The 127,496-nt window shown below is 38.3% G+C and overlaps 4 protein-coding genes and 1 long non-coding RNA gene across 12 annotated transcripts; 2 read left to right on the top strand and 3 right to left on the bottom strand.

Moving 5' to 3' along the window:
* Nucleotides 1-12,896: 12,896 nt before the first annotated feature.
* TMEM267 (transmembrane protein 267) lies at nucleotides 12,897-27,599 on the bottom strand. Of its 3 annotated transcripts, none has more exons than XM_042028398.1 (5): nucleotides 27,442-27,599; nucleotides 25,228-25,413; nucleotides 24,796-24,839; nucleotides 23,317-23,704; nucleotides 12,897-16,703 (listed from the first exon to the last, which is right to left on the bottom strand). In XM_042028398.1, the coding sequence occupies exons 4-5, from the start codon at nucleotides 23,626-23,628 to the stop codon at nucleotides 16,368-16,370; spliced, it is 648 nt and encodes a 215-aa protein (XP_041884332.1). In that variant the 5' UTR covers nucleotides 23,629-23,704; nucleotides 24,796-24,839; nucleotides 25,228-25,413; nucleotides 27,442-27,599; the 3' UTR covers nucleotides 12,897-16,367. The 3 variants fall into 3 exon arrangements, with proteins under 3 accessions (XP_041884332.1, XP_041884334.1, XP_041884333.1); XM_042028400.1 differs by lacking the exon at nucleotides 27,442-27,599 and adding an exon at nucleotides 27,338-27,360; XM_042028399.1 differs by lacking the exon at nucleotides 27,442-27,599 and adding an exon at nucleotides 25,693-27,271.
* Nucleotides 27,600-27,808: 209 nt separating this feature from the next.
* On the bottom strand, nucleotides 27,809-38,611 carry CUNH5orf34 (chromosome unknown C5orf34 homolog). Of its 2 annotated transcripts, XM_042028396.1 has the most exons (12): nucleotides 38,335-38,611; nucleotides 37,965-38,054; nucleotides 35,166-35,797; nucleotides 34,430-34,525; nucleotides 33,053-33,176; nucleotides 32,156-32,247; nucleotides 31,868-31,937; nucleotides 31,398-31,568; nucleotides 30,910-30,998; nucleotides 30,086-30,178; nucleotides 29,223-29,263; nucleotides 27,809-28,450 (listed from the first exon to the last, which is right to left on the bottom strand). In XM_042028396.1, exons 1-12 carry the CDS (start codon nucleotides 38,527-38,529, stop codon nucleotides 28,257-28,259), a joined length of 1,887 nt encoding a protein of 628 aa, XP_041884330.1. In that variant the 5' UTR covers nucleotides 38,530-38,611; the 3' UTR covers nucleotides 27,809-28,256. The 2 variants fall into 2 exon arrangements, with proteins under 2 accessions (XP_041884330.1, XP_041884331.1); XM_042028397.1 differs by lacking the exon at nucleotides 29,223-29,263 and having other exon boundaries at nucleotides 27,809-28,491.
* Nucleotides 38,612-41,858: 3,247 nt separating this feature from the next.
* Nucleotides 41,859-69,508, bottom strand: PAIP1 (poly(A) binding protein interacting protein 1). Of its 4 annotated transcripts, none has more exons than XM_042028394.1 (12): nucleotides 69,322-69,508; nucleotides 67,882-68,010; nucleotides 64,346-64,527; nucleotides 58,853-59,041; nucleotides 55,385-55,497; nucleotides 51,727-51,838; nucleotides 50,021-50,146; nucleotides 47,878-47,984; nucleotides 45,799-45,916; nucleotides 45,610-45,664; nucleotides 44,906-44,999; nucleotides 41,859-43,258 (listed from the first exon to the last, which is right to left on the bottom strand). In XM_042028394.1, exons 2-12 carry the CDS (start codon nucleotides 67,910-67,912, stop codon nucleotides 43,165-43,167), a joined length of 1,221 nt encoding a protein of 406 aa, XP_041884328.1. In that variant the 5' UTR covers nucleotides 67,913-68,010; nucleotides 69,322-69,508; the 3' UTR covers nucleotides 41,859-43,164. The 4 variants fall into 4 exon arrangements, with proteins under 4 accessions (XP_041884328.1, XP_041884327.1, XP_041884329.1 ...); XM_042028393.1 differs by having other exon boundaries at nucleotides 69,326-69,508; XM_042028395.1 differs by having other exon boundaries at nucleotides 67,882-67,999; nucleotides 69,326-69,508.
* A 31-nt stretch (nucleotides 69,509-69,539) lies between these two features.
* NNT (nicotinamide nucleotide transhydrogenase) lies at nucleotides 69,540-113,695 on the top strand. Of its 2 annotated transcripts, none has more exons than XM_042028390.1 (22): nucleotides 69,540-69,632; nucleotides 70,484-70,678; nucleotides 77,810-78,039; nucleotides 79,140-79,357; nucleotides 80,768-80,855; nucleotides 81,468-81,556; nucleotides 82,373-82,560; nucleotides 83,312-83,445; nucleotides 85,386-85,577; nucleotides 86,545-86,698; nucleotides 87,596-87,757; nucleotides 88,577-88,687; nucleotides 89,423-89,568; nucleotides 90,883-91,078; nucleotides 91,664-91,897; nucleotides 93,784-93,944; nucleotides 94,858-95,037; nucleotides 99,165-99,324; nucleotides 100,682-100,763; nucleotides 108,782-108,900; nucleotides 109,673-109,788; nucleotides 110,925-113,695. In XM_042028390.1, the coding sequence occupies exons 2-22, from the start codon at nucleotides 70,528-70,530 to the stop codon at nucleotides 111,072-111,074; spliced, it is 3,261 nt and encodes a 1,086-aa protein (XP_041884324.1). In that variant the 5' UTR covers nucleotides 69,540-69,632; nucleotides 70,484-70,527; the 3' UTR covers nucleotides 111,075-113,695. The 2 variants fall into 2 exon arrangements, with proteins under 2 accessions (XP_041884324.1, XP_041884325.1); XM_042028391.1 differs by having other exon boundaries at nucleotides 69,577-69,611.
* Nucleotides 70,761-77,803, top strand: LOC121664824. Its single transcript, XR_006016145.1, has 3 exons — nucleotides 70,761-72,134; nucleotides 73,390-73,394; nucleotides 75,453-77,803. It is a non-coding gene; the product is annotated as an uncharacterized LOC121664824 (long non-coding RNA).
* Nucleotides 113,696-127,496: the final 13,801 nt, after the last annotated feature.

The raw sequence follows: 127,496 nt of genomic DNA, 5'->3' as shown, positions 1-127,496 counted from the left end.
GGATTGTTTCAAAGCTTCCAAACCCCTAAAAAAATTACTGTGTGGTTTCAGTCTGAACTGAGCACTGTGGCTGTAAGGGTAGCAAGCTGCTGCTGTACTCCACCCCTGCCAGTGCAGTGCAGGCTGCCTGCTTTGACATTCCCAGGGCTGAGCTAGAAAAATCCATCTGAGAATTTCCTAGACTGTTGAACCAAGCTCATCTTTGCTCTGGCTCATTACACCATTCTTACTATTCCTAAATTTTCAGAACACAAGGTAGAAGAAATTGCTAACCTCAGGGACTTTAGTCTATACTTACACTGTCCCAACAGTGGTTTTGCAATATCATCTAATAATAAGTTAATAAAGTGCAATCAACCTTTCTGGCTATCAGTGTTTTTCTTCATAGCTGTTGGTTTCTGCTAGTCAATGTTATCTACCAGGATAAGAGACATGGGAAAATCCAGACTACTACACTTTGATGAAAGTCTACTGTTAAAATGAAAGAGAGTAGAAGACGAGTGTTCTTTAAATATGATTTCGGGGAAGTCAGCAAGTTGATTCATTGTCACCATTTAATTAAAAATTAAAATTAAAAATCTGTATCATAAAAGCTAAACCACCCTGGCCAAAGCTAAGACAGACCACAACATCTTTATTAACCTGAACCTATGTAAGGACAAGAGTATTAGCAGCATTATTGTTCTTCTAAGTAGCATGAAGAGGAACAAACTAGATTAAAAGAAATACAGTCAGATGGGTGCTACTGGAGTAACATGTTAAAGAAGCAGCTTCTGTCAGAATTAGATTTTGTATTCCAGTGTCTCGTTGATGCTGCAAGCCAGGATGCTTTGTTTCCTTGCAGATAATTAATTAGTTTGTTCTGGCAAATGCTTCACATGGGATGATACAGATTATAATTGTCTTTCCACAGCAAGAGTATGGAGTACAGGGAGCTGTAGTAGTGATGGGGATGACAGAAGAACCAAAGCATTCTGTGTTTCTTAAGACCTGTTCCTGTATGACAAGTTCTAAGTGTTCCCCAGAGGTTGCTCACACACACACCTCCCATGTTCTCAAAAACACAGAGTAAATACAGGTATCCATGTATTATTTTCTCTGCTGCTGGCAACAAGCAACTATACACTGAATAAAACTTACTTTTTTCAGCTTGAGCTCAAGTTTTATATCTCATATTCCTCTGTCTTATGTTCATGGTGTCATTTATAGGTACAGAATAAAATCAATGCCCATTTACTTCAACGTGAAAGTGCAGCAAAGAAACTAGGATTGTGTCAGACCCGGAACATGCTTCCCGCTTTATGGAGACTATATAATGTGTCAACAATTTAAAATGCTAAATCTATTGGAACAGGACAAAATATAAACTGAGGAAACAACGCTGATTTATGAGACTGAGAAATTAAAAATAAAAACAAAGTAAGAGAACAATAGCAAATATTGTGCTATGGCTCCACATGAATGTGCAGGCAGCCATCCAATTCACAAAGGAAGAAGAAGTTAGCCAGAAATTCTTTTCCAAGAATTGGGCTGAGTTGACAGTGGCATTAGTTACAAGTATAGCTGAAAGAAGGCAAAGAGTTTTATTGACCTATTGACTTGGATTGCATTCAAAGCTCAAATCAAAGCAATAACTTGCAGGCAAAAACTGTTACAAATGAGAAGCTAGTCATTCTTCTATCCTGAGAAACAAAGAAAATGCTTGTTTTAATCCTTTGTGAATTTCTACCTTTTATTTGTGAAAGTAGAATGGCTAGCAAGGCTAAAACTGACAGATCGTTTAATCTGAGCCTTCAGTTTTTAAGCAGAGGTTAATGACTGTAACTTCTACTTCAGTGTGCACTGTAATGTAACACCCTCAGTTATATTTACCTTTCTCCAGTTACTCAAGCCGAGGCAAGAGTAAATGCTCCTTCCTTCACCCTTTCCTTGCAGTCAAACAATCTTCTTTTGCAACAGGAGTACTGATTGCTGAGGAAGACTAAGTCCAGTTTGTTAAAGCAGGATAATTCATGTTAAAACAACTTGGGATCTTTACTGTTTCCAGGAAGACTTAATTTGATGAGCAATTCTAACACACTGATAGATGCAACAGGCTTATCACAGTACTTCCTATTACTCTGTAAATGATCATAATAATCAACTCACAGTAATAATTTTTTTTTCTAGTTTGGCTTAAATGATGAATGGACAGATTTCACAATGATTTACAATTATACTTTGGACTTCCTAGCAATGTCTCAATTGTTTATGTGGTTATCAAAACCCGAAACTGTGGCCTCCTCAGATGTCCCCTGTTCTAGACTGCATCAGCTGACCCTGTGCCTACCATAAGCCCCCAACTTTCAAATGGTCTGCATAACTCTCATTCAGCCTTCTGCGTATCAGAAATTTATCTGTGGGTACTTTACTGTGGGGGAAAAAAAAGAGTCCAGAAGAAAACTTTGAGCTGTGAAAATTATTAGTGGTTAATATGCAATTCCAATATGCAAGCCAGATTCAGTTGTCTGCCCAAGAGGGAGTGTATGGATACACCTACACCTCAGGAAAGCTCCCCAGCAGCCAGCTAGGGCCTCAGTGGGATCTGTCTTACACTCAGCACTACATCTCATGGGTACATAAAACAGGGAAGAAATTTGAGAAGGGACTGGAGCGCTCATTCCCCTTCCACCAGGTGAATGTGCCACAGATGATGTTCACATGCTCCTGCTGTGCTCAGCCTCCCCAGGACTCTCTGGTGCACAGAATTGCAGCACTTGCAGGGGTTGCTGAGAGGTTTGTCTCTGTGCTATTGCCTGGCACTTAGGGCATGGTCTTCCCATTCCCTGACTACTAAATTTTGACAGAATAGGATGAAAGTTGAGTTCTTTGGAAGAAGATGCAGGTTTTTGTGCTGGTATTTTGGGCTTTACAGACCAAGAAGGCAAAGGTGCCAGCTCTGACTGCAGTGCTAAAATTCAGAGAAATACCTAGTATTTCCCATTGTCCATTTCAGTAAACTGTTTATGATGGGTATTTTGAATTCCATCTGGAGCAGCTGACACAGAGAGTCACATACAGACAGACAGACACAAATACACCCCCCAGCATTTTACCTGGAGGTGGCTGTATGGACTTAAGCTCTTCCTGTGGCAGCAATTATCATCACCAATGGAAACAGCACAGAGAAAACCTCTACCTCTATTACACAGCAAAAGGGATCGTTCCTCACAGGGCAGTGCTTTGGAGGCCAAACCACAGGAGGAGGAGAGAATGCTGTGGCACAGGTGCTAACAGAGATGAGAAGCTGACTGGCATTCAAAAGAGAACTGAAAATCTCTCTGAAGGGAGAACTATGAGAAAACAGAAGCTGATACGAGTTCTGTGATTCTGTTCCTCTCTGAAGGAATGAAACAGACTGAAGGGAAGATGGCCATGAAAATGTTGCAGACTAGAGAGGCACACACTCAGAAAACAATTACTGGAGAAGCAAGGAGTACCATTTGATATAATGCTGTGTTAGCATCATGTTCCAGATGTTGAACCATTCTGGGAAGTCAGCCCTGAGCAGAGCCCTGGGATTCACCTCAGAAACTTACTTCAAGACTGCCAAAGAGTACATTATTGATGGTGAACTGGAAATCTTGGCTTCTAATGGCATGTTCCCATCATCTGAGATAGCCAAATTATAAACCCTTTCCATACATCCAATATGACATTTAAGGCTGGCACACTATTATGCAGCATTTGAAGAAGGACCTAATTTATTGAGACAGTGAGCAAAAGGACAAACTGGAGATCCTTTCCCAATCTCTGTTTTTAAAAAAAATAATCATAATTTAGAGGACCACAAGATGGGTGCTGAAGAGAAAGAACGGCAGATGTTTTCCATGGCTGATTGGCTCAGGAGAAAACCTGGTGCTGAGATGCACAAGCAGGAAATAAGTACATTGGGATTTGTGACTTTGAATAGAACAAAGACCAGTAATTCTGCATGCTTCCTTATTATTTTAAAAATTGTGGTGATGTGATACTTTTATTGTATTTTTATGTAAGTTTTCTGTACCCCAATGGTTCATCCCTACCTTCCCCACTCCTATTCCCAGTTGGTTTCCCCCAGACCCAAGCCTCTCCCCCGGTGCTCCCTACATGGTTGTTCTCCTCCCCTTGTTCTAGCTCTTTCCCTATCAATCACCCAAACCCCTCCTGTTGTTCCCGAAGGTCCAGTGTCCATCATCTGAAACCTCCCAATTTACCCTTATGTGGTCCCCATCAATCCCCCGAGACCCTATCCCTCTAGATACCTCCCCCTTTGGAAATCCCCTAAACCTCATGCCCCATTGGGGCATGTGATCCCTTTCCCTCCTCCCCTTGAGGCTATCGGCCCAAGGAAATGTCTATCCTCGTCCATATCCCTCTCTTAGAGATTTCTATTGGTCCCCAGTTAAGCCATCCCCATTGTGACACCTCCCTTTATAAGAGGTTCCCTGGAGCTGCTGCAGGCTTATCTCCTGTGAGTTGTTGCCAATATACTTTGATTATCCCGTGTGGCAAGCCTCCTTGCTACTTTTTATCCTCTCCCTCGTCGGGACTGCTGACAGGCACTGTGCCTGGAGCTTCAGCTCCCCTGGGCAGAGCTGAACTCCTGAGGAGCAGCTTTAAAGCCGAGAGCCGCCAGCTGCTCCCCACTCCTGTCGCACACCGCAGGAGCTGGCCTGGGCAGTGGTCAGTGGTGGTCATTGCGACAAAAAATAAACATATCTTCTTGACTACATAGCTTAGTTTTTCTTGAAACCAAATAAAAAATATGACATTTACGTCAGTGTCCTCACAGCCTCTTTCCAACTCTACCTCCCAAGAGACTTTGCCTTTTGTCATGACAAAGCTGAATGCCAAAGACCAGGTACCCCTAAGTTTTGGATGGGGTTTTCTTGTCCTAGGCCTTAAATGACTTTTTGAATGAGGAAGTGAGTCTGTGATTTTGATTCCAAAAGGCAAAAACCAAAATAGGGGATGGACAGAAGGTATACTCACAAACATGTGAAAGCTCATGCCCTACAGAGGCAGTATCTGCCCATGCATTTCAGTGGTCTGGATCAGCACGATGTTCTGTTTCTAACCTGCTTCTCCTGAGTCCTAAAAAACTTGAAGTTGTCTTCCTGGACACAATGTATCCTGAGCAGCTATTCTGATCTCCCTATCTTTTAAAACCCAACATCGTATGCATAGGATGATAACACAAAGTGACAAATGTTCAATGGAAATGCATTAAGTCAAGTTTTTTAAAAAGGTTGGTGCTTTTTTCTACCAACATAAATAAACACAGAAATGTTCTGGTCTTACGCACGTTTACAGTCAGAGAGGCTTACGCAGGACAGTGCAAACATAACCGCTGACAAGGTTATACCAACACAAGTGTGTGTGGAGCACGTGCAGTACATGTCAGCAATGCGTGGCGAACAGCAGCCTTGCACCAGTTTTACAGGGGACAAATGCGATTCTACCTCTTTTTCTGACCCAAATTCACTGACTGTGACAGCAGCTTGTGAAGTCACTACCAACCCTGAACTATGATCTCTTGCAGCCCTTGTTTATACCAGGAAATTACATTTTGTTTTATAAAGCACCATGCCCTCATGTTACATTTTTGTTATTTAGCTAGCACTGAGGCTTTTATACAACTTCACATGACCTCAGGTTTGCCAGGTAACAGGTAGTTGTCCCCTCACAACTCTGAGGTCTCTGAGGCTGTGCTGCACTCGTCAGTCTCACACAGCATATTTGGTTCTTCATTTGGAGCTGAATTCACAGCTCCTTTAAGCCCAGTGTAGGCCAAGACTTCTTTTACGCTTTCTATAGCCCAGGCTAAGAAATGTGAGGGTGACACTAATGAAGGATCTTTCCTTTCTAAACAGGCTGTGTGGCCCAATGCAAAACATGTTTTCACTCTGTCTTTCCATAAATTTCCTATCAATGCCCATTGTGTCTCTGGAGCTGTCAGGTAGCTTGGCACAAGTGGGGAAACTCACCATGCAAGGAGCAGTCATCCAAAACAGCTTCTTCCCCATGCCATTTTCAATTTTTTTTTGTCCTTTTTGGTTTTTTTCAGAATGGGAATAACAAAATAACTTCACTGTGCTACTCCATTATATGTTATGATGAAACACAGTATACAGGATTGCAGTTGGGTTAATTTCTACTGTCTCATTTGGAAAAAATCGGATTTGCCATGCTTCTGAAAAAGGCTGTACTCTACCAACAATGGGACACAGAGAGACCACATTTTTGAACAGTAAAATGATGCATGAATTGGATATAGATCCTCCCCATCATTCTCCATGAAGCCACTGTCTCAGGAAAACATACTTAAGGGTTTTTTTTTAACATGAATTTAAAGAAAAAACACAAAAAGTGGGATTATTCCTGGCCTCTCTTTTTTTGGCATACCAGAAGCATGAATTTCACAAGTCCATGGGGTATGGGAATGCCAACAATTTGAAAAAAGAACTAATAATTTGCATTCATTAGTTCTAGTTTACATTTATAAGGTCTGTTCTTTAAAAACAAGATTAGAATCACTTCTTCTATTTTCATATTTTTACAGTAAAATGTTACCTACATGGTATAAACCAAACTATTTATATTGTAAGACTACTTGGGCACAGATTGAGCTACTGTTACACAACATCTAAAATGATTAGTGACTGAGACCTCCCTGCACTACCCAGGACAAATAAATTATTAATAAGACTGTTATTAATAATATGTAATAATATGTTCTACGGTTCTTGCTTATTAATACTGGAAGGGCTCTGGTTGCTGGATTTGGCCTGCTTTTCTTTTGAATTCCACTTAAAGAAATCTGATCACCAAATATTCCTCATTTGCAGTAAAGGTTATATCATGAAACTACCATAGCAAACCGAAGTCATCTCACAGCCAGCAGATCGAGGCTGCACAGATGTAAAAGAGTTAATGTGATTCGTGAAGATACACAGGTATAAATTTGCACTTAAATGTGTTTTAGGTTATGATAGCCACTTGAAGTTGGGCAACCAAATTTTTTGTTTAAGCTCATTTACACTCTAGTACCACTGACTGTATGTTTCAATTTAAGGATGGACCACCCTGAATTGTCCACTTCTTCAGACATCCGGTCTTTGGGTTGCAACAGAAATCAAACAGGAATAAGAGACAAATCTTTCAAGTAAATGCTGACTGTCCTGCCCAGGGACGGTTCTGTGCCCTCCAGAGGACACGACACAGACTGATTTCCTGTAATCTCTTTCAATGCTTGTTTTCTTCAAATTTTCCAGTGGTTTCCAGTCCATCAAATACTTGGATGGAGAGAGTCCTGCACAGGTATATTTATTGACTAATATGGGGCATGGAGTTGATTTACTTTGGCAAGTGAATTTGGTATCTTAGTTCCTCATCACTACTCCAGATCCCATTTCCTGGCACTGGAAAGTTGTTTGCAAAACCTGCTCTGTTTTTGTAGTTTTAGAACCCAAACTATTTCATCACTGTAGGTCAGCTAGCAGGAAGTGACTGGTACATACCATTTAACCATGAAGCTAGTCCTTACAGAGTCTGAAACAAGCTCCTCTATAGATCAGTCTTTTTCTTGAAGAAATACATTTCATCATAACATTATCCATTCAGCTTCAAAGAATTTATCTTTGAACACACTTATTGGCCCAGTTACACCACTTGTTCATATTAGACAATAAGCTTTTTTTCCTCCTATAAACTGATTAGGGATCTTAGTGAGAATTGGTAATTCTTACAAAGCACATTGGAGACAGATGTGAAATGCTACCACCAGGAGAGTCATGGATAGAGAAAAGAAAGGACTAGCCATGGACTGGAAGAAAGAAAACAAGTGGCAGTGAAGTTTTATTTTGATGAAGTATGAAGGAATAGAACATTCAGTAGTGTTGAAGTGTATTTTCTGTATGTCCCAACTGTTCATGTTTCCGCATGTTCATGTTTCTGTATGGCTCAACTGTTTTGACTTTGAAAGCCTAGCAGAAAACCTTCAGAACATTGGTAAACCAAATTTTATTCTGTATTTAACTCCGCAAGTTCTTTCCTTCTGTGTGAAGCAGCTAAAGTATTCAATTATGTTTAACTTTGGGATGGAAAGGAAGCAGAAATAGCAAACACCCTTTGTAAACATGACAGGATGTGAGTGTTTTCAAACAACATCTCCAATGCAAAGAATTCTATTGCTTTTTTTATTTTTTTTTTGCAAGTCTAGATATAGCACAAACTTGGAAAAATTTAGTAGAAGCTGTTCTCATTACACTGAGAACATCAATATTTATTACCTCTGTAGATGTAATTATGTCAGTATGGAATCTCAACTGAAAAATAAAGCTTCCATCTCCAGGAGTAAAGTAACTCCTGCCAGGGAAACTGGAGAGATGCACTGGCATAATGAAATACTGCCAGTGCCAGGGAAATAATGTGTTCTCTACCTTTAATAAATAGTAATCCTTTCGAGAGGTGCTTCCCCCACCCCCTCTGGGCATCACCTACCACCAGCTGAGGAACAGAGCATTCTTCTACACTCAGGCAATTCACCTTCACCTGTGCATTTGAAACCTTTCCCCTTTCAAGAAAGCTTGGAGTATGTGCGCACTGTGTGGCAATGAGAACAAACTCACTGAAAGGCCAGGCCTCCTGCAAGGCAGGGAGGCAGAACAACTGGGTGAAGAAAAAAGCCAGAGCAAAGTAATTCTGCCTTTAATGCTTTGTTTTCCAATAGACTTTTGCATGCTTTCAATTAGTCTCTTCCAGAGGAGATTCACTTACAGTGTGTTATGTAAGCAGTTTGGACAGATTCTGATTAAAGGTTCAGTGCATGCCTAGTCCAAGGCATTTTCCACCTTTTGTTGAATACCTTTCATAACCATGACAGGTGAATGCTTGTTAATATGTGCCAAAGGCAAAAAAAGTTGTCTTCCAAAGCTTTCTATCCGTTCACTATAAAGAGGGGAAATGCTCACACTTGGTGACTAAGAAAACATGTCCTTTTTTTTGCAAAGCTAATCCAGGCAACAGAGAACTACAGAAATGTGCCAACATTCCTCACTTTGAAATAGACAGCAGGAATATACTTGTAAATCAAGTCACTGCCAAACTGGTTTTCTTACCTGAAATGAGTTTTCAAGAAACTTTATCATTCAGCAAGACTTTCAGTGGCTGAAATGCTTCAGGGAAAAAGCCCTGTTTTTTGGAAACTCATTATTTTCTTTGTAACAGAAACAGGTTTTAACACAGATGGAAACCACTGAAGGATGGAGCCCCATTCAGCACATACTCAAGCCATGGTTTCCCTTAACTAACTGCAGCACTCATTCTTTGTGCCCAGTGTGCAGATGGCAGCAGCAAACACAGCACACATCTCCCTGGTAGTGCTGCAGAGTGGTATCAGGAGTTCTAACTGCAATAAATATTTATCATGACAGTATCAGGTGATCAGCTTTTTTCTATATTACCACAGAGACTAGTGCCTAATACAAGCTCCACTTTACGATACTTAAACAGAGCCTCTTCTATGTTAAGTTTCAAGGGAGAAAAAGGTGCAAACTTTAAACAAATTTCATGTTCCTAGTCTTAAGTCCTTAAATTGAATCTAGAACAAATAGTAAACTGAAGCAAAGATTTAGCACTGAAAATTTCAGCCATAATAATTATTCTAACTGAAGCTGTGACATCTTCCAAAGAGAAACTCCTGTGTTTGGAAAAATTTTGATAAAATTGTCTAACTTTACAATAAATGCTTCATCTGCATTTTAAAAGTTAAAATTAATTTTAAAAAGCTGGTCATCCCTTTACTGAAATATGCCAGTCTAGAAGCAACTATAGCATAAGTGCCTCCTGAAAACTGTCTCTAGTTGTTTCACTTTTTAATGTTTACATTATTATGTTACACGTCAAAGAACCTCTGGATAAAATAGTCTGTGAAGAGGTAAGTTCCCTCCTCCAGCAAGAGGAAATCACGTGAAGGACAGGAAGACAAGCCCAATCTACAGTCCCAATTATAGTCATGTACCATCTAGTTAGAACAATCTGTGACGACTGGAATGCAGTTCAGTACACCAGCAGCATACATCTCTTTTAGGAAGAGATAAATCACATTTTAAGCACCACTGAATAGACTGAGCAGCCACACACTGAATACAAAAGGTCTCTGTGATTGTTTACTATGAGACAGTAACCTCTTACATTTTCTACAGCCAGCTGAGGTATCTGGTACACTGAGGCAGCAGGACCATGCTTATTATCCAACCTGAGTTAAGTCAAGCACCAGGAGAGCACATGAAACACTGACAGTGTCTCTGTAGCCATAGAAAATTACTAGAAATACCATTTAGTCAACATTTATATAGATATTTAAATGCAAAATGCATGATGCTAGAGCATGTGGAATTATTTTTCACTTTGTGGAAAAATTACAAATAAATCATGTGCACACATTTTTATAGTATGAAGTTCTGAGTGCCTCTACTTTGCTTATTTATGTTTGATGTATAAGGCATACAGAACACTCACACAAAAGATGTTGGCAAAGCACTCAAACTTTCACCTTAATGAAACATGTCAAATAGAAGGGAAGATCTATCTCTTCATGGATTAATGAAACAAAAATTACTTGTGTTAAAAGGTCATGCTAGCTAGAGCATTTTGTACCAAAACTCCCCAAGCCACCACCATGTTTCCACAATAAGACTAGGAAATAACTGAGTGTATCTACATACTGTATACAGCTAAACAAACAAGATGACACAGATGATTTTTTTGGAAATAGATTGATAAAGCCTTATTACTTGAATCTTACAATATTCACTTGGCCCACAAACACCTCCAATTTTTAGACCAGTCACCACAAACTATGTTCCTAAATTGTTGGCAGTAATACATAAAAAGGAGTTGGTTTTGATTATCAGCAATTTGAATGGAAATGTGAAACTAGAAGCATTCTACCTTCTGAATTCCTTATGCCAGTATTATGTCCACTACCTTTGATTTAATTTATTTTCCACAGTTACTGTACCGAGCTTCTTTGGCTTATCTGTAAAAACTGATGTGAATGAGTGGACAGCAGTTTAAGGAAATTACCCTACACCAGGCAAGGAGCTCTTGCTTAATGTAATTTTTAAAGGGAAAAACGAGATCAAAGTAAGATTGAATTCCCTTGGCAACATGAGGAAAGCTCCAGGGATATTACTAACGTTCCTTGGCCAAAGGAGTTGTTTCCATGGTGGTGGATATAGCAGCAGCAACTTGGCCAATTATCCCTGCAACAGTTTCATTACACAAATCCCGTGCCATGCAGATTGTTCACTTGTCTTTACTAAGACAAATGCTTTTGGTCTATTAGTTTTGATTAAACAAATCTGTTTTTAAAAACTGCCTAGAAACCTCCTGAACACTTCCATCAAAAGGACAGCATAATCTCTTTTCTAGTTTTCAATATTCTGAAGGTTTCCTGCACATTGCACTAAAATGTTTTTGCTAAGTCATAGCATACCTGGGTTTCCCAGTCACTGAGACAAACACTTCTCCTCTCCCCAGGAAAAATCAATACAAAATTAGGCTAAACAAATGGAAAATTATAATATGAACATAGAAAGAAAAATCAGTGTGTGATATATATTTATATACATATATATATATGTATATACAAAAAATACAAGTACTGTTTAATAGGGGGCTTAAATAACAGGAAATAATTCTACAATGCAGAATTCAAATATATGATTTGAAAGTATAAATTCAAAAATTCAATGCAGAGTATGTAAAATTTGGGAAATCCTAAGAAAGAGCTGAAGGCACCAACTTATTATTTTGAGGAAAAGTGTTACTACTGTTTTTTTGAGATGAATGCAAAAGGTACTTCAGCTTGACAGCTCTTCCTTTGCTTCACTGCAAGGTCTGCCTGTAGCAGGGAAACAAAACTTTTTTGTGGGCTCAAAATTACCAGCTGATCAAAGCTCACAATGTGTAACACTCGAGAATACAAAATTTCTTTTGCCCTGAATAAATCTGCATAATTGACAGTATTTAGATTGGCTCAATTACTCAAACAGACATGTACTCTTCTGATGCATTTCATCAGTTAGCTTTGTACTGACAGTGATGGAATAAAAATACATGTGTCCAAAATTAACTATGTACTAACATTTCCTTCAGACTGAATTTTAACCCCTTCTCTCTCTTTCTGGAACTTTATTTCCATTAGCAAAGGAAATTTCTTCTCATAGTAAGTCAGTATCAGTGGCCTGCAGTAAAAATTACTTCAGTTTAATTCAAACTTAGCATTATTTTCCTTGGGACATGGCATCAATTATGAATAATTCACTTACCAATACCTTATTAAGGGCACATGATAATGTACTGCACTGTAGAAATAAGTGATGCCAGCAGTCAGGTGAAAATACAGACTACATTTTAAACTAGAACACAAAGTGATAGGAAACATGTTCACGCATTCTGTTAAGGCCACTAGGGAATTAGGAGAATTTTATCTTATTTCTCCAGGACTGGGGAGAAGAAACAGTCTAACATTTTTCTTCTAACTTGGCAGCTATTAGTACCTACTTTTTATGGCAGCAATCCGTTAAAGCAAGAAAAAAGAGCAGCACAGTTCTAACAAAGTAAGTCAGAAAAACCTTACACTTTCTTCAACTTTTTAAGTTCAACTTGAAAATACATGGAAAATGTTTAGACTCGCGTATTATTAAAAGAATCACTGAAATACCTAATATTTTAGTGATATCTATCATATATTGTGCACAACATCAATACCTTGACTTTGCAAACCATGTTTTGTGTCATTCACATGCTTTTTTGTATTTTACATTTACCCTTTATAGTAATGCATGCAGTAAAGCACGAAGTCATTATATTTTTAGTACCTTGATTTATTATTGTCATGGTTTTGCTACACATGGCAGGTATCAATGCATAGTTGGAAACATCAGTGAATTTGAAATCCTGGTAAGGAATTGTTGGACAATTCACCTGTAGCAGGCAGGTGTTGGGTGAGGAAGTGTAGCAGGATGCTCTGCCTGGAGGGGACTAAAACAGCTCGAATAATGCCCTGTTTGCAAAGCTATCAGTGGTGAATGCAGGAGGGGGCTGTCCTGGTGCTTTTGGTGCTGAATAATGCTGAAACCAGCCTGCCTCATCAATCCCAGAGTTCGACACACCTGATAGAGAGGTGAAGCTGTGGCAGACCTGGTAAAGTACTGGATAAAGCAACAAACAAGTGGTACTACTACTACTACTACTAATTTATTTACAGATGCTGAGCTTACACAGCTGGCCTGGAAACATATGGCCCACTCCCACTTTTTAACGAGTTGGGAGAGTCTTCCAACAATCCCCTTTCTGGAACTTGTGTGGAGATTCCTTCCTTGAGTTGGGATGTGCCTCAAGGTTATCCCTCGAAGCTGAGAGAAAGAGATTTGCCCACACTCATTGGTATGGGTGAGTAACATCAATCTCTACTACATAATTTCTTTTGCTACCTTTGCTATAATTGCTTCAATATTGCTTCAAAAATAGTGGACTGAACTAGACTAGCAGTTAGAACTACCTATACTGTGTAGTAAATAATTCTGATTAAGATCTTTTAGTCTCATCAGTATCATAATAAATAATTTATTTTTATATAAATATCTCTGGTTTGTCATCCTTAATCCTGTGGGACAAAGCTGTGAAAAGGTTCAATAATACCTATGTAATCCATTAACATAAACCATTGACAGAGTCCAGGGCTAAGGCTGGATCCAGCTGCACCCAGAGGCCTCTGTGGGGAGTTTAGAAAGCAAGAGGGTCCTGTCTGTGCCTTGTGACTCAACAGGAGGGCTTCTCTATAAACTCTGTAGCTCCCACTCTGCCCACGACACACAGGCTGAAACAGACACCTAACTTCTCCTTTGTACCCTACTCTGGCTACCCACAAATTACAGCAGTACATGCAGCGTGTCAGTTTACCTTGAAAAGTGGCTGATGGCCTCAGCAAAAGCTGCCTAAATGTGAGGCTGAGGTGTGAGACCACCATATCTGTCTGGTGGGAAAGAAGTCATGAGGTACAAAGTACTTGCTACTTTCCTTAATATGTATCTGAGTGGGGTTCACCTATTGCTGAGTTAGAACTGGTATAAGAACAAGGCCAGAAAAAACAGTGTTTCAAAATACAGCTCAAAGTTACTGTAAAAGCTCACACAGAAATATCTAGAAACAAAGAGAATGAAACTATGTAGTTTTAAACTACTGAAGATGTACCCATTAACTGATCCTTAAACATATCTAGAACAGTACAGTAATGATCTTAAGGACTGTGGGTGGACATGCAGTTACCAGAAACACTACAGCTACAGTCTAAAACTGAGAAAGTGTAATTCTACACTTTGTTCCTATATACATTTCCCTTTGCACGAAATCTGGATAAAGCACAAAATTATACAAATATTATACCATGAAACAAGAATACAGAAGATTTTCTAAATGGGCTTTGGTGTTCACCCCTTGCACAAAATTTATTCATTATTGGCATTTCATAGCCTGTAGTTTAAAATACAGGCTAGAAGTAAATGAATGAGCAATGCTGCCCTTGTAAACCATCATGCCTTTAGATAAAAGACAGTTTTGATCTGAGGGCTCTAAAGCAAGACATTTCTTACACTGTTTCTGGAAAACCCTAAGGGACAGAAACCCACAGCACGAGGATAACCCTCTAAGGAATGTTTTGCTCTTCCAATCTTCTTTCCAAGAAAGAAACTTTTTATTCATTTTATAAAAAAGGCTAGACAGGCCCACTGTACTATCAGACAAGTTTGCATTGGTATACATTTCTAACATGAAGAACAGACAGGGCAGAGACTATTCTTGGAAAGTCACATTTTAAAGAGGTGAAACACTTTCTGTAACTAGCATAGAAAGCTGCAAAGAGCCTTAAGTATTCTGCAGCCACAGAAAGTTTCTGGTACTCATTAAGGCAGGCATCCCAGTTAATAATTTATCTTTTTTTAAACTTTATCCTAATATACATTTAATAATGTAAATGTACACATCCCATAAACCCTTGCACCCCTTGGTAACCTAATTTAAGCACATGCTACCCTATACATGCAATTCCATAAAAATTATCCCCTTTGACAGCTATTCACCACAAGCTGGAGTAGTTAAGGCCCCATCTCTTTAATGGGAAATGAATAAAAAATTTTAAAATTATTAATAGACATTCTCAGCTTGTACACCATACACTACACAAGTCTAGACAATCTTGTCTAGTTAGACAAGACCAGACAACTTTTAGTTTGGGACTCAGATTTCTGAGACATGTCTGTAAATGAAAACTGAATAGTCCATAGTGCAAATTATTACCTCATAAACCTGCAGCATAATAACACTTTTCCTTAAGGAACTTATTTATGAGGAAATTTCTATTTATGTATAATAATAATAATGCATTTTATTTTACAGTTATGAGGATGATACTGCACTTAATGGAAAATGCTTTACTGAGTAGTAATGTCTTTAAACAAACTTGTATTATGAGCAATTTTTATTTCCTTGTGTCTCCCTGAATCTTCACATAATCCTTAAATATTTACTAAAATTCCAAATTAAATAGTATTCATAATTACTGTATTTTAAAAAATTAAACAATTTGGCCAACACACCATAATACTATAATCAAACTGTCTACTCCTTTCTAATTTTGAAGCTAGTAATCATCTGCAAATTTAGTACCAAGCAACTACAGGGGAATATAGAATTTAGTAAAACTCTGTGATTGCAGGTTCAAAGAGGTGTGGATAGACAGTGTGAAATACAGGCAGTATTTCTTTTAAAATGGTTGAATACAAGAGTCCAGTAGGACTCCTAACATATAAATAAATTTAAAAGGCTAATTGAGGGTTTTTTTAGAAGTATCCTCAGTAATACTTAGCATTTATATAGAACTTCTCACTTTTAAAGTGCTATACAAATACTATCTAGATGAAATGTATTCTCTAAAGGCAGAATACAAATCCAAGTGAATGGTGATCAAATGAATGGCACCATGACAGCAAAATGCAATGTAATTACTACATAGACAAACTAAGTACTTTATAAATCAGCTTGCTAGGCATGAACTATCATGGAAGACCACACACTTTACAAGGGGAATGTACAGACATAAAATTATTGTCATTCATTAAATAGGTTCTATGACCACAAGGAATTGACACAAGAGCTGTAATTGGCTCCAAAACCTTAAAATGCCTAATTCAGAAGGTGTAGGAAACATAAGGAAACCCTTCAGTGATAGACAGGCAGGTTATTTCCAGTGCTAGCATAAACCACCTTTAAAGTCACTATTCCTATACATCAATGTGGATTCCATGTTTTATGGACATTAATTCTCTAGTGCCCGTTAAATACATAATAAATGAACATAGATGAGGTAAAGATGCTGTAATTGCCACATACAGCCAGTATGGCAAGGGAGGAGTTTTTCCAAATGGGCAGATCCAGAGGCCATGACGAATCCCATCACGGACGTGATGAGAAGTCCAGGATATGAACAACATCCAGGGAAGAAAGCACCATGAGTCCTTAAGCCTGAAAAGCTGCATGATAAACTTTAATGTCAGAGCCACCACGGGAATCACAGTAGAACAATGAAGAAGTGGTCTCCGTGGAAGAGTCAGAGCAGCCTGCAGAAGAGAAAAATATTATTACCAATGGCTACAATTGTGACAAGAGAAAAAAAGCAAAAAGTTTCATGAGTGTCTACAGGTGTTCTGTCAGGTGACTAAGTGGAAGCAGAAAGAAAAACATACTGTTCCTTTCCATTGCAATTAATTTTAAACCAATTTTATGCATGAGAGTTGTGTGCTGCCCTGTCTCTCTACTGTATGATATGAATCATGCATCCTCCTAAGTACTATCAACACCAAGACAGGGAAGGAGAGGGATGAGGCATCCTATTTGTCATATAGTCATGTGGTATGCAAGGACTTGTATAATCTGCTGCACTAATTATATGTATTTAATTTCAAGATAATTAAAAGGAAAACAACCACGCAATACACTTGAAATATTTAATATGTTTTATTTGAAATAAATAATGTGCTTTCATGGCATTTACCTTCAAAAATACCACCTGTATTTTACTAGAGTTGTCACTTGTAATGTTGTTTCAGTTGCACAGTGTTTAAAACAGAACAATAATTTTTAACAGGACAAAAATATAATCAAACTTACATGTATTCTGATCACCTTGAGACAGTATTCTTCATGGACAGGCAAAACAAAGTTCATAAGCCAACATCTGAAACATTTGTGACTGGGCTTTTTGTCTCAACAACCTGTTTAACAGTAACTCACTTGAAAGCCTGACATTGATTTTAATCAGGTGAATGTCTAGCTAGTGAGATTAGATTTACCCATTTTAAGAAGTGATAATGTCAATTTAATATATGTATTTGAGAAAATATTCTGTGGGTGTACTCAGTAGCAACTATACCAGCACCACAAATTCAAACACAGCAAAAAACCCGTAATGGTATTCTGGATTTCTATTTGACAAATCAGTAGATTCTTGTGTCTGTAAGCACAGAAGAAACAACAGCACAATGCTAAAAGATCTACAGAAGTGCTGATACAATATTCATTGGCTCAATTCAGATACTGGTAAACATTTGGAAAGACTGTTAACAGGCACCAGAGATACAACGTGACGGTGTTGTCTGTTTGCTGTGTTGAACACATCCCTCACGGCACCTACTGCAGGAAGTAAACAAAGCATCTCTAACCTGTTCATTCTTCTGTTGTGTTAATCCTTGCAGGATTCAACACCAAGAGGGCCTGGCAATGAGACTCTGGAACAGTTTCATCAAGTTCATGCATAATTTAGATAACTGCATGGAACCCTATCTTCTCTGCAAGGAAACTTAACTAGCCTTAGCCAGTTAACACAGAGATGGGAAGGTATGGACTACCTTGAAATGTAACAGCTCATGCTTTAAACCAAAGCCAACATTAAAAGGCCTGCAGAAAGTTTTGCTCTATTAGCTTCCTACCACATGCTTGTCCATGACTGTCCTGATCAAGTAATGGCGACACAAACTGGGTCACAAACTGTCTCAACAATTTTTAAGTCTAATGTTGTGGACCCAATTCATTTAAGTTGGTGCAAAAGGTGTATTTTCTCCAACTTCAGTTCTGTTTCACACAAGCAGGTTGTTTGTGGGGTATGCCCAGCCCCTGCCCTGGAGGGATGTCTGCTGAGATAAGGAGAGTGCCTAAACCTCCCAGCAGAGCTCCCCTGGAAAGGCAGCCACTCTGCAGTTACGGTGAGAAGAAGACAAACCCAGAATCCTCTGGGGGACCCTACGCAGATCCTTTGTAACCCATTGGCCCTTACCCTCTGGCACCCACCCCCTGTATCCCTATAAAAGCTAGCCCCCTGCCCCTGCGAGGACAGAGAGCTGCCCGTCCCTGGCTCCCCTTCGCTGAACTAATAAAGCTCCCTCGTGCGGAACAGCTACATGAGCCTCTCGTCTCTCTCTGGTCTGGCCTGGAGGCTGCCCTGCAGAGCTGAGCTGAAATCAAGAGCAGACAATCACTGAAGAGCTGACAGCTTCTGCACGGGCCCTCCTGCCAGCAGCTGAGGGAAGACACCGGGCTTCGGGAAGACGATCTCTCTTGGGACCATCTCTCCGGACCGGTCACAGCTTCCTCGGTCAGAGATACTGACCCCTCACCAGCTGCCGTAATTGTTCACAGATTAAAGTAGAAAAATCTTGTGATGGTGAAATTGTTTTATCACCTGCCCTAGTCAGATTTTTGTTACTGTCAACAAGAGCCTCAAAAGTACATACTAACCTAATTTTGAAAAAACCTGGATAGTGATATGTTTCAGCAGATAATCTACTGACTGGTCTCTATTTCTGCATTTTGAAAAAAGCCAGTAGCAATGTCTAAATTAGTCTTTTCCCTCTGGCCTATTAAGGTTAGGTGCCAACAGCAACACTGTGAGTAAGGAAAATTTTAATGTTATTTATGTACACAGTTTATCAGTATTGGTGCCAAGGTGATGCTTAAATTCTTTTCATACAAATTTTAGATGGCAGGGTTGTTCATATAGCAAACCTGTGTGCTCAATTTTAGCAAGAGAAAGTCCTATTCTGTAATTGCAATACAGCCATAAAATTTCTGATATGCTGTTGCCCAAGGTCTGAGGGAAGAACAGCCTGCTTCCTGTTTTACATTCTATGACTGAAAGAACACTTACATCCTTGAGTTGCCAAGCCCTAGAGACAGACAGTTCTGTTTGATAATATAAGCTGCTATACTCTCTTTTTCCTAACAGGCAAATTTGTTTGCCTTTAGAGATCACCAGATCTTAAAAAAAAAAAAGGTACAAGCTTTTTCGCTTTAAACCTCCTGGAAAAAGCTGCAAACAGAATTTATTTGCAAATTACCTTTTCCATTTGCCTATGTGTTCAATCAGGTGAAGATCATCTTGAAGTTGCTGCTCCTCCAGCCTCTCTCACTACAATGAGCAGCTGGAGACAGGAGACAATAACTGCATGCAGGAGAACCCACGCAAATTATCTGCTGTAACGCTCATGGTGACACCCTGGATGTTATGTAACAACAGATGCTCCCTCACTCATACTCTGCGGTGCCTCACAAGCCTGAAGTCTTTAGTTTATACTAACATATGCAATGTAACATATATTATAGTAGTAATATTAACAATATAGTAACATATTAAATTCTATATTAATTGTGCTTGTGCGAAGTTTATTCTCCAGTTCTAGAAATGCTCCTGTGCAGCCCAGGTCAGTCATGGACAGCACATTTCCCAGCAGTGTTATGTATGTTTGCCACCGACTGCCTTTACTACACTTCTAGAATTTGGCGAGTCTTTAGTAGCAAGACAGCAATTTCTGCATGTCTGTTCTGCAACATGAGTGTCTGGGCTACAATCCTGGTGGAGTCGGGGAGCAGCCCATCATGTCATATCTGCACTCTTGACTGATGACAGGCTGTAGGAACTACCACCTTTAGATCTGTCAGTGAGACAGATTCTTCTACACTTACGTGCACAGTAAAAACTACATGGAACACAAAGAACTACAAATTCCAAGTATGAAGTCATTGTAGACTTCATACTGGTTGCAAAAATAATGTGGGCAAAAGGTCAGATCACATGGCACTTGGTACAGAAGTATTTATCAGAGCAAATATATAAATACCACAGGTGACTATTTACCCTGAATACTGCAGAAAAATAATCATGACCATGTAAAACAGACCAGTAGCCAAACAATCCAAGCACTGAGCTGTGTCAGCAGGAACAGAAGGAGGTGACTGGAGTAGTGTGAAGGTAGCAATTGGAGGTAGAACATAGCGCTGCCTTGTGCTGCATAAAAAGGTTACTCCATAAAAAATAATCCATCATCAGATTTAAAAGTGATGATAACGAGCTTTATAGGTAATTGTGTACAGTAATGTGAAAAATACTATTGGTACAAATTAGTAATAGTGGTGTGGTTACTTAATTAGACATACTAATTTATTAGTTACTTAGTAATGTGTTGCAAAAGCAGCAAACATGGTGGGCTCTTAAAGCAGGTAAGCTGAATCATGCAATTTAAAGATGAAGAAAGGCACTGTAACTACCAAATACATAGTAAAGAAGTATCCCACAAAGTAATAAATTACATAGGTGACAGCCTGAAATTATGCCATGAAACTGAGAGGCACATCATATTAAGCCAAGGAAAGAAAAATCACACATTACTATCAGATCTAGCTGGCCAGACAGCACACAGAAGAGAAGTTTATGGGGATTACATTACATCACAAACCAAAGGGACTCTGACGGCACTTCAAGAAGATGTAGAACCTGTAATACACTACTTTTTATTTTTAAAAGGACAGAAGCACTGTATTTTTGTGCCACTGAAAGGAATGAATCTATGGTATTTGGCTCAAATGAAGTCTCACCTAAAATACTAATCATGGTTTTGGACAGTACCCTTTAAAGGTAATTTAGGCAAAAAAGCAATACAGAGGGGAGGAGAAAAATAGTATGAGGTTTAGAAAACATAAATTTATTCTCCTAAGATATGTTTTTTTTTGAAAGTTATTTAGTTGAGAAGAGAGTTTTTGTAAAGAATACAACTTTGCAAGTTGTAATGATGTTTTTACTCTAAGAGTAAAGAGACCTACACTGGATTATTTCCTTTATTAGCCCAGTTAATATGTGGAAAGGAAAGGAATTGGTAGGCAATTCACTTTGAAAAAGCCTTTGGGCATCTTGTCTTCTCCTTACCTCAGCTAAGTACATTTGGCTACTAAAAGGGCTATGATTCTACCTGCTGTGTTTTGTGCTTCTGATTTGAAAAACAATTTTGGGGTGAGCACAGAAATAAGCTGTCTTTTGCAAAAAAACCTCAAAGAATAAGAAAACTAGATCTAACTGTCAACAACAATACTTTAGGCTGGATTAGAAAATGAAATGCTACCTGCTTGGGAACTGAAACAACAGTTACAAATTAAGTGACAAAATTATGAAAATTTACTTGGTTTCACATTGTAGGGATAGGCTAGGCTACACAAACATTCCCCATCATGAAACGTGTAAGTATATTTAACCTTGCCTCACTGCCAAGAGGCAGGTCACCTCCCAGTTCCATGGATATAATTTAATAGTCAACTTTTCAAACAGGCATCGGTGAAGTCTGACATCTAGTGGTCATAATTAAGAAAAATACTGGTAATCATCTCAAATGCATGAAAAAGCAGCAATAAAATGTTAATATTTTCTAATAGCTAGCTAATCATTTAATTACATTCAGTGATTTTAAAATAAGGAAAAACAAATGAGAATAATTAGAAATTTATATTCTATTCCATATTGTTATTCAGTAATAATATTATAGGACCCATTAATCAACCAAGCTAACCTTCCTTTTCTTTATATAGCTTTATAATTGTACAGTAAGTATTTCTCCATGGAGGAAGTACAGAAAAGAGGAGAACTACAGACTACCTAGGAAATAATGATGCCAGGCACCAGGACATGCTGGTGTCTGACTGTCCATGTGCCAAAGATGGACAGTGGTATCCTGGGCTGCATCAGGAACGTGGCCAGTAGGTCGAGGGACCTGATTCTTCCCTTTCTCCTCAGCCAAGAGGGGAAAACTGACGAAATGCACAAATAAAAGGCATCTTTTCTCTACAATAAATAGTGATACTGTAAACAAAAAATATTTTTCCATTGGAAATCTGATTTTTACATCTCAACTATAAGCAATATTTGCTTATCGCACTTAGACGTCACCGAAATATTTTTAAAAAATTGGTACACCATTTTTCTTCCTTACTTACATGAATATAAAGAACAGGATTTCCTTTCCCTTTCCCTTTCCCTTTCCCTTTCCCTTTCCCTTTCCCTTTCCCTTTCCCTTCCCTTTCCCTTCCCTTTCCCTCCTTTTCCCTTTCCCTTTCCCTTTCCCTTTCCTTTCCCCCTCTGTCCCTTCCATCCTTCCTCTTTGAGCTATATCAAAGTGCCCTATCAACAGTGTAATAGTATTATGAGCAAACTAGAGGAGGAAAACTACTGAAAAAGAGTGCCATAATCTGGTAATGTGAGAAACTGTCTCATAACAAGCAGTTCTGCAAATGGATGATGATCCATTCACTCCTTAACAGGAGCCAATTCACCTTTTTACTTTTATTAATAAGCCGATGCTTGCTTTCCTACTATTTTTTCACTTGTTTAAATTTTTTTTCAACCTGACTTTTTAAAGGTGACAGCTCACATATAGCTTGTTCATGGGAGAAATATTTAGGGCTGGCTAAAACTAATGTATTACTCAGAAACACTGATGAAATGAAATGGAAGCTTTATCATCTATGTTTCACATATTTCTACCCCACATTTCAGGTATTTCTAACCCTTACTGTAAAGAGAAATGGAATAATCCACTTCATCCACAGAAGTGTGCAAGGCAGCACTTAACTCTTTTAAGCTGGATAACAAAGCAACTATGTGATACACTTAGAATAGCATGTATATGTGCAAAACTCCTTTTTTTCCTTCTAAGTAGCAGAAACTTAACAGTAGATGTAAAATATTTTTATGGCTTTTAAAATCGCAACAACTGCATATAAACATAATTCTTGTATAGCTATTAAATGTATTTAATTAAATTATCAATGGAACTTTTTTTGTCTAGGACATGGTAGAAGAACAATGAAGTAAACAGTGATAATGAAATTTAACAAATTACCGATCTACTGACTTACCTTTAACGACAGGGATCCAGCAAGAAAGAAGTGGTCCACATCAATGACAGAGGCAAGGAAGCCAGCCAGGGTGACCTCACTGAAGTCACTTTTCTTCCTGAGTCCAATCACTATAGCCCAGGACCACATTCCCAGTATACCATGCACCGCATTATCAGATAAGGCTCGGAGCCAGTCATTTTGCTGAATGAAGGAAAACTGCAGAAGTCTGTCTGCCACAAAGCAGAATATTCCCAAACCTAGACTGGAAATAACTGAGGCTGTACTGAAAGTCTGGAGAAGAGCGTGGGCCTTTTCAGTCTCAGATGCCATGACAAAAATCAAGTCACAGCACACAAAATGTCATCAGGACACACACTGTGCATTGTCCTTTGTATCGTCAGCTGTTCTGTAAATATCACAGATCAGAAAGAAAATTATTAAACAAAGAAAATCCATTTGCACAAAGCATTTGCTATCACAGCTACCACTGGGCATTAAGAACCCAAATTCAGTGTTTGCATTTAACATTCCCAGGGAATTTTTTATGTCAATTAAGCTGATTTATTGACTTGAACACTACAGCTCTGAATTAAAACACCTGCCCTGTTTAATTAGAATCAGCATAAGTAACATGGAGAGCTCTAATTCCACTTACTGAAATGTTAAATATTACAAAATTACTTGAAATATATCTAGAATGATACACTGAATATGCTTCAAGATTCCTTCTGATCTTAAAGACATGACTTAATCCAATGAATACTTTACACTGTAATAATAAAAGAAGATTCAATTTGGAGGATTCTTAGGACTGATGCTGAAAATCCCAGACCTCTTCATACAATAACTGTTAAAACTGAGTTTTTAATCTATAATCCAAAGCACTATTTTAATCTACATTCTTTGCCAACATATGAATTATTCCCCTGGCACCCTCTCCTGAGCAACACCTTGTTTAGTTTGGAGACTGGAACATAGAATAAGCCTTAAGAAAACCAAACCTACTAAAACATCTTCCCTATTTATAATAAACACAAAGGCAACAATCATTTAGTCAACCAAAGTAACCAAAACCACCTCCTTACAGAGTAAAGCTACCTAAGGTTTCCTTAGCATGTGCTCCAGTAGAAAAGTCTGCTGTTACTTTTAGGACTTATCTATTGTCTGCCACATTACCCTCATAACTCTCCTCTTTTTGCAAGGTAAGTTCTAACTGTCCCAGCTGTTATGCTAGTCTTTTTGGGGAGCTGTAGGGACAGACCACAGTTTTAAAGCCTATATCCTGCCTAAAAATGGATTCTTCCCACGAGTTTGCCATTCTTGTGCAATACATTAAATCTTGACAACCCTTCTTTATTAGGTAAATCCTTAATCCGTAGGGACTTTTTTGAGTGTATTAGACTTCCTAAGCTGACACATAACAATTTATGATTTTAAACTGATTATTGATTATAAGTCTCACAAGTTGTGAGTGTTTCTTCCAGATTATTTACACACCTGCTTATTGTAGAATTATCCACAAGACAGAACTACTGGCATCTCTGTAGAAAAAAAAAAAAAAGCCCACTGAATCATTTATTTGGAAAACATTTAAAAAAGTAAAAGAGAAGAAATCATGAATAATACATGGCCTTTGCACAGAGATGAAAAAAGTGGGTCAAGTTTAGAGTCTGTTAACTGTGACTGTGCCTCTTCGGAATGAATGTGTAGAAACAAAGTATTTCCTGAAACAATGGAAGTGCTGTTTTCTGGCGGGTGACCTTCCAGTACACGGGACATTGATGAATAAATTCCATTTTAAGGAAAAAATGGCAATCTCGTCACAAATGTTTCTTCTATATAGCCATCATGTCAGATTGGATTTCATTTAAAATTACCATAAAAGCTGTGTAACAATCCAACCTGTGAAGAGGCGATGTAGCAACATACCTTTAAAAAGCACACCAGTATTCAGAATCAAACTTCCCCTGGGACTAGGAGAACATTTTTTTTCCCATTGCAGGTGTCTTACTCCAGTAGGAAATGTGGTCTATGCCTCAGTGTTGAGCCTCTGTGCTTTCTGAATCCAGTGTGCCCAGTCCAGTGCAGGAAATACCAAACACCATTTGTTCCATCCTAAATAAAACCAAACCAGGCACCAGTAAGCACTGATACTATGCAAAACAGCATACATGAAATATGAACAACAGTAAAACAATTCAGAAAGAATAAACATATATTTAACTAATTTGTAAAAAAAATATAATTGAGCTAAAGGCAACTTCAGCTAGCACTTTGAAGCTCTGTAAAAGAAAGCAGAAAAAAAGACCATAAAACAAGGTAAGAGCAGAAATAAAAATGGAACATGATAATAACTAAAAGATAATAAAATACAAAGTTCAAAAAGAACAGTACCAATGAGTAATTGCACTTCAACAGATAGAGCAATCCATTTTTACAGATTTCTTCTTGTGCCTGGAAGATTCCCACCTAATGAAACATTTATGAGTCCCATTCAGGGCTTTCTTTATTAATTCCACCCCATCACTCAGTGACCTTGGAATAGATAAAGAGAGATCTAGAAATTAATACAGCAACAGAAGTCTGTGTCAGTTCTGTATTAGGCTTATACTTTCACTACGGGTAGTATTAACATGTGTTCTTTGAGCCAGAATGAAGAACAGGCTGCAGAACTGGCTTCAGGTTGACTGCAGTCAAGAGCCATGTCCAACTGTTGTTTTTAAACAGCCTGTCTCAGCCTCCCTTTTAGACAAAAGTGAGTGCCACCTGTGCAAAAATCATATCACATTCCCAGGTACAACAGCATTACCTAGAAATATTCTGCAGATCAAGAGTGAAGTCAGACCGGAAAAAGCAAAACTGTGTTCAACCAAAATAATCTCTGAAATTACAAATTTTAATGTAAAACTAGAAACTTTTTTCCCGTGAAAAATGATGCTTTTCAGACTGTTTACAAAATATCACAATAAAGCCTAAATTTTCCAACATATAAATCTCAGAAAGCAGTTGTGGATCTTACATTCTTGTTAGAACAGGAAAGTGGGGAAAAATTCACACAAGAATGCTTAAAAACTGCTGTGTGGTCGGTCCAGTTAACATCCTGAAGGGAAGTTCTAGGTTGGTTTTACATAAAACACAACAGCTGATAGAGTAATCCTGCGTAGAGTTGTGGTTTCCCATGTCATTCTTACATGAGATAAAGAACTAAGCACAATCTCTGTCTATAGTCTCAAAACGCAATTTTGTGGATATGCTTAATTTAATTTAAGGATATCATCATGATAATTTTAATGAATGCATAGTTAACACTTTAAATTACTGACACAAGAAGATATTTAGATCAAAACTGTAAATATACTCTTGGGAAAACAGCTGACACTAAGAGGCCATGGTGTATGAGGAAAACAAAAATCCAGTGGCTAAAATTACCACATAGAAATATTGCCCGGCATAATTTTTGCCACAGTTTTGCCCAGTGTTTTCAGGTATGCAAATATGTATAGGAATTTAATGCATAAAATTACAGAATCACAGAATCAATTAGGTTGGACAAGATATCTGAGATCATCAGGTCCTACAACTGACCGCCACCTTGCCAAATAACAGAATTATGCATTCTACACAAGGAGTTAAAAGACTGTAATCCCTTACAACGCTATAATCTCCTAAACCCCTCATTATTTGATATTGGATGTTTATTTATATTAAAAACTGCATGGAGCAGAATTAAGACACCAGCTCAAACCTCTAGCATACGATCTCATGGAAAAGGAGATCCCAGCCTAAGACTACCGGTGAAGAACTGACCAGTGCCAGCATTTTTGGGTCAGGTACTTATAACACATTATTGGAGTGATAATGCAAATATTTTTGGGCCAGATAATTATAATGCATTGTTGTGGTGATCATGCAAATATTTTTAGTCCAGATATTTATAGTGCATTTTTGGGGTTGGAGAGGACAAAAGCCCAGAAGGAAGCGGTAGGATTTTACCAAGATGCTGAAGAACAAACTAAATGACACCGAACAGAAAATTAACCCGGAAACCCGAGATCGGCAGGAGCGTGAGGGGAAGCGCGGGGCCTCGGCGGGTGAGGGGCCCGGAGCCGCCGCCGCCCGCGCCCCGCCCGGCCCGGAGCCCACCTGAGTGCGGCCGCCGCCATCCGCCCTTCACCCCATGGGGTTCAGCCGCCCCGATCCCGGCCGCAGCAGCCTGGGAAGCACCTCAGGCAGAGGGCCAGGAAAAGCCACAGGGAGCCGGTTAGGAAGCATGCGTGGCCGCGGAGCAGGCTGGGACCCGGACCCGCCTCGTCTCCTCCCATCCCCGCCCGGTCCGGGGAGCGGGGCTTGGTTGTGAGGGGGAAATGTTTGCAGGAATATTAAGTACAGGGTTTGGGTGCTCGCGCTTTGGCTCCTTAAAGTGCTGGGAGGGAAATCGACGGTGAGAGTTTAGTGTTTTGTCACTAAAGACATGGTGAGCCACTGACAGACCACACAGCAGAAAAGTGTCTCCTACCCTGAAATTAGTATTTATTTACTAAAAAAGAGCGTTTGGGAGACATTTTATTCGGTATTATCTTGGTGTAAGCATCTGAATAAAAGCACGTTTTTACAGTTAAAACTTCCCACCTCTACCCTGGTCACTTCAGCAGCGATCCATCAATCAAGTTCATTCGAAAACACATTCATACATTTAAAAGCAGCACTGTCCGGTCAGGCCTGATGTATTTACACAGCAGTGCTCTATTATCTCAGCTGTTCTCTTTGCCTATACCAAATATACCACTGGCGTTATAAATGATATTACACTGGCACCTGGCAGACTTGACCAGGAATACACTTGTGCCTCTGGCTTCAGCGTTCATTCCTCTCTCCCCTCAGAGCCTGCTCAGGCACAGCTGGTGAAGACACAGAACACAGGGCTTCGTGTGCCCGCAGGCTTCATGTGCCCGTGGGCTTCACTTCCCAGAAGCAGCAAGCAAAGATTCAATATCCTGAATGACTTTAGAAGTTTTTTCCAAAGCCTCCAAGACGCAACCTTCGCTGAGTTCTTCCGTCTCACTCCTGTTTTCATTTTTTCTGACAGTGATACCAGATGGATTGGATTTTTCAGCAGATGTCCTTCTCAAAATGTTGCTATTGTCTAATAAAACTAGTGTTACTTTGTTAAGAAAGAATTTCAAACTCTTCCTCCTAAAGAAAAAAATTAGTTTCTTATAATAAAAATTAGCATTTCTATTCATCATTCTGCTTGCAAAGTCTCACATTTTGTAGCATGGTAATTACATACAGCTAAAAAAAGGAAAAAGTGTGTATTGCTTAAAATGGCTACAACATTTATAGGAAAATGTCTTTCAGACTTCAATTTATCCAAGAGTTACTTTAAAAAGAAAACAGGTGTTACACTGCAGTTTAACAGCATGCACTTTTCATACTAATAGAATTGAACAGTTCTGGCTTAAAGACAATTACAGAAAGTGGCTTTAAGCAGATTCAGCACAGTAAACATTTTGAGCTGGCTGAACAAAATAGAACAATACTAAGGTAGCTGATAAACAGAAAGATACTGTACTGCAACAACAAGCCCAAAGGCAACTGTGTTATTCCTCTTTCAAGAACAGATCAGCAGATGACTCTTAGCAAAACTTACGCAATACACATAAAAGGGCTTTATTTTCTGGTGACTTTTCATTTTAGTTTTGTACTTAGACACTGTTTTTGTTTGGTTTTTTATCTTTACCACAAGATAAGTGATAAAACAAAAATTTTAAGTAAGAAAAAGAGGCAATTTTAAGAAGTGAGACAGTAAAAGATGGTAAGATCAGGATAGAGAGCCTTTGATGATTTAAAGTGCATATTTGAACATGCAGATGAACATCAGAATATAAAAGTGAAAAAAATTTTTACAGATTTTAAAAGGATACAATTAAATCTCTGTATTTTTTCGAGCTCAGCATCAGCAGACCTATCCAAGAAAATAAAGGCTATTAAATGATTTAGTATCATAAAAGGTTCTCAAGGATATTTTCTACTTCAGATTTTAATTTTTAACAGTTTCCAGCAATACTGAAAATTAGATCAGCAAAATCCAAGTGAAAAAAAGCATTTTCTCTGTCTTTGATACCATTATTCAATGGCTGACTTTTGTCAATCACTTATGTTTCCAAAAATTGGGTCTCTGCTCTAAGAATAGTCTCTTTGCTGTAAGTATGTATAAATATAGATAGAATTTAATTTCATCAGCTATAAAATGTGTCAGCTGAATCTGCTACAATTTAAGTAACAACTGCAACTGTAATTGATTTCAATTAGCACATTTTTAATCCCAATGTGTTTGCTGATGATGTCAGTAGATTTTTGGTCAGTAGCATGTATTAAAAGGGACAAGTACATCAGCAAGAGATACAAGTGTCATTAAGCAGGTTAAAGTACTGTTTTGGACTGCTTGATGTTCTGTTAAAAGACACTTTCTTAGTCTGGTATCCCATCTTTGCCTTCCAAGATACTATCTTTGTAACATTAATTATCCTTTGACAAAGTCACCATAATTCTGATTTTTAAGTAAAACAGGCAAAGCTCAAGGAAACAACCTTCACCTGAAACTCACCTAATATTTTAAACACTGAATGAAAAATACGAAACCATATACAAAATAAATGGACTTTTAAAATAAATTTTCATTTTTGACCATTAGAAAATGCAAGATATAAAATTCACAGCTTATAATATTTTTGAGTTTTGTTTTAAACATTATTTAGAGTCAATTATTTAGGATAAAGATGAATACCAATTTTCTTGAGTTACAGGGTGCGCAGTATATTCAGGAATCTCTTTCATTTCATTCAAACTTCTGCACCATTCTATTGCTGTTCTGATGTACCTTTGTTAATATGAAAATACAAAAAAGTAGTTATTTATATGAGAAATATACTCCATTAATTTGAGCAAAAAACTGAAGGCATTAAGGAATCCACCTGGATGTGAAAGAAAAAGCTATGATTCAAAATCCAGCTTTTTCTCCTAGCTTGCCTTGCCATTTTTTGATTCGTACTTTTTGTCCAGAATCTTCTTGATATTTAGACCTATACAGATACAGTAAATTATAACAAAGCTGTATGATTTGCAATGAATAGTGTACAAGTGTTAATTTTTGTTTGTGAATATCTGCTTGCTAAAACACAGCACAGAAAACTTCTGATGATTCCCATAATGAGGCTGTAATTAGGGCAAACAGATTAGAAAAAGCAATCTGCAGGCAGAGGTCAGTATCTGTAATAAAGCAAAAACTGGATGAAGTGCTGTGCAGTTCTATATATCAGCTCTATATAGGACAAATGCTTTTGGGGTTTTTTTCTTATCCCCTGAAGTAAACGCCAAGTTGCAGCTCTAGTTATTTTTCTAAAAAGACATTGCCATAAACAATTATAATGGAATCACAGCATGCATGGGCCCTGAGTCATACAGGTCTTGAATCTTTGCCAAAAGTAAGATGTCATATCATTACATGTTTGTTCCATCCCTACCAGTATATTGTCAGTAAATACTGGTTTTTTCATATAAGAGGATTTATAGAGAATCATTTTGTATTTAAATTGTTTCAGTTGCTTATACCTTTCATAGACTCCAGGATGACTTATCTGTATTAGCTGCTGTAGCCCATTAGGAGTAGATAACTTACACCAGCCTACATCTTCATTTATCTTAGAAGAAAAAAAAAAATCAAATATTAATTTTCTGCTGCAGTCCAAAGAAAAAAAAAGCAAGTATAATATGCCAATTTAAGAATTTAATATCTACAAACAATCCACTTTTAACACTTGCAAGTCTTTGTTTTGCTAGGGATAGAATCTGGTATTGTCTGCTATGACGAATGCAGAGGAAAAACACCTGGCAAAGCCCCAACTCTTGCTTTGTGCTATTCAAGAATAAATTATTTCTAAAAGTGTGTAAAAATGTCTCCAAACCTGTAGAATTTAATTCTTTCTTGTTTTTGTATTTTATAGGCACCAGAACTTTTGTTTCGTATCCTCATTAGTTTCCTAGTAACATTTTTTCCTGGAAAGTTTTAGGAATAGTCCTTCTTCTAAGTTACAAGTTACCTGGATCTCACTACAGGAAGAGCTGAAATCCCAAACCATAGTCAGGGTTGTCCCATCCCAAAATCCAGCATGGACTTTATGATCTGAGTACACAACCAGTCTTCCTACACTGGGAATAACCTTTTCATGCAGCAAAACTGGCAACATTTCTCGTCCATCTGCCTCAGGTACCTAGAACCAAAAAAATGCATTAAAAATGTGAGGAGAAAGGATATTTACATCATTAAAACTGTCTGTATCTGTTCCAGATTTTTAATTAACTTGTTTTTCCGGATCACAACCAGCTCTCTTCATCATGCAATTGCTTCTTAAATATAACTTTTAAATGCATGCTTCTGATTCCCAAATATATGCCTTCTGATCTGTGAGGATACATTCAACATTCTTCCCTCTAGATTAAGTCCTATTCCCTATAGCCTGTATAATCATCCTTATAACACTGCAAGATTTAAAAATTTTCAGCTACATACCACTTTCCAGCAGCAAAGATAATAATTATGATTTAATGACAGTTTTGTTTTGCAGCAATACTGAAGTATTCTGAGAAGAGAAAAAAAAATGAACAAAAATTTAAGCATCTCATTCCTACTATGTCTTCTAAGCACTTGCAACCTTTGTTTTATAAAGTTTAGATACATCCTTAGTGCTAAGATAACTTCCTTTAATTTTTATACTTAACATAATAATAAGTGTTATGTGTAATTTTAACTCCTGTCCTTCCTAAGTCAGTGGAATTAATGTAAGAAGGGTACAGTTACTTGGTTGCCTGAGTAATAATTGAGGATATAGAGTATGGATTTCCTGACACATCAGGAGGCAGGCTGTTCACTGAATACATCTTTTCTTCCACCTGCAGTGAAGAGCAGAAAGAAGATGAGTTAGTTACAGGTGCCATAGCATGAAAAGAGCATTAAGATCTTGCAAGTTATGAAATTTCTAACTTCTCAGAAACTAACTATAATCACATTTAAATCTGCCAGAGAACACAGACAAATATCTCATTGAAAAGTGTATCCTTAACCTTATGTCTGTGTGAAGAAATATTCAAATATTCAGTTTCTTTACAGTCAGAGAGGAGACTATAGTTCATTACTGAGTGACAATGTTTGACTACAAGTAAAAGCCTGTGTTCCAAGAGAACAAATCTGATTCTTAATTCTGCTTTAAAAATACAAGGTGCTGCATTAGCACTTGAGAGGACCCCTCCTCTGGTAGAACTTGACAGACACAGAGGGGCAAAATCCTTTTTCCAGCACTGAACAGCAAAGACAGAACAAAACCTGCATCTTCTAGGTTCTAGTAGAAAACACTTCCAAGTACAAAGAGATTAAACTCTAATCAATACACTGGCTTCAAGACTAAACTTCTAAATTAGTGAGAAATGGTTGTTGTAGAATCTTACTTTTGAGTTTGATAAAATAAATGCTAAAATGAGGAAGATTTTTCTTATTGTGTAAAATTTACAACAATAAATTCTGAAACAGAAGGAATAATCTCATCTTTTTGTATGACTGATGGCTTGATTGAGGCATTATAGTAATTACCAGTGTTGACTTCACTACACACTGCACAGCCAATTGTCTTAAGGAAGCTGCTAACTTGAAGGAGTTTGAAACATACTTCTAAGTAGTTTTAGTTTTTAAATAGTTTTATACCTTTTTTGTTCCTTTTTGGATTGTATAACGTACGAAATATTTTCCCAAAAATGCTCCCTCTGACTTGAAAAATGAGTCATCACCAGGATAAATTTCTGTGATGTTTGTCTTACCATGGATAAATCTAAGAAAAATAACAAGATTTTAAGCAATTATTTGAAATGCTGTGTCACTATACAAGGAAAACAGATTAGTACACCTGAAGAAAACAATAAGCAGAGACACACAGCAACTCACATGTGAAAATTTTCTACTGTTTGACGAACAGCAGAATGTACCAATAATTTCTTTTAACACAGAAGATTAGCATTACCAGGCTCTTTGTTTGCACATGTGCATGGGGATGGGATTTCAGTAAGCTAAGGGAAGCTTTTTTGTGTTGAGGTAAACACCTCTCATTCCACTGACCACAAAACACGGTGATCCCGAAAAGAAAAATCCAACTTTCTTGGTAGACCAGCCCTACCTAGTGTACACAGGAAACAGCCAGACTGAACAATTCCTGAACCATCTGAAGATCTTAATTTCCACTGCAGCTGTGTGTTTTTCACAAAGATCAATGTTTTTTAAGTTGTGATCATATGGTATCTCTGAGCCTAAAACCAATTTAATGACCCAATTTTGCAACTCTGGTTAGATGCCTGGACTTTGGAGGTGGAACTTATAAGAATAAGTATGGCTACTCACCATACTTCCAAGGAAATGAGGATTCTCAGAAAAAAGCTCTGAAGTGCTGCTAAACATTTGGCTTAGATTAGTTGAAAATTTAGGAATTACACTGACGAAAAATGAAGAGCACTGGGCAGAAAGTTTAGAAGTTTAAACATCAGTAATACTTTTATCAAAGACTTTTAGATGCTAATAGCAGTTGTAGCAATTTCAATTTTAAAGTCTTATTGTTGTGTTTTAGTTTGTTGGGTTTTTTTGGTTGGTTTTTTTTTTTTTTTTTTTTTTGGTTAACCATATGGACAAGGTGACTTGCCAGGAAAATCCACAGCTGAAGTGCCTGAAACATGTGAATTGGGTCACCAAGATAAACATTTATAAACTAAGAAATTTTCAGCACCAAAAGGAGAAAAATAATTTGCAATGAAACCAAGTACCATGATTATTAGTGAAATCTGTGGGAAGTCCAGCTGTCCAGTAAACCTTTAAGGAATCATATAATCACTTAAACATGATTTCAGATTCAGACCTGGTAATACACTGTGCTAGAAAATGTGAAGTTCAGTGAACAAATAGAAGAAACAAAGAGACTCTGACATGAAGATTATGTTCCATTTCTCAGAGAGTGAGAAAGGGACAGAGTAAGACATTTAAAGTTTAACTCCCATACAAATAAAGTCTTCCAGATAACACAAATTACGTCCTACATACCTGTAGAAAACACCCTGGCACCACACAACGTGAATTAGCTGAGGGAATGAATACTTCTCCGTATCTTCATTCTGAAAGAAGTCACAGAAAGTCCACCTGTATAAAATGCAATGAAAGCGTCACTAAGTCCATGTGCTGGTTGTTTTTCTGTGTGTGTGTGTGTGTGCTGGTAATAATTTCTGTAACTAGAACTGATGTATGCACACTTATTCAAAAGAAAAAGGGATGCATATTTTCAGAGTCCTCTGACTCCTTGATTATCCCCATTAGTTACCAAATTAAACTTCTCAATCCTGCAAATGTTTTTTTTTTATTATTATTTTTAGTGATGCTGACAGACAGCATATGCCACTGGCCCACCTCAGAAGCATTATCTTTTCAAAAATGAAGAGGAAAAACCAAGCCAACCCAATACAAAACCTGTGTTCTTTTTTCAATACAAAACCTGAGTTCTTTTTTCAACACTCTCTTTTTCTTTTGCATGCTCATACAGCATGTCAGAAAATAAAATTTACTTTTTCTCTGAACTAATTACTATAGCTTCACTACAGTAGGTTACAGAATGTTGGTTTTACAATGTCATGTTTCAAGAAGTTCCTAAAAAACCCCCAACTGATAGTAATTTTAAACTTTTTTTTTATAGCTAGGATTCAGTTATTTCACTAGAAGTTGAAGTTCCAAACTGCAGAATTGTAAAACATATGTTAACAACTACAAAGTAAACAGCTTAAATTACCTGTGTAAATGTGGGGCTCTGCAGCTGAGTGGCAAAGCTGTAGGTAAACGAGAAACTGTTTCATGTGTTTCAGGGTCTGCTAAAACGTCACTTTCAACAGCTGTACAGCTGTTTTTCTCATATGTCTTCATTACATTCTTCACAGTATGCAAGTTACAGCACTTCAGTGCCAAGGACAAAGGGTATTTCCATTCTTCAGGGCAGGAGGAAATAGTCCAGCGCTGTGTAACCCACGTGTATTCAGAAGAACAATTTGTGCGGAACAAAGGGACTCCATCTCCATCTCCTTTGTCCTTTGGTTTTGTTGGTTCCCGGTATTTTCCTTCAGCACAAACATGTTTATTCTTACCGTTTATTCTTGATTTTTCTGCAGCATAATTTTTACTTGGTTTTCCACACTGATCTCTGCTTTGATAGTTGCTGTTCTTTTCAGAGGAGCATGAGTATGCTGCAGATGACTGGCTGACTTTGCATAAGAACTCCACTGTAAATTCTTGCTGCAATTCTGACAAGTAAAGGTGAGCACAGCCATCTACAGATGAGATCTTCACACTGCCGTTGTCTAAACATCTTGTCAGATCAGCTGCAGCAGGGTCAGGCCATTTAATTTCTAAGGTATCACTAAGAAGAATCTAATACAAGAAAAAGGATTGGAATGTACAGCAAGATAAAAAATGACCTGCCTTCCAGAACCTGCAAAGGAGCATTTACATTTAAATCAATTCAGTCCTTCAGCAAGGTGATGTATGGCAAGAAATGCTGCTCCATATTTACCTGCGTGTATGAACTCAGAGGAAGCAAAACATCTAATCTTCATATCTGCTTCCTCCCATACTAAAGAGTTCTATCTAGCAATAATATTTTAATTTAATATCCAGTCATAAATTAGTAAGGTACATGGGCAACTGACCAGGCACAACTGACAGTCCACAACTGTCCACAAATATAACTATGTTATATATGTATGTATTTGTGCTTCCAACTGCTTTTTAAAAAATGGGAGAGAATGGCTGAACTATCTTGTTCATACTGATTATCAGTCAATTTGATGAAGAATTGCAAAAGGACACTAAAAAAATAATCAATACCAGACAACGAGGCTGCAGATAAAAATTCAGTTGAGATAAATATAATGTGATCTAAATGGGGAAAGGCAATCCTAACTATATATATATATTTTTTTTATATAGGAGAATGGGCTCCAAGCTGACTGCTGCCAACCAAGATCCCAGTGTTGTAATTCTCACTCCCATGAAAACGTACTCAATGCTCACCAGCAGTTTAATCAGTATGAAATGCTTGAAAATTCTAGGAATGGAACAAGAACAAACTGAACACATAGTGATATCACTGAATATATATTCACAGTTAACCTGCATTTTGAATACTAGCTGCAGTTCGGAACACTGACAAGATCCCCCTCATGGAGCTGTCCTAGAAATGTGGGTGGTTGGAGTGGCCAAAGGAGAGCCTAAGCACACCACAGGAATGGGTTGTTTTGAGCTCAAGCACAAGGCAAGTAATGCAGTCTAAGTGGTTTTGTGCCCTGTGGCCCATGAAAGTATTGTCACTGGTAGTAACAGGTCTCAGGTTAACTGTGCAAGGCCCCGGGCTGGCCTGTCAGGCTCATTAGCAACTTGTTATGAGAGCTAGCTTAATGAACTCTTACTTTATTATGGTGGACTGCTGGAGTGTGGCAAAGAGCAAAGGCCTTGAAAACATGGGCACTGGTTGGTAACAGGCCACAGAACAATTAACTGACAGTAAATTGCTGGAGAAGGACAATCTCAGGAGTTCTAGAAAGACTATTTTGGCTTTAAAAAAGGCAGGAGTTTTTCTCAAAGTGAGGGGGAAAAAACCAAAGCAACAAAAAAGGATTGTGGGGGAGAAGCCAACCAGCACGGAAAGGTTCTTGCTGTGGCCTAGGAAAGTTATTCTTCAGCATGCTGAAGCAGGTAGTCACAAGGAATGCTGTAAGTTAAAAACAGTCTAGAAACCCAGCCAACCTCCAAACGACCAAGATCTTTCAAGGCCTGAGAGAAGGTGGAAGTCGCTCACCAGGGACTCACCAGTCACTCACCTAAGAACAGACCATCAGCTCTTTGCTGCTGTACTTTGCAGAGAATGCATAACTGGTAAGGGCTGATGTCTTTTAACTAAGTATATAGTGATACTGAGCAACAGTACTTTAGGCAGCTAAACATCAGCATGAAGTGTGTTACTAATGAAGGGTCAGTCTAAAAGCTTTAAAACTTGCCTGATTAATCAGTTGTTTTAAGATTCCCACCACGCTGTGCCCTCATTTTTGGTGGGTACACCCAGAGAGATGCTGATCAGGAGCAAAACTTCCATAAATGGTAAACTGGTCTCTGGATGGATGTTCAGTCTGACCTGGAGCAGCCATTCCCACAGAGAGACACTTTGCCCCATTCCTCTCACAGACCTCAGCAGCATTTTCACGCAGGTACTTCAATGGGAAGATCTGACGCCCTCACGGAAAACACCCTCCCGTTGCACTGTGACCGTGACCGCCCTGAAAAGTTTCTACTGCCAAAATGTAACAAGTACAAAATCCTAGGTCTTGCCCTAACTAGGAGGAAACTAACTTCAGTGTTTGGCTTCAAAGAAGTGCATAAACAGAGGGCTAAGTAAGAGTTAAAACCTAATTTAAATGGCAGTTTTAAGAAAGATGACGAAGATTAGCCGAACTGCACTGAATAGATCTCCACGGCCTGTGAAATGATATTAAGTCCGCTAGAGAAGTTTGTTGTACAAAAGCATTACACGGCTAACTCCCACCTTTTTTCTTTCCGGAGGTATAACACGTGAAGGCAAGTAAGGGCGAGAAGAAAACGCATTCCGGAAATCTAGCGCTCGTAGAAGTTGCTCCTGTTGAAGTGCAAAGAAAAACAAACCCTGTTACGAGTTATTCCATGCAGTGATAAAATTTCAAGCTGATTTCATACTGATCTTTTGTGGAGCTGAGGCTATGAAACCATCTCCTTTTTTTACAGAGAGAAACAAGAACTCTTGTTGGTGCCGTGATGCCCCGGGCCGCCCCGTTCCCGCGCAGGGAGGCAGTCCAGGCACTGCCCAAGGGATGGTCCCTGGGACGGCGCAGGGACGAGGTGCAGCGCTCCCGTCCCCAAAAGCACTGCCCGCCGCATACCCGGTAGGCACTGACGACGAAGGCGACCCGCTGGCGGGTGGTCACCGCCGGCTGGAGCGGGTGGGCGGCCGCGGGGAGCGCCGCTTCGTACAGATACTCCGAGCCGCAAGGAGACAGCAGCAAGCGGGACCCCCCGGCGTAGTGCACCTCCACCGAGTCGTCCCCGAACAGCACCATCAGCCTTTCCGCCTCCATCGCACCGGACGCCGAGCCCGAACCGCGGGCGGCGCTCAAGCCGAGCCGGCTGAGGCGGCCGCGCCGCCGCACGGCGGCAACAGCGCGGGGCGGGGCGGGGCGGGGCGAGCGCCCGAACTCCCTCACCGAGCTCCTGCCGAGCTCCTGCCGAGCTCCGCCCGAACTCCTGCCGAGCTCCGCGCGATCTTCTCCGGAGGCCCTACCGAGCTCAGTTAGTCGGCGAGGTAACCGCACAGTCCTGCTCCCTCACGGAATGTGAGCGTATTTCATACACACATCTGTAAAATAAGCTTAAGGGAACAGCACACGGTGTCTTTGTATTTTTTTTTTAAAGTAAGTTTTTATCTGCTGAAAACGGGGGTGTCTTTTTTTGCTGCTGCGGAAGTGAAAGTTAGCACTACAAAGGCCTAGAAAAAACCCCCACCCTGTTTACGTGTAACTGTGCTTTTCCAAGAGACACCTCGTCCAGTAGGTGCGCCGCTGCAGAGCTGCTTCTCCCCACAGAACTGCTTCTCCCGCATCCCTATGCAATACCGCGGCTCAGCAACTGAGCATTCATTCCTCACCTCCCCACAGCAGCACCTCTGGAAAATCGGGAGGCAGACTGCCCATCTACAACACAGGCTACAGATAAATAATTCTCTAGTGACGGCTCCTTTTCATTCACGCATTCACAGGGCAAGGCGAGCCAACACAGAGCTGCGTAGCAAGAACTGGGTAGTGTAAACCCTCCCTGAATAGAGAGAAAGACCAAGGTGCCAAAGGACAATTTTAAAATGATACCTAGTTGACTTTTTTGGAAGATTATATACACTCTCCACCTCCCGCCAATACTTACAGTTTAATCAAAGCTGTTTTAAGTGGATTGACAGTTCACATCTAAGTGACAATTATTATGAACCCCCAATCCAAGCACTTAGCAAATGCAGTTGAAGATCCACACTAGATCAATATGGTCTCTCTTAGCTGCAACAATTGTCCCTTACCTGCTTAGGGAAATACAGGTTTCTCAGATCAGTGCAATCATGGACTAAATGCATTCAGTACAAGTTTCCATTCTTGACAGCTGTTGTCTCAGCAGAGAGTAGATCAACACTCAGTCAAGTGGCTGCTGACACAGCCATGCATCAAAATAACCTGGTTATATTCACAATACCTCTTTTTAATGAGTACTATTATGTACAGTAGTTGCCTGAAGCAAGTTTCAAAGTATATATTGGGATTATGAATGAGTTATGAATATTAATTTTTATAATTCATGGATGATGCATTGTGTTTTGCTGGCAATTTCACTGCTCTGGCTGGAACCCTCAGCATAGGAACTGTGGAAGTAGGTCACACAGGCTGAAGTAGAGGGAGCAAATCAGCAATTCAGGGTACAAACAGTGTAGTATCTTCCCAGTCCTTTGGCCGGAGTGTCATTTTCTGTTCCTGTATCAACTAATGATCTACAGGCATCAACTGGATGATTAGAACTATAATTCAGTCAGAGAGAACTTGCAAACTTGAGCTATCAGTAACTCAATGAGTTGTGTGCAGCAGGAAGGAAAGGCAGAATGTGATAAGGAAGTAATGACCCAGTGAGAAATAAAGATTACTACTACAAACCAGACCGAGTGTCACTAACATTCAGTGCCACAACAGATTATTCTATTGAAAAAAAAAAAAAAAATCCCAGCTGTGTGCAAGTTGTGATACCTGTGAAATCTGATGTAGTTGGGCCAGTTTTTCTTCTCTGTGTAGGGCTACAATTATTCTAAAACACAACAGTTAAAGCCCAATAACCTCTTCTGTTAAAAAAAAAAAAAAAAAAAAAAGAAGGCCAAAGGCCAGTAGCAAGAACTTCCTTGCAGATTTGAAAGGAAACTACTGAGAACAAGCTGACTTCATTTCTGGATATGAAAATCACTCAACAGCAAAGCACATGCAAAGCAGCAACTCTTGCAGCCCATTTTGAAATTACTTTAAACAAAGTGTGATTTTCATATACTAAACATTTTTGTTAAATCATAATTAATTTGTCAAGAGTGGCAAATTGTGTGTATACTTTTACTGATCTGCAAAGCTTGGGTCTCATGCTCAAATTCGAATGTGAAGCCTGTTTCTTTTTAGAACCAGTGATAAAGAAGCTTGCTTCACATCTCCCCCAAATTTTGCTTTCCATGTTTCTGTGCCTTCACTGATTTACCATTCCACCATTAGGAAAATACATCTTTTTAAAAGGTTGTACATTTGCAAGGCACTGTTCAGAAACCTGTAGACAAGAAACACTTTTATACCATGCATTTGAAATTTGTAAATGCTAAAATTCAGGTGAAATCATCTTTAAACTTCTCATGACTCATCTCTATCATACACAGAGCAATGAGCAATTAAGAGTGGGCAGACAAGTGGCAGACGAGGGGGTCCTGACAGTGAGAAACCTGCTGCTTTCTTCTGCTCTTTCACATTCACTAGCTTGTATTGAAGTTCTGTGAGATTTAAGACAAGTAGGAAAGACTTAAGTGTTTAATGAAAAGATTATCCTGTCTTCCTTAGGCAGCAGGACAGAGTTAAAACTAATTTTTCCCTGCTGCAGTAAAGACTGAAAGCACTTACAAAGTTCATCTGTACAGACCATAAACTTGTCCACTAATTTGAACAAAAGTCTCACTTTGATTTTTCAGTATTTTCAGTGGAGGAAAAAACTTGTATTGCAAACTTGACCTGAGCTGCTCTATATATACACGATTCCTAGTTCCTGACTTTTTTTTTTTTACACAATGATTTGGCATGCTTCTTATCTACATGTAAAATTGCTGCTTCCACAAGCTGACAGTACATCTGGAGCTGACAGCTACCTTAAAGAAGACTCACCACCAACTATGCAAAACTAAAAGATGTAAAATGCAGTCCCTTGGAGTCACTGTTACTTTACTGTAAAGCATATATGAATGCTCGTTCCTTGGGACTTTAAGTTCTGAATAAATGTTTTCCACAAGACATCTGCTTGTAAAGTCAGCAGAAAGTCTGACCTGCATTTTGATTTAAAGTTTTGTATTAAAATTATGCTCAACTTAGAGAATATGTATTTGGAAGTCATCTAGTTTTCACATTTCTAGTTTCTGGATTTTAGTCTAAAGACTTTGAAATGCTAAAATCGTCTTTATGAACATATTGCATTTTGATACATTTTATTTTTCCAGCAAGAATTGAAAGATAATAGTCTCTGCAACTGTGTGCTTTGAAGAAGAGAAAGGAGTGCTCAGTGAAGGAGAGATAAAAGAAGGCAAAAAATCATTTTTGTTTTAAAGCAAGAAGACAAGGTAGTGATATTATACCAAAGGAAATAAAGCTAGTTAAATTTTATTTTCCAAAACTCCAACCTAAATAAGTGTGTTAAATAAACATCCAGAAAACAGTCACTGCTCACTCTATTAGCAGATGCACAACTTATTTAACCAAAAAAAGAACAGTGAAATATTATCAGAATTATTTACATGCATATTTACAATGCGTGTACTTTAGAGTAGCTAACTGTTGGGAAATACTTGCGTTTGTTTTTGGTAAGGATTTCTACTCAAGTCTAACCAGCAACAGGTAACAGGAAACAATTCAACTGCGTTTGGCAACAACAACAATGGAGTACCCTAGGAAAACTAACATGATTATATGGAGTCAAAAAAAGAGCAGTTTGCTCCAGAATGTTAACATTAATGAAATTTATGAGTTTACTCCAACTACAAAACTAAATCAAACTACATAAAATTAGAAGAATAAAAGAAAGTTACAAGGGTTGCGAAAGGTAAGACATATTAGATACATTACTAGAAAAAAAAGCAAAATAAAAAAAAGCACTGCACATACTCTTGAGAAGCATGGTTTAGAACATAACTATATTACTATTGCCTTAAAGAACACAACAAATTACAGAATAGCTTTTTCTTGTAGATTTGAAAATAAGCTTATCTGAACCAAAGATCTTGTAAGCACCTCACTTCCAAAATACTGCTTGCTTTTTCACATATCAACATGTGACATATTTATTCCAAGAAAAAAGAAAAGCCCAGACCTCACCAATGTGTATTTTGAAAGAAGAAGAAAAAGGGAATGAACAAAACAAAAACTCATACACAGAACTTCCACAAGCCACTTTTCATGATTGTGATCTACAGACAAAAAAAAAAATTTCTTTCTTATTTGGATCATACTCTTCTTGGGGGGGAAGTGGAGAAAGTAAATGCAAGATATATTGTATATGGTAAATAGGATGAGTAAATCCCAATATATACTAAAGCAAACAAGCAAGCAAATTCAGATGATTATTCTTTCCCTTTCTTCCTCAAGGGAAGTTTTATGGGACAGTTCCCCATTAAATTTTAATTTCGATTATAATTTTTAAATAATTTTTATTGCAGCCAAAACAGTGTTCAAAAAACATTTTTCATAAAATAAACTATGATATATACACAACATTTTAAGTTACAGGGCATAAGTTTACAATTTTTGGCAGATTCTGTTAAACAAAATGGAAATTGTGTAACTTTAGTACTTGGAGAAACTGAAGTTCCTCATTTTGGTACAAATGTTTTGTGTCCCCCTGCACTCTAACCATATCTAAAGTGGTTAAATAAACTAACATTAATATGTAACATCTCACTGTTTTCTCTTATGTTCTGATTCTAGACAGAATTTTTCATATGCTTCTTCAATTTCTGGATCCATCTCATCATCAATCTCATCAAAATACCTGAGGAAAAAAAAAAATCACCAAATGTGTTAGGTTTACATGCAGATTTTCAGAACCAACAGATCTGTGTAGATGTCAAACAAAAAAACAAAGCTTTATAAATGACAGTTATTTATGATATTTTCTTAAAGGGAATTAAAAGGAAAAAAATAATGGATACTAGGAAAACAAATAAACAGAAACCTCAAAGCAGCACAGACGTACAAATACCTACAGTGGTTGCCACCTTTTTTAGATCATCTTATGCTGCCCAGTTTAAAACACAGAAATAGTTTCCAAGATGACAGAAAATGCAATCATGCAATCCAAGCTTCCCAAAATTTAATAATGCATCTGTACTGATCCATTTACCGGAAAAAAAATTACCAACATATTAGTGTAATTTTGATTGGTTAGCATCCTAGTTCAAAGACAGAATACATTAATATAGAAACCCTGCATTCCTGTTTGCTGGTATGTAAAAGAAGGCCATAGAAAATGTGTAAGAAAAGTTTTTTTGTTTAAAAGTGTTGTGCATTGAGCAATCAGTCTACGTATTTATCTCATTTGCTCCTTGTAGAAGTGTAGCCTTCAGAAGAAAGAGCCCTCACACAGAACCCTCCTCCCTGGTGTCTGTCAGTCATGAGAAATAGCTGACAGCAAATCAGCAGACATTTGTCTAAGCTTTTCTTAAGCCTTCAACAAAGAAGGTTATAGTCACCTTGCTTGAAGGTTGACTTAGAGTGTTTTACATGTAGTTTTCAGATTTGCTGTGTTTTTTAACTGCTGTCTGTCTTCAGTTTGCATTTTTCCTACTAAGCAGAGGTTCACATGGGTCTTTTTTTCCCCTTCAGTATGAGCTTGTTGATTTCTGATGGCATCTCTAATATATCTTCCAAAGTTCTTGACATTCCCCTCAGCTAGGTACAACCTGAAAGTTTTCTAATTTACTAACAAAAATACTGATACAGGCCTGCTGTGTTACCACACATAAAAACAACACTGCAAATGTTCTTGTGTGTCAAATCATGATCTGAAAGTCCTCCTTTGTGAGTGTAAAGCTCAGAGCAATTTACTTTAGACCATGTTTCTCCTTATTTTACATATTTCTTTCTTATAAACCAGTGCCAAAAAGTCAGATTATAGTCTCATCTACTGCTTCCACCTTTACCATTAGCTTGCTTTTCTTGCTCAACAGGAATACTGAATGGCCCTCTAATTGAAGGGAATGCTACTTAGGCTGAGGAGAGAGAGTTAACACTTCCTCCCTTTGAAAGACACTGGAAATTCAGTAATCATGTCTCGCTGGGATGTTCATGCACATCAGTCAAATGAATTTAGATTGCCTCACTACAAACACTTGAAGGCCTGGCACTTCACTTTGCTTGCAAATTTTTTTTTTTTAAATGCAGAAGTATGTTTGTACATGTGCATAAACATCTGAAATGTAATTATCATACTCAATAGAACAAATATGAAATAGGTTTCAAACTTGTGTGATTAAAATCCATTTTATACCCAGACAAATACATCCACTGTAGAACTAAATAACAATTACATTATTTAGTTTCACTTTTGTCAAGATTGGAATCCTAAGCCTGTACTATCACAGCATCACAGTAAAAATAACTATTATTAAAAAAAAAATCACTAAAAAAGAAAACATACAGCTCTCCATGTCCTGACAGATCTGCTCCATTTTCTTCATAATATGGAAACAAATCCTCTCTTTCAAGCAGCTCTTGGTATTTTTCTTGATAATCTGGCGAAGTAAAAATGAGACTGAGTAGATATATGACTAGTCTTCTAAATTAACAGAAAACTATAAAGTTTGAAAATTAGCCAGTTAACAACACCATAAACTGCAGGAAACACATTAACAGGAAAAGCTCCTCCTACAACATTTTCTCAGGACATGAATGGATCTCTAGGAATGATGCTTAACTTCCCACAGAACTGTAAAGGTAGTGACAGATGTCTTTACTTCAAATGATGCTATGCCATGTTGTGCTCAGACTACAGATAAAGAAACGAAGGATTTTGATTTGATTTTGTTACTAACAGTGGACAAACAAGAGACTTGAGTATTTCTGGCTTTTTGGAAAGATGAAATGCTGTGGACTACTGAATAAATTCTTCTGACCTTTATGAACTCAAACACACATTCTCCATTTCAAACATCTACCTTCTTTTAACACAGAATAAATCATGTGCTCCACCAAACCAGGAATTCAGGCAGAATTTTGTCTTTTAAGTTGCATAGGTTTTAGATTCTTGAAGAATAACATTTTATGTTCTTCAACAGACTGTAAACTTGATTACAACTTTTTAAAGAAGATTGAGAAGACAGGTAAGCTAAACTTGTGCCATACCTGGGTCTGCTGCAGTGAAAGGAACACCATCAGAAGTGTAAAATGTTGGTTCATTCTAAAAATAAAGTCATACAGAAAGTTATATGTGTTCAGAGAGACAGATGTTTGTAGTTTTGAGTAATGCGATTGTCTATGAATCAAACTAAATTCACATGAAAGTAAGGAACTGAAATGTCCATATATTCTTACCATAAAATAGTTTGGGTCATTTTCAGGGGTAGCTTCTGTGTGTGGAGTTGTTCCATGAACTCTACCCCAGTTACTAGATCGCAGTTCTACTAGTTTCAGAAGCATGTGTTTCACATCTCTGAAATAGAGAAGCACTACAAAAGTTAGAGTGTTTTGTGCCAAGCAAGAAATTGGACTTCTCTTATTGCACAAATACAAGGCAGTTAAATCTGTCCAAAAAAATAAGTTCAAGGACAAAATTTGTGTCCAGTGTGTCCTATCTGTCCAGTGCACAGATAGTTTTCAATTCAATTCTACAACTGCAAGTCTAGATGCTTTAAGTGTCCATTGTGAGATATTCACCCTTTTTCCTTTCTCTGCTGTTAAGTAAGAAGCTCATATGAAAAAGGAAATTGCTATAGCTTTTATTGAGATACCAAACCTTGCAGTACAAGTTAAAGAACAAATCCGTTTTTGATAAAAGGATAATACTGGGGGAAAAAAGGAAGATGATCTTCAAATTTTAATTTAATTTCCTATTCTATGCTCCTGACTTCAGTCTTCTTCATCCTGCTGAAATGCGGTAGTCAAAAGTAAGAAGTAATGTCTCCAGTACATTAGATACCAACACCCATTTTGTCCCTAAAATAAGAGAAAATCCCTTCTTCTTTTAAGCTAGTCTATGGAGAAGAGTATAATTAAAGAATAATTAAAAAATAAAATTTTAATTTCTTTTTTTTTATTTTTTCATAAAATTTTCCCAGCTGAAAATGATGCTGAATTTTTTTTTGCCTTTTTTTTTCTTTTATATATTCTCTGTATTCTTTACACATGTATTTGCAACTCTGTAGCCTATTCTAGTATTCATAGCTAGCATTTTACCTACTCTGTTAGACAGAAAGACAAAAAAAATTCCTCGGTGGCTCCAGGCTGGGGGTCCAAGGTTAGGTTCTCTGGGAAGCCAAGGCTGAAACCAGCTCTCCCACACACATTTTCATAAGCAAAGTTTAGTTCCTATCTAAGGGAGGGGGGGAGGAAAGGGGAATTCAGAAAGGGTTGCACCTCAGCACTTATGTCTCTAATTGGGGATGCTTGTCAGTTATGCTAATTTGCTAAACATATAAAAATTGTATACGTGCTATGCTGGGTTTGCATCGTTGGTGCTTTTCCACCTGGTGAGTTGTGCACATAAGGATCCTTATAAAAGTAACCCCTTTTAAGTGTGTCTGGTTCATGATTTTAGGATCAGTGAAAAGGCAACAAAATTAGTTTGTTGTTCTGTATCTTTGAAGCCTCAGCTTGTGCCATCGTTTTGGTTCCTGAAGCAAAAATGTCCTCATCCTCCTTGGGGGCAGCTCAATCACAACCCACAGATGTTATGAGCTACTCTTGGCCTCCCTCCATATGGCAAGAGATCAGGGTCTGAACCCTCTACAGGTTTTTAGTAAGTTTGCAAGAAGCTGAGGATAAAGCACAGCAGAATCAGATAACCTCATGCACACAGGTTATTAGTCAACCACTAATACATTAGTCAACCACTCGTTCTTTTCCAGATTGAAGCTAAGACCTTGCCAAAAAGGTGTGCTCTCCAGAAAAAAAAAACCAAACAAAAACCAAACCACATAGTATATTTCATTTTGCCTTTACATTTGTAGTAATTTGTATGTATTTAATACTGCTACTTATTTAGTACTGTTTGTAGGTATTTAATCCTGTTCAATTCAAAATTAAAAGTATAAACTATGAGATATTGCCCCACTGTCTCTTTGTACATACTTGCTTTAAGAGCCTAAAGCACTTACAGAGGATTTCAAGACCTAATAGGAAAAGAAAAAAAAAGTGGAACTTGAAACTCTATTAAAAACTAAAATACAATAAACCCACCCCAAAACAAAACCAACTCAACTACCAAAATATCCACATTACTCTTCAACTGAAAAGCATTTTTTTTTAATGTAGAAAATGACCCACACATCACAATACTTTTCATAAATATAAATTTTTAGGATAATTTTTTGGACCTGTTCATTACTGTTGAAGATTTTTCAAGGTGTTCTTTTTCATATAAACAAAATACTGCACATTAATTTATCTTCTCACCTGCTACAGTTTGCATCCAACACAACATTTTCAATTCTCTGAATAATTTCCTCCATATCATTCTTCCCTTTTTCTTTCCAGGCATCTTCTAAAACTGAGCCTGTCAACTAAAGACAAAGGATTAGTTTGGTTTTTTTTTAAAGAAAATTAGAAATTCTTAATAAACAGTCAGCTGAAGAGATTCTGTAACAATTCATGACACTTGGACTACCTGATGGCTGAAGCTCCCGGCTGCCTGTATCTTGTTGCTAAACATATTAATAGACCTCATAAATAGTTTATTTTAAACTACAGACAGCATAGGAGCTCTGTGTCCAATGTTTATGCTACCTAGAAGTTCACAGCCACTTGGTTTTAGTCTTGAAATATGATTTTGAAACCATTCTTCAGTGACATTGGTCAGATCTTTCTTGATTTTAGTACATACTATCCTCCTTTATTTCCTTTAAGTCTTATTTTTGCAGCTGATTCCACCAGTTTACATGACAACAGCAAATACTTTATTAAACTTTAGAAACACTTCAGTCAACTTGGCTAGCACCACACACGCCAGAGAATCCCATCTCGGTATACATAAAGGAGACTAGAATTATCTGACCAAGCCAACCTGAACTTTATTACATAAAAGTCTACCAGGCTAAAGCTGCTGCCCAGAAAGCTTTAGCAGCAGTCAGTCTGGAACGGCTATGGATGAAAGCCTCTGACTACAAGAATAGGTACTTCAGTGCCCAATAATTGCACAGGAGGAGTTAAATCAGAAAAAAAAAATTAGTTTGCCACTAATAGCAATCTCCTCAGCATAAATATTACATGATCAAAAATACTTGGAATGGCACCTGATGATACAAAGAGATAAAATCCCAAGATAAAAGCAAGTAACCCTAGATAATTAGGTAGTAGCATCAAGATTAATTAAAAATAAACATATTGCACAGCAAACAGGTGAAAAAACTGTATCTATCACTGTATTAAAGATAAATTGAGACATTTATTGCTTTGGTGGTGAAACCAAGGTTTCATGAGGTAGCCCAGTCTAGCTACATATATACTCAACACTTGTAGTTACTGTAAGACATCAGAAAACACTTGCATGAACAAAACTAAAAGTCTCTTTGTTCTGAAACACCTTTTAGATGGGTGTGTTATAAAACAATTTAGATTACTGGTTTTCTTCAGCATGCTGCACTGTAAAGCTTCCTGATTTGTGTATTGCAGCTTAAAAAGGTTCGTCAGTGGGCCTTACCTCAGGGAAGCACTCCCAACATAAGGACTGACTGCACACTCGTATTGAGCACAACTGCACACTTGCTGTGAAGCAATCTCTTTAAACATCCAAACTTCAAATGAAGGTTTTAAATTACAAAAATCTCTCTTCCCTACTCTCTGTTTATCATATCAAAAGCAGCTGTGAGAAATTACATTCAAGATAGAAGAGTCTGAGAAGTAGTGGAGTATGAGGAAGGGTAAAGAATGAGGAAAAACAAACAATCCAACCAAAAATCTTCAGAAAAATACTGTTTAGCACTTAACCTTCATTCCTAATTTAGACTGTTTTCCCAACTATGAGTACAATGATACCTAGTGAAGGTAAGAGTTTCTCCTACATAGAAGCCAACCATTTTACAAGAAAAGGCATGGGTTAAGAGCTAAGAGGTTTATTTTTGACACGAAAGAGAAATCTATATATTTCTACAACAGTAATGGCACATATAATATAGAATGAAATAACTGATATTAAGGACCTTTTCCACAAAAAATGGTGGACCCTAATGGCCAAGCATCCTTCAGAACACAGAACATACCTAAGATCTCACAATTTGTTCAGGCTGGTTAGTTTTCTCCCACACAAGAAGCAGCAAAATAAGATCTAGAGGAAGCATTTACTCCTTTGCACCTGAACTTAAGTTCTATTGCTCATTTCTACATAAATGGCCTTCAATTTATTTTTAGAGCACCTTGTTACTTTTTGTACTGGCTCAATTTCCTAATGGTACTAAGGAAAAAAAAAAGTAGTTTGCTCTGCTAATGCTGTAATGCATAAACCCCTATAAATACTTCCTCATTTGCAGTTTACCCTGCTATTCCCAAAGCTAGAAAGTTTTAAAAACTTGATTATTTTTTTGTTTTAAAACTACTATCTCACCTTCAGCAGTTTCACTGCACATATCAAATTACTGTCCACAGGATTAGAGAAGAGTGAATTCAGTAATTCCCGAAGACCTTCTTGAAGAATTTCTGCCCGTGTAACCTGTCCCTTTGTTCCTTTGATCTGAAAAAACATATATAAAACCCCCCAACATTTAAATTACTTGAGTTTTAGAAATTAATTTAGGCACATGCTCTCTCTTGAATGCTGTATGATTTGGTTTGTGATCAACATAGGTGATCTCTGTGGTGGGAAGAACATGCCAAATACTGTAACCATTTTAGAACACAGACTTTTATAGAATGGTTTGGGTTGGAAGAGACCTTAACCATCATCTAGATCATCACCTACCTCAATCTGCTGGCCATACCTCTTCTGATGCAGGTCATGTTGAAGTCCTCATCCACCAACACCTAAAGTCCTTCTCAGCAGAGCTGCTCCTGATTAATTCTCCACCCAGCCTGTACTTGTGCCTGGCCCAATGAAGTATCTTGCACTTGGCCTTGTTTACATGGTCCCATCTCCCAAGCCTCTCTTGGTCCCTCTGGGTGGCATCCCTTCCCTCCAGCACATTGACTGCACCACACAGCTCAGTATCATCGGAAAACTTACTCTGAGTAATGTCCTTTCAATTCTGACATAACAATGCAATGTCTAGCATTTTGTTTCTCTGCTAAAAAATTGCTAAGAAAAGCAACCAAATGCCAGCCTAATGGTCCAAAAAATACCAAATTACCAGAACCCCACGCTCTTTTCCATACTGCATTACATATTCTCTACAGCAGCAGTAGCTTGCTTCCAGAAGGCAGTGTTTATATATTTAAAAAGTTATAGGAAATAGTTTCAAAACAAATGGAATACTCCAAAGAATATGGCATACTCCACAAACGGACAACTCCCCCGCTCCAAAGTCTTTGAAAATCTTCCCTTTTTCTTCTAGCAAGTGAAAAGTAGATTTCAAGGACCACTTATGGTCCAGAAATGGAAGAGTCAGAGAAGGATTTTACTCATACCAGCAGAACATTTTTAGAGCGTTTGCTTAAATCATTGAAATAATCAAGTTTAATGTATATTTTTAACTACACTGCAGCAGGAAGTGAACTTGGTGAAAGCACAGGCAAAATAATCAAAGAAATTTTTTACACATTTTTGTACATATCACAGACATAGAAAACAAATTTAAATACAAGATTGCATACTTCATGCATAAGCCAATGACTCAACCATCAGAAGAAATATCTTTAAAGGTCTGCACTTTTAATTCCTCATTTTGAGTGTTTTCACAACTGCCTCAAGGGTTTGTTAACACCTCTTATTAGTGCCTGAATACTGAATTACATGGGTTATTGATCCTGGTCTGCTTCTGCTAGGCATTTAATAACATTTAATATATTGGTTAAGTATATCCATCTGGGGTTTTTGCCAGTAAAAAGAAAATACCAAAAGCTTAATTTCGAAGATGTTTATGGTTGGTTCTTCCCAAAAATTCTTACACTTTAATTTTTATACACTTCTAATGATCTTCTCCTTCCTTGTTTACATGTTTCTTGGATATACACATTGTAATGAAACTATTCTAAAGTTCTTTTATTTACTGCCTTCTGCCTTTAGAAGAACACCTCAAATTACAGTCCATTTCAGTGTTTACCTACACACAACAAAAAATTAATGAAGATCCATGTGACATGCAGCTTTCTTCTTACCTCTAGGTTAAGATAAAGTTCAGCTAAGAACAGCACAAAGGCATGAAATTGTTTTCTAGTAGTCTCATCCCCTTTGGTAGCTTCATCTCTGTTCTCATACTCCGTCCGACACCTGTAAAAATTAAAACAAAATTATATAATCTGTAGCCATTCCAACATATGTAACATGCTACTCATTTAAAGGAATGCTGAGAACTTATGAACTGCATGAAAGCTGTTACATGCTGAATGCTGGGATGTATGATCTGTGAAGGAAATGAGAGGCCTTCACAAAGAAACAGTGGATTTGCATCCTTTTAGATGAATACATATTATTACATTATTACATCTCTAAGCACTGAGATACCTGATGCAGCAAAATTAAATAGAACAAGTTGGAACATGTAGAAATTAATACAGTTACACAATTTATACAGTAGAATATGGGTTCAGGATGTGCAATAGTAACACAGGCACCCAATGCCCACAGAAATGAAACAGACATGTTCCCCTCTTCAGAGTGCTTACCACATTGTCTTAGATGCCTTTACACCTATTTGATAAATTCTTTATCTTGCTATGTTAAATGATAAGTGATACATAATTCATGACATCCAGCTGAGTGGTGTTAAGTGACACTCTAGGGGGAAGGGATGGAACACAAGAGGGACCCTGACAGGCTTGAGAGGTGGCCCTGTGCAATTCATGAACTTCAGCGAGGCCAAGAGTAAGGTTCTGCACATGGGTCAGGGCAATCCCAAGCATTAAGAACAGCTTGGGCAGGGAAGTGATTGAGAACAGTCCTGGCAAGAAGGACTTGGGGTGCTGAGTGATGAGAAGGCCAGTGTGATAGTGCATGCTTGAATCCCAGAAAGCCAGTTGCATCCTGCATCCGGAGCAGTGTAGGCAGCAGGTGAGGGAGGGAATTCTGCCCCTCTGCTCCGCTCTGGTGATACCCCACCTGGAGCATTGCATCCAGCTCTGGGGTCCTCTGAACAGGGAGGACACAGACATATTGAGTGGGACCAGAGGAGGCTGCTAAGTTGACCACGGGGCCTGAGCATCTCTCTTACGGGCACAGGCTGAGAGAGCTGGGATTGCTTAGCTGGGAGAAGAGAAGGCATTGCTGACACCTTATAGCATTTTCCAGTACCTAGAAGGGGCCCACAAGAGAGCTGGAGAGGGACTTTTCACATGGGCATGTAATGATGGGACAAGAGGAAATGACATCAAGCTAACAGAGGACAGGTTTAGACTAGATATTAGGAAGAAATTCTTTACTGTGAGGGTGGTGAGGCACCAAGACAGATTGCCCAGAGAAACCATGGATGCCCCATCCCTGTAAGTGTTTAAGGCCAGGCTGGAAGGGACTTTGAACAGCCTGGTCTAGCAGAAGGTGTCACTGCCCATGGCAGAGGGGTTTGGAACAAGATGATCCTTAAGGTCCCTTCCATCCCAAATAATTCTATGATTCTGTAATTTAAATATAAATACAAATAGATAGGATTAACATACCATGGCAGTGAAGTAATCTTTCTAGTATTTAGCAACTGTGCCAAAAATACATAAGTTTACATAACAGTACAAAAACAAAATTAAAAAAATATTTGAGATAAAATGAAACCCAGACAAATTCTAATGTATTCTCAATTCTTCAAGATTGAGAAATAGTGGAGAACCTGAAAAATCTAAAGAGCTGAAATACAACATTTCAGGTAGAAACTTTGTTGATAAACAGAAGACGATCTCTCTGTAATCACCTTGTTAGGTTGTTTATCTGCCTATACCCTAACCACTCACAATTTCACTCGTATTAGCAAATAAAATCTAAGCAACTTTAAATTCATGGCTTCAGGGTGCTAACATTATTGTTACCGATTGGGTTTGCTTCAAATCCAAGAACCAGAAAATCCAGCATTAACAGGGATTTATTAACGCCGTAAAATATTACCATGTCCCGCAGCCATAGGGAGAAGGAGGAGAGAAGATCCAGCAAGCAGGAATTGCGCAGCAAGATTGATTTATTTAATTATTTTACAAACTCTTTTATAGACTTTTTTCTTCATAGTCTAATTGGACAAAGGATCAGCCACCCCTTGGGGGGTGATTGGCTAAAATCCTAAAACATCCATTGTCAAAATATTTTTCTACTGTACCATAAACAAGGCTTCTCAAGGTTGCAGGTGTTTGGTTGTTTACATAACTCTGCTACCTCTTCTGTGAGAGAGAAAAGTCTCTCACGGACTTAGAAAATAGCAAGAAATTCCTTGCTAGCAGCATTTTTGTATCCACAGGGATTTCCTTACATGTTCAAGTAACAGATAGTTAAAAATATCAAAAGCAATAACTTTGAAAGGAAAAAAACCAAAACCAAAAAAAGAAAAACAAACCCAAGAGAAAAATGAGCATTTTCAGCTTCTGCATGCCCTGGTTTTAGCTGTTGCTTTGCAGTGTTTGCACTACATCAAGGACTCTTCTGCTTCTCACCCCACCCCACCATCAAGGAGGCTGGGGTGGCACAAGAAGATGAGGGGAGACAGAGTCAGGACAGGTGACCCCAACTGACCAGATGGCTATTCCTCCCATGCGGCCTCATGCTCAGCATATAAACCAGGGAGAAAGCTGGCTGGGGGCCGCTGCTCCGGAACTGTCTGGGCATTGTGGGTGGTGAGCAATTGCATGGTGTGTCACTTGTTTTGTATATGCTAATTCTTTTACCATTGTTATATTCCCATCCTTTTCTATCCTAATAAAATACCTCAACCCATGAATTCTACTTTTTCTGCCCCCAATTCTCTTGCCTATCTCATTGAGAGGGTGGGGGAAGTGAGTGAGGGGCTGCAAGCTGTTTAGCTACCAGCCAGGTTAAACCATAACATTCCACTCATGATAAAAGACCACTGGAATGCATTACCATAGAAGTTTATCATGCTTTTGCTCCCAAACATTGCCAGACTAAGTAAAAACTTTTAAAATAAGAGACAAACCTGAAGGTTAGAAAGCCAGATGTCTTTAAAGAAAAAACAAAAGCACAATTTCTAAAGAATTCTGAAGTGTCCAACTACAATAGTCCTTCAAATGTCATGGAGTAATATTTGAAAGGAAATATAACAATTTAAAAAATGTTGCATTTTTGTCAACTACAAAGTGTAATCATTATCAAACTAAGGTCCCCAGAAATCTGCAGTAACCAGAAACTGAAGAAATTTATACTTCTGGATTTTATACGGCTATTTCATAGACACAAAGTCAGTTAGCCAATCAGTGAATAAACCTTGCACAGCAACTCCAGGCAAAAAAAAAGTGTTAAAGAAAAAACCACAATGAAGTTAAGTACTGGCAAGAGTCAAAGGACAAGGACAGTACATATATGTGCATTTAGTATACTTTTAAAGTAGACTAGCTTTCCAATTTGCACTATTTTTTGGGATCAGTCTAACGTACTCAGTTCAAAAGAGCCTGCAGAACTTTGAATGGAGTCCTATTTTCATATTTAAAAATACTAAAATATTTTAAAATGTTTGTGTTCAATACTCAGCATGTACCTGTGCTTCAATACTCCTCAACCTATACTACTATTTTAAATATGTATTTCTTTGTATGCAACAGGAAGAGTTAACAAACAAACCAGAAAGATGTAACTGAGGAGAGTAACAGGCTTAAAGTGACTGATACTGACCTTTGAAGTAGCAACTGTCGGAAGTTCCCACTTTGTGGACTAATGGTTAGATGGTGAGACAGATAGTTACACAATCGTGCTCCCATGTACGAAAAGTTTGGGACAGATGTGGCCTTCCAAAATAAAAATGGAAAAATGAATTATTTATAGCCTATTAGTTTTATCAGGAAACATTTTTAAAAGTTTTTTTGAAATCTGTATGTTGATCAGACAACTTGAGCAGAAAATTAATGACTAATAATCACTATTAGCCATGTTCACTTTTATATTGCATCAACATTTTGCTACATGCATTTCAGCACTTAAAAGCTCATTATACTGTGATTTTGTGGCTCTAAGAAAACAATCACCATTATGCCACGTATCTTCATGTAACTCTACTTCTGCACTATGACCTACAACCAAAGAGTGTCCCAACGTCAGTTACAAACTGCTTTACAAAAAAATCAGCAGTGGACATTAAGACACTTTTTCAAGAATAATTACTCTCTCAAGGAGCAATGAGTACATTCAAACAACACCATAAAAAGTTGTCTTGTTTCGGTCTATGAGCTATTTATTCCAGAATCTCTTTTGGGCCATGGTTAATATCCAAGGAAAGAGCGTAAGAACATGGCAAGTAAAGAGAAATTCTTTCTCCCATACATGCTCCAGCAATCCGCAGAAGAGCACACTTCTGAATCAGAGAGTAAGACTATACAATTACAGTTAATGGCTCTTGATGGATCCTTTTTATCCCAAAACAAGTCCTGTTATTGCTGAAAAACTACACCTTTCTCATCTAAAAAAAGGTGGTAAGAACACTATTGTGTAAAAAATATTGTTTTAATCTGATAATTCAAAATTTAAATTTATTATTCTTCACCCATTTTCAAGTCTCTTCTAACAATGCCTGAATTTCAGATTATTTCTCAGATGCAGTTGCAGTGAAAAGTTTCTGCTGCAAATAACTTCACCAGCTCTGCCCAAAAGAAAATGAGGATACTAAGAACTCAGTAAACTTCTCCTTTGGCTTTATCATCTCTGAATATTTCTTTTACATCTTGGTCATCTATCAGAGCTATATATATGTTTGCATGTTTGAACTGTTCCAACATGTTTGAAAAAACGTCTTGCTTTTCTCTACCTCTTACAGGTAGAGAAAAATATACGCTTAGTGTAATTCTACTATGTGCATAAAGTTACTGGAAAAAAAATGAAGTGTCTTTGGAAGATGAAACAAGTTTAAGTAATTAAGATAGACAAATGGAATTCACTTTCCAGTAAGAGGCATGTGAAATACCTAACAAGACTTTGGTGCTTTGGTTCAATCAGTTGCTCTGACCAGAAAAGGTACCCCATTTTTATAAGGTGCCCCTTTTTAATACTCTTTCCTAACAAAAAAAACCCCAACCCAACAAACCTCCAGCAAACCAAAACCTTAGCACTCAAACACCTACACAAATTATTCAAACCTCATCTGTATTTTTAAAATATTATCATCCTTATTAGTTGGTCTGTACTTGTGGTTGCATCAATCATTGAAATAATTAAATTTTAGGTGTTATAAACTGGCATAGCACACACAGACAAAAAGAATTCTACCCTGTGTCTTCCTAGTAACCAATCACATTGCAAAATCATATTCTCGGAACTATTATTGCTGGTAATGCCACTTTATCTCCAATTCAAAAAAGTCACAATCTAAGCATGAAGGATAATCTACCAAGACATAGCTTGAGAAACTGCAGTTGCTCTGACAGGAACAATCCACTGCATTAAGTACGTAACAGTCAGGGTTCTTAAACTATCAAGTCAGTGTCCAACTTTTGGAAGACAAAAGAACTCGCACTTCACTCTGTTCAGACAGAAATAAGAATAGGAGGAAGTATGTAATTAATATTTAGAGACAGGCTAAGATACCTGGCATGAGGTGAAGGGAAGACCCTGCAGGATGTGGGTTTACCTCATTTTAGTATTTTTCCTTCACAAACCTAGCATCTGTAAATCTGCTTAGTTGGGTCAAATTTACATCGCTGAAGCAGATGCTTATAAATTTCAGCAATTTTAATTGTTTTGTGAAAAGCCAGGAGACAAATACTTGAGTCTCTGCTCAAGACAGAAGGATAATAAGCGTAGTTGGCTTTGCTTAAACACTATGCCAGCTTGATATACAACAGATCTAAAATGAGGTGCTTTTGGATACTAGCATAGCTTTTTGGCATTAGGTTTTATTTTTTATGTAATTTCAGACTAACACTGAGCTTCTCAGTTGAGGAAGGCACAGTAAACCCTAATGCTGAACTTGTTTTTAAAAGGGAGGCAGAACGGAAGAAGCAATATTAAAGACTTCTATTAAATGAGACTCAATGATTTTAAAATACAGGAAGTTACAAATAGCATAAAGTCCTCTTTTTTTCTTCCAGTAAAGCTATATGGAATATTTTAATCTTTTCTAAACTATCTTCCATGGGTTCAAATAAAGGATGGGAAAACGATGCTGCCAAATGCAGCACAGGTGATTATCAGTCTCACTAACTGGTCTCAATTAAATTTGCATTAATTCTGTATCATAATGAGAAACCTGAGACTCTACAGTTCTGTACAATGCCCAACCAGCCATTCCACTTCTACATATACCAGATTAAAATAATCTGCAGGTATCTGCACTTGAATAAAAGTCTGCATTCAAGGTAAAACCTGAAAGCAACAAATCCATGTAAGGGTGAGACACCCAACATAATAAAGAACAAGCCAGAAGTATGGCTTCATTCTCTGCAGCGAGCCCAAAAGACAGTAACAACAGCTCATTTGCTAAGCAACACATATTAAGCTGTTCTTTCCAATGGCTCTCCCAATTAGTACAGACTTCAGCTCAAGGTCTCTGTCCTCATTTCCATGGCCATCAATGGGACTGGACCAAGTTACCCTTAGAGGAACTTTCCTTTTCTCCAATTATGCTGTTCTGAAATAATTATATTTCAAATAAAGAAAAAAGCGTGTCAATAAATAAGCATTTCCCAAAGCGTAGTGTGTACAGCAGGTATGGATTTAATTTTTTTAAATACCAAGGAATTAAGAGTATCTTAGGACTAAGAAGAATTTTTTTTTTTGCACAAGAGAATAAAAATGTACAACATTGCTTAAGTTTCTTCAATCTTTACTATATAAATACAGAAATTAAAATACAACTTCTTTTAATTAAGTGCCGTAATTTCAGCCGTAGTATGTTTCCCAGGAGATACAAACACACAACAAAGGAAACAGAGCAAACTGGGAAAATGTATACAGTTCAGGTATCCTAAATCTGAGCTACCATTTCAATTTCTTGAGCAAAATCCTTCCCTGTATATTTCAGTCCAAAAGGAAAAAAAATTCAAATCATTACAATACTACATTGATACAATTATGTAACAAATACTGGAATGCCTGTCTTGGACACTGGGTAACAGAGGCATAATGTACATCTTATAAGACAGAATACACTACCTGCTGGTAGATGAGTTCAACAAGTTCTTGTAAAGCTTCATCTGCAATGACCCAGCCATTCAGTGTTTCAGCAAACTGCTCTATTTCAGTGTCAAAACAACCTGGCTGCTCAGTGAGGTGATTTAGGAAGTCTTGTACATATTCTGCCAGAGTCAGATAGCCATCACATCTGTTTTCAAAGGAAGAATCCTACAGAAGTGAAAGAAAATACCGAATACTTAATACAACCTTGAATAATTGTTACACTTACTGTCTCCAGAAATAACCATACAGCCCTTGGTTTTGAGTCTCTGCATACTTGATAGTGATCTTTATCACACGGTTCATTCAACATTTTTACAGAGCATAGACCTCGACACCTCCTGGAGTGCAGACCTCAGAAACCTCCTGTAGGCCAATCACCTTAAGAACCAGGTAATGTATTTTTATAGACAGTAGGGTCTCCCAGGAAAATACATAAAAAGATGGATTAAAAAGAAATCAGCTTCCCAAGTTGGGTGCAAGATTAACTAACAAACAAAGTAAGTTTATCTGTTAGGAGTAGAACTACCAATCTGAGGCTCAACACTCATTCCTGATGTGGACATTAACTGTACTTGTAGCTTCATGAACCATAGAAGAAAAAGCATGGAAAATTTGAAACAAGGTATTTTGCACTTAGATAGTGTGTATAGTGCTTCCAAAACATGCAGAAGGGGGAGTAATTAAAGAAATACAATAAATACATAGTATTGTTCCCATGTAAAAAGTATAATCAGAAAAAATGGTATTTTAAAGTCAGTGTATTTGCATCTCTTGGCAAAAGATGAAAGATTACAAGGCATAAAATGAAACCATTCAAATGGAATTAATTTGCAGCTACTGAGGTTTAAAACCAGATAAGATAACACACTTGCTCTCTAAAGAGAGGAGGGGCTACCCAATATCATTTTATCAATATTTATGCTCCCACCAATGGAACAGAAGAACACTGATTTTGTCCATTCAGAAATGAATGTATGTAAGAGTATTTAAAGTCAATACTCTTCCAGATGATTATAATGCTGGTATATGAAGGGAATAGCAAAGAAAGCAGCATACTTTGTGATGCCACCACTAGCAACACAGTACAAATAATTCACTTTGTCACGCTACACAGAAGATTGTGAAAAGCATCTCTCAGATTTCAGAAAAGCAAGAAGGAGCCTGAAGAAGCACTTCTTAAAAAGTTACTTACAATAAGCAATTCAAGACATAAGAGTGATATACAGAAAATCAGCATTATCAACTGTTCTACCATTTAAAAGTGTTTAAAGGATGTCCATAATAAAGCTGAGCTAAAATGATAAAGAACTTTTTCTTTACTTAGTGTACATTAATATATCAACAAGGTTTATAAGTATATTCTCCCTCTCCCCCTTCTACTTCCTTAACAGGGATTTTTCATTACTTTGTCTTACATTACTGCCTGTCTCTCCTCTACTGTGAAGCAACATGGATCTGTGAAAATTTTTTAGCTGGGTATGAACTATGAGAAAGACACACATTGTTGAAAATCACATCCTGATATTAATTTCATGACTTGTGAAGAATGTGTGGGTAAAAAAAGCAAACTTTCCAAAAGCATTCAGACATGTCATAAGGTTATATACTTAAGCTAGTGAGGTGGGGCACACATCTAAGAAAGATTTCATATGATATTTAATTAAGTAGAAGATTTGCCAGTTAATAATACTAAAGGCTAAATAACTTAATGTTGCCTACCAGAATAGGAAAAAACATATGGGTTTATTGAAATACAGGCAAATTGTTACTACCTAAAGCCTTTGACAACCTGAGGATTGGAGCACGAGCACTTCAGAGGTTCTTTCTAACCTAAGATTTTCTATGATTGTAATGGCTTGGAGCTTGCAAACCCAAAAAGTAAAGGCCTATGTATGACTTGCTAAATACTCTGCTTCACTAAAGGAAACCAACATTTATGAAGCAATTTCAAATAGCCCCATAAGAGTTCTGTACAATGAACTTAAAACTAGTTTGTTTCATAGAACTATTACACTACTGTGCAGCTACTGCAGCTTAATCAAATAGAGCTGAACTAGCATCTCTCCAAACAACCTGTCTCAAAACTCTCCAGCCAGGCTGCAGAGCATGCAATTGCTGTAGCTAGTAAAAGAAGCTGCTCTTTCTGACAGCCATGAGATCGTTACAAGATCCTCCTTCAGCAGAGAGGAAGGTATCTTCCTCTCATAGTCCCTTGGCAAGAATCCAATCTTGGAGAACATTCTTGTTTTGTAAGGGATTCCAATACCATTTGGTACACTGGTGTCCCTATTGTATACTCTTACTTCCAGTTTGTAATTACGATGCTAAACACAGAGAACTAAACTGTACCATATTCATCTGCCTGTACTAAATATGCAACTTCAAAAGAAGTGTAGGCTTCAGTGACTGTGATAGGCATCTGAACAAATGGGAGAGAAAAATGAGTACTTTAGGAATTCAGAAATATGCAACTTTAAAAAAATTATTTATACCTGATACTTTAAAAACTAACTAAATTTAGCCCAACAGCCTCTAGACATAACGTACTTGCATTGCTCATTGTCAGATTTTAGGATTTAACATAAAGGTAGAACCATGTAGTGTATCAACTCAAGGAAAACAAAGCAAATGGCTGTTATTTTTCAAGAGGAGCTGGCTAACAGAAGCCTGTAAGATTACACATCACTACAAAGTTATAATTTACAGCCACAAAAGTCAACTAGAAATTTTCTGCTAATTTCAATAATTTGTCCATCAAGCCACCACTCCAATCCTTCTCTCTAATCTTTGATAGCTATAGGATGGGATCCTGGATTGTTCACAACAAAAGAGTAACTGATGAAAAGTTTATAGATTTGCCTCTCTTTTATTATGTGTCAGTTCATGAGCTTACAGACATGAGTAGAAGGCTAAATAGGTACTAACTCCTCTGATTTACATAAAGATAAAACAGAAAGTCTATAGAAAAGATTCTTGAGCCAAATCTACTCTTAAGACTCAGCTTCTGTATGTGTACTGATTACCATTTTCCTACATCTGGCAAATACACATTTCCACTTATGAACTTAGTCACTAATATTATAACATTTATTTGATTTTTCTTCAGACTTCTTAGGAACAAGCTTTTTTTCCTTTCAGTTATATGAACTCAACAAGTTTCCAATAAAGTTATTGCAAACTCAAGTACAAAAAGACTGTTGAATATACAAAACCACCCATGCATGCTGAATGAGGTTAAGTGGCACTCTCATGCTTGGCTTCTGATGGAAATTACTGAAGTTAAAAAAGAAAAAAGCAGGAGGGAAAGATTGTGGAATCCTAAAGTAACAAAAATCTCACCCCTAAAACTATGAAGTAAGAACGTCATTATGCTCATCTGATGGAATGACAGCCATGTTATACACAGAGCCATGCCAAGGAACAAGTCTGATGTCAAATCCAAACCTACATCTAGTCACTAGTTCTGCTGCAGACATCTACAAGTTCCCATGCGTTGGACTCTGTATGCAAACAGAGAATCCCACTGTTGCCTTTCTTCAAAGTCCTGGTAAAGTTTTTCTGAAAATTCTAGTAAATCGTGTATTCTGTACCCCTTAAACCATCTTCATGAGTAATTGATAGTTTTGAGTATCAAAAACTGGAAAGACTGGAAAGTAACTGACCCAATATCAAATGTTATATGGACAGACACAGTAATTATAATAGTGCACAATCAAACAAGAAATCAACACTATTTCTAAAAAAATAAATGCTTTTTCTATTGCAAAACAACCATGTACTAGAAATACAAGATTTCAGATCTAAAAATGCAGGGGCCTTTATAAATGAAAGCTAAAAAGTACTAATTTTAAGTAAAAAAGAAGTTTCTCTAGCTTTGTTTTGATTCAAATTTTAAAACTCATGGTCAAAATCAATGTAACTGTAAAGTGTGCTAAATTTCTTATTTTTATTACAAGTGAGCCCAGTTTATAAAATTTCTTCAGTTACTGAAGTAAAAAACCCAACAGATTTTGTAATAGTGAAGGATGAAAGAAAAAATACAGCTGTTTTATGCCTATCATATTCTGATTAGATTAAAGTCCCTGCAACATGTTTTGCTAACAGTTTCAGAGGTATTTTTATTAATAGATGAGTCACATTCATAGCATATTCCAACAACATAGCAACCAGGAACTCCCACATGCTCCCGAGTTTTTACAAAATAGATGAAAAGCAACATTGTTGGCATTGAAACTTTGCAGTTTCAAGAGTGCACTGTGTATGCTATTTGAAAGGTTGTTTGGGTTTTTTTTTTTCGTTTTTTTTTTTTTTTTTTTTTTTTTTTGTCTTGAAACTGAAACACTTTATTTATAGAAAACATGTAACCAGTACTGGGGCAAAGTAGTTATTTTTCCTCTAGATTATCCATTCACCAAAAAAAGCACGTTCACACTGGCATTATAACAGTTGGATATTGGCAGTGGGCTTGTATTATCAGGAGAGTAATTATATTCAGTAAACAGGCAAAGCTGGTAACAATCAGGTAACATGAATTTTACTGGTGAGGAAAAGATTTAAAAACACCAAACCACCATATTTAGCACTCAAATGAAATATGTTTCTACAAGCAATTAAAAATCTATTTGATTCAGCAGCACTGTTTATCACTTCATTGCACTTGTAAAAGTTCCCACCTATTTAGATATAGTACCAGAGTTTTACTGCTTACATAACAAAAGGATATTCCAAGAATTCACACAGATCTTCCCTGAAGTAGAATTACTAAAGCAGTAACATGGAATACAATGGAGTAGAAAATAGAAGTACCAACTTTTGTTACATGATGCATCTACAGATTGATCAGAGATGAGTCTGGCTAGAGATACATTTCTTATTAGGTGTGTGGGTAGGTAACTGCTAGGAATGAGTCTAATACTTTTTTTGCCCTTTGGTGATACAAAACCACTGAAGGAATTAGAAGACATGATGGTACACTAGCTCAGGCAGTCATGATGAATGGTACCTTGTGGTGCAGGAAATTCAGGAAAGGCAAAGCCTGTGCTCAGAAAAGCTAAAGTTCAAGCTTTCTCCCACGCTTTCTTCAAAGCCCTGTGACTTTTGCATAAAAGTACAGCTAGGCTTTCACTTAAAATGCAGTGTAGATGTAACTACAACAGAGGTAGTCATCAAAAAGCAGCTTACTCTCATACTGGATGCAACCAATGCTTGGTGCAGTCAACAAGGAATGTGGTTATCCGCAGCAAGCTTTGGCAAAATATCCCATACTAGAGGCTCTCACATCCACCATAATATTCATGCATTACCACTTAATATCCTGGCTGCAACTTTGGAGGTTATCATCAGAATTTTTGCAATCTCTTCAGCAAATACAGAATTCAAATTATCTGACATAAAAGATCTAAAGACAACATTATTAATTTAAATACAAGTAAATTGGCACATACTAAGGAAAGACGTTAAAACACTCACTGTGAAATTCTGATTGAAGTTCTGGTTGTATCCTGGTGGGTAAAATTCAGGTGCTTTAACAGACAAGTTTGATGTTGCTACAGGATCCACAGCTAACTGAGGTTCAGCCTTTTCTGGTCCAGAATCAGGAACTGGGAGTTTATCTTGTGATCCAGATGGAATTTCCGTCTTTTGCAGGTGTTCTGAAAAATTTTTGTTAACAGCTTGTCTTAGAAATCACTCAATTAGTATGTATTCACACTGAATAAGCACAGAATATGTGGTTTTGTTTATTTTTTTTTTTTTACTTCAAGTATGGTTTTACTATAAATATACTTCCTTTAAATACACAGCCTTACTTTAAATACACAGGTTTTATTGTTTATTCTCAGGTTTGGATATTCATTTGACCACAATCTAGATGTCCTTCTATATGATAGACAGTAAACAGTGTTCATGCGCAGGTGACAAAAAAAACAGTAAAAGGGAAAAAAGCCTCTCTTCATTCCCAAGAAAACATGTTTTCTAAGAGTTAACCTAAGAAACTAGTAAATCTGCTTATAGCATATTTGATTATCCTGTGATTTTTCATTGATTTTAGATACAAATACAAGATACAGTTGGAAGGTCAATAAATGACAGACATCACTGATTTTTACCAAGACTTACTTTCAACAAAATGCTCAAGGACACTTGGCTATTGCTGTTTTTATATATCATTTGCCAAACCATCCAATTGAAGTATTTTTAAAACACTATTTTCCAAACCTCTCTTTACAGACTAGCTCATAAGTTTACTGAAAACAGAACCTGATACCTACCTGACGAACAAACAGTGCTTTGTGTTACTGCTGGGTTGGGTTTATATTTTTACAAATAGTCTGGAGTTCTTCAGTAGGGGGAAGGCTGAGACCATCTGCAGTCAGATTAACAGATGGATAAAAAGTACACTCAGATGTGGGGGCACAAAAGGACGGAAAGGACAGAGAGTATTGCAAGCAGCTGCAATACAACATCACACCTTTACCTGGTCCAGGTTCATAACCCAGTATCCTGGTTTCAGCTGGGACAGAGTTAATTTTCTTCTTGCTAGCTGGTACGGCACTATGTTTTGGATTCAGTATGAGACTAGCGTTGATAACAAGCTGCTGTTTTTGCTATTACTAAGTCGTGTTTACTCTAAAGCAAGAACTTTGCATTTCCCGTGCTCTGATGGTGAGCAGATGCACAAGAAGCAGGGAGGCAGCAAAGACTGTTACAGCTGACCCGAATTGGCCAAAGGGATAATCCATACCATAGAAAGTGATGTTCAGTATATAAACTGGGGGGGGAGTTGGCCAGGAGCTGTCAGTTGTTGCTGGGCATCGGTCAGCAGGTGGTGAACGACTGCACAGTGCGTCACATGATTCTCTTTGGTTTTCTTCCTCTTACCCTTCCCTAGACACCCAGGTGTCCCCCGGCCCCCCGGGCTCACCACGCTGACCCGGCCTCAGCGCGGTGCCCGCATCGCATCCCCGGGAATAAGTACAGCGCTCCAGAGGCCAGGTGCCGGTGCCCCCGCGGCGCCGCGGGGAGCGGCGCAGGTGCCTCGGGAAAAGAAAGAGCGGGGAGAGCAGCCCGTACCTGCCATCCCGGTGCCCAGCGGCGCCGTCTTCGGAGGCCGCAATGGCTCCTGCTGCGGGAAGAGGCCGCCCGGCTGGTGCTGCTGCTCCGAGCCCGAGCCGCGGGACGCGCTGCCCCCGGGGCGGGTCCCGCCGCCGCTCTCCAGCGCGCCGCACCCGCGGCCCCGGGCGGCACCCGGCGCTCGGTCGAAACTCTCCGACATGCTGAGGCCGGGCGGCTCGGGCGCTCATGGGAGGGAGGAGCGGAGCGGAGCGGGGCGGGCAGCCCGCGGGGGGCGGGCGGAGCGCGGGCCCGCCCCGGCCCCGCACTTTCGGTTTCACCCCCGCGCAGCGCCGCGATAGCCGCGCCCCCCCCGAGCCCGCGGCAGCCTGGAAGCGGCGTTTCCAGAGGCACTGCATTGCCTGCGACTGCATCTCCACGGTAACGAGCGGGGCGAGGTGACCGTGACAGGGCCGAGGCTTCAGCTGCAATGAGAGACCTGCAGCCACAGGTCTCACGCCACGCTGTGCATACACATGTGTTTCCACCAGAAAGGGATAGAAAAGCAGCAGGCGAAATTCTAAATTTAACCCAATAAAGTTAAGTCTCCAACGTGACCATATTATTGTATGGTTAGGGCTACTTAATATAAATGTGTTTGTTCATAACAATATATTTTCATGTATAATTTACACATGATAACAAATGCTATTCTGATTTAATGTTTGACAACTACCTTCCAGGCCAATAGGAACCACCTGAAGAACATGGTCCATGTAATGCATCTTTCCTAATATTACCACATTAACTGTAAATGACTCAACTCACATGTCCATTTACAATTTAATTGGTCCATTCTTCTTCAATTTCAGTCCTAAGTCTTGCTCTACATGTTTTGCAAACTCTGTATCATAATCAGCTTTCAAGATGAGGAGGACAAGTGTGATCTGGGGTACCCCAGATACACTTCAGCTGATCCTGCTGAGGGAGTTTATATTTTGTCTCCCTGAGCAGTCTGGTTTGTGCTGACCTTGCCACTTGTTCCTGCCACAGACAAAATCAAAAGATTGTGTGGCATTGGGTCAAATTCTGTTCACCACTCACAAAGGGGTGAAAAAAATAGGCAAGAATGTATAAAATATTATTAAAAAAAAATCAGAATAGTGCTGTCCTGTATTTTAAAAACAATCCAATTGAATTGTAAAATGGTGCCTTTAGAAGTCATGTTCCTATTGGGTTTATTATTACATGTTACCATTTTCAATTATTAACAGGGGAGGAGCAGGGTATAAGATATTTGTTACTTCCCCAAGGCATGAACTGGACTGATTTTTGGTGAGATGAAAAGGTGGCCAGACATTTAAGGTGTCACAAGTTAAAATTAATGAGGCCCATGGGAAACTGTTCCTAGGCAACCCTTTCTGCAAATACAGAATGATAAACTAATAAATCTATGCTCTGCAACTGGAATGAGAGCCAATGCAGGATGTTTTTGAATGAGTCTTAAAAAAAAAAATTGTAATATGTCACTTGTGTAAACCATTGTTGAAACTAATTTAAGCAGTATTGCCAATTCTTTAAAGATCACAAATTAGCTACTAAATTTCTACACTAAAAATATTCAGTGTTCTTGTGTTATTTCAGCTCCAGTTTTAATGCTTATATTGTGACCTCTGTCCACATCTGTAGACTTTGCCTTACCAGGAGGAGAATGAAAAGCTTACATTAATGTGAAGATGAAAGCTGAAATTTTCCATCATTATATACTGGGATCACTTTTGAATATGCCTATCTTTCAAGTTACCAAATCTCATTCTTTAAGGTACACACCTAAGGGGAACTGAATGCCTCAAATTATTGAACAAGTTTTCACCTTTGGACATAAATGTGAATTCTTTTCACTAAGCAAACATTCTATATTATCTTAATTTAATGACTGTTTGGCAACTACTTACCATTCAGAGTGGAATGTGATCCCAAATCCATATTTGTCTTTCAGATGCACTACTTAAGTTTGCATTAACGCAGTTATGTATGGTTGGGAACCGAATTTCTCCTCCCTGGTGTAGACACCTAAAACAAAACTAAGAAAAATAATCAGGTAGTTAATTCCAAAATGACAATCCTTGAATACTACCTACAACAGTACACCCCTTTAGACTATTTAACATTATGCTTAGATGTTTTGGCCTGAGTAGATGAAATCCTGTTAATCAAGCCTTTGAGACCAAACAGCAGAACCCCTGAGATCTCCAAACTAGAAGGACCTATCCTAAGCACCCAATGACTGGATTAAGACTTTCACCAAATACAATTATGAACACTTCTAGGCAGCCACTAGGAGATACCTGCTTTGTCCTAAGTGTCTAAAACTTAGTTCAGAACCAACTACACACACACCTTCAGTGCCTGGTGCCAAGAAATCACACACTGTAGCCTTGTCACTATTCAGAACACAGATACGTTTACATGCCTTATTTTTTTTTTAATGCTGGTAAGATATTTCTAATAAGAAAAAAGGAGAGGGCTGGTTCTAGCTTTTAAAGGGTAATTAATTGTTAATAGCTGCAATTATTCTGATCGCTACCATACTGATGAGGCATGTTGTTAGAAGAGTCAATGGTGATTGAGCCCAAAACATAAAGCACAGGTATAATCTGTAGGTCTAAAGCTCTACAGATTTCACACAGACTTATTTAAAAGCACAGTAATGAACATTTAGTAGTAGAGTATCCTATTAATTACTCCCAGAGTAACTCTCATGTTTTCAGTGCTTAACTTTACTTGCTAAATCATCATTTACAAGTCTGGAGGCTCTGTGACACATCCAGCAACATGTAGTTTGCACGAACAGCTACAGAGACTTAAGAAAATTTTTTAAAAACCAAACCAAAATATGCCTAACTTGTACATGGAACCCGCAGATCGTGTGAAGTAAGACAACATACGCAGAATCATGTGAAGAGAGTATATGGAGGCAATGGGCAACCTGGCTGGTTGTCCTCTGGAACTGCCTCTCCAACCCCATGTGCTCTTCATCCAGCCATATATTATTTTAACAGCCATAGAATTACAGAAGCACAGAATCGATTAAGTTGGAAAAGACCGCTGAGATCATCGAGTCCAGCCTCTGACCGAACATCACCACGACAACCAGACCATGGCACAGAGTGCCACGTCCAGCCTTTTCTTAAACACGTCCAGGGACGGCGACTCCACCACCTCCCCGGACAGCCCCTTCCAACATCTAATCACCCTTTCTGTGAAGAAATTCCTCCTAATGTCCAAAGTTGACACAGCTCCCGATTTTCTGTTCTCGTACTGCATCTACCATTCCGACACCTCGCTGCTTTATCACGCATTTTAAGTAGTAACAATAACGAAGAGGACACCACCTACGTGCTACGGCGTTTGTCCCACGTCCAACACACACGTTTCAGCACGTCTGCTCGCCAGCCCCGACCTTCGCCTCCCGGCAGCAGCCAGCTCCGGGCGGCTCGGCGCGGTTATGCGGCCAGGACCGCGACAGCCCCGCGCCGCCGCCCCTCAGACGCCGCGTGACGCGGCCGCCCGACCCCCGCGTGCCCCTCAGTCCTTCCGGGTTGGCGGGCGCGGGCCCGCCCCCGCCCCGCCCCGCCCCAAGGTCGGTCGGAGCCGCGGCGGCGGCACCGCAGGCGAGAGCGAGGTGTCGTGCGGGGCTGTGGCGGTGCGTGTGCGGAACTGCTTGCGGGGCTCCGTGCGGGGCGTGTTCGCGGCGTCGTGTGGGGCTGTGTCGGTATCGCCGCGTTCTGCCCGTGCGTGCGGGGGCCAGCCGCTGGTGGGGAGAAGACAGCGGTGTCCCGCTGTCGGGGGAAGGGGAGGGAGGGAGTGTGGCAGGACGGACGCGCGGAAGGAAGGACGCGGGAGGAGGCAGGTGGCCCGGGGAGCGGCCTCCGGGCGCAGGAAGCGGGAGGTGGCGGCTGTGGGCTGTCCCGCGAGTGGGGACAGTGCGTGGCGGGGGACGAGCCGCCTGCCCAAGGTCATTCGGTGGCCGCGGGCTATAAATAGCGGCGGGAGAGAGAAGGGGCCGCTGCCGCGGGGGCCCGGCGGGATTCCGGGGGAAGAGCACATTCCCGGCTCCCCTGCCCGCTGCCCGGCTGTCCCGCCCCGAGTGCGTGCTCTGCTGAGCCTCCCGGACACCTGCAAGCTATGTCCCGCCCAGGGTGACTCCTGCGGGAGCTCTGGCAGGGATTGGAGCCGTTTGTTTGGTGCCTTGGGGCGCCGCGGTTTTCCCGTGCCACGGTTCCTGTTTTCGAGCAACGGTGTAAAGAGAAAATGGCCTTGAGTCGCAGAAGTGCCATCCCCAGGTCGGCTCGTCACGGCAGCTGTTTTGGTTAAGAGCTGTCTTACTTAATTTGGAAAAAAAATTGGTTGTGTTTTCTAGCCAGAAAGATAAAGGTGGTGAGGAGTGATTGTCTCTAGGCTACTGGCAGTCGACTGGCCCTAAACCTGCTGCGTTTACATGCCTTCTGCCCGGTGTCATTAATAACTCTTGATTTGTTTTCACATTTGCCCCAGGGATTCCATACGTGGCAAGGAATTTGTTGTGAAGTCTGGGTGCAATGGCGAGCCTTCTGCGTGTCACTGTCAGTGGGTGCTCAGCTCCTGTTTTTGGCAATGTGTTCTCACCAAAGGCGTGTTCCACAAAGATTCCATGTTTGCGAATGTTTAGAACCCACCAGGTGCTTGGGTCTCAGGCAGCTCCAAAGCCAGGTAAATTGATTAAAGTAATGTAAATAATCTTTTATTTTAAAACATGCATATAAATTCTTTCTTTTTTTTTTCTTTCTTTCAGATCTGCATTAGTACAGAAAAGACTTAAAATAGAAAGAACACTCTTAAAGCATGTCAGCAGCATACTTGAGTCAGTTGCAGCACAATTTTAGACTGGCTTTATAGGACTTATGCAGAAGGTGTTTGTGTTTATTATGGATACTTTGGATCCAAATAGTTTTTGGGGGTAGAGTGTCCGAGCTCCTGCTAATACTTTCCCTGCTTGAAGGAAGTATTTAAATAAATGCTTTTCTTAGTAAAAGCCTGAGTTCCCCATGAGTTTTGGTAGTTTTGGTAGTGCAGCTCTTTGTAAGTACAGGAGAGAAAATACAGACCTCACAAAGAGAGCATCTGCAAGCATAAGTATACGTGGACATTATTATCCCATCTGAAAAAAACTTCTTTGTTTAGGAAACACTTACATTGTATCACTTTGAAAAACTATTGATCTGTATCTTCATGTATAGGGTTTGTTAGTGTATTTGCACAAATTGCATTTCAGCAGATAATGGACAAGTTCAGGTATTTTCAGGAAAAAAAAACCTGGGAAAGGGGGCACCCTTGCTTCCAGTTTCTAATATGAGCCTAATATATGAAGATCAGAACTGACAATTTTTTTCTCTATTCTATGCTATGCATAACCTGATAGTTGGAAGACAGGTCTTTTGTTTCTCTTCAGCACCCAGTAATTTGTCCCCCTGGCAACATATATAGGGAAAATTCTTTAAGAGAAAAAGAAACAGAAGGAGAACTCCTAAAACCCCAACACTGAAGAATACATAAAGCAGGTTTAATGCTATTTTTGCCCATTAATACTGCATGGGTCATGTCTCCCTTGGAATTTAGAGACCCTGCTTCAGTGCAGATCTAGAATCTTGTTCTGCAAAACGTGAATGTGGAGAGTTGGACTGATTGCACACATGATGTTTGGTTCTTCCAAATGTAGACAGTAGGTAACTGCATTAGATACTTGAGAGTATTAGGAAAGTAGTGTTGTTGGAAATAGAAGTGTCTGGTTGTGAAAACATGGGACACAAAAGTAGCATGAAATAGCTCTGAGAAGCCTGTGTTGCATAGAATTTGTGGCAATACTAACAGTGAATGGTGCATTTTGTGGTCCTTTCAACTTGGTGACTGAAGATTTTGGAAGTTCTGAAGAAATGTGATGAGAGGAAATTTCTTTACTCTGAGGGCTCCTGATAAATCTGTATCACAGTTGCGTGATGAAACCAGAATTTTTTTGATAGATTTGCAATGCTCCGAATTTTTTTTTCCATGTTAAATATCTGAATGAAAGAGACATCTGTCAGTCTTGATATGGCAGATTGTCCCTTGGTTGGGAGTGTAAACTGGAGCATAGGAAACTAGGTTCAAAGTTCTTTCTCAAATATCCCAGGTAAGTGTCCTTGTTTGAGTTTGGAATCAATTTTGTATTTGATTTTGACCACAAATTTCATCTTGAAGCTGAAGAATCTCTACAGTTTTACTGAAATTGGTATGCTACTCTGTGTGTGTGAATTTTCTTGTTTTTAAGAATCAGTTTTGAAAAATTTTTCCACAAGGATGGAGAATTCTGATTAGTGTCATGTGTTTAAATATTCAGTGCTACCCCTTCAGATCTGTTGTGTGGAAGCCCTTATTTGGGGATTAGTAGTATTCATGAAATGCAGTTATTCAGTATGGGGAATTACAAGTTTGGTAGTCTTTTGGTTAATAATTAAGCTGTCCTTGTAGTATGCTTTGGTAACATGTGATTTGTCATTCAGTAGAGGACAAATCAAGGATAAAACAGCAATTTAATGACAAATTAGAAGCAGGGCTATTGCTTTTATTTAGTTTTTAAGTGCTCTTGAATGGAAATGTAACAGATACAAACTAACTGTGTTTTATTCTTTCAGAAATTATCTTTGATTATAGTAACACTTGGTAAAATCACTGTATTGCTAAGAAGAGTAAGTTTTCTGAAAAGACTAGTGTCACAGTGATTCTTCTTAAGGCTGTAGTTATTATTTTTCTTGTCTCAGATTAGCTTTCTTTCCATCCAGGCTGTGTTATGTACAAGAGTAATAGCTGCTTGAGGAGAAGAGATATGGAGTCAGCTGAGAAGTAAACTTGGAAGATGGATAATTTTCGTACTGCTAGCTGTTTTGCTGCTGCTTGCTTATTAGAAACATAGGAACTTTGATATAGGAGTAAACAAGTATTCCCATAACTTGTCCCAGATAGTCACTATGACCAGGTGCTTCAGAAACAGGTATAAAACTTTCTGAAGCCATGGGAAAGGTGCATATGGAGTGACTGACTCTGAGCTTCCCAGTATACTTCCAGATTGGTTTGTCCTACAGCTCTGTGACTTTTACCCCTTTCTATTTTGGGATTTTTAATATCCATTTATTTTGATATTTATTTCTTAAAATTTCTTGGTTTTTTTCTAAACCTATAACAGTTCATTTTCAATTAATTCTCTAGGTAAGCATTATGTTATTTATAAAGAAGAAATATTCTCCTTTAATTTCATTTTTTTTTTTTTTTAAACTCCTTGCTTATGTAATAGGAGGGATCAGGTGTTCGTTTAATCTCCTGTACCATTTTTTTTTTTTCTTTTTGCCAACATCATATTGCTGTTCTTCGGAATATGTCCTCATCTTCAGAACAGGTGAGATGGTTTGTTTAAAGGTTATCAGAGTAAATAAAAAATAGGCAGGTTATGTATCCTGTTTTCAATCCCCGAACATATGGCATATAGTCAAAACTTCTTTAGCTTTTCCCTAAGTCACTCTCTAATACTTGTTGATACTATTTCATTGCAGACTACTTCCCGAAGTCAGGTTAAGGAGGTAAAAACCTGTATTTTTTAGCTGTAGTTTTAACTTAGAATCTTCTCTAAGATTCTTGTAGATAGAAGTTACATGGAGAAAGTCACTGTTATAGGTTTGTTTACTTGAAGTTTGAATATGTCCTCATTACACAGTTAGCACTATGGTAAGGGAATGAGAGAGTGGCTTCTTACTAGTTTTTCTAAATTCTGAATTTTGTATATACCACAGCATTTCACTGGAATCTATATTCCATTCTAAGACCTGTGGAATTTAATGATTCTACTTCTGATAGTGGCAGAATCTAAGTATTGTGTATATTCTACTCAATATATTAAAAAACTTCATGACTTTAAAAGGTGCTCCAGGTATGTGTGTATCAGTCAGTATTTGGAAGATGTCCATGATGTCGTAAAGCAGTAAGTCACTAAAACATACTCAAGGCAGTTCTTAAAGAGATTATCTGACATGAAGGATTAGAAAGGCAGCTTGTAGGCTTCACACTCTCCTGTAACTTTAAACCCCTGGCAAGGATAGCAAATGAGCTTCCTCAAAATAAAACCTAAATCAAGGTCCTAAATTTATAATCGTTGATTTCAATCTTTCAAAACTATTGACTTCGATGAAATTGCTGAATTCAAGAAACCAAATCTGTGTTAATTACAAAGCTTCCTCCTGCCGGAGTATTCGTCATACCATGTTGTGTGTGTCAGGGCAGACAGGCAGCTGGGACAGCCACAAACTCATGTCTAGAATGCAAAGAGTAAATTTATTTCCATTACTTCGCCAATGGGGTATTGCTGAAGCAGCACCCAGGCGGAGGAAAACAAGCGGAGACACAGGCACCAGTAAATCATCACAGGCCTGCTGTTCACATAGGCTTATCAAGAGTTATTTCCAGCTGAAAGGGAGCTTTGCAATCCTCCTTGCCTGTGTGCTGCTTTTTAACCCTTTCTTCCCAAGACCTGTACTGAAGTTTTAAGATAGATCTTTGTTTTTGAGCTGTAGACATCTGCTCCATTTTGGTGCTGAATCATGTGGAAGCTCAGGGCAGTCTACTTGAAAAATGTCCTATACCTGCTCTAGCTAAAAGCTGGCAAACTGACAGCTTGCTTATGTATTCATTTGCTCCTGTGTTTATGGATTACTGGAAGTCTGGTAGTGGGACAGAGAAGAAAAAAAGGTGAGGCAAATGAGACTTGTTGGATATTTATCTTGGATTTTATCTCCCAGAGCATTGGAGAAGAGCATGTTCCTCAGTACTGGTCTGTGATCATTCTGTTTATTAAATAAGGTGCAAATACTTTCTATCTGAAAAAGTTGTATTAATTTTTATTGCATGCAAGATATACCAATAAAGAAAGAAGTGAGGAATGAGGAAACACATCTGGCATCTAGTGAGTGTATATTCCTGTCCTGTTACTCCTAGCCATTTGCTTTTCTATTCTGATACTCCACTCAAAAGCAAATGAGCAAAAGGAAATCAGAAGCATCTATTGTCATTTGAACCTTAGGAGCTAAAAAAAGATTAATTTATTTGCTTGAGAAAAATAAAAGCTTTAGTAAAATGTCTGTATGCCTTTAGATTTGCAGTTATCTATTTCCTTTATGCTATAATTTATTCCTCCCCTCCTTTGCTCCCCCTTTCCCCTTCCTTCTTCCCCCTTCCCCCCCGCCTTTTCCCCTTGTTTTTCGCTTCCCCTATTTTCCCCCATGTTTCCCCTCCTTTCCTCCCCTTTGGCATTCTTGTGCTACAAAAATTTTCAAAAGGAGAAAGGGAAGGTAGGACTCCAGTTCTTAACTTTTCTCAGTGCTTTTTGCATTCTATCCTACCCTAGAGTTACTTCCTCTGAAATTCTGATTGGTCTCTGTTATCCTAACAAATTTCAATCTTCTAGGTTTCATTCCTGCTTCTAAAAGACAAGAGAGCTCATTTCCACCGAGTTGATTTAGTGAAAATCAGAAGCAGGAGTTTATTGTGTAGTAATTAGAAGAGATGAGGAGAAAAGTGTCTTCAAATGACGAGGGTAATTTGAGTGACAGCAACAGTTACCACAGCTGGTAACAAGTGGTTAGTGCTGCTGTGGTAGGTATGGCCTGAGTTGCACGGTGATGTTTAGATTTGGTGTATGCTGGTGAAACAAATCGTTGCAAAGCTCTGTTACCTTTGTGGCTCTGTTGTTTTAGATGTGCATTTTTGCTCCTGTTCTGACTTTATGTTCTTTTAATGTATGTTTTTCTGAATTTGTTGTCTTATGATTAAAACATTTTAAATGTTCTCCAACATATAAAACATCAAAAACACTTCTATCTTCAAACTATTTGTTGTTATTTTATTAGTTAAATTTCAAAAACAAAGCTAAAACAAAACAAAAGTAAAAGTAATTAGAATAATAGAATAGGTTGGAGAGGAACTCTAAAATCAAGTCCAGCCTCCAGCCTTTGACTGAACACCACCTTGTCAACTAAACCATAGCACTAAGTGCCACATCCAGTCATTTCTTGAACACTTCCAGGGATGGTGAATTGCTCACCTCCCTTGTGCAACCCATTCCAGTGCTTAACCACCCTTTCAGTGAAGAAGTTCTTCCTGGTGTCCAACCTGAACCTGCTGTGGCTCAGTAAAACCTTCCCTGGTGCAGCAATTGGAAGTAATGAACTTCTTTGTCTGGTGATCTTTCATTCTGTCTTGTTGGATGTGTTCAATTTTTTTTTTTTTTAATGAGTTAGTAGGCTGAGAAGTACAGGTAGGTATTTAAGTACTAGTTCTTAGCAACTATACTGTTCTTTCAGAACATAATATGTTGACAGTATCTTGAAAGTTTCAAACTGAAAATATTTTCAGATTGTCAGCTTGTACTTGTACTAGTAGTACAAGTAGTACAAGTGCAATTTCATAGGTAATTATTTTTGATATTTTAAATCTAAATCTAGTTCCTCAAAGCTCTGATACTGTAGTATGTTTTTTGCTTTTTTTTGCTTGTTTATTTGCCTGGTACAATTTTTTGTAGCACAATACATAGTATTGATGGACAATTCAAAAGCAGATTTGTAATTTAAAACAAGCGTGTCATGAACGTCCTCCCCTTTTTAAGGTTTGGGGTTTCTTTGGTGGTTTTTGCTGTTGTTGTTGCTTGGTCATTAATATAAGTGACTGCTTAGACTGCTGAAATTATAGTTCATTAATATATATGTGCTGTAAATGTCTTGCATAGTAATGTCACAATCCAGGTTTAAATTCTGGATAGATGTCAGTGAAAGCTGGTACAGGATTCATCCTATGTGTCAGATTGCATGCTGTCAGTGTAATTGAAGCAGTGTGATAGTTTTATGTATGATTATTCTGCTTGAGCCTGTGTATTCATAAATAATGTATTTAAACACTTGTTTGGATCAGAGAACTTGAACTCCCAAATATTAGGCTGAAGGCCCCCAAATTGTACTCAAACCAAGTTAGATGTTTGTAATTTGAAAACTTTAACTAAAACATAAATTTCAGCTTCAGCAGTTTCCTGGTGTTACTTAGTGGAGCTTTGAACAAGTTAAAACAAGGAAATAACTTTGAAGAGAAATATTTTTGAAGAAACTAGTAGATGGATATTCCATTATTCTTCAACTACTACTGAATTAATGTTTTTCATTTCTGTGGCAACTTTTAGAGTAGTTTATTGATGTACTTATGCCTTTCAATGTCCTTTGTGCGTATGTTGCATTCAGTCACAGTGATTCGATGTAATTTGATATACATTACAAACTGTAATGTATATTACAGCTGTAATTTGATATACATTACGTGCATACTCAGTTAAAATGCAGTTTCACTGTTCAAGCTCATTTATTTCTTTCTTCACAATAACGTGGAAGTGACTAGAGAGGGATTTAAATTCAGACCTGAGGTAGAATGTGTTATCACCAGAACACCAGGTATTGTGTAAATCAGAATGCCAGTTACACAATCAGGACTGTGTAAACACCGATGGGTATAAACTGCACCAAACACTTGTTACTGCTTGTGTGGCTGATTGTGCTGACCTGCTGATTGCTGAAAGAACAAGGATCTCTAGGAAGAAGGTGTAATTTAAGGAAATGTAAATGACATTCCTAGAAAATAGCATTCTGCTTCCTCTTCCCTTAGGAGGGAGAACTGCTAACTGTGACATGTCTGCATGTGTCTGTACAACATTGAAGAGTGTCCCTTATATCAGTTAATTAGTGTTTAGTACAACTAATGCTGTCTTATCTGCCACTCTTACAGGAATTCCTTATAAACAGCTGACTGTAGGTGTCCCCAAGGAGATATTTGAAAATGAGAAGAGAGTGGCTCTATCACCAGCTGGAGTTCAAGCCTTGGTTAAACAAGGCTTCAATGTTGTGGTGGAATCTGGTGCTGGAGAAGCTTCCAAATTTTCTGATGACCATTACAGACAAGTTGGAGCAAAAATCCAGGGAACCAAGGAAGTTCTGGCTTCTGATTTAATTGTGAAAGTAATTGCTTTATTAGTATATTTCCTATTACACTGTTTTTGGAGAAATGTATAGGTAATTTTTTTCTGATAATCTGTGGAAAGTTCAGTAAATAAGGTTCTTTAAAGTAACATTTTCCATTTTGAGTTCTGATTCAAGTTTTGTATTTTTTTTAGTAGTTCAAGTGTGCACCTCCACTAAAAAAAAAGTAAATGACAGCATTGAAAAAACTGTGGATAATTTCTTAGCAAGTTTTTAACAACCTAGGAGGAGTTGTGTTTTCTAGAATGAGGTATACTGGTTTTGGAATCTAATCAGATGAGATCCCTGCTCTAAGAAATCTTTTATCCAAAATTGGTAACATACAACTCTAGTTACTCTTCAGATAGAGTGGTTTGGAATTTTGAAAATATGAGTCTGTAACTTTTCTGAATTCTACAGCAACAGTATGTTTCAAAATTTGGGAAAACTGCTAAAAGCGGATATGCTTAAGAGGTCTGAGGTTGTGCAGAGAAGGAAAAAAAAAAACCTTTACCTTGATGTTGAGGCTTTCTTCAGTTCCTCTGTTTAAAATTGTCCCATCAGCATTGAACATAGAATTCTGTGAGCTACTGGGTGAACAACCCTTTTAAGTCGGTTTCACCTTGAAGAAAAGTGAGAAACTCGGGAGTGAATATAGATGAAGATCAGTATCTACTGGACATCTGGCATGAAATTCCCTATATGTAGTCATGCACTGCAACCTAATTAGTGATTCTTAACCTGTGGAGGTTAATTGTCATATCTGTTGAGTAATCATTTTGCTTAAAAATGGTGGGTTTGAGGGTAGCTGTGTGTTATAAAAGCAAGTGACTGCTGGTTAGAAGTCATCAGATCTTTCTGAAGGTGTGTGCTGACAATTATTGCCCCGTCACCAACCCAGCTAGAGCCAATTCCATGATGTGGACTGCAGCTGAGAAGTGCAGTTACTCAGTTCAGTTGTGTAAATAGCCTTTGATATACTTTCTTCTTTCTGTACTTTTTTGGATGGGAATGGACAGATTGCAAGCTGGGAGAAAGGAAGTGGAATGTGTTCTGATTTCTTTCCTCTGATTAACTTGGAAACTTCTGTCTTTTGTCAGGTGAGGGCTCCTATATATAACTCATCTCTAGGTATACATGAGGCAGATCTTTTCAAGACGCCAGCGACCCTGATTAGTTTTATCTACCCGGCACAAAATCCAGACCTCCTGAAAAAACTTGCGGAAAAAAGAGCTACTGTCTTGGCTATGGATCAGGTTCCACGGGTCACCATTGCTCAGGGATATGATGCACTTAGCTCCATGGCCAACATTGCTGGGTATGATTATTTTTTTTTGGCTTCACTAAGTATTGCTGGTTTAAACTCATGTGCTTTGATATTCGGTATATCTAAAGTGATTCTACATCTCTGTTTTCATGCAGCACTTTTGAGCAGGATGGTGCTATTGGAGGTGCCAAACCACTAGTTTCTTATGGTTAGCTTTGCAGCAGATCAGAGCAAGGCTTTTAAAATTAACAAACCTGAATGCAATTCTTCTAATTCCTTGACTGTTTTGTGTAGTGCCCTTTTGCTCTGAACTAGATTATCTTGAGCACGGAGTGACTGTCATGAGGATCTGGTGTTGTTAGGAGCTCACTAACCCAAACAACACTCGGTGTGAATGCAATTGCCTTGGCAGTTACAAACAAAAGGTCAAATATTGTCAGACCGTCTCCATGCTTTGCAACTACCATTTTAGGTATTGCTGTGAATTAAAATGTTGCTGTACAACATCCTTTTATTGGCTTCTTTTATTTGGTTGGTTTTTTTAGTTATTATTTTTTTTGTCCTTTTACTTAGATGATGTCTGAGGCACAATAAACCTTTGAGAAGGCTGCCAGATTTTGTGCACACAAGCAGTGTACGTCTGTGTGCATGTTAGCTTCCCCATGTTTTCATTTGGTGGAATTTTACTAAAATACAGAAATTCATAATATATTTGAAGGTATAAAATGTACAAGGTGTATTCCAAATTTGAACTAATTTTGTGGCATACAGACCTCTATATCCCTCTGCTAGAGGTAGGAAAAAGAGTGGAATGGGACTGTTGAACCTCAACACTGCTAGTAAAAATGCAAGAAAATATGCCCTGTTGTTAAGAAAAGAAAAAATTACTCATTAATCTTTATTTTCAGATAGCTCTGCGGGTATTAATTTGGTGTCCAGCTACCCATGCTTGGATGGGGCAAATGAAGTAGCAAGGTTATTTGCCCTAAGCCATATAGCTCCAGAAAGTTTAGGGTCAAAGTACCTTTCTTGAATGTGCGCCTGCTGGTCTAAGCGAGCTAGCTGCAGGGTTACTCTGAGTTTTGCAGTTATTTGTTCATTCTCCCTTCCATAACAAGCCTCAGGTTACAGCCTTGGAAGGTAGTTTTAAGGACCACAGAGTTAACTTTGGGCAAGTTGGGCATTTATTTTTTACGTAAAATTTTATTATTGAGAGTGAATAGTTGGAGACATCCAGTATACTGCAGTCCAAAAATTATATCTGAAAATGCATTCCATGATTAAAAAAAAGGCAAGAAATATGACCAAAGACTATTAAGCTTGTGTTCAATAGTAAAATACTAAGCTTGCTTTATTCTACACATGGCTCTGGTCAAATGTTCAACATGTAGATTGTTTGTAATGAATGGAATTTTACTGAATCTGAGAAAATACTGATATTTGTTCATCCTTGATTGACAGTTACAAGGCTGTGGTCCTGGCAGCAAATCACTTTGGTCGATTTTTCACAGGTCAAATCACAGCTGCTGGTAAAGTTCCTCCCGCAAAGGTATGTGCAATTAAACACATACTGTGGCAAAAGGATATGTGAGTTTCTGAGCACACGTAACTGTTGCTGAAACTGTGTTAAAAGACTTTTTTCCTGCCTTTGGGCTGTTTCTAGAAACTTTAGAAATCACCGTAATTATTCTCATACCACATTTTGTTCACATCTGTAGTGATTTTGTTTTGGGAATAGTAGAATAATTTGAGTTTTATTTAAGTTTGCTTAGTTTTAGACATCCCATTAGCTAAATGGAGTTGGATTTTTTTTTTTTCCAAAATGGGGGAAGGTAAGGAAGCAGTTAAGAAAATTCAGAGATTGGTATTTCTGATGCATTGAGGAGTGCAATGGAAAAGTTTACTTGATTGGAATTACAGGTGGATTGGGTTGAAGGGAAATAAAAGTAGAATTAGGGAAGGGAAAAAGGAAGATAAATCAAGGAGAAAACCTGTGTTTACTTAAACAATTAGCTACAAAAGAGTTGGCTCTTAGATATGTGTAATTAGGAGTTACAGTTTTCAAATTGTTGGATGTATGGGGCAACTCTGCCAAAGTAAATTTGGTTTTATCTGAAGGTATCTTGTTTAAATGGCTGGTTGATGAGGTTTATCATTCCAGGTCTTGATCATTGGAGGCGGGGTTGCTGGCCTGGCTTCTGCGGGAGCAGCAAAATCGATGGGTGCAGTGGTTCGTGGATTTGATACTAGGTAGGAGTGTGAAAATTGTAATATCAGTCTGAAATTACTTTGTTTGTGGCTGTATTACAGTGAAATAATTTGTGCTGCACTGAGTCATAATTCACTTTCTACCATTTTTATGCCATCATTAGTCCTTCATTTTTTATTCATTCTAAAATCTTTCTAAAACTTTTCCCTTTTTAAAATTCCCTTCTTAAGCACTCCAGATACTGTTATCTTGAGATGCAAGAACATTTCTGTTTAGTTCTCTGCATGTTGTGAATGTTCATCTAACACTGAAACTTAGTCTCATTATTTATTGTGGTGTCATATGATGCAAAATAAATTACAGAATATTAAAAAGCCACTACTCCAAATGCCTCTTCCCCCATGTCCCCCCCTCCTCCAGCAATTTACCCTGTGAAAATAAGACTTACTAGTACTTCCCATCTCATAGTTTAAAGACAGGGTCACAGGTTCTGTGGTTATTTCCCGTTTTAGGCACCTTAGTTTGGGCTGTAGATTTACCAAGTCTCGACAAGAGAAGTGCGTTAGTCAGCAGTGAAACCCTCAGGTTTGAGGCTTTTCTTGGAGCAACTCTGCTGGCTATACAGGAAACCATAGGCTGCCTTCATTCCTTGTTCAAGTCTGTCTGGAACCTAAATTTATCAATGTGATTACTTTTTTCACTGAATACAGAAAGTTGAGGACTTAGGTTACAGTCTCCTTAACACTAGAATAAGTTTTACATCTCTTGTCTGAAGACTGTTACAAAAGCCACTGGTAAAGTCATGATGTATTTTTAAGGTAGTGGTTTTTCTCTCACCTGCAATTTACTTTTTCTAGAGCTGCAGCCCTGGAACAGTTCAAGTCTCTTGGTGCTGAGCCTTTGGAAGTAGATTTAAAGGAATCTGGAGAGGGACAAGGTGGTTATGCTAAAGAAATGTCCAAAGAATTTATCGAAGCTGAAATGAAACTCTTTGCCAAACAGTGCCAAGATGTTGACATTATCATCACTACAGCACTTATTCCAGGTATGTTTTATGTGAAAAATGCTAGTTTTCATTTATATAAATAAGTTTGCATATTCTGGAGTTGCATCTCCATGGAAACAGAGGGGTTGGCGAATTACATCTGTGTGAGCATTTACCTTTACCCTTTTGTGACAAAAGTCCTGGTTTTAGAATGTGTCCCTTTTTTTTTTAACAACTTTTGTTTTCATAGGCAATCAGTCTGACTCAAATACCATCATGTTTCTTTTACTATAAAGGAGTCTATAATAATAAAGTAAGAATATATAATTCTCTTACATATTTATTGCCTCATTGCTACTTCTGCTATACAGTTTGTGCACTGAAACAAGTCTGATTGAAATGGTACTGTCTTTTGTAATTGAAACATAGTAAGGTAGAGGTTAGATTTTAGTGCTTTGTATGGCACAATGTCTGTAGTTTAACAACTTATATTGTGGCCATTTTTTTGTTATGACTGGAATTGTAAGATTGGATAAGACTGTTGGTTTGCTGACAGAACTGGACTTACCTTTGGTAGACTACCCATGCATAACTTTTTTGTATGCTTTGGAGCAGGATGTTCTAGCATCTCCTCTGTCTTTATAAACAAACTTTCTGTGATTTTTTTTTTTTTTTTGTCGTAGGTAGTGATTACTTGAAAATTTTGCTTACAAAATTAAAGTTTATATATAGAGCAAAGAGAAGTCATCTCTTAAGTTCAACACATAGAAAGCTGTATTTTGTGTTTAACTTGCTATACCTTGTTTGTCAGGCAAAAAAGCTCCTATCTTGTTTAACAAAGATATGATTGAATCAATGAAGGAAGGTTCAGTTGTTGTGGATTTAGCTGCAGAAGCAGGAGGAAATATTGAGACTACAAAGCCTGGAGAAATGTATGTTCATAAGGTGAGCATTTTAATCTGCAGTTCATTCTTGGTTTGCCTGAACTTCCACCATGTTTTGTAAACTGCGTGCTGAAAATGAGTAGCTGAATTTTCAACAGTCTTTCAGCTGCTTTGGGCTGAAGTAATCTTTTAGATTTGTGTTTGGTCACTATTCATATGTACACCAATTTGAATATTTTAAAAGAAACGAACACCTTTGTGTAGTGGTAATTTGGTTGTTAATGGATATTACATTAATTCTTGCTACTTAAACTTCCAAGTCCAGTGTTTGTCTCTTCTGAGTTGAAGGTGGAGTTTGATATCTATTTCTTGGTCTACCTAAAAGACACAGCAGTAGCAATAGGTTTTTTGACTTTCTTATCACCTCCCCTGACTGGATGTTAACATTCCCTGTCATAGGTAAAGCTAAGCAGGTTCAGACTGTCAGTGTACTGTACTTCAGTACAAAGTATCTGGCTTACTCAGTACTATTTCAGCTTCAGGAGGGTGCTGGCTTTGCTTGTCTTTATCTTCAACAACATGCATGTATCTCCCATAGAGTATCCAAGGCTTTTGGAACCCAAAGTAGATGTAGCATAAATTGGTTCATTAAAGTAAGCAGGTTTGGTCTGGGCTGAACTACTTTGGTTTTGCTCCAGTGTTCATTTGCTCAGTTGAGAACTTGTCTTTCTGCTTTTTGGGTTTTGTTTTTGGTACTTACGGGAAATCTCCTAACAATTACAGAAATCTGGATGATGAGATTTATAGTAGCGGATTTCCTAGGCTGTAATTTGGTAATGCAAGGATATAATGCCTTTATTTGGGAAGCCTGTAGGACACTGCTGCCATGGTTGTCATTGACATAAGCAGAATTCTGTTTGTATATATCAAAGAATCACATGTTGCATTTGTCTTTGTGGCTTTCTAGGCTTTTGATGTCATTGGTTAAAACCTGAAACTAGAGAATGTAGAAGAGAAGTAAGCAGATACTTGCATGAAGAGTTCATATGGAACACTTTTAGTCAGAAGAGTATTACCCCTGGATTTAGTGTACTGGCTCTGTGCTATGGAAAATAGCAGCAGTACAGAACTATTAGGATTGTGCCAGAACATTGCATTAGGAAGCCAGAGTTCTGGAAGCATGCATGGGCCTTAGCTGTAAGTTGTGGGAGCACTGTTTTAACACAAGCCTTCTTTGGAACACCTAAGTGTGTATGCCAGCCTCCGTTTCCCATTCCTTCCTAAAGCCTGATATCCCTTAGTTCTCATTAGTTCTGTAAGAAGTGAGGATATATTAGGTTACATTTTTTACATATGTATGAACTCAGACATATTACTTGCACCACTCTGAGGGAGCTCTCTTCACTCCACTGGCACACAGAAAGTTATCGCCAGTGTTTGCCTTCCAGAAAAACTGAGAAGATGCCAAGCATTAGGCAGATCTACTTAAACTTCCAAGTCCAGCGTTTGTCTCTTCTGAGTTGAAGGTGGAATTAGATATCTATTTCTTGGTCTACCTAAAAGACACAGCAGTAGCAATAGGTTTTTTGACTTTCTTATCACCTCCCCTGACTGGATGTTAACATTCCCTGTCATAGGTAAAGCTAAGCAGGTTCAGACTGTCAGTGTGTACCTGACTGCTTAAAGAAGTTAGGTTCTGAGAGAATGGCAGGATTTGGAGAAGACAAGCTCTTGCATCGGTATGTCTTCCTCTCTGTGAAGTCCTGTTGCTAACAGAATTTAAGGTTTTGTATTTGACCATGTTGGATTCTGTAGCTATTGTGAGTAACCTTTCCCTGATTTAATAGTGTCAGAGCTGCAGGTAGCTGATTTAGTTGAGGTTATAAACAGAAATAAGTGAAACAGTTTGGATATGTATTTCCAGAAGGATATACTGGAAGAGATGATGGTTTTTCAGAGGTTGTACAAATCCTTATTATTTTACTTGGATTTTTTTTTCAGGGTGTTACACACATTGGGTATACAGATCTGCCTAGCAGAATGGCTACTCAGGCCAGTACCCTGTATTCTAATAATATTATCAAACTTCTAAAGGCTATTAGTCCTGACAAAGAAAACTTCTACTTTGATCCAAAAGATGACTTTGACTATGGGACTCTGGATCATGTTATTAGAGGAACTGTAGTAATGAAGGTAAGCCAGTAAATGTTCTCTTCTTAATTTGTGAATACAGACCTAACATCATTTTTGTCTCTTCAAAATACATTCAAAGATACTGCATATCAACAGACTTCAGAGGTGACTTGAGATGGAGCATGTGGGAAACTCTGTGTTTATTCAGCTGAATATTCCTCTGTCTCTTAGTTTTGTCTTCTTGTCAAGGTTAAACCTAATGTGTTTACTAATGAAAAATAGGAAAAGGATAAAGGTTGCATGTTTCATGTGATAAAAACATAGCTACTTAAAACATGTTTGAGACTTTACCAGACCAAAACATTCTTCCAGAAAAACATTTTTCCTTTTTTTGTTTTTTAAATAAGTGTTCCTTTTATAGTAAGAGAAAAAAAAGGTGAAACTAGAATATGCAGAATACTTTAAGCTTTATCAGAAAATAATAAAATAAAAACTCAGGGCGGCATTGACTTCAGCTCTCCCAAACCACTGAAGTGGTGTGTACAGCTCAGGGCTGATAGCTCCACAGTTATTCCACAGAGGCCTGAAGAACAACAAGAAATGTGGGATATCAGCCTTGGTTCCTATCTGAAGTCTGGGAAGGCTGTGATTACAGTTCACATCTATAGCAGATTTTGTTATTTCCAAGACCTTGTTTTATTTTGCATAGATGTTTTCCAGTTCAGGAACTTTATCTCTTTGTTTTTCTCTTGTTTCTGCTCTGAAGCTTTGTGCTGTGTCTTTACCAGGTGCGCTTGGACACTAATGTCAAATCTTGTTTGAAAAATGTGTAAACCAGTATGATTAACTTGGTCATGCCTTGCAAACTTCTGCTGATGCAGAAAAGGAACCTGTTGTGGACATGGCTGTAGGATGTTAGCACTTGCCTGAATTGCAGGATTGGGAAGAAAAGGCTTCTTTAAATACTAAGTATCTGCCACGTATAACTGTATATAAGTGATGTATAACTGTAAATATCTCTTGTCAGGATGGCAAAGTGATTTTCCCAGCACCTCCACCAAATAACATTCCTCAAGGAGCACCAGTGAAGCAGAAGACTGTAGCAGAGCTGGAAGCAGAAAAAGCAGCTACTATTACACCTTTTAGAAAAACCATGACTAGTGCATCTGTATACACAGCAGGTAGGCAACTTCCAGAGCTGGAGAATCAATGTAGAGTACTCCCCATTTTGCTAATATTTTTGAGTGACCCATCATCTAACTTGTTCAATTGAATGGCTATTTGGGAGTGCAGTTGAATGGCTGGTGTATCCTGGTGCAAAATCAGTGTAATGTAAAAACTGCTTGAGAAGGAAAATAAAACTTCAGAAATTTAACCAAAAGTCTTGACATTTCAGCAAGTGCTGATTCATGCTCTGTGCATATATGTGTGTTTGGCTCTATTTAAATATTAGAAAAATGCTTAAAATTCTGAAGGACTCCTGCCAGGGACTGTGCCCATACTTTGCATCAGAATCAGTTCAGTGCCTTTGCTTTCTTCAGATTTTACTGTACTGTGTGAGACTTACATGTCCACAATCTACTAAAGTACTGGACATAGGACATTTGCTTTGTCAAATAAGCATTTGTTCTTCATTTCATTTGTTACTCTCAGTGCATCAGAACTTCTGCATGAGGTAATTAATGAATTCAGTAGTCTTAATTTTAATCCCTGTTGTTCGTACATATGCTTTGATACATCCAAGTAGTGTCTCAACATAATTGTGACTTCTGCATTTCTTTTCTATAGAACAGGAGAGTGACAGGATTCAGTGTTGGTGTGGAAACCTATCTGCTGCATTGTGTGCATGCATAACAAATAAGTGTGGATTATATTTATGGCTTCACTTTCTATTGTAAAAGAAACACTAGCACCGAAAGAACTTTGTGTATTTGACAAAATGATCCCCCTGATTTTGAAACTAGTCCATGCAGAGAACTCCATTTTGCTTTTGTGTCAGTACTAGGCTCCTATTGTATACAGTTTAAATGTAAGAAGTCACTGAAAAGTCACATAGTTTTCCTGTGCTTTCCTTCTAGGTTTAGCTGGTATGTTAGGGCTGGGAATTGTAGCACCTAATGCTGCTTTCACACAAATGGTGACGACGTTCGGCCTCTCTGGAATTGTGGGGTACCACACAGTGTGGGGTGTGACTCCTGCTCTGCACTCCCCACTCATGTCTGTGACTAATGCTATCTCAGGTAAGTGGCTGTCACACAGCTGCTTGTTGTCTACTTGAAGCAGGCCCAACTTCTTTTACTTTAGACATGTCTGCTAATATACCTTTTAGAATGCCTAAGAGCCTAGTATTACTGTGCGTGTTTGAGTTTCATAAATAGCAAGGACACCTGAAACATTGTATTTCTGAGAGTATGATTTTTTTCAAAAGAAGGGCAAATGTGTTGCTGTATACTTTTAATTTTCATAAGTAATTTTTTACACTTGACCTGTTTGCTTAAAAGTTTGTTTTGCTTGAAGTGCTGCAGTCTCCTTTCATAGACCACATCCTTCGACCCATCTCTCCAAAAGGTTGCCCTGAAAATAACTTTTTTTTATCTTTCATAGTTTTTTACATTCTTTTATTCATCTCCTCAAACTATGTGTTGTGAGAGAGGGGGGAAAAAACAAAATAAATCCTAAAACACCCATAAAATTCATAATTCTTATAAATAAGATTTTATGTGTCTGTGTTTGGCTATATGTGGCAGGTTACAAGTCCGATATACTTTGATCGTTAAAAGCAAAGTTTCTTTTATTGAACAAGTACTTGGCTAACTCTGTGCTTGAGGCACTGTTCTTCAAAACTACATCCACATAGTATTTTTTTTCTTTTGAAACATGTTTGTATTCCTGAAAAAGACCGTGGTAGTCTTCCTTTAAGCATCAATGTGTGAAGTAGGGGTCAAAATTTGAGTTGACTGGTATTTGTCCTGCAGTTGAAAGGAAACTTCTATAGGTATAGAATCTTTTAAGGTTACACAGTAACCTTTTCCAGTAACACTTTTTTCTCTTTTAAATAGGTCTGACTGCAGTTGGTGGGCTGGTACTAATGGGAGGACACTATCTCCCTGAAAACATTTCCCAAAGTCTAGCAGTGCTTTCAGCCTTTATCTCTTCAGTCAATATTGCAGGTATGAATGTTAGGCTTTATCCCAAGCATACTTCAAGTACTAGTGTAATTTTTAAAATTTCTTCTCTCTCTTTAATTGTATAATTCCAGAAATACTAGTCTGAGAATAGAATCTGAGAGCATTTATCAATAAAAACCCATCAACCCTCCAATTTTCACAGTAGTTATTGTAGATATTTTGCATACCCTGAGGAGCAACCTTTTTTTAGGAAATATTTAAATGTGCATTTTCCTTTTGCGGTATCCTTTGGATGATGATTATATACAATGTATTTTCCTGTATAACCCAAGATGGTAGTGGATTTGTACTTGTATTCATTTTCCTACTTGAAATATATACTAGTTGCCTAGAATAAAAGTCTGTTTCCTTAAGCTTCAGAAGTCCCAGCTTCAATAATAAAAAAGACAAGAAGGTGAACAATGTGACTTAGAAATACCACTTTTGCTAAAGTAGGTGAGGTGAACACAGTCATAAACTACGATATGTCCTACAGTCAGTGTAGAGTATGGAGCCAGAGCAAGTCCTCCTTTTCTTCTGGAGTTCTTCCAAAGGCTAAAAGAGACAGCAAGATCTAACCCTGATTATACTTTGTTTTCTGGTGGTTTTCTAGGTTACTAGCTTTATTGATTGCTAAATTGTGTGGTAATATGGTATTGCTAAATATTTCTCCTATATCTTGGCATGTGCTTGATTTCAGATTTTATTTTTTTAAGATTGCTCCTTTACTTTGTCCAGGTGGCTTTTTAGTTACACAGAGAATGCTGGATATGTTCAAACGTCCCACAGACCCTCCTGAGTACAACTACTTGTACCTGCTCCCTGGTGGTGTGTTCATAGGAGGCTACGCAGCTGCTCTCAGCGGTGGCTATAACATTGAACAAGTAAGAAGATAATTTTATGGCTCTTAGCCCAGTGCTCAGTGTTATGTTTCTTCATGCCTGTTCTGTTGAGGAGTAAATAACAAATAATCTAAGGTCTTTCCATCAGCTGCATATTCCCACAAGGCCAATCTGAAGCTGATTAACTGTAAGATTGCCGTCACAGAGCTAACATACTTTAAAAGCTTTGTTGTTGTTGTTTGGTTTTGTGTAAAGTAGCAGGTGCTTTTATTTGTTGGACTGTTTTCCTAAATTACAGTCTAAATACTACAGAAACTACAGACATCAGTCTTTAATTTAAATGTTTCTGGAAGTTCAACTTGGCATGACAGTTAAAAAAGGATGGGATCAGTTTTCAGCGCAGAGGGATGTACAGGGATTTGACCTATAGCACCTTTTATAGTAAACTTTTGTTTGCATTTGTTTTAATAGTAAGAAAAATCAATCTGTATTGCCTTGTGTGTTTGGAAAGAGTGAATCCAAACATACAGTTATGGCAGGGGCTTGTAATGTATTTGTGTTTTTTCAATTATCTGGACATATATAGCTCAGTTCATGTAAGTTTGTTTATACTTTTTGAAAACAGCAGTTACAGAATGTCATATAATCATTAATATAAGAGAAGACCTTTAAGATCATCAAGTCCAACCATCAGCCTTGCACCACCACCATGGTCACTATAAACCATATTCTCAAGTACCACGTCCACAAGCTTTTTTGAACACTTCCAGGTGGAGTTCCAGTGACTCCACCACTTCCCTTGGAAGCCTGTTCCAAAGTTTGACCATGCTTTCCATGAAAAGAAAAGTCCTAATATCTAATATAACCCTGCCCTGGAGCAACTTGAGGCCATTTCCTCTTGTGCTCTCACTTGTTACCTGGGAGATGAGACCACTTCCCACCTGGCTGCAACTTTCTTTTGAGGAGTTGTAGAGAGTGATAAAGTCTCCTCTGAGCTTCCTTTTCTCCAAACTAAACACCCCGGACTCCTTCCTTATCAGACTTGTGCTCCAGATCCTTCACCAGCTTTGTTGCCCTTCTCAGGACTCACTTCAGCCTCTCAATGTCCTTCTTGTTCTGTGAAGCCCAAAGCACATTCTGCATTACAGTTTCTTGACTTCAATTAAGAATTGTCACTTAAACACATTCTGGAGAAATCAGCCCTTTTGTGTAATAATTAGAGATTATTAATTAATTAATAATTAATTTATCATAATAAGTAAATAAATAACATTAATTAATCAGAGATGTTTTTGTTGCAATTTGTTGCAATGCAATTTGTTACTACTTCATATTGATGGTTTTCTTATTTTAAAGGTGATGTATCTGGGCTCAGGACTGTGCTGTGTTGGTGCCCTGGCTGGTTTGTCTACCCAAGGAACAGCTCGTCTTGGAAATGCTTTGGGTATGATTGGTGTTGCAGGAGGTTTAGCTGCAACTCTTGGAAGCCTTAATCCCTCGCCTGAATTGCTGGCACAGATGTCAGGTGCAATGGCACTTGGTGGGACCATAGGTATGTGCATGATGAACTACCAATCATGTGTTCCATGCATGCATACATGGAAGCTGTATATACATAAAATACTGTATAGCTCGCAGGTGAATTGACTAGCTGACATTTGTGGCTTGTGCAAAATTATTTTGCAAATGTGTGAACAAAATATCATAACTCTCAGGGCTTTTATTAATGCTTCAGAATGTGATAATGGGCTGACTGGTGGAAAAGCAGGAGCACATCATCTCTGATAGGGAAACTGTGTCCAGAGGTGAATGATCTTGCCCAACTTCATACTTCAGTTCCTGACTGAATACTGCCAAGTTCCCTCTTTCACACTGTGTGTTTGTCACAGAAATTAATATCTCAATATTTAGTGAAGCTTCTTAGAACATGATATGCTTTAATCTTTCTATTTTTCATTATTTCCCCCTTGCACAAAATACACATATGCAGCCTTCAGTTCAATGCCATAGTAATTTCTAGTTGGAACAGGCTTGTGTGTGTGTATTCATTGCACACTGAACCATCCTGTACTAATTTCTAGCTGAACAGATTGGTTGTGTTTTGTAAGACTTCCCTTCTGTTTTCAACTCTCAACAGGTCTGACAATTGCTAAACGCATCCAGATTACAGATCTGCCTCAGCTAGTGGCTGCTTTCCACAGTTTGGTTGGTTTGGCTGCTGTGCTCACCTGTGTAGCAGAGTACATGATTGAATATCCTCACTTTGCCACCGATCCTGCTGCAAACCTCACCAAGATTGTGGCATATCTCGGCACATACATTGGTGGAGTGACTTTCAGTGGCTCTCTTGTTGCATATGGAAAACTTCAAGGTGAGACCTTCTATTTAGAATTAAGCATCTGTTAAAGGGTTTTTCTTCCCCCAGAATTTAGCTCTACTTTTAGACTGCTGTGTAAGTAGAAAGAAACATTGCATTTCGCATCAGATAAAGGTTTATATGTTTGATTCTTATGAGTGCACTTTTTTTGTTCTAATTCTGTTTAATTTGTGTACAGCTTTAGTTATGAAAGGTTGTCTTCGGTGCTTGGGCATATTATTACCATTCATTACAAAATCGTGTGAACTTTGCCTCAGTTCATCTTGTCTAGAAATAAGTGTTGCTTTTGTGTAAGACTATCTGATGCTTTTTCTTGAATCAATTTTATTGAACTTGGATGATCATAACTTTGTATTTCTGAGCAGACATTTTAATTGAAACTCTCATGTTGCTGGATTCAGTGAGCACTGCTAATACTTCTAGGATTTTGTTCTTAGCATTGCAATCTTCCTTAAGGTAGGCAGCTTGCAGTATTAGTTGAGGCTGCCTCACTTTAAACCATTCAGTTCACTGTCTGTTTACCTACTGCACAAACTCTATGCTCCATGCCTCTTGCTGTTTTAGTAAGTATGCTCTCTAAGTTAAATGCTCACTAATCCCTGATTCTTACGCATGTGAAGGTTTCTTTATTGCATTTATTTTTGGTTTCGTAAGCACACAGCTTTTGAGACGCTGAGGTAATACTTGTACTAAGAATTTCAGGCTAAGAGCTTCCTATTACTAATCCTGTTGTTAACTTTGCAATAGTTCCTTTGGGAAACATCTGTTTGCTTTCTTCAGTGTTTGTGAGACCAGCCATTGAAGCAGGAAGTATGACAAGGATGGAAACTTGTCTTCTCTAATAATCTTTTGAAAGATTTGTCAGTAGTTTCTGATGTATCCCTGCTAAGTAGTTACTCATTTATTTCTTCTCAGTTATTTTTTTCTCTCCTTATTGTACCCCCTCAGTGATTTGTGCACATGTCCCTGGTGAACTTCACTGCCTGTTTGAGCCTGTTCTCCTATTTCTGTTTATTTTTTTTCTCCCTTGCATTTTCATATCATCATGATATGAAATATGAAGCTTGTCTATACTATTGAACTACTGATTCTATACTATGGAAAAGGGTAGTAAGTCACACACTTTGACTCCTCCTGCCTGACACCATCAGTTCACTCTTTCCCTTGAATTTAGCTGAATTTAAATGAGATGATGTTATTTCTGATGTAAGTAATTACTGAGAATCTTGCATTGTTTCAACTCTTGACATGTTGTTTGGAAAAAAAAAGCCTAGTGAAATAAATGTGACTGCCTTTTTAAACTGAATCACACAAATACTGAATCCCCTTTTCCCCTCAGGTTTCTGCCAATGTGGGAATCTGTGGGAGTTCTGTGTGATTGAGGGTAGTGGTGAAATTAATGCATTTGAAAGCAGAAGTGTTTTATATTTGGTATTATCTGTGTAGTCATATTTTTCTAAGCACACAGCTTTTGAGAGACTGAGATAATCCCTGTGTAGAAGTTTTAACTAAAAGCTTACTACTACTGCGTGTCATATTCAACATACAAAGACCATACAAAATGAAAGGACATTTTTGAAGGAAAAATAGAAAGGCTTTTCAAAAGGAAAAGAGATTTGTGTGACTGTTCTGGAGCACTTCAGTGAAATTAGGAAGTAAACCAAGTTTAAATGGGACTATTTGAGAATTCAGAGGAATTTTAAATGTGTTGCAATTCTGAGTCAGCACAAGGTGTCAGTTTCTACTAACTTGTTTTGTCTTCTGCCCCTCCCTTTTTCTCTTTTTAATTTGTCTTTTGCTGAGTTATTCAGTCTCTTCTGAAGGCAAGACAGGCTCCCCAGAATGTACATGTTCATGCCTGAAAATGCATTTGATTGCAGGTATCCTGAATTCTGCACCTCTGCTCTTGCCTGGTCGACATGCATTGAATGCAGGATTGCTGGCTGCCAGCATTGGTGGGATGGTTCCCTACCTGATTGATCCCAGTTACACCACGGGAATTACTTGCCTGGGTTCTGTGTCAGCACTCTCAGCTGTAATGGTAAGTCAAGGAATTGTAGAAAGTGAAGCAAGTAACATGAGGAGTTTATTCTCCAGTTTTGCAAGTTTCCTCTTCAAGGATTATATTTTGCCAGCCTGAGTCACAGTGGGCATGGTGCCTGCCAGTGTGGTAACTTGCAAGTAGCAACTGACTTTTCTAGATCTACCAGAACTGTTCCAGAGAGCTGGAATGCATTTATATAATTCCTTTTTGCAGCTATTGATTAATGAAGCTTTTTCTGAAATAATGCTTTGTCCTATAAGACTTTTTGGAAAGTTAATCCTTAAAATACTTCAAAGAGCTCTGGGTCTACAGATTATTATGATAACTTCTTAAGATTACTCGCCTGTGTAATTTCCCCCATTCACTCACACCAGTGTACACAAGTGTTGCAAAATTTGCCCTGAATATTGCAACATTCTGTAAACTGAGTCTTGCAAAGACTGCTCAGTATGAACTCCTTAATGGTATGAACAGTTTCATGGCGCTGGTAGGATATTTTTGCAAGTAAAAAAATACGTGACTAAGCACAGGATGAGGACAGTGGGGTACCTTCCTGTACTCTCTAAAACAGCAGATTTGGTAAGTCCACTCCTCAGGCCACAGCTTGAATACTTACACTGAAAATACTTGAATAAGTTCTATGTAACTTGAAAATTGCCTAGAAAAGTTGTGGATGCCCCATCCCTGGAAGTGTCCAAGACCAGGTTGGATGGGGCCCTGAGCAACATGATTTAGTGGGTGACATCCCTGCCCCTGACAGGGCAGTTGGAACTGAGTGATCTTAAAGGTCCCTTCCAACACCCACCATTCTGTGATTCTGTATTTATTTTTCAGTGCTGCAGGTAGAGTGTCTTGTCTGGGTGTCCTCCTTAGTCACTGCTGACACTGAAGTATTTTCTTTCCTTTCCAGGGTGTCACTTTAACAGCAGCTATTGGAGGTGCTGATATGCCTGTAGTTATTACTGTCCTGAACAGTTACTCTGGATGGGCTTTGTGTGCCGAGGGCTTTCTGCTGAACAACAACTTGCTGACCATTGTTGGTGCACTCATTGGCTCCTCTGGGGCCATCCTCTCTTACATCATGTGTGTGGTAAGAAGTCAACAGAAACTGTGCTTATTTGCTGAGTAACGAAAGAACTTTTTAAACCATGTTTTTTAGGAAGATAAGCTATTGGATCTCAAGCTGCTAGGTGTCGGTAGACTAGAACATTCTTGATTGAAACTGTTGGAGCAGATAGCAGTCATTTTTCTTTGGTTTGGTCAGAGACATATCTCAAAACTGAGGGAAGCCCCTTGCATTCACTTGTGCATTAAGGGTTTGAATCTGGGCTCAAACAAGTATGATTACTTGTGGTCAGCAATTTATTTTTTAGTCATGTACCTCTGAAGCGTGGTTAAATTTAAGCTAAATTTAATACATAGCAGGAGATACTTTTAAGTATTGTGTTCGTTTAAAAAGCTGTTAGTCAGCCAATAATTTACAGTTTGGTGTTTGGAGTGCAGGAAGATACGCTCTTTTCTTCAGAGCAGCTACTTTGGAGTACCACGGGGTGGCAGCAGGCTTACAGGAATTCAGTGCTGATGTGACTGTGTGTTGCAATCTTGAGCTTCTACTCGATGTGTGAGTTGTATTGCATTGTTAGTAACGACCTCCCTTTTTCTGGAACATTTGTATAAAAATCTTGTATTCAAAGATGGAGAGATAGTGGTTTAAAGAAAACTGTTCACAGTGCAACAGCTGCCAGCCTCCTCATTCTCTGTTGGGTAATTCTGCTTCATTTCTGCCCTTGTACTCTTGTATGATCAATGCCACTGTTCTCCTGTCTGATATGTTTTCCTCTGGTCAGCTCTGGCTGTCGTCTTTTACTTCGTCTCCACTAATAAATAGTATTGTTACCATGTTAGGAATGCCCAGCATCATTTTTTTCATCTTTCTTGAGGAAGAATTTCAGAAAAGCTTAAAAAGGTATTCTTGTGCAGCTACATGAAAGTGAGTTCCAATGAACAATTCCAGGTATGAATTTCAAAGAATCTTATTATTTCTTGAAAATTTTTTGTCTCCTTATCAAAAGGAAATCAAATTATGTAGCTTATATATTTAGTTGTATACATTCAGGAATTTAGTCCAAATCAGTAGAAAAATAGTGCTTATGGGTAACACAGGTATGAAAACTATGTTCTTTAAAGATCAAATTCTTGTAAATCTTAGGGAAAATATTAACTGTTTGGTACGTATCTACCAGTAATCCATTCTATACCTAATTTTTCTTTTACTGTCTTCTTCTTCTCTTAATATTGCTCACCTCTCTTAGTACTCACAAGAGAGTTTTGAAATTGCAACCAACTTGCAGTTGATTGGAAGAACCGAGGTAAATAGGAAGCTTAGGGGAGTAGGTAGCATAATAGTTATGCAGTGACAGAGTGGCTTTCCTCTCTTTCTCCAATTTCAGGAAGTTTAGTTTCTGAAGTAGTATTCTAGAAATCTTGTGCTGCTTTATATAAGCTTAGACAACTAAAGTTCATCAACCAGTAAGATGAAAATTATTTTGTATGATTTCTGCACAATAAGCAGAACAACTTGTTTCTAGCCCAGCAATTTTTTTTCTGCTTTACTTCCCTTAATGGAGATCATTACTTTTTAAAGCATTTTTATAAACAAGGGATTCACTATCATTGTCTTGAAGCTGCATTTCCAGAGAAAGAAATGCTCAAGAGTTTCAGTAAATTCTGCTTTAGGTGTTGCAACCTCTCCTAATGATGCAACAGTTTTCCCTTCCCCTTTTTTCCTTCTTTTTTTTGGTTTGGTTTGGTTTGGTTTTGTTATTTCCCCCTATTATTTAGTATGATTTCTGTCAAAACCATTATATATATTGATACTTATCTAGTACAGGTGAGAAAGTATTTGTGGAAACATCTTAATGGTTGAAACCATATTTTTACAATATTTTAATTTACTTTGAGAGATAAAACTTAATCATCCAAAGCCAGTTCAGCTAATCTCCTAAAGCTTCAGTTGATAAAATTGGCCAGTATGTGTTTAGATAACCACTTAGTTTTTGTGTTCATATGTGCTTGATTTTCCACCTATCTCTCTGTTGTACCTGTTAGTAGGGGGAGTTAAAGACAGAAAATTTAACTTCAAAAGCAAAAGCCTGTACTGTTTGCTCATCCTGTGAATTGTGACTCTTCTAAGACACCAACACAATACATCTTCAGAACACTTGATGGTTAGCATGTCTTTGTCCCTCCTTTTTTCCCCAGAGGGGAAACTTGATGATTGCAGTTCTGGTATTAGAATCATTATGGGATGGGCAAGAAACTTAAGGTTGAAGAGGAGCCATTAACTGGGTGGGTGAAACAGAGCAAGAGAAGGTACAAACTGTGTTAGTCTTACAAATTGTATGCTGGCCACTCATGTGTACTAGCTGTGTAGTTTCTGTGGGCACAGTGGAAGCACTTGCTGTTCTCAGGATTCAGGTGTTCGGTTTTCCCTGGACTGTAAGCTCCTGACCATTGTTACCTGTCTATGCACAGCACAGAGGGCTTTCTGCCAGTTGTTGGATTATCAGTGAATGATGAAGCCTGCACTTTAAATCTCTGTATTTGTGGTCTGTGGTGGTAAAGAAGGTGGAAGAGGCTACAGAAGAGTTTTCACACTGTCCCAGCTATGTTGGTTAACTGTTGCTTGATAAGGTCTTGGCTCTCCTTGGAAGGGAAAGTTCTCTTGGAACCACTTGTTCTCTTGGAAGGGAAGTTCTTGGCTCTTTGCAGTGGAGCCAGGCAAGGGTGCTTCAATCTCATGCTTGCTTTTGGCTGATTCTCAGATTTCTGATAATATTTTATCTTCTTTTTTTTCCCTCTTTGACTTGGTCTAACTGTTGTCTTTTGGTTTAGATATGTGTAGAAAGTGCTTTGCTTCTGGTAAGCTTGGCATGTGCAACATCTGAAGAGGGTATTCCTCTGTCTAGGCTGTCTTACCTGACACATAACTGCTGTAATGTTGTGATCATGCCAAAGGCAGTGTGTTCTTAGGGCATGTGAACTACTGTGTGGTGCAGACACTAAAAGATGTTGATTTCACTGTGTTTGTGTGTGTCCCTTACAGTATCTGAAATAGTGATGACTGACCAGGAAAAACAAAAATTCTAACATCACCATTCTGCTTAATTGCTAGATGATGAATTTCAAGGAATGGCACATCTTCTGAGGCCGTAGCAAAAAATCTGTGGAACTGCATGATTTGAAATATCAGTGGAGAATGGACATCTGGAAGCACACTTTTATGAGGGTGATTCCTCCCACTATGTGTGTTTCTCCAGATCCATTCCTAAATTTTGTCTTGGTTTCTCAGCTAGTACAGAAGATATATGACACATGTGTAATTAAAGAAGCAATTTATCTGGTTCCTCTCCTGCTTTTAAAGGTTTTTTTTTTTCCCTGCAGTTACAAGTTTTGCCTATTTCCAGTTATTGACAGATATTGCTTTGGGACCACAGACACAAGTAGACGTGCCAGAAAAAGCATTTAGCCAATGGCTTTTCCTGGCTATGTGTCTAATGGAGCCAGGTTTTCAGGGTGTGTTCTTCTCAAACCTAGTTAAAGTTTTCCTTTGGTGGTCAGCCAGTAAGTTAATGGTCCCCTTCAGTTCTTTACAGTGTGGCTGGTTTTGTGTGGCTTTTGTGTTTTCCTGTCTTGTTGCTGTAGGAGTTTTGCTCCAGTACTACCTATAAGAGCTTTGTGGATTCCATGCTGTCATGGAGCAGTGCTGTGCTTACATGTCAAATTGGTTAAAAACTATGGGAAATATCTTTCAAAAATTTTGTGTGTGTATATATATGAATGTAAAAAAATTTTTAGAAATTCTGGCATCAAATGTGCATTCCTTTATATTCCTCTCTTTTAAGAACAAAAAGAGACCAATATTTGCTATTTGTGTTGTTTTGTTTTTTGTTTAGGGGAAATGTTGGTGCTCTCCCATCACATGTGTGATGTAGCGTGTTTGAAGCGGATGTTTGGTGATTGCTGTGTTAAACGGCTTTAAAGAGCCTGTTTTAAAAGGCTTTGGGTCTTTTTAAGAAGGCAAAACCAGCATATAAAGACTATTGTCAGAAAGCCTTTAATAATTTTCAGAAAATTTTTTCAGCAGTTTTCTTTGTGGACTCTCACTTTTATTTTTGAATTTCATTTTTATATGATCAAAACCATCCTGTCTTTCAGGCTATGAACCGTTCCCTTGCAAATGTGATTCTTGGTGGCTATGGCACTGCGTCAACAGCTGGTGGGAAACCCATGGAAATTACTGGAACTCACACAGAAATCAATGTGGACAATGCAGTTGAAATGATAAAAGAAGCCAATAGTATTATTATTACTCCAGGTAAGACTTTCTTGACTTATACAGCAAGATGTTCAGAGAATGTATTATTAAAAAAAAAAGATCCCAACCAAACAAAACCACAAAACAAATGAAAAGACTGTAGCCTGAAGATGCAGCATGGCAGCAGCATGTCAAATGTTGACTGGATCCATGTGATTTGTTTTTGTTCCCGGGTCAGTTGTCATTCCTCTGTACAGAGATATGTGCCACTTAATTTTTCTCTGTGTATGTCTCTTCAACCTTTGTCCTTCTTATTTGCATTTTAAAATCTTCAGAACAAAGACTATCTTTAAAATTAAGCTTACACCACAACAGCTGTACAGAAAATTAACTGTGAATTTCCAAGCAGTACCACAATACCAGTGGTACCAATACATCTGTCTGTTAAATTCCTGAAAGACAGGATTTTGTTTACACTTCTCATGTATGTGCTCAATTCTCCACTGGTTTATGAAAAAAAAAAAAGGCAAAAAACCCCCATCCAAAATGTAGTTAATATAAATAATGTAATTAAAGTAAAAAAACCCAACCTGAAAACCAAAAGCTGAGCTGGTCTGAATCTATTATGTTGGCTGTTCATGTTGTTCAGTAGCACATTCCCTGATAGGAAAAAGTCAGGTAGGGGACAGTTCAAAACTTCACCTTCAACTGAATGGCATGACTATCGTGTTAAACTCATTTTAGCACTGGAATGTGAAGAATGCTAAAATACAAAGTCATCTTTCATTTTGCTTCAACTTTAATGAGACCATCAGTCAGGCAGAGTTCTAATTTGGGAAGTTACTTTGTTTCTAGTGAAGCTTGCAACCATCTTCAAGGAGTTTGCCTCTTTCTCCTGTGGTCAAAAAACCTTCAGGACACCATTAATAATATATGCTCTTTGTTTTTCTCCTGGGTATAGTTGCTCTGATGAATTAGCTCAGACAGAAAGACTGAAAAGATTGTTTACTGCTAAAAGCCATATCCAGCTACTGGATTTGCATTACGCAGATTGAAATTCTGTTGGAAGATAATGGTTGTGAAGTAACCTAGCAATTGCCCTTTTATCAATTTTTCAAAATACCTGTCTGCAACATCATTTTCTGATAGTGAAAGAAACATGTATTTTTGTAAAGGTGAAATTAGTTGCTTTAGTTTGACTGGTCAAATCACTGCACTGTAAGTGGTCAGGAGATCAAAAAAGAGATTAATTACAGTGGGCAGGCTGTGAATATATGAGAATCTGATGTGTATGTATTTATTTTATTTATTTTTAATTATAAGAGCTTCTCTTTGTGTCTTTTTGTCTCTTGTTGTCTACAACTAGTCTTTCTGCAGTAAAACAGGAAAATAAGTTAAAATTTTGAAATTCTTTCAGGTTATGGTTTGTGTGCAGCAAAAGCTCAGTACCCAATAGCTGATCTGGTGAAGATGTTGAGAGAACAAGGGAAAAATGTCAGGTAAGTGCTTTCCTTCATGATAAGTATTACAGCTGGTTTGGTTTGGTTTGGTTTTTTCATTAAAACCCCCTGCAAGTCTTAGTTTTGGTTTAATATTTTTTTCAGCATTGACACAGGCACAGAATAGCAAAGTTAAAGAGATTTCTGGATTGTCTAGTTCATGCAGCCCCCTTGCTCAGATCAGAATCAACTGGAGAAGTTGCCTAAAATCTTTTCCAATTGGATTTTTAATATCTTGTCTCCACAGATGGAGAATGACAGCCTCTTTGGGCAGTTTCGTATGATGTTCAGTCATCCTTAGGGTACAACTGATTTTTCCCATATTTCAATTTGCAACTGTTGTCTCTTGCCTGTTCCCTGGATACCCCTGAGAAGAATCTCGCTCTGTCTTTTTTATTGCCCTCCATCTGTATTTATACAGAGCGATAAGATTCCCTTAATCCTTCTCTTCTGCAGGCTGAAGAATCCCAGTTTTCAACCTCTCCTCTTGTGGCAGATACTCCAAATCATTTAGCAACTTAGACTTATGGGGTTACCATAAGAGTTTACTATGGCAAGCAAGACTGCTATTAGAGTTCTTTAAGCATTGCTTAAAAGGATTATGGGAGTGCATGTCTCCACTCTCAAGAACTTATTCTGCTGGAGTGCTGCTCCAAAAAGCAGAGATAATTTTTAGGTTGTCAGTATTGGCCTCACGTCCTTTCCTCCTTCAGTTTTTCTGTAGACCTTATAGATTCTGAAAGTACTGGAAAGAAAACATTATGTCTTTCTTGCTGATTGTTTGAAATTTTGCTTGTTTTCTAATTATGATAACTTAATATTTTAAAATCAATCGAGGCTCAATTTTCATTTCAAACAAGGTATTTTGGCAGATGCTGGCTAGCCAGACTCATTCTCTGATTTCCATATGTTTATTTCAATTAGATGGTGACTTCCCTTTGGCATGAGTTCTCTAGTAATTAGCGTTTTTTTGGTTTTGTTTTTCTTCTTCCACTACTTTTCCAACCTTATTAAAAAGTTGCTTGTAAGCTTTTGCAGTGTGTTACAGCATTGTGTTGGATAACACAACACAGAGTTCTAGGGCTTAGCAGCAATTATTTGTTACTGTTTAACCAGGATTTTGCATATAAAATTGCTTTATGAATGTATTTCTTCATGCATACATGAGAAATGAGGGTGTGTGGTGGTGTGTTTGCTTCCTGGAGCAGTCTTTACACCTTGTTTCTCCGTGTTTAGCAACAGCTCTGTGTGTGTCCAGATTGCATTAAAACATTTGAAGACGCCTTAGTTGTGCAACAAAAAAACCTCTTTCATGGCTAATGCAATGACAGTCTTGTATACTTCTGGCTTTCCTTTCAGTGCTTCCTTGGGGGGTTAGCTTTTTCTTGACCAACCTTGGTGAAATAAAAAAAAATACTGTTTTTTCCTTTTATGTTGGTTTTGAAAGGGAGAAAAGTGAATGAGTCCTTGAAATAAATGGCTTGTACTTGAAATGAGTCAAATTCAGGAAGGAATCACTGCAGTGGTTACCTAGTATTTTAATGAAATAAATCTGTATTTACAGTTTGTGGTAATTCAGGCCTTTCATCACTTTGCTGAGCTCCCATGGTGTTCATTGAGTGCAGCTGTTGTCCTCTGGTTTCAGTAGGCCTGGAGTGCCTTGGGACCCTAATACACTCGCCATCCAGATGTAGTGACACTCTCACACACACGCTGTGGCGGGCTGCCAGCATGGACACGGGATTGCATCAGTCTGTAGTGCCCATCGTGTGCCAAGAAAAATTGCGACTGTCATATGGTCTGTTTTTTTGCTTCATGGCTCACCACTGATCCAGAGAAGCTGTTGTTTTAATTTGCTTTGCCTATAGCCATAACATTCTCAGTGAAGACCGCAGATTATATAACATGATGCTGGTAACCTTTGACTAGGATTTAAATTTAGAAGTACAGGAGAGTTTTTGGAAACTTTAGACTGTTTTAGTTACTCAGTTGCATAGCTAACATCATCGCTCACTTGAGATGGTCTTGCAGCAGATCACATCTTTAATGCATTAGTAAAGTCATAAAGAAAGCTGGATATTACTGAGCCTTGAGTATAGCTTTCCCTTGTCATGGATGGGTAAACAACAAAACTTTTTATAGGCTAAATCCCATAGCCCCGAGAATCTATTGGCCTTGGAGAGGAAATGGCTGTTCTACAACTGGTGTTGTATTTCTGCAAAGTTAGAACTAAGTAAATTGTTGAAAGTTCTTGCCTTACCAAAGTTCATTAGCCACATGTTATGTCATTTGTAGAACCCCGGTTGTGAAATTCTGATTTTTTCTATATAATAAAATTATATTCTGTAGTAATTTTGTATATAGAAGCATAATTACAGTCTAAAACTGTATGTGCTCATATGTGCAAGAGTTGTTGATGCTCTCCATATCCACATCAAGTTAACTGTCCTAGTTTTTACCACAGTATGACTTTCAAAATAGTTGCTAGTAAGTTAGTGTTTTGGTTTGGGGTTTTTTTAACCTACTTTTTATAGGTAGATATCTTGAAGGACTTGGATTTCTGTGTTTTGATGCTGGAGAATGTAATTACTTTTTAACACATGAAAACAATTTTTCTGTATTTTTGAAAATGTGGTAGTATTGATTTAGTGTTGTACCTATGGTTTTTGATTTTTTTTTTTTTTCATTGATTCTGCAAGGATTCATCTGAGCTCTAGCAAATGTGTTTAGGATTCTGGTTTTTTCCTCCACTGTTTAATTTCTTGAATGTAATAGAATGTGTGCTTGGGTATCAGTTACACATTTATCTGCAAATTAATAAATAAGACTGATTACCTACAATTGTTTACGGTATCAATTTAAAGCCATCATCTGTTGTAGCTCTACATGAAAATCTAGAAGAATTTTAAAGGATGAGCTGTTAAGATGCTGTCCCAAGCAGCCTTAACACATAAGTAGCTCATGCATGCAAGATGGGAGTTACTGTCACTGGTGAGCAGCGGCAAAGGAACAATGTGTGCTGGTGCAGGTTTCTGGGAAACTGAGTTATACACAGCACAAGAATACAAAGTGTGTACCGATGTGTCAGTTCTTGGTTTGTTGTAATTGACTTCAGCGTGTGGGTTCTGACTTACTAATGCTGCAGATGAAGGACAGCTGGAGCCCAACAGGTCTGTTTAGCTCCAGTGGTTTATTGAGGTAGTTAGAACTAGCAAACCATGCAGAGCCTGATGGCTTCTGCGAGGATGCAGCTATAGCTGCATGCTCCTGGGGGAGTATTGCAGGTGTGCTGTCGGTTCCATATGGGTCAGCTTGCCTCTGGATGACCTTACTAGGTCAGCATATGATGCTTTGTGGAAGCGGGCTTTTGTTTTTTGCTTGTATTTGGGTTCTTGGGAAGGCTATTGGACTGAGCTAAGATTCATCTGGATCTTGTCCCTGCTGTCATAAACTATAGTGGTTGGAAATAGGGAACCAGTATCAGCCCTCATTTAACTGTATGTAATTTAGCTATCTAACTCAATTTAAATTTAACTGACTTGACTGCTGGAGAGCCACCGAGCTTGGTCCATGGGACTGGTTTTGGGGGCATATGTTGCTTTAGGCACGACACCAGGTCTAAACTAGCTGGGCTAGCTCTGTGTGTTGATGCTTGTAACCTACAGAGTCATCCATACGTGTGATGAACATTATACTGTGATACTCTGAAGTCATGCTGCACTGCAACTGTTACATGGCAGAATTCAAGCTGTGGAATATCTGAGTGATGCTCTTCTTCATTCATCTAGTTTGTTGGTGGTTTTTTTCACTTCCTGTTACCTAGAATAATGGATTGTTGTTTGCACTGAAAACAGAGCTGCAAAGAGGTGTCTAAATAAAGTGAATGAGATGTGAGGAACTTCAAGTGAGGCAAAACCCTTGGGCAAATACAGCATTTAAAGTGTTGAGTAAGCTAAATTAGGCACCAGCCAGATGTTACTTTGCTCTGCCCAGCTTTGTTACAATGACAGGAACCCTATCTTTACATGGATGAAGTGATCCTGAAACACTTCTGCACTGGGTTAGGTGCTGCTCTTTTGAGCCAGCTCTTTCAGTATTGATTACAAGAATGTTATCCAGCCAGCTGTCATAAAGATAGATACTGACTTTATGAGCTGTATGAGAAATAATTTCCATTCTGAGATTTTTTAGTCATTTTTTGTGCTATAGTTGTCTTTTTGATATTACTAACTTCATACTAATTCCGCCACCTTCAGTCCTTTCTATCCCACTCAACTCCAGATGAAGTGTTTTCTGTGCTGAAAGTGCTAGATATGTGTATGTCAGGAGTTTTAGATATTTAGCCTACATTTAAAATAAAATGCTGCACTTTTTGTATTACTCGAAAAAGTTTGAAACGTAAACTCGTGTGCTGTGTTGTCTTTATAAAACGAAAAGGTATCTAGTAGAGGCTGGTTAAGAAAGTTGAATATCCTTGCTTGATGCTGTTTATCTATGAAGTGTGAGTAGTGAGGTGATGTGACCTTCACGCTTGATGCGCCAACCTAACGTAGTTCTTGTGCTCGAGGCACGAGCTCTGGCGTGCCCCAGGTCAGAGAGAGTCCAGCTGCGTTACTTCTGTGCGTTGCTGAAGTGACTTCGGCATCAGGAAAAGAGCTGCTGGCTGAGCTAGCTAGCTGGCTTCTTTGCAGAGGGAACACGGCAGGAGCCGACGGTATCGGCTCATATTAGCTCGGAGACAAAGGAAGAGAGAGGCTGTTCTGGTCTAGCTTCTAACAGGTTTATTGTGAGAAGTTTCGCAACCCGAACAAGCTTGGAAGGGATGGAATGCGATGGGAAGCCCCCCCGAGGCTCATCCTCAGTTTTATGGGCAATTTGAAAACCGCGGCGAAAGGGGGAAACAACCAATGAGTTACAAGCCAGGGGCAGGATACAATGTAACAAGAACCACTGGGGGAAACTGAGAGGCAGGGGTTATAACAGAGAACCAATGAACGACTGAGTAACCGGGAATTTTCCCGAACCGGGGGAGGCGGCTTGTACCCGGGCACCGCCCGGGGGGGTGTGGCTTAGGCTTCTGAGCCGCCCCTCGACCCACCCTCTGAGTCTGCCTCTTTGGGAACTCGATCCAGGGAATGAGCTGGGATTGATTGGCATCACGCTGCCCCAGCCCCGCAGTGGGGTGGGTCACAGCAACACTTCAGTATTTGACAATTGGTGGTGGTAAGCAAGGCCCACCTTAGGTTGTCAGGGTCAAAAGAAAAAATTTCTGTTGAATTCTGTATTTCAGTGAAATACCAGAATAATGTTTCAAGTCATACACAACCTGATTGTTGCTATGTGTTGAAGTTTAAGATTTCTTCTTGATTTATAAACAAACCAACCAACCGAAGGAAGTTCCTGCATAACTGATGGCAAAAGAATATCAAAGAAACTTGGCAATTTTTCCTTGAAAGCATTTTTACTGTAAAACATGTTTCCCTTTAAAATAATTTCTGTGTTAAATTTTTGCGTATGAATGAGATTCATGTTATGAACATCTGAGAGAGCATATGTAACAAAATGTTCCTGCTGAAATGCACATAGCTTTGAAGAACTGCTGCTGTTGTGAGTTGGAAGCAAAATTGATGCTTTTATTAGACAAGTTATGAGCCATTAAGGATTTTAGGTATCTATTTTCCATGTTTACCTGAATTCTGCTTTCTATTGGACAGGCTGATTTCACTCCAGAAGTGTGTAAATGTTACCTTGTGACATTAATTAGAGCCTTAGAGAAGCCATGTTTTTTAATTATTCTTTTTGACATTCTTGCACATCCAATTTCAAGTAGTACTGGCAAGCTACTGTCATATTTGGTTAACAGTCTCGTACAAGCAGACTTTTGGGAGTCACTTCAGTATTTGTCCAAAAAAGCTTTTGTATGAGCAGCTTTCTCAAACTTTGTGAATATGCAGTATGTGGTTTCAAGCAGAGTCTGTCAGAAGTCTCTAACTACTGATGGTTCATGCCATAACTCTTCCTGCATGAAGATAATTTGTTCCTTTCTTTTCTTCTTTCCTTGCCTCTTGCCAGGAATGGTGAAGTCAAAGGTGAAATTCATTCTCTTGGCAGCTTAAATTTTGGCTTTCCAGCCCTTGAAATAAGATTGTATGTGCATATAGTACTTAATAGAAACCTCACGAGTATTTTGTTTTGTGTACTGCCAAAGCAGCTTTGGTCACAAAGGCACTCAAATAATTTTATTAGACACAAAAGAGAATTTTGTTGGAAAATCTGTTTTCACTGCCAGAGGAGTGATGAGTTTTCTCAAGGGTACTTCAGAATAAGAGCTCTCCTACTGTACTTTTAGTGATTTAATTTGGTATACTTAAGGTCTAGCTGCAGTACTACACATGGCTTGTGCTACTGAGTGAGTGGTGTGAAGCATAAGCTGTTAGTAATTTATGCTGTATATTTGCTCTCCTTCTGATTCTAGGTATTATCCTTTGCAGCAGGGTCCCAAATGTTTACTAGCTGAATACAATCTATTCCCTTTCTTCTTTAAAAGCATTCCTTTTAAAACTAGCTTTTATCCTACTGTTCAACCTAGAGCTTAAAGTTGTAGTATATCTAGTATTATGTGGATTAATCATATGTCCTTAATTTTGTTGCTGGAGTTCCAATTGTCTCAGTTTTGTATTGTATTAATGTTGCCTTGATGATGGAGTGCTCAGTTGCCCATTTAAGGATGTATTTGTACAGTCTTCAATTACCAAGTGATCTATGTTGATTGGACTGTGACTTGTGGTCCATCAGTGATGTGTTATCCATTCCCATTGCGGTGGAGTTGAAAATAGAAGTATGTGTCATGGCAAGTTGGTTTATTAGTCTTTCTCTCATTTCTGAAGAAGTCTGAATAACTTTCATTTAATTCCTGACTTACTTGGATTTCTGTTCAGAAACTTCTGTTCCAAAATCCAAGAATTCAAAAATCCTCTTTTTTTCTTGGCTATTTTTCTTCTCTTCCAAAGTATACATAGGCTTCTGAATTAACCATTTATCTTCACCCCCATACAATGTTCATCTGAGGCACTTCTGGCATGAGTGAGTCAGCATTCTATCTGGTGACAGCTCCAGAAATGGAAAGACAGAAAGTACACAGGACAGTAGACATGGATATGCCTTGCTTGTAAGGGCCAGTAGGTGATCAGAAGAGTACCAACATGAAACAGATCTGCTTCTAACCAAATATGTCCTTGGTGGTTGCTGCTAAACCAGTTTACATCTCCATTCTGGCTTTTTCAGGTTTTTACTCTTAGAGAACTGCATGCATGGTGAGCACCCCAGGTGCCACCCTGTTGGTCTGTCTGAAGTTTTAGTAACTCATGAGCAGTGTATTTTCTCTAAGTTGTTTTTGAGCTGTTCTGAAAACATTTTTTAAAATGTTTATGCTTAAACTGTTACAGTTTCTTAGGTCTCAACCTTTTCACTCCCCCTCCTTTTTTTGTCCTCTTTTCATTTCTTCCTAAGGTCAATCATAAGAAGAAAGTGGCATGTTAACCTAATTCGGCAAGGCATTGTCTTGTGCTTGAAGTAGAGTCCCTGTTAACTTTTCTGTTGGATTGAAGTGTTTCTTCATACAAGTGTTTCTTGCACATACTCTAGAGATACCTGAATCAATAAAGTCATTTGCCAAGGGGTTTTGCTTCAGAAAGGTGGCATGGTCTCTTGCCTTTTTCATGGTGAATTTATTTAGTCTGTGGTGTTTTCAGTGATGTAAGGGACCTGAAAAACATGTCAATATGAATGGTAGTTTTACAGTTAAAAGGTTCATTTGTAAAAGCCCAAAAGAATCTGTCACAAGACTTGAAATATGGTACTGCTTGGAAGCTGAACTGTTAAAGTTTAACAGTTCCATTTTATTAATTGCCATTTGTGCTTATACTTAAGAACTTCTCAGCCTTGTAAGTCACAGGTGACAATTTTAATGTATTAAACAAAGTGGTCCAAATTTATTAATGGGATTTTTTCCCTTTTAGGTTTGGTATTCACCCTGTGGCTGGTCGTATGCCTGGTCAGCTGAATGTACTGCTAGCAGAGGCTGGCGTTCCCTATGATATTGTACTGGAAATGGATGAAATCAATGAAGACTTCCCAGGTTAGCATGTGAGCCATAAGTTTCCAGTAGATTGGATGATATATTTGATTTTGTTTTTGCACTGCACAGGGATTTTTAACAATAGAAAGTCAAGAAGTCAAGCCATTCAGTTTCTTTTTATAGAGGACTAGAAGTCTTTTTAGGTGGGAGGGAAGTGGGGAGGAGCTTTTTTTTTTTAATTGCTTGTAGCTGTGAAGTAAATGGCAAATGCTGTATCTTTATTACTGCCCTGTCCCCACAGACGAAAACTATTGTAACTTCTTTAGGTCAGGTATTGTGGATAACTTGACCCTGTCATGTCTTGCAAACCTGTATAGCACTGTACTGGCAACTTCTTGCTTTCTTACATCTTTATTTAAAAGGCAGAAGGTTGCCAGTAAAAGGTTTTTCAGAAAAATATTCAAAAGAAAAGTGAGGCACAAAAAAATTTGAAAGTGATGATAGTATGTGTGTATTCAACCATATTTAAAAATCAAAAGGATTTAAATTTTGTCTGTCAGGGTGGTCTGATGAGTCCCTTGGAATTGGGTTGTGGATGATTGCAGCTTGTTGGAGGTAGCTGGCAGCACATTTGAATTCTCACATATAATTTGCCCAAGAAGTTTGTAAAATACTTGTGTGCATACTGTCTCCATAAATGTTTGTAGAGTACTTAACCATTAGGGGTTCTTCTGCCTAGAAATATCAGATTTTACACAAAAATGTGCATCAGCCTCAGTGGTCAGATTTCAGATAATTTTTCATCAGTGTCATTTTCTTTGTCTTGCTGCAGAAACTGACTTGGTCCTTGTAATTGGTGCAAATGATACAGTTAATTCAGCAGCTCAGGAAGATCCAAACTCTATCATAGCTGGAATGCCGGTTCTTGAGGTCTGGAAGTCAAAACAGGTGAGATTAACAGAGTTGAGTTATCACCTACCTTTAGCAAGATTTTAAAAACATGGTTTATAGGATAAGCTAACAAGATTCTTCCATTATTCTGGTTTCCACAAGAAGCTTTTCGCCAAGTTGTCCAACAAAACAGTCAGTGCTTTGCAAGTGTGATGCACTGTTTGTAATTCTATAATCATCATCAATGGCTTTAGTGAGACTAATTATGACTGCAATAGAAAAGATCAAATAGAGTGCTTCTACTAGGATGTGATTAGAATAAATGCTTACATCTGCAGCCCTGAAACATTTCTGTACAAATACCTGTTCTGTTGAGTTTATAGCTGATGACTTTAATACTGAGGTGGAAATACAAGAATTAATAATATGAGTAAATAAAATAAAAATAATAATTAAAGAACAACAAACACCCCTCAAAACCCCCAAACAATGCATGGCTGAGTTGAATAGAGAGCTTAGACTGTCCAGGTTGAACCAACAGTTTAGTTACCTTAACAGTTTTGCACTGATCTAAAGTACATGTACTTGTGTTTCCTTGATGTGAAATCTTTGATACCTTGTTCTGAATGCAGTGGTGGCTTCAGTTGTTCTGTGGGTTATCCATTCAAGTACTCAGTCATGGGCACATCTGTTTATCAGTAGTGTGTGTAGCTATATATTGCAATTTGAGAAATAAACATGAACATAATTAAGGTAAAGCTTCTCAGTTTCTCTGCTGAAGGTGCCACAGTTAACTAATTTGACATTTAATAGCTAAAACTGGCTGAAAGTTGTTTTGAAGTCCTACGGGCACTTCAAAGTTAGTCTCAAAACCCTTCGATGTTATGGTTATCAGTGCACATCTTGCTTTGACTTTATTACATGGAATAAAGTAAATGCATGTGTAATGTCCACAATCTCTTCATCTGAAATGTAACACTGTATTTAACAACAAAATATTTCTGAAATACCAATATCAATTTATCTGCTATATTAAAGTTTGAAATAGTTTCATAGCAGTGAGCACTCTGTTTTGGTCAGAGATGTCTCTTCCTCTTCCTTCATTTTTGGAGGTTGGTTTTGTGTTATCTTTGTTTGAGGAAGGATGGTAGCTGGGTGTTTTGCTGTTTCAAACATGAACTCTTTGTGTGCAGGTCATTGTAATGAAGAGATCTTTGGGAGTTGGTTATGCAGCGGTGGACAATCCCATCTTCTACAAGCCCAATACTGCCATGCTGTTGGGAGATGCTAAGAAGACTTGTGATGCCCTGCAGGCCAAAGTCAGGGAATCATACCAAAGCTAAATATTGATTTATATTCTGCTCATATTTTCGACTACAGTTTTGTCACAGAGGTCACAGAAAATGAGAGGTGGAAGGACCTCTCACTGTCATAAGGCAGCTGGCTTTTGGAGAAGACTGCATTGACTCCTAGGAGATGTAGTTCAGTCAGGGGATATAGACTATTATAAAAAGATGGGCAGATTAGCCCTTCAAACTAAATCTCCAATGAGACAATGCATAAAAGAATGAAAATGTTCTTTATAAGGCCAACATTGTACTGTTACAAGAGGAAATTAATAACTCATAGCCATCTTTAAGTAGTTACTGACTTCCTCCTCCTTACTGTCTGTACTTCTGTCATGGAAATTCACTAAAATATACTGTGCCAAAACTGTATTCAGTCTTATCATCAAAGCTGGTTTTTGGCTGGTATGGACAATGCAACTGTTGATTTCATCAAAACTTAAATTTCAAACAGATGCAAGCAGAAGCAAATCCTTGCATGTCCCTTCAAACTCAGGACATTCTCTAAAATAGATGCTTACATGATTTGAGATCTAAGCATAATGTTCTTTTTCTTTTGGGGATTGTATGGATGCTGTGAATCAGGAACATTTTAGGAAAGTTACTTTTCTTTAAAATACGGTTCCACTTTTTTATGGTGCACACTTACGTTAAATGAAACACAGAATATCAGGCACTTGCCAAGTAATCTTCACGTCTGACAAGGAAATGTACATTTATTTGCATTGCTTAACTATTTTAAGCAGCTGCTAAATTCTCCATCTTTTTCAGTCTGTACCTTTTTAAGTGTCTGAGAAAAAAACATGGTCCAGTTCTGCACAGGCAGAAACCTGATCTGTTCACAGAATTTGGACCACAGTGTTTCAGTTTGTTCACCTAGACTTTTAATTGTACTTACTACTTTAAAACTTAGTGATGCTTTCTTAACTAATATTCTTGTGATGCTGAAAAAACCACTTTTGAACTCCTTCTCTATTCTGCTCTTGTGAGATCCCACCTGGATTGTTGTCTTCAGCTCTAGGGCCCCCAACACAAAAAAGATGTTGACCTGTTGGAACAAGTCCAGAGAAGGCTGCTAAGCTGACCACAGGGCCTGAGCACCTCTCCTGTGAACACAGGCTGAGAGAGCTGGGATTGCTCAGCTGGGAGAAGAGAAGGCATTGCTGACATCTTATAGCACCTTCCAGTACCTAAAAGGGGCCCACAAGAGAGCTGGAGAGGGACTTTTCACATGGGCATGTTGTGAAAGGACAAGGGAAAATGGCTTCAAACTGAAGGAGGGCAGGTTTATATTAGATGTTAAGAAATTCTTTACTGTGAGGGTGCTGAGGCACTGAGACAGGTTGCCCAGAGAAGCTGTGGATGCTCCATCCCTGGAAATGCTCATGATCAGGCTGTATGGGGCTCTGAGTAACCTTGTCTAGTGAACGGTTCCCTGCCCATGGGGTTCCAGTTGGAACTGGATGATCTTTAAAGTCCCTTACAACCCAAATCATTCTGTGCTTCTGCGTTTAAGATGCTGGAGTTCATTAGAATTTCTCTAAATAAATAAGCTATTGTTTGGACAGCACAGAAACATACTAAACATAAAATCCAGTGATTATTTGACTTCTTACTAATTTAATTAAAAGCACTATTTAATTTCCATAAGTCCAGCAAAGTTAAATTATGACATAGATTGCTGTTTTGTTTTTATTATATTAAGTATACTTGAGTGAAATTCAAATATTTGCCTAATAACATGAATTTGTCATATTTCCATAACGTCCACACATATTTCCATAATGATGTAACAACTGTCCATGGTGACAAAGGCCAAACAGAGATAACTGTCCTTGTGTTAGAAGCCATTCATATCTAGAGAAGACAAACTATTATGAAGTAAGTCTTGAAATTAACCCATCTTGGTCAATAGAACAAACTATTTTTTTTATTACACCATGCATAGAGACTTCATATAAAATACAGTACTTCTTCCTGGCTACCTCTGTTTTTATGTGAAGATCACTTAAAGCACAGATTTTGAATAGGTAGTACATTAAAAAATGTAATGATATACAGCAGATCTATCATTTTTGCAGATCTCTTTTCTATGATTTAACAAAAAAATTATCATGCATTAATATGTTATATTCTGCAGGAAAAGGCTTGTAACTGAATTTTAATTTAGAACATTGTGACAACCATATTTGAATGTAGCATGTATGGCCTCTTGATTTCATTGTGTTCAACCTTTCCTTCAGGTCTGCAAAAAATAGGAGGGAAATGGGAAAAGAGAGAAGACAAAGAAATAATTCTCCATCTCTCTCCCTCCCAGCTAAGCAAAAAAATGGGGGATTTGAAGGCATCTAACATCCTAATGCATTAATTTTTGTCTTGTCAAACTGGCTGCAGTATGCATCATGTCTCTGCTCATAGGTAGCTAATAAAAGATCTAGCTTTTCTTTAAAAAATAGCAAACAAGGGAGGGGGAACACTTTTTCATTTGTACTCGGAAAAAACCCCATACTGTTACTTTGGATCAGTAGTACCAGGGTTCTCTTTAACATGTGCTTTACCATGGAACACTAGCTAATTGCTGAAGTGCTAATAAAAAGTCAGTTATTTTTCTCTGTTGATCACTGTCTTTGTTCTCTCCTGTTGTGTTTCCTGAGTAGTTAACTAGTCCAAGATTACTTTTGGAAGTTAAGAGACTCAAAGTGCCACCAAAGGATGTTGAGATTGAAGGCTGTAGTGAATGGAAATCATGGCAAAATATTATTATTTTTTTTTTTTTTTTAGTTGGTTCTTTACATTTTTTCCTTTTAGGTATGACTGTCATCTGACTGTAGGAACTTCACTTAGTTTTTCTAGTAAATGAAGAGGGTTAGACAACTGAGAGTGATTGAACAAGATATGTGTTGCTTTTTTGAGATTAAAGAAGAAAGAAAGCTGTAATAACTGACTGGTCTGAGTAGTTTATTTTCCAGTGGCTGAGGTGTGAGATGAATCCTATCCCTTTGAGCCAGGTGCCATAAAAGCTTGCTTCAGTTGTTACTTGGTTCTACAAGACTGCTGAGTTGATTGCTGTGATGGTTACAGTTTCTACCTTCAAAGTGAGTGATAAGTGAATAATTTTAGCCATCTGACAGTCTGTTCAGTAATACCACAAGTCTGACATGCAGCTTTCATGTTTTCCCTCAAGCTTCAGTGAAGCCCAGACTGGAGGTCTCTTCCAGAGGCTGCAGCCTGGTGTTGACTCATGGAGTAACCTGTCTTCCCTCTTGGAGGATCCCACCTGGGGATCAAATACACAGAGCCTATGGGTTTGTAGTGTGACAGAGGGTAAAGATCTAGTCTATATCCTGTGGATCTGTATGCTGCTTTGAAGATTTTCCTCTCTCTTCCCTATTTCCAGCTTCTTATTATCACCAAAGAGATATTTGCTCTAGCCTGCCTCAAGCATGCTATGACAATCTGATCAGATCATGGCAAAGCAGTGCAGCAAGAACATATGAGTATGGAGGACACTCATCTCTATTCAGCTGTGGAACTTTCATGGTGTGCAGTGTGTGTCCATGACTCGCTGAGTCAACTTTAATCTTTTCTGTGGTTTTCTTTTCTTTTTTCTTTTTTCTTTTTTCTTTTTTCTTTTTTTCCCTTTTCTTTTTTTAATTTTTTTCTTTTTAATACAAATTGTTGCATTACTAAAGTTACAGAGAAATTTAGTTTGGAAAGATCGACTAGACATAATTTGGCTCAGTTCCCTACTGAAAACAGGTCCAATTTTATTAGATTGGTACATCATTTGAACATCTTGGTGGAGATGTCAACCTCACTGTCATTACAGTGTTTGATTCTTCCAGTTGGGAATAAATTATTTTTTAAAATTTTAATTAGAATTTCCTTTTTGAGTATAATTAGAATTTCCTTTACTGGAATTGCCTGCAACCTTGGGAGACCAGTTTGCCCAGTTGTCCCAGTCTCCAGCAGTATTTCATACCCTTTTTCAGGCTGATGTGCTCCCCCATCTCTGGAATGCATTAATTGTGCAAGCGTCCAGTTTATTCTGCAATACCCACCTGCTGTTCTTATCTTAGACAAACCACGCTGAACATCAGAGCCGGCTGAAAGGAAGGGGATGGAGGGGATGTGTGGGGGGTGGATGGACTGAAAACAGAACTAAAGCCCAACTATCTTTCATCATTGTTCCACTCTTCTTGAGCCAGCGACTTATTTAGATCAGAAAATAAATGTAACTTTATAAAAATGGTATTTCTAAGAAACACATTTCTTACTTACTGGACTGAGAAGTACAAAATTTTTTGTGCTGTTAAAATGGCTTTAAAATTTCTTGCAAGTAGGGGAATTTTACTGTTTACAAAATGACAAGGTTTCTATTGTGTGATCTATCAATCTGCCTCTTAGATTCTTTCTTTAGTCTATGATGTGGTTTCTAAAATTCCAATCTAATGAGTCATATCTATCCCACTATATTGGTTTCATGCAGCAATCATGTAATTCTGGTCCATTCAAATAGAGAAACTGGGGACTGAACCTGCTTCTGTATTTTAGTTTGAATTTAAAAAATGGCATTTGGAGTTTTATTAACTTGCTAGGTTTTGGGTTCTGTTGCAGAGCACTCTTGGAGAACACAAACTGGATGTTTTTGAAACTAAGATAGAAGATATTTTAGCACCATGAAGGAACATTCAGTCTGTAGGACCAGATTAAAGGTCATCCATAGTAAACACCCTTAAACAAATAGGAATGGATTTCATATCCTCAGCACAGAAGACCTTGTTTGTTAGGTTTGTTTCTAGAGGGCCAAAATAGCTGCTGAGGTAGTCTCCCAGATCTACAGTGCGTGAGAGAGAATGAGGGGATATATTTCAGTTTCCTCCATTCTAAGGCTCAGTTATTTGTAGTAAGTAAACATTTTAAACTCAAAGAAACACACCAAATTGAGAATGATTTGCACCACCAACACATGTGAGCTTTTGTGTAAGCTTTCAGATTCTGCAGGAAAACTTTACAGGAGGGAATTTGAATACTGGGTGATCTGTGCCCTCTGTTCTGTACCTAAGCAGTGCAGTTCAAATACTCATTTCATAAGACTTGCAGTGAGTATTGCTCCATCAATATGATTAGTGTGGGGTGGTTTACAAATTAAGTAAATTACAAAAGATAATAGCTTGCATAATGCAACTGCTCTGCAGCTGCCCAGAGGATATATTGAATTGCTGTTTTAGGCTATTGGGATATGTGGTTCTTCCTGAGAGGAAGATACGTACTTAGACATTTTCATGAATGGACTTAGTAATATTTGAAGCTCCAAGTTCTCAAAAGGTGATGGTTTGGAGAAGCAGAAACAATCCTAAAATACTAATTTATGGTGTTACTTGAGAAATTAGGGGACTAATTCATAGCCCTTATTCCAGGGTGATCATCCTAAGGATTTCTAAGGAAAGAGCATTTTCTCCAGTTGCAAAGATAGCAAGGAATGTTAGCTAATGAGAAAACAGCGACCAGGAAAAATTGTTAGAGGAAACAACTATTCTGCTTTAATTTCACTTTTGCCTGGAGATGGATTTTCCCTGAGGATGAGTGGGATCATATTCTTCAAATGAACATATGCAGAGGGAGTTTTTTGTTCTTCCTTTAATGACAGTTCATTGGTTTTGTTTTTCTCCATACACTCCAGGACTGGTTGTAGACCTCTACATCACTCTGAAATCTAGCAATTCAGAATCCAATTTTCTGCACACCATACATAAATCACATGCTAATACCCATTTTTACTCACTTGTTAGAGAAATGGTTGTGTGAATTCTACATTATTAATTTTTAAATTCACACCTCTTGACACTTTTTTGAACTCTGCAGCCTATACTTCTGCAAAGCAGTTTTAACTGGAAAAGGATATGGGAATTTGTTATTAAACCTTATTTACCAACTACAACTGCTTTTAGAATATTATGTGAACAAGGTACAAAATATGTCTGTTACTCATTTTGATATTAGGGTTAAAATGGGCCAGACGTGGGGGAGAAAGGAATTGTATGTCAGTGAATTAAAGGAATCATGCTATAAAGATCAGACCTTTACCTTGCAGGTAAGTATGGCTTTGAAAATAAGGTTATACATGATGCAGTTCTCTTAGATGTGCTAAGTATGACATTTACTAAGTGTGATTAGACATGATACTGTGAAAAGTCCCTGTGTGTCTCCTGACCATTTGTTCCTGTCCCTTGTTGACAAAACCCCATAAAACTGGTTATTATCCAGCCATTTCCCTATTAAAGGAAGCAACAAAGGAACTGGAGGACAGAAGGACTTCACACTCAGTAAGAAGTGTCTTCTGAAAGAAGATTGAGGTTGAACGCTAGCACAGCATGAAATTAAGTTATTCTATTACATGGTCAGTCTAACCCATAATTCAAAAAAATCCCTAACAGAATGGAAACTAACAGCTAATGAACATAAAAAGCTCAAGCAGATGTTAAAGCTGTCTCATGCAGTAATAACTTGCAGTTGCGTATTCCCCCTATTAAAATATTACAGATGTGGGTAAGAAAAGCCATTTAATTTTCTTTACATTCTCAGAAGCTCATTGTTGTTATGGACCATGGTACACTGAACTTCATTTTTCAAGAGTTTTATGGTGAATTTGTTGATATAGGGAGACAATGCATGAAGTCTCGGATTTATAGACACATCAACAATCCTTATTTTTCATTAGCATTTTGTCCCCCAAAATACCCATTTAATTAGTTTAGTGAACAATAAAATTTGGTGTGATTGAATTATATCTGAGTTTTGAAAGCAGAAAAAAGTGCAAAATATGCCAACAAATGCAATGTGTTATATATTGCTCTAATTTTCATGTCATATTGCTGATGTAACGCTGAGGGGTTTTCTTAATTTTCAGAGATATCATAAGCCACACTTTACACCTGGTCAATTTGATCTGGAAAAGTGTTAAGCTTATCCATGGAGCTGCTGAATTTTGGCTGTAGACCTTGGAACCTTTTTTTCTGCAGGATGATATAGCAAGTAGCATGTGTTGCCTTTTTACCTACTCATTCAATTTTGTGTTTTGTGTGAAATTATCATGACATTTGGTACTTAAATGCTAACTCTTTTTGATGGATTTAATTTCTGTTGTCCCCCTTGGGAACTAGTCATCTTTGCATGTTTTTTATGGAGTTAATCTTACAGGAAACCCTACAGTGGCCTCACCCTACTGCCCTATATCTCTAACTCTGCTGCCACGTTTGGAAAAGAGAGGGAGCTTCCCATTTCTGCTGGAGCAGCTGTTGTGGCTTTTGCTAAAATGTTACCTGGCTGCTGCTCATTTGTCTTTACAGTGACGGTAGTGAGGCACTGGCACAGGTAAGCCCCTTATGTTCAATACAGATCTGAATAGAGTAAATATGGCCTGAATGGGAGATGATATGAGTGAGAAGCTTCAGTTTTGATGTGGAAACTTTCCCTAGTGTATTGTGTTACTTTGGGATTACATAGTCTTCATGTCAGACATACGTTGCAATTCCTCAGATTTGTTAAAATTAATTTTATTAAAAGATTAAGTAAAACAATGTTGGGATGAAGTTGAGGTGACTGAAGACCAAAATACAGTTTGAAAACTATAGTGTAATAAATGCTGTAACACTGCACACAAAAAGCCTTGCTTTGGTTATCCTGCAGATGTGCTAGATTGATCTCCCTAATGAATTGCAGTGTACCCCTATGAATAAGAAGGAAACATCTGAAATTTTATGTCCTTTGTTGATGACATGAGAAATGAGATTATTTTCAAGAGGGGATGAGTTTGACTTTTGTAACAGTCAATTCTCTTTCACTCCATTCAGGGACCAGCTCTGTGGCTTTGGGCTGAACAGTTAAATCTCAGTGTTTGGGGGGCGTGATATCCTTCCATCTCAGAAAATGTACAATGGCTTACAAACAGCAACCATTTTTTAAATAAAGTAAGTAGTAGCCTTAGCAACACATTGTTTCTGTGCATGCATTCTTCTCAAAATAATTGTCTTCAAAATTGTCAGCTCTTAAAAAGAGAAAGAAGAAAGCTGGCTCTTTCACCAGCAAGAACCTGGAACACATACAGTGTACAAACTGGTCTGATGCTGCTCTTGTGTTTGTAAGGTGGTATTCTACCCTTAGATCTTAATAAAGCTGTAGCACAACTTTCCATGGACAAATAGCTTCTCACTCCAAATAGCTGTAAAATCTTTTTAGCGTATTTAATTTAGGAGTTAAGTTCTACTATATAAAAGACATGTATTTGAGAGGATGTTTTGTTAGAATTGTTCCTGCAGACAATGCTTTTTTTCCCCTCAAAAAACCCCATGCCAGTGAGGTGCAAAAGTTAGTATTTGAGCCTTAGTTTTCAACCAATAACTTTTTTATTCTGTCTTCAAATTATACTGATTTGACTCTCATCCAGACTTACCTAATATATTACAAAGTTATGACAGGGAATTAGCTCAGGTTTTGATCAGTTTGGCATTAGGTTTACCATACCTGAAGACTTATGTTCTTTGCAGGAAATACCATAGCATCCTGTCAGAGTTTAAATTCATTATTATTTTTCCATTTCCAAGCAGAGTTAATATCAACTCCCTTTTGTCTACCTAGCTCCAAAGATTGCTTCCCTCCTGGCTTTTACTTTTAAGACTAGTTGTGGTTGCCTTGGGAATTACTCTGATGATCTTGCAGTATAAATTTTAATGGATTCATTTTTTTGGGTGAAAATTAGTTTTGGTAATTTTCTTAATTGTCTGAATTTTGTGTTGGAGGAGGTGGCCATAGTTTGTAGGAATAAAAACATGGGAAATAATTACTACACTTTGCAAGCAATTAAATTGTGTTGAATATAAATATAATAGGAAGGGAACCGAGACAAATAGGAGTTGAGTATCTAAAGCATCCTTTTTTTGCAAAAAACCTTTAGTGTTTTTATAATAAAGTTTCAACAAAATAAAGACATAGGCTACTTTATCCAGACTGAATTAGATGCTGTATCCAAAAATTTCTGTGCTCCGTATAGGAATTACTTGTGATTTATTACAGTATTCACAAGCTTTCAAAAAAAAGGCATTTAAGAAATGTAAATATTGAGATGTTTGTCTTTGAAATAAGACATTCATGTTTTCTGATTAATGAGTAGATAAACCATTGTCCCCTCACTGGATTGTATTTGTTGTGTAGAAAATATTTTCAGGGAGCCCAAAACATGGGATGGTAGAAAAGAAAGGCCCTTAATAACAGACCTTTATGCCCCAGGGCCGGTTTGATACTCTGAGTAGGGGAGTCCCAGTTTGCCTCATGTCTGCCCTGTGATGGTAGTACTACTTTAGAAGAGGACTTATGATCTTTTTCACCCCAACCACTACTTAAGTGTTCAGAGTGTGGAACACAAGTTTCCACAAAATAAGACCTTTTAAGGCTAATCTTTGGCCATAATTTATTAAAATCCTGTAGAAATAAATACTGTTGAGGTCTAAACAGCGGGGGTAGAGTGCTCTGCATGTGTGTTGTAGTATGTTGTCAAAACCTAGGTTTCAGCAGATATTTATCTCTACAAACACATTTTGCTCAAGTATCTATGACTTTTACATACGTTGCTGCCTCGTTGCATATTTACAGAGGTTTTTTGAAAGCTTGTTCTAGAAATGTCAAAGTTAGGTCTCTTCGGCTTAGCTTGTATTCCCATTACCACTGAGAATTAACCTCCTGCAGAATGTGTAATGGAGCAGCTGTGACATTGTCTTCTGACAAAGACCTTTCCCTCTTCGTGGGTTGGTTGGTTGTTGCTATTGTTTGGTGGTCTGCTGTTGTCATAACAGACTAAAAATGAAAGGGAGAGTTGACATCTTTTATTAGGGAACTACTGTAGTTGGGAAAAGAATAGACACATTTTTTTCAGCCCTCATTTTCTTCCTCTAGTCAGAAATGGCCTTGTACTTAGCTTTGAAGTGTGCTTAGCTTGAAATATTGTCTGGTCCTTTTCCAAGCTATATTGTTAGGTCTTGCATATTTCTTCTTACAAAACTTGCTTTCCATGGCATGTCAGGCAAGTCTTTATAAATTTTCTTATTGCTGTGGGATCTAAAATTAGTGACCATTAATATGGTACTAAATATATCTAGTGTGGTTTTTTTCTGGTATTTATTCTTAAATGAATGCCTATTTTCCTTTTTCTCTAGCAGCAATATTTGTTAATCTTATTTTAAATTCTAATGTCTTGAAAATTCTTAAACAAGAATTTAAAATGGAATGCACATGTTTCTATTGACACAGCAAAAATGAATCATGTTCCTGTAAGTAAGCAACAGCAAATAAAAGAATATGTGTATGCATGGTAAATAGGTACAGATTATATTTCAAGATAGGGAAAAGGCAAAATTTTTAAAATACTATATTGTGGTTTTTGGCCTTTGATGTCTTTCACACTAGAGTACTTGATTTGAACATTTTGTTAAATATATCTTTAAAGTTAACTGAAACACTTCAGCCTCTTACAGAATTACGTATCTCACAGCATTCTGTTATTACTTAACTGGTACATTCGGTCCAACCATAAACCTGGCACTCATCCGTGACCCTAAGTGGCATGGAGTGGTTTTCATGGCACAAATAGTCAGTAGCTGCCTGCTGATGGGACCTGACCTGCTTTTCTGTGCTGTGTCCTTTTTCACTGAGTTCTGGTGGTAAGAACAACAGCAAGGTCTAACAAGTCCCTGATGCTGTGACTGGGCTTTGTGCTTGTGACTTGCCACAGGAATCACTCCAGAGGGTCCTGTATGAAAGAGGGCTTTGGTGAATCGATGCCATGTTTATTCCACAGGGTCCCTCGTGGAGACGCTTAGGCGGCACTCTGCCAGCACCCACGCGTGCACACAACCTCACCCTCACAGGGTAGTTGTGAACAGCTGCTCACACACACAGTCTAAGCACGAGCCAGAGATGAAGAGGCGAGAGGGGTTCTCTGCATGCAGTTCTGAGGCATTTAATGGAACCAACACACTCGAAGGAAGCAGGGACAAAGAACCAAGAACGAAACGCACACGTGGTTTTTATCCCAAAGCGTCCCAGGGACGGGCAAAGCATCAGAAGCCAATGGTCTGAGGGCTAGGGGGCAGAGGCAAGGGTGAGTGACATGACAGGAGCCAATGGGAGAAGGGATGGGGGTGGGTGAGAGTCAGTAACCAGTGGAATCTTGGTAAAGGGAGAGCTCTCTAGCGCAGAGGTTTACAGAGAGACCACTTTCAAAGCAATGTGGTGGGTGTAAAGTGGACTTAGCCATCGTAAAAGTCCTGGTTGAAGATCTGACCACCCCATGTTCTCTGGTGTATAAATTCTGCCCATGTGATTTTATTGTGAGTAGTGTTCAGGAAAACAGATTGATGAGATGATTTCCTAGGTCTTTATGTAACTATCTCTTCTGGGAAAGTTAGTATGGAAATGCTTGATTTTTGAGCTCATAAAAATTAAGCTGAATGCAGTTTATAAATATGAAAATACACCATAACAGAATCTACAATACCCAGGAAAGATGCCTAATGCTGCTTCTGTGTTCCATTTCCTAGTCCTAGAATACTTGTCTTGCTGGGATTTTTTAGACACAATTTCTAAATATGCCTTCCCAAATCAGCTGTTTAGCTGTGCTTTTTTGAGAGTACTCTATGGAGCACTTTGAGCATTGATGAACATCACAGATAGGTCGCAAATTTCATAAGACTGCCTTTGGAAAATCAGTTTTCATTCTGCCTTTTTGAGGATTAAAACAAGCTGCAAAATAAATAGCCTTGCAACCAAATTCCACTGCAAACCTGAACATCAAAATCCTCTTGTAAATGTGATCTGGGGTATCTCTCTGCCTCCCTAATTCTTGTGTCAGTCTCTCATGTGATTTTTCTAGTGAAGTCCCTGAAGAAGTTCCTTTCAGTCAGAAAAACTGGTTGACTTGCTTTGGGCACTTGGAGTAAACAGGGAGCAGAACAACGGAAGAAGAAAGATATGGGTGCTGGAGCACCTGGCTTGAGAGCTGAATGGTAATTGACTGTACCGGCCACTGGATGTCACTTGTTCCACATAAATACATCTACGAAACTACATGTCTGGCAGCAGAGACATTAGTTTGTGTGTCTGTTGGGAACATGGAAATGGTGTCTAAGCGAGCACGGGTAGCAGAATTTTTCTTTCACTACCTTATGCTTTTTCATATGAAAATCATGAGAGCTTAGTTTGAAGTGACATCTTGTTGCTTTGGAGCACAAGTGGCTTGTGCCTGACTTTTGCCTATGCCAACCTTCTTAAGTTTGGATGCTGGCTTTTCCTGGAATGTGGAACCATGAGGCAGCCATCCGGAGGGTCCTATTTCTGCCACTACAGTGCTGGTCTCCATCCCCTTTGTAGCATTAACAGTGACTTGCACCATAAGTTGAGTCAACAGAAATGTGGTTTTCACAACAGTGCTTTTGATCTTCCATGTGTAGGTTTGCCTTAAAGATGAAAATGTGGGTGTAGACAAAGATACATCAAAGTCAGAAATGGAAAAATGCAGAAAATAAAACCAAAAAGAGATTAAAAAATATAGAAAGGAACAAAGCCCAAGGGGAAATATTCTATTCTTGATGTAGTGACCATTCACTGCAGATATTATCTAGGTAAGGAAATTCACATCTTGGAAAAAAGTGTGGGCAATGTCAACACCAGTCAAGTATTTACCATCCTCCTGTGTATTGCCTTATGTAGTTACACTTGATCGGGTCATGTGCTGTCTGCAGACAGAACTGTGCCTGGATGTACACCTTGTCTGTCACCTCCTGAGAGGAGACCGTAGCCAGGTGGGGTCAGTCTCTTCTCCCAGTAAACCAGTGGCCAGACAAGAGGACAGAGTCCTAAGCTGTGCCAGGGAAGGTTCAGGTTGGACATCAGGAAGAATTTCTTCACAGAATGGTGGATCAGACATTGGAAGGGGCTGCCCAAAGGCGTGGTGGAGTCACCATCCCTGGAGGTATTTAAGGAAAGACTGCACATGGCACTTGGGGCCATGGTTTAGTTGACAAGGTGGTGTTGGGTCATAGGTTGGACTCGACGATCTCAAAGGTCTTTTCCAGCCTAATGGACTCTGTGATTCTGTGTGATTCTGTAATTGCGACATCTATCTGACAGCAATCAAAAATCTGATATAAAAGGAGGAAGGGCCTTTTCCTGACTGATCCACAGATAACTGTGTCTTTTTCACATGTCAATGCACATGCAGGTAACCCTCAGCCAGAGCACACTGTCCCATCACTTCTTTTCCTGGCTAAATTGTCATCATTCTAGTAGGTATGAAGACTATGTAAAAGTTTGTACAGCTCTGTAAAAAAGGAAAATAAAAAAAATTTTCCAGATACATTAACAAAATATAATATGAAGACATGTAAAATAAATGTAAAATATATAGTATGCATAATATTAGCTATATGTATAAATAACATCCCATAGTTTGTGAGTTATGTCAATACAGACTTTCTCCAGTGTCAGAATGTTATTTTCTACTGAAATGCTTCCTGTCTAAGTGTCAGCTCTTAAAATTTTACTGGTATTTCAGATGTAGAATGATACTTTGTCCTTAGTGAGGTGAGGTCTGATTCTTCAAATGACTTCAGGCTAAGCATGTTTTTCTCATGTGAACAGAGTTGTTCTGAAGTGTTACTGCATTCTTGGAAATAAACACTCAAATAAAACTGTTCCCTATCATCTGGCAAAAAAACATTTTAAAAATCATCCAGTGAGAAATCAATCTTGATTTTTATTTCTAATCAAAACTTGTTGTTCAAAATGAAAATACATGTTGTTGCATCTTAAAAAATTCTGTGCATTTGACCTGAAGAATGGGAGTTCAAGTGTGGATCCAATCTAAAAATCACTAATGATTAACAATTTCCTCCTACTTTTATTTCCTCAAAACTTATGGCATAAACACTGAAGTGATAGTGCCTTCACAGGGTACATGAATACATTTTTAATATGATTGTATTTGTATGTTTTTATTGTGTTTTCAGCTATTTATAGTAAGTTGCTATCTTCAAGTTTTATTTACTGCTTTGGACAATTTTTAGTTTTTTACTGCAATGTATCAAATATTGCAGGTGTTTAAAACTGAAATAGTATTTTTTTTCCTTTTTATTTGCATTTTCTGCATCTGATGTCATCTGCCATTAAAACTCAAGTAAGGGTCACTGCATTGTAGAGTCTCGGGTAGCTGCTGCTTACCAACTCTACAGGCTGTGTTGTTAGAGAATGGTCTCTTTCCAAGGGTGTTTCAGTCAATCTGAGTGTTTTTATGTCTGGTCTTTGATCACATCTTTTATAAAGGAGTTTTGTCTCCTCAGTTCTGTTGTGTCTTGTTACTCTACAGCGAAGTTTGAAGTCCCAGTTTTTCATTACTCTGTATAGTATAAATTTCCCAACAGCAAAGGTTGCCTCTGCCTGGTTATTATAATTATTAGATACCAATGGAAACAACAGAGCTTGTTTACTCTTAATTACATACAATTCAAGCAGTGTATAATACAAACCTTTGCTAATTTTGTTTCAACAGTTAAACATATTGGTCAAATTTGGTAAATGACGCCCTAAAGGACTGTGCTACAGATTACAAGATCTATAGGAGCTTGTAAGCTGCTTTCTGGCACTGAATTTTAATTAAAAATATGAGGGGACCTTTTGTAATCACACACATGTGAAGACTGGGGAAAAAAAAAAAAGAAATAAAAAACATCACCTTTATAGTTGTACACTTTAACATATTTTTTTCTTCTAGCCGCTATAGCAGGATATTTCAGATCTTCCCCATGTAATTCAAATAGGGAAGGAGACAGCTATTTTCATAAAAGCTGTTCATGGATCAAGGCTTTCATGTGCTAGGTCTCCATCCCTGCTTTCAGAAGGAGCCATATTCACAGCTTGTCACTTTCTGTGATGGCTCCACTGGTATTCAGCTGGTGTTTCATTTCACATTTGAGGAGGGCAGGGGACTGCAGGTAGATAGTGACATGTATTATGGCTTCATTTCCTCTTTCCCTACATGCCCTTTGTCCTCTGAGCAGTGTGGATTTCACCACAAGCACGCTATTCCAAGTAGTTTTATTTTGGTTGGGGGTTTTTTGTGCAGCTTTCTAATTCACATGATTAGGAATTTCAGGAACAAGAGCAAAGATGTGTCAGGGTTAGTGTGAGGTGAAGTTTCCACTTCTCCCTTGCTTTGCTGGGTAACTGAGGGACACCTCACTGGACTTTTTATTAATTTACTTGTCTAGCAGTCCTGTAGGTCTTTTTGTTTTGGGGGTTTATCCAGTTGTAAATTATAGATGGGTAGACACAAGCAACTTGCTTGTCTTGATTTGCATCAACTCCTTCCAAAGGAGTTCTTCCACCAGATTCATGGAGGATTTCCCATGTCTGATCCATAATATTGAAAACATAATTTAAGGAAACATTTCCTAGCTTTAAATTCTTGTTATGTAAACTCATAGATTGGTATCCAATAGAAACACATGTATATAATGGTACCAAAAATACAGCAGATCCTTTGGGTAGTAGTATTTTAGTCATACAATAGCCCAGGGCTGTAAATTTTACTGCAGTCAGGTTACAGACACTGTAAGTGATGAAATGAAACAGTACCTACTTGAGTTCCTCTTCATGCAAACATTTCAAACAAGCTGAGGCAAAATGAGTAATGCATGCATTAGTGTTCTGCAGGGTGATATATTCATTAATTCTTTTAAAGTGTGTGGTGGACCTCCTCGTGAATCATGAGAAAATACCAAGTCCTTCCAACCTGCTGAGTGTCAAAAAATGGTAGAAAAGCAAATTTAGGTTTTATTTTGTTCATTCTTTTTAAAGCGTGTGTGTCTGTGTACTTTAAGCTCCTGATAGGCTATTAATGAAAACAGGTTTTTTTCCTTGTTTCAATTCTTTGTACAGCAAATAATGACGCAGTTCTGCCACTGGCAGCTCAGAAAAAAGTAGAGAGAAGAAAAATTCAGGCAAAATAGTGTAACTAAAAGTCATTTTGTCCAAAGAAAACAGGCAAGGAGACGAGACTATTTTGTTGAGTTCTGGCAAGTATCGAAATGACTCATGTTGTGACAGGGCACATTTAGCTCCATGGTAACACCCAGGAAAGCCCTGAGTTCCACGTCCTGATAGACTTACCAATAAATTTGAAAAAAAGTCTTTGCATGGAGTGTGAACATTCTCTGTCAGAGGATCCAGGCTGATGAGGTGACCATTGCTTAGAGTAAAAAGGTATCTTCTTGACTCAGCTGAGCAGAATTCACTTCTCCTGCCCTTCTCTCTCCAGTAAGGCAAATTTTGGCATCAGCTCTATTATGCTTGTGTGAGCAATCTCTTTCCAGC

The sequence above is a fragment of the Corvus kubaryi genome, unplaced genomic scaffold (genome assembly GCF_017639235.1).
Source record: "Corvus kubaryi isolate FWS band 111438036 unplaced genomic scaffold, C.kubaryi_AGA036_p1.0 37308, whole genome shotgun sequence".
Taxonomy (NCBI): domain Eukaryota; kingdom Metazoa; phylum Chordata; class Aves; order Passeriformes; family Corvidae; genus Corvus; species Corvus kubaryi.
The sequence above is the reverse complement of the archived record's forward strand: the minus strand, read 5'-3'. Positions and strand labels throughout refer to the sequence as shown.

Bases quoted from the DNA above. Each gene is read 5' to 3' on its own strand.
- TMEM267 (XM_042028398.1), bottom strand. From the start codon at position 23,628: ATGGCATCTGAGACTGAAAAGGCCCACGCTCTTCTCCAGACTTTCAGT. The intron at 16,704-23,316 runs GTAAGTCAGTAG...TCTCTTCTGCAG, and splicing joins CTGGATCCCTGTCGTTAAAG to GCTGCTCTGACTCTTCCACG.
- PAIP1 (XM_042028392.1), bottom strand. From the start codon at position 66,149: ATGTCGGAGAGTTTCGACCGAGCGCCGGGTGCCGCCCGGGGCCGCGGG. The intron at 45,917-47,877 runs GTGAGAAGATAA...TCTCTATTTCAG, and splicing joins TTGGATGCAAACTGTAGCAG to AGATGTGAAACACATGCTTC. The intron at 45,000-45,609 runs GTATGGCACAAG...TTACTTCGCCAG, and splicing joins TTTCACTGCAGCAGACCCAG to ATTATCAAGAAAAATACCAA.
- NNT (XM_042028390.1), top strand. From the start codon at position 70,528: ATGGCGAGCCTTCTGCGTGTCACTGTCAGTGGGTGCTCAGCTCCTGTT. The intron at 86,699-87,595 runs GTAGGCAACTTC...CTTTCCTTCTAG, and splicing joins TGCATCTGTATACACAGCAG to GTTTAGCTGGTATGTTAGGG. The intron at 87,758-88,576 runs GTAAGTGGCTGT...TCTTTTAAATAG, and splicing joins TGTGACTAATGCTATCTCAG to GTCTGACTGCAGTTGGTGGG.
- CUNH5orf34 (XM_042028396.1), bottom strand. From the start codon at position 38,529: ATGGAGGCGGAAAGGCTGATGGTGCTGTTCGGGGACGACTCGGTGGAG. The intron at 38,055-38,334 runs GTATGCGGCGGG...GCACTTCAACAG, and splicing joins TCGTCGTCAGTGCCTACCGG to GAGCAACTTCTACGAGCGCT. The intron at 31,569-31,867 runs GTATGTAGCTGA...TTTTGGTTCTAG, and splicing joins ATCTTTGCTGCTGGAAAGTG to GTACCTGAGGCAGATGGACG.